General features: G+C 39.3%; 2 protein-coding genes across 2 annotated transcripts; one reads left to right on the forward strand and one right to left on the reverse strand.

Moving 5' to 3' along the window:
* The first annotated feature begins 2,914 nt into the window (after positions 1-2,914).
* atrnl1b (attractin-like 1b) lies at positions 2,915-73,641 on the forward strand. Its single transcript, XM_058620653.1, has 29 exons — positions 2,915-4,082; positions 8,622-8,705; positions 9,562-9,675; positions 9,778-9,906; positions 10,295-10,503; positions 13,658-13,832; positions 16,135-16,222; positions 17,155-17,416; positions 17,772-17,955; positions 18,078-18,232; positions 18,627-18,711; positions 19,283-19,497; positions 20,207-20,325; positions 20,607-20,739; positions 21,780-21,967; positions 23,138-23,351; positions 24,333-24,524; positions 31,192-31,425; positions 33,475-33,612; positions 35,265-35,358; positions 42,150-42,202; positions 43,507-43,601; positions 44,164-44,242; positions 46,327-46,484; positions 51,135-51,196; positions 56,710-56,788; positions 66,370-66,477; positions 71,271-71,385; positions 71,526-73,641. Exons 1-29 carry the CDS (start codon positions 3,832-3,834, stop codon positions 71,648-71,650), a joined length of 4,137 nt encoding a protein of 1,378 aa, XP_058476636.1. The 5' UTR covers positions 2,915-3,831; the 3' UTR covers positions 71,651-73,641.
* An 11,459-nt stretch (positions 73,642-85,100) lies between these two features.
* On the reverse strand, positions 85,101-108,549 carry gfra1b (gdnf family receptor alpha 1b). The gene is made up of 10 exons (XM_058622020.1): positions 108,008-108,549; positions 107,437-107,739; positions 106,842-106,925; positions 95,494-95,672; positions 95,026-95,198; positions 94,425-94,534; positions 91,373-91,507; positions 90,638-90,834; positions 88,498-88,545; positions 85,101-87,313 (listed from the first exon to the last, which is right to left on the reverse strand). The coding sequence occupies exons 1-10, from the start codon at positions 108,042-108,044 to the stop codon at positions 87,182-87,184; spliced, it is 1,398 nt and encodes a 465-aa protein (XP_058478003.1). The 5' UTR covers positions 108,045-108,549; the 3' UTR covers positions 85,101-87,181.
* Positions 108,550-108,810: the final 261 nt, after the last annotated feature.

Below are 108,810 nucleotides of genomic sequence, written 5' to 3' on the forward strand. Positions count from 1 at the left end.
GCTGACAGAATGTAAACCACTTCCGAGGCCACTCAGTGTATGTACACTCCCCAATACGGCAAAGGTAAACATCCTGGATCCAGATCTCTTTCCAGATCACCGCAAATATTTCATCACCTATTACTGGGGCCAAAATCACCATCCCCAAAACATTTCATAAAAATGCATTATTTTAATAATTAATGTACAAATCCATTACCTCATTGGGGAGGGTGATAATAGTATTAACAGTTCCAGGTTCAGGGTGTTGCTCTTGTACACGATGGTTCAATTAAAAGACTAATATCACCCATTTTTCAATTACAGCTTCCTAAATAATAATTGTCTCAGTTAATTCAGTTACTAACATCAAATGAATATAAATCATAATCATTTTGGCACTACAAGTTTATAGTGGGCGTGAAATAAACATTGGTTAATTAATCCTTCAGGATTTCTTGTGCTCAGATTCTCTACCTCTGCCTCTGCCTGATTGTTGCTGCAACATCGCCACCTGCTGGTGCAGATGTAAAAGTTAGGAAAGGCTCAGTTACAGCCAAAAAAAAGTAATTGTAATACCACTCGTAAACAACGTAAACAAAAATGTGCATCATTTTCGTCTTTGTAAATTAATTTCAGACATAATTATTTTGGGTTCATATAGTAAGTGCATTTATTTTTTCTCTGCTGGCAATTTTGAAAGGTTGTATTTGATTATTCATACTTATAAATAATAAAAATGTTTTGAATCCGTTTTTGTTTACAATGTGGGACATAAGGCTAGGCAAGTTAAACATTACATTTGTTATGTAGTGAATTGGGTTGAGTTGGTTCATCTAAGTAGCAAACCTTTAGTCTTTTTTATGACCTTTTTGAATCTTGCACCTGGCAAAAAATCAAAAGTAACACTATAAAACGAATAAAAATGTAACAAAAACTAGCAAACTCGCTCTATAACTAATGAATCATCCAAAACTATTATAACCTTGTCAACACATCACATTGTCACAGATTCAGAGTGATTTCAGCTGTTTTAAGCACTGAGCAGGGAATTAAAATACAAGGATGCGTCTGCAATTAAATCTTTTTGTCACTGAGTGGCAGATGCATCATCTCAACACACCTGAGATTTCACTCGGCCATATACTATCAGACTCCTCAGCTTGGCAGCTGCCTGGCTCTCACCAGACAAAGATAAGATGTTCTGCAGCTGATGTTAGAGCCCAGTCTCAACTGAAACAGTTCCAGTATCTCTCAGAGGTTGTTGCTCCCTCCCTCAAACATTAGAGTTGGCTTCTGAAATTGTGCCCTGACTTCATGCGCTATGACAGCATCATTGACCCAACATCAACATGCTGACACTTAAGTTCAGCAGAGCAATTGTGGCTGTTAATTCATGCCCTCCATCCTGAGCTTTGCTGAATCAGTCAGACAACATCACTTGCTATTTCGTGATTTTGTTGACATCCTCCAGTTAAAGGGATAGTTCAGCTTTTTTCAAGTGTGGTTGTATGAGGCACTGGCACATACTGTAGACTGTTAACTTGCTTTAGTTACATCTTAAGAATATGTTCACCCCTATTTCTCATTGGCAGCCCTGGAAACTAATGTTAGTAAAGCACCAAAGTCCCAGAAGTTGTGGGTCTACAGCTGCCTCTTTCAGTAAGTTTGTGTCACTTCAATAAATCCAAATCAAGGATTTTAAACATAATCACAAAATAACACATTTGAACTTACTGGTGGAGGCAACAGTGGATCAACATCTCCAATGTATTATGATATATACAAATCACAGATTCTTTCTAAGGGCTTTGGTGCGAGGATTTTTACAGTTTACAGAGTGAAGAAACTGTCGGATAAGGCTGTTTAACAGCAAGATAAAGGGGTGAACATAATTCTTACGATAACGTACACTTAGTAGATTTTACAAGGTGAACCTTTATTTGGCTAAAATCTGTTTTCCTTATGTCCCTGTTGGCAGCTATGTGAGTGAGCTTGATGGGCTTTAGAGGAAGTGGGTATGCAGGGGCATGCACAGTGCCATCAGCACGAACTATGTGTCAGTACCTCGACTGTCATTTCAAGTTATCATTTATAGGTGAAGGACTATAATGTTTACATGTGGATATGGAGTCTTCATTATTCATTTTGGAATGTGTTGTCAAGTATTATTTAGTAGATTGACACTTTCTAACACTGGAATAAAAATAATTTCTTTGGATTATTGATTTCTTGTGAATTAAAAGATAATAATATGTCTGCTAATAATTTTTGAGATGTTTCCAAACTACGGCTAGAGTATCTCTGTGGTCAAATCTGTAGTTTTACACTAGATGTTCAGAGGTTCACACCTGAATATACAAGGTCTCACTGATGAACGCCAATCATGTATTAATCAAACAATTGACAGATGTTTATTCTTTTTTATATTAACTATATTTATTAATTATTTTAATGCTTTTTATGTTAGCTGTCTAATTGTTTTGTTTTATTATTTTTAAACATTGTATAATGTTTTACCTAAGTTACTTGTTGCAACTCTAATCTAGTGATTGTGTGTGTGTGTGTGTGTTTTTGTGCTTTCTTTTTAGGGAGCCCATTGTATCATCACATCATGGACTAAAGATGATAACTACCCTTACCCTGTTTATTAATATGCAGAGTTCATGACAAACAGAGACAAAAACATGAATAAACCAGTAATAAAAAGCTTCTATTTCTATTTTATACATATGTATATATTTTGTATGACCAGTCATAAGTGTGTGTTTAGATCATCCTTGACCTGAAAAGCGTCTCCAGGCTTCGTCAGTGTTTTTAAATGCCGCATTGTACGGCCCCTGGTACAGCCTCGCACATTAGTCACACTATCCCTTTAAAAAGAGAACCAGTGTCCAGAGTTGCAGTGCGCATGCGCCGCCAGTGTTTAGTTTTCTCCAACCTGAGGAGCTGTCTCTGGTGTCGCCGCGCGAGGGGAGTCCACCACCGGCTGCCTCTTCTGGTCATGTTTTCATAACAACAGCGGATGTTTTCTTCATTTATTTATTTCACCGGAACACAAGGAGACGCCCTCGCGCACTTTGACCAGCCAAGTTCATCTTTGAAGCCGCTAACACCGCTGTGAGAAGACCAACAACACTTCAAAGTGCTTGCTCAATGCCCCCCTCTAGTCGGCAGGAATAGCCTTCCAGTTCCCACATCTCCCCACATCCATGTTGACTGCGGCAGCCTTCACTGTGGCGGCGGCAGAGCTACAACCAGCGCAGCCCCTTTGTTCTTCGGCGGGGAAGAGTCGCCAGCTCCGCTGTAGCGGTTTGTGTCCGGACCACAAATCCCTGCTCCAGCCTGAGGGTTTGTTTACGCGTTAAAATGGCTGCTCAGACGGCGTTTGGAAAGGAATGGTTCTGAATCAGCGCAGCGACGTCACATAGCCTCGCGGATGCCGAGCAGCGGAGACGCTAAGCTTACACGGGCAGAATAAACAGATCATGTGCTAGCTGCTGTATGTCACTGTCTTCACAGCAGCGCCCGGAATAGCTTTAATAGATGGTTCGCTGCTTTTTCGCTACGTTATTCCAGCAAGAGGTTGGGTGAAGGGAATTCCTCCCACTCCGAATCTATGCATGCGGTTAACCAGGCAGTTTCCAAAGACATTGCATTTTACTAGCCATTTCTTCAAAGCTTTGTGAGCAGGGTTAGTCGAGCTCTAATGTGACTATGCATAACACTCAGCGAATATGCAGGACTTCTTTTTTATGAGTGGAACAGCCTGAGTAGCCGAGGCTTCCTCCCAGAGCAGACCTAAAAGGCCCCGGTGTCTCCCCTCGGCTTGGTCGAGACCTGGGGACGAACATGGATCCTGCAGGGAATTGTAAGACTCAACTCTTTCTCTTTGGACCTAAAGTGGCCACCCACGGAAATCTGCGTGGGATCAGCCGATACCTGGTGGTGTATGTTTTGTTTTACTTTGTGTTCTTCACGCACGCCTCCCCGGCCAAACCGTGTGATAAAAACTGCCTCTCTGGAAAATGCATAAACGGATCCTGCATCTGTGACCGAGGATGGGTCGGCGACCAGTGTCAGCACTGCCAAGGGAGGTTCAAGTAAGTGCACATCATGCATCAGTTCTGGAGCTGCACTGTTCCATCTGTGGTCTGGAGCACAACACATACTGTCACTGTTAAAACATCAGAAATGGAGCCATCCAGGATCACACCTGATCCACATTACATGCCCCGTATCCACCAAACAGCACCGTCTGTGGCTCCCATGAGGTTGCCATTAAAATCAATAGTAGTGTAGTAAGTTAATTTTTAAGAAGTTCATGTATATGTAGATGTATACTGTTTCCATCGTCTGCTGTTTCCTGGCGTGAACAGTAGGTGGCGCAAAGTGGCTCACCAGAAGGATACGAACTTGATGACGTAAATTATTATTTATTATTTGTAGCATTTGCTTCTGGCTCTAAGTCAAGGAATATTGTGGTTTCCCCATCAGTTCACAATCACAGTTCCACCCTCATTCCATGTTCCCAATGTTTTACCAGAGGCATATAATAATAATAAAGTGATGTTTAAGTTAACTTCACTTACCAATATTCCAACTTTTGACCTGTCTCAAGCATAACCTTTAAGCGATATTTAAGATTATACAATTTGTTTTCTGAGAGTTTCTATTTAGATGCCCCTAAAACAAGCTGATGGAAACCCACCTAGTGCTTGGGATGGGACAATTTGCAATATTATCCCATATTGTGGTCAAAAATCTGTGATGATGGAAATTATTATTGACTATTCAGCACTTAGACGAGGTTTCTCCATCAGTCCTCAAATCCCTCCTGTCGCACACTATTTCTGATGTTTTTCCAGTGCAGTGAAATGCAGAACCTGGAAGGATATTCCAGTCACATGATCTCTTACCGTCATCTTCGATTTGATTAATTTTATGCAATATTTCACTGGTTTTTTTTCATGCCCAAATCAAAATTCACATAAAAACAGGCTCATGGAAACCCACTTAGTGGTTGGGATGGGACAATATGCAATATTGTTGCACACTGCACCAAAAGCACTCAGAATAAGTTTCCATAAGTGGGATAATCATGATTTGGGAAATATGGGATAATATTATAATTAGTGATCAAACAAGAACAAGAAAAATGCAAATCACAGTTTCTCCGTATTTTATATAAGAATTAAATAAGAACTTTATTGAAGTATTCATTGCGTTTGTATTCTCTGATAAGGAAGTCCAAAATTCTGATCTTAGATCGACAAAGCAAGGTAGGGTTTGATATCTTCTTAAAATTGATGTAACATCTTCATCCATCAGAGGTTTTGCGGATTGAATTTCCCTGAGCTGATTTGTATGTTTCTCCCTTTGCTTGCGGCATATTTTAGTCAGTTGTTTGAAAGTGATCCATATTCACTGGAGATAAACCGTACAGAGGGGTTCAAAAGTTTGAGCACATTTTTCAGACGTTGGGCCTCGGCTGCTTGCAAATATTAACCAGACCTGATGCTTATTTTCAGTGACTTCATTTTGAAGTAATGTTAAAAGATGATGCTTTACCGACATGTGATCAGGAACCTAAGGTTCAAAGCCTGTATGATGATCCCAAATTAAGTTTTGACTTTTAAATTATATCCATTATGTGTTTTAGCAAAAGACTGCAGACAGCTGATTTTGTATATGCTGTGAGAGTTGATGCAGCACTATAGGCGGGAGGACCAGGCGAGAAAACAATGGCAGGCAATCACAGAATAAATGTTCAAACTTCAGTAAAGTATAAATTAAATTGCCATCCTATTGATTGGGAGTTTTGACAGCCACCTCCCATGGCTTTTCAGTGCACCTTAGGAACACTTTTGTGGTGCAGAGATGTTGTGATCACAGTTATTACCCTTTGCTCCTGATGCATCTGAGGTTTTGTAAAGACCGTCATCACGCCATGTTGTCAGGAAATAAATAACCTCCCTCCACCTACACACAAACAACTGCAATGTAACACTTTAAACTCCTGGTGTCGAGTAAGACACGCATGCACCCGAGTTAATACGCGATCAGCGTCACACTGCTGCACAACACTGTACAACGTTGACGAGATGTTGGCTTCGCCCCGTCCATGTCCTGAAAGTTGCGTCCAAAAGGTCAAGTCTGTGGCTCATCTGAAAAAACTGGAACGTCATGATGGTAATGTGAACGGCATGAAGCACAGAGCCTTGATAGTCTTACACAGGATAGTATTTCCACTCTACGTGCAAAGAGCAGCATGAAAAATTCATCATTCCTGGCTGTATGATGTGTGCACAGTCCAAAGTCATTGCCTGCTGTTTTTATTATATCTATCTGCGTTTACCAACTTTAATCAGCAAACCACAGATCCAACTGAAGTAATTTCAACTTGAAAGTGCGTGAGAGTAATCAATCCGATACACCTCAGCCGTATCAAATATACTTCATGCTGTTATAATGGGAGCAGTCAACAAAAAAGTCAACAGTGCTTAGAGAGATGTTTTATGGTGCCCATCGAGAAAGAAACTGAACGTCATTACATGCGTGCCGTCATCTTTGATTACCATCCATCATAAGTCCATTACCCTTTCAAAATTGCTGTGTAGAAAGTAATTTTCGCACTATATCATGTTCATCGTGTAAAAGAGACATAAAAGAGAATAGAGTTTAGTTTGTGTTACTCAGACCACCCATTTCATTCCGCTATGTGTTTACGAAGTTTCCAAAGTACCCCGCTGCTATTATCCGCTGACAGATACTCACTGAGTAGATTCATGGATTATTTGTCTCATCTCTTGACATCCTAAATGAGTTTTATGCAAGTACAAGCTGTTGTAAAGTAGAAAATGCACCGCTGTGACGAGATAAATGTTTAGAGGCAATCTGTCTCCTCATTATGTGCAATTGATTCTTAGTATGATCGAACAGCGCCGTGGGTGGTGTGTGTGTGTGCGGGGCTCTGATTTTTTTGGGATACACACGGATACACGCACACAGACACGCATACACACTGTTGTGGTCTTTGGAAATAGTTTCCAGTATCAGAGTGGGGGATTGGGAAGAAAAGAGGCCTTTTCAGGAGATGGTTGAATCTTTAAGGTTGGCAGGCACTGACCTTTGGTTTAATGCCAACCTGTTGTTATTTTAAGTTCTTGCAATCGAGTGCAGTGCATGGCACCGTAATTGGACACAAGAGTCCAAAATCTCTGGATATTTTGTACCAGAACAAGAAATGCACTCATTTAAAAGAAAATGATGATGGTGCAGAGTACAATCAACTGGTTGAGCTGGTAACCCATCAGGCCACCGTCACAGGGGACGTGTGTGTGTGTGTGTGTGTCTACTTCATCTCACGCACCTCTGTTGTTGTGCTGCAGAGCGTCTGCTATGTTTCACACAGGAGTGAATGTTGCCTTTGAAAAACATCATTAAAAAGGTCACTCAATTGTTTTCAAATTGAAACCGCCATGTTTCTCGATTAATCAAGTACTTGTTTGGTCTACAAATGTTGATCAATGTTTCCCTAACGTTGAAATGACAATGTTCCCAAATGTCCAAAATGGATCTGTTTTAATGAAGCTGAAAATTCCGGTTTTAATCATTAAAAACTCTCGGACTGGTCAAAGCGCTTGCCAAAATTGTTGACGATTGATTAATTAAATAATCATGAAACTGTTAATCGTTGCAGCGTTTTGTTTTTGCTGTGAAACGTGTGCAGCTCATGTTAAAAAAAACAACAACAAAAGGCCTCAGGCTGAGACCTTGAGCAGTAATCTGGGTTTGGGTCCATCTTGCGGTCTATTGCTGCATATCTGCCCTGTTTTCCACTCCCATGCTCAGCTGTTTTATCTATTAAAGGCCCAAAAAATGTCTTTACAAAATGGCACTTTATCATATCAGTTATTGTCAGAGTTGATAGATTTTTAAACATGTGGAAAGCAGGGATGTTTTGATCTCAAACATTGGCAGATTCATCTACATTGCTGCTCCAGATGTGTTGAATCGTCATAGTCTGACGTCCTGCTGAGACACAATGTGTCCCACCTGTTGACAGTGTGTGCTGGGATAGGGACGGAAAGCCCCTCAAACTCTGCACTAGTTTCAAATGTTAGTTGGAGAGATTTTGCTAATGGTTTTCAAACACAGTAATATAAAGCCATGTGTGATATGCAGGCTCTACAGAGAGGATTCTCCTCATCACTAGAAAGAAATGCAAAAATTAAGCTTTACCATTCATGGTCAAAGATATTTTCTACTTGTGTGGTGATGATGTGGAACACTTCTGCTTGTCCTTGCATAGAGAGCAAGGTGACGGTGCTGTAAGCAGTGACGAAACCAGTTGGCATAACACTCAAAGAAAATGAAATCCCCCCCACCCCCATTATCAGCCACAAGCTGCTTTCAGACTTACACTGAATTATGTTAAGGATTATGTTTCTGAAATTGAAAACCATGAAGTACATCTATATTTATTTTCATTTTTTTTTCTATTTCACAATTTACCTTATTTGTAAAAGCTCTGGAATATGCAAGGACCACGTGTAAATGTGACCTTGTGTTGTGTGTTACTGTGTTACTGTGTTACTTGATTGTCCTAAATCTACTGTTGATTTTGTTTCTGTTTTCAGGTTGATGGAGCCCTCAGGATACCTCACTGATGGTCCAATTAACTACAAGTACAAAACAAAGTGCACCTGGCTCATTGAGGGCTAGTAAGTTCTTCTTCTAAATGACGACGTTCTCCGAAAGCTGAGCCTGTGCAGCTAGATTTAATTAAAGAATGTAAACAGACTGATGTAATTAAATTAAATTAAGCCCATCAGCTGAAAGAATTACAGTTTTGTTACTCATTCAATGTAAAGTAAAGCTTTAATCTGTGTGATGAGCTGCATTTGAGTGCTTAGACAAAGCAACAACCTCTGGACCCGTGGGTGCTTTTAATTGTCATGGCAACAGTGGTCACTGTGAGGACAGAGCTGTTTGGAAACTTTGTTATCGGGTTACAAATGGAGAGAGCACCCTTGATTTGTGTAAATTAAGGATCAACACAATCGCATTATATGTTTGTTGTTGTTTTTTTAACATATTGAGCAGTATAATTCTCCTTTACTGTGGTCAATGCAATGTTAAAAAAGTGTTATAGTTTGAGTTACTAATGAGTCTTTTCTGAGTGGAAATTGTGTTAAATCCTCTCTCTTTCTCACCAAAGTCCATTGAGAGAATCTGTGTTTTTAGTGGATGTGTTCCATGATGTTGAATAGCTGGTTTTGTCAATGGATTTTGGTGAGCCTTTTTGTTAAATGGCTCAAATCTTGTTTTTCCGTGTGTCCCTGCTGGCAGCCATGCTGTAAGTGTGAGTGAGGTCTTGCACGGCACTGTTAGTGCTGATTATGTGTCAATACCTCATACAACCACACTTCAAATATCTTTTTTAACTCTAAATACTATATAATTTTTTAGGGGTTTTGACTGAGGACACAAATCATGCTTTCCATTCAAATCTGTCCTGCTTCCATCTATGAGACCTAAAACATTCTGTCTTGCTGTGTTTTTGCCCCCTCTCTTTAGTCCAAACGCAGTTCTCCGGTTAAGATTCAACCACTTTGCCACAGAATGTAGTTGGGACCATATGTACGTCTATGACGGAGACTCCATCTATGCTCCTTTGGTTGCTGTTTTCAGGTGAGGTGAAATGTGTTTCTGAAACATTTATAAATGGATGGTGTCAGTTCAGGGCGAGTTGTGAAAAAGTAATGCCATGTTCTGCTTTATTTCTCCCTGTAGTGGTCTTATCGTGCCAGAGGTACGAGGAAATGAGACCGTTCCTGAGGTCGAGACGACTTCAGGCTACGCACTACTACACTTTTTCAGTGATGCTGCCTATAACCTGACAGGATTTGAAATATTTTACTCGTAAGTATTCACCCTCCACAACTGATTTAAAACAGGCATGGGGTAAACTAGAGGTGAAGCCCTCACCTTTTGAATGTATTTAATTTATTCTCATCTAGAATTTCCCATGTCTTTCTGTGTCTCCCTACTCTTAATGAGAGGTGACATGTTTCTGCATGCAACATTAATGCGACAGAGAGACTGTCACAAGAGAACCTCTGCAGAAATTAAAAAACTACTGCACCAGTGACTCAATAATTCTTCATCTTTTGCCAGCCCTTTGTGTCTCCCTCACTTTTGCCAAGATCTCAACGCTACTCATTAATCTCCCTCAGTCCCCAAGTCTGTGTGTGGCCTATAAATATTACGTATCAGTTTTGAGTATTTTTTTTTTTTCCCTTTTGTCCAGGATCAACTCTTGTCCCAACAACTGCTCTGGCCATGGGAAATGCACACCTGGGAACTCAGTCGCCAGCAGAGTGTACTGTGAATGTGACAAGTATTGGAAAGGCGAGGCCTGTGACATCCCCTACTGCAGGAACAACTGCGGCAGCCCCGACCACGGCTACTGTGACCTGACTGGAGAGAAGCTGTGTGTTTGCAATGACAGCTGGCAAGGTAAGAGATGACCCTCGCCAAACGCTACATTGCATCTTACATGTCGTTTCCAATGTTTCATGTAGAAATACAGACTACATTGTTATGGAAAGTTGGTGATGAAACCAATCAGTGGGTTGGCATGTAGCCATTTAAGCTGCAGTATGTAGAATTTGGTAATTTTTTTTTTTGTGTCGTTGTTGATTTTATTCTGCCTCTGTTTGATCTCATGGACAGAAATGATATAACGTTATTTGTATGCTGCATCCTTCATCTGAAAATGGTCTCTGTCAAGCAATACTATCAGACCAGACTGTGGGAGCATGAGTGTGCAGGGACAAGTAAACATTTAACTACTGGGTTTTTAAAGCAACACAATTTACTTATGCAATATTTTTTGGGGGAGATTCTTTGTTTTTGTCTCTCATACTTCAACCTGTCTGCAGGCATCTAACTTTATTATTAGCAGAATGTTACTGTTGCCCCTCTATCTCTTTTGGCATAAAACAAACCACTTCCTATGTGCAGGTGTGGGAATATTGCGGGCTCACACGACATCTAAGCGCCACTTTACTGAGAAATATGGAGCTGATAGGGTTAATCACATTGTGTGAACCTATTTAAAAATAGTTTAACAGTCCTTTCCTATATTTAACTGTTTTATTAATAAATTGTTCCATTATGACCTTTATCGTCACATGCGACATATGATAAGATGTGATCTAACCATTAAAATCCATCTGCAAGTCGTGTTGCATCTAAGTCCATCTTTAAATCTGATGATCAAAATTTAAATAATCCATTAAATAAATTGTATTGCATCCAGTGTGGTTTTAGCAACCGTTTTTAAACATAAATAGTCAATGTTTTGTCTTAAACTCACTCATTGTGATGTTAATACAGGTTTTGCATTGAAGTAATGATAGGAAAACAACACTATCTGGATTTATGCTCTCATAATGTCTTTCTCATTGCCATCAGAATGCACTTTTTGCAGAAATGGCATGAAAATTTAATGTTTATCTGGAAGGTAGTGTATCTTATGACACAACACCGTTATCGAATAATTGATAGACATTTTGTGACTGCAACGTCACTACGACAGTGACTAAACGGCAATTTAACAGCAATTGTTAGGGAAATTAAAGTTTTCTGTTGTCTCTTTTAAATAGTGGAACATTTAAGGACTAAAACGAAGTCAACTATCGCTTGATGGATTACATCTTGTATTTTTTAGATATGTGACTAGCAGAGGAGTTTCAGTTCACCATCTTTTAATGTTTCCATCTCAGAGTGATGAATCATTCGTGACACACTTTTGTAAACAGGGCCTGGACAAAGGTCATTGCTCCTCCCTCGTGTACTGTGGTGATTATTTTGTAAGACGTCATGAGGAACATGTCAGTTGGACGTGTGTGAACAGCTGTGTTGTGCTGTGTCGTAGTGCAGGATGGTAACACGTGGATTATGCCCTTGTGACACTACATCATTAATGGTCTCCAGCTGGAAGTAACCAAATGTTCTGGCCTGATTAAACCTGACAGAATCATTACAGAGACACGCTCTTTTTCTCCACGGCATTCTTTCTCACTGTTTATCATATTCACACCTCCCAGTCATGCTTGTTTAAAGGAGTGGTCAAACTTTTGTTTTAGTCGAAGAGCAGCCTGCTTCCTCTTTAAAGTTTCAATGACGAGGTTTGAAAATATGCATTCGATTCCGCCCTTAAAGTCCCAGTTAAAAACGGAAAACCTTATCAAAAACCTAATCAGAAAACCTTAACAAATGTTGAGCGGTGTTCGTCAAACCTGGAAATGATGATGTTCTCAAATGTCTTGTTTTGTCCACAAACAAAAATCAATCGGATTAATCGATTAATTGTTTCAGCTTTAATCTGATCACAAAAAAACACATTTAGAGGTGGTCTGGGACATATGTGATCATAAATGTAGACACATTAAAGATAATATTTAACATTTCTGCATTAAAATATCTAAAAATGAAAAGACATATTTTATTGACTAGTGTACTTATCACCCAAAACATTTCCCACACTCTTTAAATCCATAAATAACTGCATTTCTTTTATTTGGTGACCTTTTAATGATGTCATGATGCCCTTTTATCGTATCTACTTTAGACTCGGGGGGGTGTGAATGGGAAAGTTTGGTACTACTAGTTAACTGCAGTTTTTTTTTTTTTTTATTTATGTCACCAATGGTTCATGACTATTCACTGTTGATCGCAGCACGATCTGCCTCTGAATGTCTAACTATAAAGCCATTACGCACAGGGAAACCAAGAAGACCACAAGAAGACAGGTCCCATCGCCTCATGCTGCTTCACAATTCACGAAATTCATCAAACATTCAGTGAAGCTGAATACTTGGGCACAGATTTCCTTTTTTCTAATGGATAAAATTGTTTTTCAATAGTTGTGCTGCATGCATAGCATAGTGATTCATGCAGCCTCTTCAGACTCTCTGTCTCCTATGCAAATATACACAGACATAATGATTAAGGCACATTTGTTTAGTCACTGTGGTAAAAGCATAATGGCTTGATTAGAATACAGTGTAGCAAATGTGAGATATGATCATAGTTTCGTTCCAGGTAAGTAAAGTAAAATCATTTTAATTAGACAATGAAAAACCACCTCTGTTTGGAAAATAGTTGTATAAAAAAATACCAAGCAGTGCTTTTTGGTGAAGGGGTGATGCAGTTAAATGCCAACAAAGTATAGAGAAGTAAAAGTAGAAGTAAAATAGGCCAAGGAAGGCACTCTTGTTGTGGAAAAAATGTAAGCCTTTGTAATAATGACTAATGCTTGGCAAAGATAAAGAAAAATCCACATATGTCGCAGCACAGTGACCTCCGTCAGGGTGACTAACCGGTGGTAAAGGAAGAACAAGGCTAACAATATAAGCCTCAGAGATTACAGGAAGTGTCACCATGAGTTCATTATCACAATAGAAAGAGTAGATGACTCAGATTAGAGGAAGTAGCCACAATTAGAAAAAGAAAAGGCAGAAACAATTGAAAGAAAAAAACAACACACAACACAGAGACCGTTGGTTTATTTTGGAATTTTTATCACCATATTGACATTACGTGTGGGTTTTTTTTTTCGATTATTTACTCTTGGCTGTAATGTCTGTCTCTGTTTGTCTCGTAGGTCCAGACTGCTCTCTAACTGTACCGTCTACCGAGTCCTTCTGGGTCCTACCAAGCGTCAAGCCCTTTGGCACATCACTTGCCAGAGCGTCCCATAAGGCCGTGGTGCAGGAAAAGGTCATGTGGGTGGTGGGTGGATACACCTTCAACTACAGCTCCTTCCAGATGATTCTCAAGTAAGAGAGAGCAGTGCATGTCTGCAAGGTCTCAACTGTTTATTATATCGTCTCTGTTTGTCACGATTACAACCATGTTTTGCACAATACATTATTTTTTTTTTTTTTTACAACAAAACAGGAAGCACATAGAGATGATACCAACATATAGGTAGCTCAGTAAAGTATAAGCATCCTTACAAAGGATTATATGTCTGAAATTTGGAGCCCAAAGAAACAACAGAAGGAGTCGCAGTGCACAGAATCCCTGGAAAAGTATTTGAGTGTTGAGTTTTATCCACAGGTTATTAAAAAAAAACACCAATTTAGCTCCTCGTATCAGATGAGTACGAACAGATGAGAGATGACCTGAGATGATCTCTCCATCTCTGCAGCACTCTGTCGTTATTGACAAAAGTTTTATTGTGTTTATTGCCTGACTCTCTTTTGGACTTATTTTGGCATCTTTGCAGCATACGAAGTTGTTGTTGTTGTTGTTGAAACAGTGCCCTCACCCTGGGTAAAATTGCCTTGGGAATAATACACAACTCCTTATATGGACATACTGGAGTGTGTGTTTATACGTCATATCTTCAGGCTTTACAAAATCCCATTTTTTCGTCATCTTATGTGTTGTTGAGGCTAAGTTCTGGTTAATTTATATTGCATATTTTTTTACAATTGTTCAAAAGTCACAAAATGTACTGTTTTTATTTTTATTTTAGTTCACAAAAATGAGTCAAGCATTTTTGCACTTTGACATATTTCCAAATTTCACGAATTCAATCCGATATAAAAAAAAATGCTTTTTGCTCGGGTGTGTTTCTATAGATGGTGAAAATGAAAGAAAAATACACTCTATTCTGCACATTCTTATAGCCTCTGTATATACGCTTTAACATAGTAATGGAAAAAAGCAGCGTAATGCTGTTTTCTAAGGGTTAAACATGGTCATATAAATATATACAGACACACAAAATCAAACACAGTTAGTGCAACATTTGGACTTTAAAGATACAATTTAAGGCAGGTGGGAAAGTCTGTCTGAAATAATGTACCTCCCAATAACTCAAGTTTTGAAAAGATGAAAGTTGTCAGTCTTGTCGTCTGTTAGCCTTCCTGATCCACACATGTTACTGTTTGCTAGAGTTAAACACGCTGTTATTCAATCTTCCAATCGAGTTTGTTTAATCTAATACACATCTGATGCATTATAATCGACATTACTGTGAGCATTTTAATACATCGCTTAACTCAATTACATCTCTGTGACTCAAAATGCAGTTTGCGTTAAACTGATTATAACATTGTCCATTTTCTTTAGAGTATCTTTAGAGAGTGTAATAAATCACTCTGAATTCCCCCCCTCCAGGGACCGTCACATAATTTATAGCATTTATTCAGCACTTTTTAACAAAATCCATAACAACACTGCACAGGGATGCACATTATTTCACACATAATTTTCATGCGTTTTGTCAAGATAAAGACGCTGTTTGAACAGGTGACCTGATTCCTTTATCATCAGCTATGCAAATGAGTTCAGAGTTAACAATAATATTTTAGTGTGTGTTTATTGTTCCATATAGATTTTGTTATTGTCGTTAGCACATAATAATAATAATAATAACTTCATGTTACTTACGTACGTGTACTGTACGTGTACTGTATTGACTTCTCTTTTTCTTCACTATTGCAAAAAAAAATAGTTTTCAATTCCTAAATTTAGTCTCAGAAATGATTGTCAGAATAGGAAGTGGTGAAAAGGTTCTCAGCATATCTCTTGCACAAATTCCTGTAGAGAAGAATGCGACCCATTGTTACCCATTGGACTGTTTTTTTCTTTATCAGCTGTACTTGAGAATGCAAATACTACAGCGATCATTTAGAATTCTGTACACCTGGTTGGTTCTGCAGCTAAAATGCAGCGCTGACTGTCCTCATTCATGTCATGGCTCACAGCTTATTGACATTTCCCCCTCTTCTGTTGCTTGGACAAGCTTTTTCCATCTGCTCCGTGTTTGCTCATCACCAGGTGCAACACGCTTGTGGAAAATTAATACAGATCTCCTTCAAATTGAAACAGAAATGTGACCCTCGGCTCCAGAAGCATCTTGTGTTCATCACACCGTCCTGTAAAATGAAACATTAATTTATCCACAAATTACCCGGCAAAGCACAGAGTTAAACAGGAGCACTGTTTGTGTCTTGATGACCTAATTTGTATACTTCATTTAAAATAAGGTTTAAAGAAAACTTGATGTGTTTTCTGTTCTTTATGCATGAATGAAAGTGTGTAATGATGTGTTGTTTTCCTCTGTAGCTACAACCTGGAGAGTGGCATCTGGAACACAGTTCCCATCAATAGTGGCCCAGTGCCAAGATATGGCCACTCACTTGCTGCCTACCAGGTAAACACACTTAACCACAAGAAAATACCTCAAGCTCTTAAGGCACCGAAAGGATTCAGATAACAGCAAGTGTTCGTAGGAAGGAAAGGATCATTTGAGCAGGTGAAAATGGAGAAGAAAGTTTATGTGTCTGAGACCGCTCAGACAGAAGGAAAATACAGCTACTTTCAAAGGGACACAGTTTATGATCATAATATATCATATGTCTCAGAGCTGAGGGACAAGTTTGTAAGGAGATAAAATAAAATTACTTTAGACATATTTCATTGAAAAGAATTCATGTGTATAAGGCTGTTTATTCTCAGAAATGCACTAAAATTTGGACATTCTCCTGGGAAAACAGTTGTTCCGAGGAACAAGGGGCTAGATTTAGACCAGTCATTCCCAGAAACGTGTTCTTTTTACTTTTATTTATATTAAATCTTACAGTAATGTGTTTCAGTAAAAACAGAAGTGTTATTCACAAATGTGCTCATGTCACAATTTACATTATTATGTGGTTTTTTGTCACCTTTTTAAAATGTGGATCTTCATGTAAAACTAAATTGGGAAACACTAAATTTAGAGTAGGGGTGGAAGTTGTGAGATGTACAGAGAAAGAGGAATGTTAAAATGAATCTTGAATCTGACAGGTAGCTGAGACAGCAATGCTAATGCTTGTAATTTGAGTGTCAACCACAATTTAAAAAAAGGAACTTTCATAACCATCCTTCTTCTACCACTTTATCCTCCTGTGCCAATGTCAGCTGAGAAAGGGCGATGGACAGTCCACCAGTCCACCGCAGGACCACATACATAGACAAACAACCACCGACTCTCACCACTTTCGTTTTATATCATCGTGTTTTCATATACTGTATTGCATCACCAGCCTCTCTGCATGCCCGGCTACACCCTGAAAACCACTGAACCCACTCTCCCCTTTGTCTCAGGATGACATCTACATGTTTGGTGGGAAACTGGAAGCCGGCTGGGGGAACGTGACGGACGAGCTGTGGGTGTTCAACGTGCCCAGTCGAGTGTGGCAGAGGAGAAACCCCGTGGTTGGCCCACCGGCTCAGGCCCAGGTTTACGCCGTGGAGGGTCACTCCGCTCACTGCGTCCTGCTGGAGGGCGGCGAGGCCATCATGCTGGTCATATTTGGCTACTCCCCCATCTACAGCTACATCAGCAACATTCAGGAGTACAACCTGAGTGAGTCGCAGCTTTCACAGCTTTGACACTTTGTTTGTCACTTAGTCAACTTGATTCATGTGAAAATAGCTTTCACATTATAATGGCCTGTGTTAGGTCTGTCATAACAGTAAAACTAGTTACTTGATCCAGTGTTGTGACATGTTTCAATGTGTTGTAACGAGTAAACCATTGATCAAAAACAGAATTTGTTAAGTGCACCTAATGATATATAATTATTCCATAATTATTTCAACTCCTTACAAACCCATGTGCAATAAAATTAACATGTTGCATAGTAATAGGAAAATTAAATATTTATTTCTTTTAATAACATATTCATTAAAAGCTCCCTTCATATGTATTTTCTCATCAGGGTCCAACACGTGGTTGGTACCTGAGACCAAAGGTGCGATTGCACAAGGAGGTTACGGCCACAGCAGCACATACGACAGCGCCAGCGGCAGTGTCTACGTCCACGGAGGCTACAAGGCTCTGCCTGCCAACAAATACGGCCTCGTCGATGACCTCTACCGCTATGATGTCAACACTAGGACATGGTGAATCAACACATATACGCACTCTTTGTCAATCATGCATTCTAGCCTGTGCACATGACACTCCGTCACGCATGATTCTTGTGAGTGTGTCCTTGACGCTCCCCGTCACGCATATGTTCCAGGTTTATCCTGAGAGAGAGTGGCTTTCCGCGGTACCTGCACTCGGCTGCTCTTCTCAGCGGCACCCTGCTCATCTTCGGCGGCAACACGCACAACGACACTTCGCTCAGCAACGGCGCCAAGTGCTTCTCCGCTGACTTCCTCAGCTACGACATCGGTATGACTTGAAGCATCCAGTCGGAATAATGATCCACTCATTTTTTTTTATTTTTTTTTTATTGTTATCATCAGACTTGGAAAATGGTTTAATTATCCAGCTAATATATTTAAAAACTCCTGCCCTAGAAACTTCTTCGAACTGCTTCAGTTAGTTTGTAATGATTAATAAATGTGCTTCACCACCTTATTTAAGGGCCCTAATTGATTAGAATCTTTTTTTCCCCCCACTTTCAACATCAACTCCTTATATTTATCCACTTCTTACCAGAACCAGTGATTAAAATTATAAAAGCAAGCACTAGTTGGGGAAAATAACTAAAGTAAACATGCAAGCGCCAAGGCAAATGGAATACTCTTTTACACATGGTTTTCTGTTGTGTTGTTGTCCTCAGCCTGTGATGAGTGGAGGCGTCTGCCTAAACCAGACCTGCACAGAGATGTCAACCGCTTTGGTCACTCTGCTGTCGTTAGCAATGGGTAAGTCTTTCAAAACACACACACACACACACACACAGTAAATTAAATTAAAGTCATTTTAAAAGCTTCGGTCTTAAGATGCTATTTTTCTTGTCTTGAAATTAAAAAATAAAGTCGTTTTTTATTTATTAGATATTTGGGTAGTGCATGTGTTGTTGAACATCAATAATAAATAGGAGTTGTTAACAATTTATACAGTATCCATAGCTCCAAGCTGGTAATAAAACTGTAACATTAGAGGTACATGAAAAGGCTGTTCTGTATCAATCAAAAGCATCTTGCACATGTTTTTAACTCGTATTTGTATTTTAGTTTTTGCTGCAGTTACGTTTACTTTTATATTAATCTACATTAACTAGTGAAGGCAATGTCTGTTTTGAAAATATATCTTTGTCGCAATGATAATGAAATTAAATACTGTTAATGTTTTAGTATCTTGTTTTGTGGGGTTCATAAACAGAAACTTTCCTGTCATCACCGTATATGTTATATGTGCGGATAACCCAAAAAGAGCCTGCACTTGTTTATTGTTATTGTTGTTTACCCTCTTCTCATTTGTATCCTTCATTAGGTCCATGTATGTCTTTGGGGGCTTCTCTGGTGTGCTGCTCAATGATGTGCTTGTGTACCGGCCCCCCAGCTGCCAAGCCTTCTTGGCAGAGGAAGGGTGTGTCAAAGCTGGGCCAGGGGTCCGCTGCATCTGGACCAAAAGCCGCTGTATCTCCTGGGAACCCAGCATGGCTAATGGAAGCCTCATCACTGCCCCATTCTGCCCCCCTACACCTGGTGAGAAAAACACCTGAACCTTTAGCACACGCATTACAAGTGTGAACAATTTGCTTTTCCTCATCTCTCTCTTAGAAAGAATTAAAATGTCATCTCACTACATAAATGTCAAAATTAGCAGTGAGTTTATCATGAAGATTGAAGGGATGCTTTGGGGTTGTATGAGGTACTGACACCAGTTCAGCACTGACTGCGTTGAGAGTTCCCCCCCTGGTGCCCAACAACTGGTTTTAGCCACTTAGTAAAATGCTCATCTTATAAAATCTTAATTAATTCATGTGCCAAACATTAAAAATGTTTGGCAGCTTTTCTCTCTGAAAACTGAAGTTAATGTTACTTTGTCATTCACTTTCTCATTCTGATCAAATATACACCAAGGCACACACGAGTTGTGGGTCCATTGCTTGATGTGTGTAATTTTTGTGACTGATGTTTGAAATACTTCATTCACATTTATCTAAATGACACAAATTTGCCAAAGAAGATTCTTTATATTCTCTATCTTCTTTGGTGCAGGAAAGTATCTGGGGTGGTCACACATCACAGTTGGAGCTGACTCTGTGTTATTTGTAGCTACACTTCATAAAAATGAACTCCCACATACATGATTTCTTTCTTTTACATAGAGCTGTCATAAAAGATACATATATATATATAAATATAGATATAAACATTTGGTCCCATTTTTGCTCTGTCTTTCTCTTTTCAGTCACGGTGGATGAGCGGTGCTACCGGTTCTCTGACTGTGCCAGCTGTACAGCCAACACCAACGGGTGCCAGTGGTGTGACGACAAAAAGTGCATCTCTGCTATCAGCAACTGTACATCTGTAAGTCAGCCAACAGGGGGCACCAAAGCACTTCTGGTCTTGTGTCGAGCTCGCTGAAAACACTCACTCAGAGACACACAGACACACTCATTTACACTTATCCTCTGGATACTGTGAGCTGGGGATTTTGGAATAATAGATTATTGTTATACTCTTAGTGAATAAAAGAGGATTTTGTTTTCACAAGGACATCGATTCGACTAATGAGACAACTTCCGGAGCCGTGTTAAACTTAAAGCTCATCGACCTGTCTCTGCTGTGTTCCCCCTCTGCTGTTGTAGAATGTGAAAAACTTCACCGAGTGTCCAGTGCGGAACGAGCAGGTGTGCAGTAAGCTCGCCAACTGCAAGAGCTGCTCACTGAATCCCAACTGTCAGTGGGACCAGAACCAGTCTGAGTGCCACGCTTTGCCCGGTAAGAAAGAAGCTGTTTTTGAATCCCCACAAACACACATGCATACATTTTATTATAAAAGCCTTAAGATTCAATGATAATATTAATTGAATGTCTTTTCATTCTTTAAGAATTAGTTCTTATTGTATTTGAAATGTACAGAACTTTCTAGATGTCGTCCTTTACCTTTACCAGTACAATGAAGGTGGATACTACTGTTACGACACAGTTTTCCACATAAATTATGATTAATTGCGTTGGGTGACACAGAAATCTTGTACTGTGTTGTTGGGTTATTGATTGATTGATACTTCTTATTTTTTAAAAATCGAGAACCGTGTCTTTTAAATACTGCAGATAGATTAGACTGTAGGTTCAAGAAGGGATATAAAATATATATATATATATATATATATATATATATATACATATATATAATGGTGCATTCCAAAATTGTGAAGAAAAAAAAGCACAGTTTAGATAACAGACTAAATAAATAAACTACCTTTGGCCACCTTTAGCCTCATTACATATGGATATGTTATGGCGTTGGAAGATACAAACCTTGTGTGTGTGTGTTTGTGCTTCCTAAAAATGTAGTTGCTGCCTGATTCACAAACACAAAATGCATACACTACATCTAAATGAGCATCCAGTCATATTTATATGGGAAGTAGTAAGTAACAGACAATTTAGCCTCCGAAATTGCTCCATCATTCATCGTTGTAAGGCAAATGAGGCCACATTACTTGCCGCACACATACACTGTAACCCTCTAAATGTTTTGTCCCCTGTGGTTTGGGAGAAAGCAGACTTTATACAATCTGTGCTTTCTGCTTTCATGCCTGTGCTCACTACTTGCTGCCTTTTTTTTCTTTTTTTTTCTTCTGAGCTTCCTGTTGAGAAGTATTAAGAAAATGCTCTGGTATAATGGCCTATATTTTTTTTGGCCCACCTGTTCCAAGTTCTGCCAAAGTATTTTCAACCTGCAACGGCCGTAGGAGAGTAGACTTATGGTTTCTGTGCTTTTATATCGACCGCACTATAAATCTATCTTCCAGCCCAGCAGTGCAGTGAGGGCTGGAGCCAGGTGGGGGAGGCCTGCCTGAGGATCAACTCCAGCCGTGAGAGTTATGACAATGCACAACACTATTGCAAGAACCTCAACGGAAACATAGCCTCTCTCACCAACTCCAAACAAGTGGACTTTGTGCTCGAGGAGCTGAAGAAGCTCCAGCAACTAGACAAGGTAACTCAAATAATTGAAATAAAATGACATCTACCGGAACTTTGTGGTTGAGTATGTTTTCAACTGTTTTATTCTTTCAGTAACTCAGAATTGATAATTTTAGTCCATGCACACTGAGTGATTTTGTCTGATTGTGGCTCTGCTTTTAGCTCATGCCATTTTTGCCTTTCAAGTGTTTATCATAATTTTTTTCCCCACTGTCTGTGTCTCAAACTGAGTTCTCTTTTTTAACTCTGACGCAATGACAAGTAGATTGCAATAACAGACCTCGACGGACTTGTTTCTGCGATATTACGCATGAGTTTGTCACTGATAATGACACCTTCTTTCGTTTTGTTTTTGTGCATAGTAACATTTTGTCAGTCACATTTTCTTCTGGCTCCTTTGTGTACTGTAATAAACCAGGGCCAAATGACTCACTGTCTGGAAGAGCAATCATAAGCTCAGACAGTATATAACATGCTCACTGCTGTGTCTCTTTTTTACTCAAAGCAAAAATCAGACACAGTGTAGCTTTAATTTTCCTTTCCTAATTTGAGGTTTCTAATCAATCATGATGTGATGAAAGTTAAAAATGATTGAGTTTCTGTTATTGACCATCTTTTAGGATTTTTGTGATTCACTTCAACCTTGAAGCCGTCTCCTCGGTCCAAAAGAATAATTGAGAACAGTTTCTAAAATCTAATCCACAAAATGTGATTTGTTCATGGAAAAACGGACTCTAACATCATCCTTCAAGCTTCTCCATCCTGAATGGAAACAATGAAATGCACATTTTGACAAGCATTCATCTCGGCGGAGCTTCATTTTCTCCTGTAGGAAAAGAAAATGGTTAAATCCTGTGATGATTTTACTTTGGTCACGCTGCTGTATTCATTAAGATTTCATTAGTTGTCTGTCTGCTGGGCTGAAAACCAGTGTGTTTGTTCCATACAGAACCTTGACGTGCTGCCATTTCCCATAATGTTTTTTATTCTGTTTAAAGCTGGACCCTGAAGGCAAATGAGTAATCACATCTGTGAAATGTATTTCAGTAGACTTTTAATGGTATCTTTGGTCCCTAGTTGCAAACACAGTATCAGTTCCCGTCTAATACCACATGACTAAAGCACATTATAAAAATGTATCCTAAGCCTTGCGTGTGTTGAGCCTTTTGCCATGTTTCCACAGCGGCTGTCTCCGTGGGTGGGCCTGAGGAAAATTAACGTGTCATACTGGGGTTGGGAGGACATGACCCCCTTCACTAACAGCAGCCTGCGCTGGTTGCCCGGTGAGCCCAGTGACTCTGGTTTCTGTGCCTACCTGGAGGAGCCCCAGGTGTCAGGCCTGAGAGCCAATCCATGCACCGCCACTGCCCATGGCCTCATCTGTGAAAAAGCTACCGGTGAGATGCAAATCATGTTCAGTATAGTAAGATTTTGTATTTATTTTTTACTTCAAGACAGTACATTAATGACATTCAATGTCAAACGTTTCCTGACAACGGACAGTGTTTCATGTCCATTAAGGCTAAAATAATATGAGATGAAAAATATCTTTTTATTCATTTGCAGTTGGGACATTTTTTTTTAATTAATGTTACTCAAATGTGAAATTTTACTAAATTTTCATGCTCAAGTCAGATTTTTGTCACTTCAGTATATACATATATGTATATGTATGTATGTGTATGTATATATATATATATATATATATATATATATATATATATATATATGTATATGTATGTATGTGTATCTATATATATATGTATATGTATGTATGTATATATATATGTATATATATATATATATATATATATATATATATATATATATATATATATATCTATCTCACCCACATATCTATCTCACCCACAAATGTGCTATACCTTCAATTTCTGTAGAGCCCAAAAAGGGCAAAGATAAAGGTACATGATATCTTTCAAATATCCTGCTTCAGGACTGAGTGGCCTCTGAAATATGACGTCTAATCTTGTTGTAGATGACCTTTGCAGAAAGTACATGTGTGCATGCATGTGGTTTCTGAGGGCAGTCGCGTTCAGGTGACAAGACACTTGCACTTATGAATGTGAACAATCAAACCTGATCTGCAATGAATCAGATTCAAATCAGATTTTTACAAATCCAGATTTTAGCCCATTTTGATTTTAAAGGGCTTCAGCTAACAAACACAACAAAAAACAATGGATTAAATGTTTTTTTCCCACATTTCACATTTTGGAGGTCGTCTGAAATCCCATTTAATACAGATTTCTACACATGCCTCTCAGTCTGAATGCTCCTTATGATTGAAACTCGCTGGTAAAACTACCTTGTGAATCATCTTGTCTTTTTATTCCATCCTGCTCTCTCTGCATGTTTAGGAAACCCCAATCAGAGTTCCCGTCCTTCCTGCAAAAAGCCGTGCTCGCTGCACACCACCTGCGCCAACTGCACCAGCCCAACCATGGAGTGCATGTGGTGCGGCAGCGCCCATCGCTGCGTCGACTCCACGGCCTATGTCATCTCTTTTCCCTATGGCCAGTGTCTGGAATGGCAGACTGGAGATTGTATTGGTGAGTGTCTTTCACTGAACTTAATCAAGATTAGGCTTCACTGAAGTCTATAGTCTGGCATTAAGGTGGCCGGCACTAAGCTGCTCTGAGCAGTCAATATTCATCATGAAGAGAAAGAAGCTTTAGGGAGGAAAACGGCTTAAGGTGGAAGCTGTTTGTGTCGGAGGGAAAATGGCATTAGTTTCTCATGATTGCCTTTGGATGCAGTTTTTTTTGCTTCGTAATGGCCAATTACTCTCACATATAGTCACCCCAACTGTTAGATTTCGCTGTTGACCTAGCTGCAGATGGACTCTTTACCATTAGCTGGATTTAAGTAGTTTAAAAACAGTCGTGCTTTAAAGAGCAGTTTCAGGGTTGTGCTACAAATGTTCTGTGACTCGGCAGAAGGCATTATGGGTACTCGCTCAGCACACCCCGTCAGCTCCATGTCAGTGTTTCATAGGATGTGCTCTGTTTATATTTGTAGGTTTCATTGCATGAATAGATTCGTCATAAGATTAGGTTTGTAACAATCAAATCATGTGGGATCACAGCAAAAATAGTTTATTGTTTAATCCCATCCTGGGGTTGTTAACTACAATCATTCTGGCATCATAGCTCTCAGTCCAGAGCCCTTATCATTAGCCAAGCATGGACAGATGCACTCGCTTCAAACATGCCAGATGACCAGAGGCAATCTTCACGTCTAAAATGCTCTGCAGTTATTGATACGTTTTATTGAGTTTATTATCCAACTGCTGGAATGGAGACCTTTGGGTACATGCAGCTGCTTTGTAGAACAGCTGATAGGAGCAGGTTCTCGCTCATCTCGAGGAGATGTCTAGTTCTCTCAGATCACTCGATCATGTTCAAATGTCATTCATGGAGTAACTGCTCAATAATGCACCAAAAAAATAAATTTTGTATGTCAATTAAATTACTTGAAAACAGTCACGCACAAAAGTACTACACATTCAGGATCCTTCTTATCAGTGTCTAGTTAGGGAGAGAGAAAAGAAACACTTATCTACTCCATAAAACTGATCACTTCCTTTCATCATTTATCAATTCTTGGGCGGTGCCAAAACATATGGATACAGCAGAACATCGTGATGTACACCTTGTCCGTGTGTGTATTGATTTAGATGTTTCTGATTCAGTGCAGCAGCAAATGCTGTGATGCTGGTCTTGAGACCTCAACATTAAGGGTAATAAAGCAGCTGTGTAGCATAAGGTCATTAATTAACATTACTGTGTAATAATGTAAAATGCACCATATGTCAGGACCCTCCACAAGTATACAAACTTAACAGTCTGACAAGGTGAGAATCATAACATTGTTGAAAACTGAGTCATAACACAGCGGGTTACATGTTCAGTATTATAGATGAAAGTAAGTTGGCTACAGTAGCTGAAAATCTTGTAAACTCTGACCTGCTGCAGTTTATAGCACTGTTGTGACTCCAGATGCTCCGTCTACTCCTGGTGGCCAGCTGCCTCCGGCTGTCTCATTAAAGTGGAGGATGGTGGCCTGTTTAGTTGATGCAGTCCACAGCTGTAACCTGTATATTTTTAAGCGTGCATCATTAGGGCGGCATCACAAACATCAATTGCGAAGCAGTCCTTATCCAGCCCTGTTTGAAATGCTCACAGCTCAGAGGAGACGTTAGTCAGTTAGTCAATGTGAGATTTTTCTTTTCTTTCAGATAATCAAAAAAAAACATCAAAAACTACTTCATATTCCTTTGCATGAATGAGAAGCTAAACATTGCAACTTTGCTACTTGTGTTGCATTTTTTATTTGAGAGTAATTCACTTTCAGCCCGCGACCTTACCTGCTCTTAAGCGGTCATGAGCCAGAAAAGTTTGGTAAGTGCTCCGTGAGTGAGCACATTTCCTTTCCATATTGAAATATTGGCTCTGCACAATCCTCTCATATTGCTCAATTTATAGCAAATATAATCTAGCACAGCTCACATAAGAAAAAAAAAATCTATTGTTTTTTGTGTGAAAACAAACACCAATAACTTAATTTGGCCAATATATTCTTCATAAAACACAGATTACATGGCACTTTGTTATTGCTGCTTTATTTCTTTTGCTCTGTGTATATTCGGCCTTTATAGTTGCACGGAGCAGCGTGTTAAAACAAACGCAGCTGCTTCCACTGCAATTCTCATGATGCTTGTGTACAAACAAATAGTGAATACGGGGTCTCGGGAGGAGACGCTGGTGTAACAGCATTTTCTCTGCACATTGGTAAGTTGATCACAGAGCTCCTTTCATCTAGAGGTCAGTGGAGTTGTTCAGGTCGACGCTGTTGTTGCCGCGTGATGTATGAATTATACCCGCGGTTGTGTCAGACCATAAAAACATCTCTGATCACTTTAGTGAGTAACAAATTTAGGGAGCTCAAGGGTACAGTCTCGTATTCTTTTGTCTGCTGCTGATGCCGGGGTAGCACGGCGGCGTTTTGAGCACTCACTGGATATTTGTCATGAGGAATTTGTCCCTTTTGGCATGAAGGACAGGGAAAGGTTGTCCTATTAAATTCTGGCTATATTTTCTTCAGTTTGAGGATGAATGTGAAGGAGCAAAGTCAGACACAACAAAGTTTCAGACACCCACTCCGTCTGTTCCCTCAGTGCGTGGCAGTGTGTGCTCACTGCATAAATGCACTTAACGTCTATAGAGCTATATGATAAAATGCTCTGTCGTGTCACAGCCTGCTCTGTTGAAATTGTTTTTCTCAGTAGAGAAGACGGTCATTTTGCAGAACTAAATGCGAGATGCTTTTAGGAGGAAGTACGAATACAGTTGATTTTCTGTGTGAAAGAACTCTTTCTCAGATTTCTGAGACGGCACAGTATTGTGGTGTCAGCACTGGAGGCTCACAGCATCAAGGTTCCTGGTTTGAATCCCTGTTGAGTTTGCATGTTTTCCCTATGTGGGTTCTCTTCAGGTCTCTCTTCAGGAGACTGTAAAGCCTTGTTTATAGTGTGCGAGGCACAAAGGCATGGACCACCGCAGGTAGAGTGCAACCTACAGGCAGTTTACAAAGAAACTAGTCTATGGACAAAATGGATGTCAATTAATCTCTTATTACTGGAATACTGGAATATCTCTGCCTCCCTACTAAGGTTTAATACAGATTATGCAGAGTATAAACCAGGCTTTAATTGACTGGAGGCGTCATTGTGAATGTTAATTGTCTGTCTGTGTATGTTGTTCCTGTGATTGGCTGCTTACCTATCCTGCCTTTTGATTGACCCTCAAAGAAGTAACAGTATAGATAATGGATGGAACGATGGAATAATTCCTGTCATTTTAGTTAATAACTTAAAACAATCCTTTAGCTTCTATCTCAATACATCAAACACTGAGGCACTTTGTCATTTGTGCCTTTAACACTCTCACCAGGGTCGGGGGGGGGGGGGGGAAGAGAATCCCCTGAAGCTGCATTTAGTTCAGACAGAATTTTAAACATGCAAGGTCAGGTTGACTCTTCTCTTTTCCTCTGGGTGTTTTCTTTGGTTCCTGATTTAATCTTTTATATTAGAACTGGCCTGTTATGCTCCCACCACCAGTTCCACCACACTGTCTCAGATTCTGCAGCTGTGCTGCTCAGGCGTTCCTCCTGACTGATAAATTATTTCAGGAAGAAGGTGAGGAAAGTTCCCATCCTCTCTTCCAGCCAGTTACAGCCTTTGAACCCCAGAAGGCGCTCTCAAATTTATTTACAAAGTCCTTCATCCCACTTGTCATAAATATCTTTTACTCTGCAAAGTGACTGATAAGATTTGCTTTAAATGTGCACTGTGTTCTTGTGGGTAATACACATATAGATATATTCTATTTGATTTGATTTCAAACAGATATTTTTTTAAACGTGAGGATTCTACGTCTTTTGTGTCTTACAGCACATAACAGTAAAATTCATGTCAGGTGTTTGAACCAAAAAGAAAGCCAAGTAAACACGTCACCATGCTCTCTGGGAAATTATATTGTCCGCCTTTCACAGTTTGTGCATCAATTTATTCTCTTTTTTTAGGACAAAGTAATTGGAAGATAAACTGATTTTGAATATAGTGATGAGTTTCAGCCTAGAGAGTTGTTGAAAAGAGAGCAGCCTTGTGTTTCTGGTTGATTAGTTACTTTTATGGAAATTGAGGCATAATTATCAAGCTGAATGATATTGCCAAAACTGTTTATCACGATAGTGATTTTTTGTTTTAGTGGATATTAATAGTAATTGCAATTAAAGCCAGGAAATTTATATTTTTTCCTGAGTTAAGTCATAGAAATGTGTTAATTGTGGTTGTAAATGTTCAAATATACTGTATATTGCTATTGAATTATTGCCTAACCCTACTGCTAAATGATCACATGACATCTCCTTCCATCACACTATGCAAAAGTGTGCTTTGCTGTAAAAAAAAAAATTCTCGATGATTTAACTGAAATATTTAGCCGTGTACATTAAAAGGTGTGTCAAAGCGGGAGAAAAGATTTTAGACGGAGCTGGGCAGTACAGCCTAAGATATTACTGTTCAAGCTGAAGCTAGAGCACTAACAACAGGTTATTCATGGAGAATTTCCATTACTGAGTTATCATGAATGGGGAAGATTGTTCAAATTTCATGTGAGTGACTTGGAAATTCTCTCTAGCTCACCAACATACAGTTCAGGTGATTTATGCTGGTGCCATGGGGGGGAACCTGTATCTCTCCAGGCATTCCAGGACCTCGAGATTTATACGGACCCTAAGGGATAAACATGATATTAAATTTTCATACCTAGCTGTGTATGTTCTTCTATAAAATCTATACAAATGCTTTAGAATGGGCAACACAGTGGAATAGTAACTGCACGGTGTAAGATTGCTGCTATCCATGTACTCCTGGCTGTATATGGGTTAGCAGGTATATAATCCACACTGTTTACCCCCACAAACCCAACCCCTCCTCTCCTCTATAAATGGAAAAACCACACATGAAAACAGCACCATTATCAATTTGATGGATAATATCTGTAGTCTGAAGGTGGGAACCAAGAACTAAGCATGTGTTAAAAAGAATCCTGGGTACACTGGGCACTCAATAAATGTAAGCACGATAAGACACAGTGGGATGTGTAATAAACTGATCACATAAAATCTGAGAAAACAAATTCAAATAAAGTTTGGCCCTGAACAGTCACATTGATATCATTTGCAAACACATTTCAAAGAATTTAAGCTAACTGACACATTTGAGTGGCCTTGAAAGCCTGCAGCCTGCAGACTTGTGAGTCAGAATAAGGGAAACAGGGGTTAAACAAGGCTTAGTTCAGCTATACTGAACCTTGTCATGATCACCATGCAATTTCCTTAGCATCTCCACTGTCCGTGGTTCACATTCATTTATGTGTCAAAATCCAATGCACAAACACGTGTCCTTATGTTTTTTCAAACATGATGTATTTCAACGTGCGTTTGTGTTGTGGCAAGACGAGACCTCCGTCCAGCTCCTTATTTTCTCAGAATGCTGTGTTCCTGAGAAATGTGCCACTTACGTCCTGTCTTCAAAACAAACTTAAATGGCCTTACTTTGTACTGATTGCCGTGGCGTTGTCATGGTTTCGCATCCATTAGGGCAATAGCGGGGGATTTGTCTGACATAAACTGAAGTAAAAGCACTCAGCGTTTGTCTCCTTAAAATAGTAGTGACATTTTCTCCTCTTAAAGTGTCCGTCTGGCAGGTCACACTGAAGCTTGTCAAGAAATTGGGTGTCCTACAGGTTCGTCCCATAAAACTGCATCGCTCCCTTGCTGTCTTTGGTCTGTGCTTAGAGCAAGGTGCCACTTCACATATCGCATTTAAGGCTTGTATTGAACTTTGCTCAAATCTAAAACATTTCAGTGGCTCTGGTTTGATGCAACCCCCCCCTCCCTTACCTCCATCAACTGTCAAATGTTCAAGGCTTGTGTCTTATCCTCTTATCTGCTGTCCTGACAGCTCACGGGATAACCAGTTAGTGTCTCAGTGCAAAGCTCCTGAATCTGTAGATCTTTCAAAGGCAGAGAAATAACTGGAATAATCTGTCAAGGAAAAAAAAAAAAGGGCCAAAATCCTATGGAATAATACCCAAAGCGGCATCTTTACTATGCTATGAGCGCCAACGCTGCATCTTCTCTGTTCTTGCTGCAGTTTGTCCCAAGGTGACTTTTGAATTTATGCTGGAAATAAAAGCAAGTGTGGCTGATAAAGAAAAAATAAACAGCACACAGCGTTTGACTCTGAAAAGGTTAAATCATTTTGGAAAGTAGTCAACAAGGACAACAGAGCAACAGTTGTTTAAAGGGATAGTTAGGTGCCTTTAATGATTGGAAAGTGACGCCCGTTGAGTGCTTACTCTCCTGTACCAAAGTTCATGGATAAAGCACAGGGGCTACTGCTTTATTGCTGCCTTGTTTGTTAAATTTGTGTCACTTACGTAATTATGAACATAGGTTTTTAAACACTGAAGTCACAAGATATCCCGTTGGACTTGGATGAGTGACAGTGTCATGTGTGAAATCGAAGATTTTCTCATGGACTTTTTTTTGTTGATAATTTGCCAATACCTCACACTTCAAAAAGTCTGAAAAAAAATATATATAATTTTATAATAATAAAATCTAACACGAGTATCTTCTCTCCTTTAGCTCAGAACTGCTCCGGCCTGCAGACGTGTTCCCAGTGCTTGGAGCAGCCGGAGTGCGGTTGGTGCGGAGATCCCAGCAGCACCGGGAAGGGTCTGTGCGTGGAGGGCTCGTACCGAGGGCCCATGAAGAAAATACCCAAGCAGAGCCAACAGGTCCAGTCCCAGGACATGAGCCTGGAGCCAGGCATGTGTCCCAAAGACAAGGGCTATGAGTGGGCCTTCATTCAATGCCCTGGTAAGAGACCCACGATGTGAAAATCCATGTCAGAAACGCACGTGCGTGAGAAGTTATTACTTATCGACTGTTGCATCGTTATGTTTGAAAAGATGCTCTTACCGAGGATTCCCGTTACAGTTCCCCAATGCAACTAATCCCTCCCCGCTGACTTAATGCAACCTTACACTACTCAGTGCTTTCATTAAGCTCAGTCTCTACAACCACGTCATGTAAGATGATAAAATACACGCCGCTGGTTGTAATTTGAGAATGTGCGGTGTGCTCGGTGCTATCAATAATGTGTAAAATCCTTGAGAAATATTTCACCTTGTGAGACGTATATAATTAAGTGTATATATTTTAGTCGTATAATACGTTAATCTTTTAGTCTGTAGCCCTGAAGCTAAGCACTACCGTTTTCTTTTTTTCTTATTACTCTCTATTCCCTTTCAAATACTTTTATGTTTACTAGTGGGTGTTTTTCTTTCTGTCATGTCAATGCAGAGCTTCACGGGCAATAAATTGTCCACGCTGCGGGAAGGCAGGGACCAAGTAGGAGTGTATTCATACCACTGAATTATAGTTATAGTTGTCATGCAAGCTTCAGTGGCAGAGACAGGACATTATATCCAATGTCAAAGGTAGAATTAATTGTAACAACCTATAAAAGGTGAGCGCTTCACAGCACAGTGCAGCTGGAAACACCAGCTTGAACCAGGTTAGCTCATGTATCAGACTTGCAGAAGTGAACACAATATTCTTTCTTATTATTATAATAAGAATAAGAATAAAAGGACAAAATGTGCTGAGGGTCCATTCAAAGCAAATGGACATAATTTAAAATTATTTAAAGGCGGATAAAATAATAATATGCACTTTGCCATGGCTGACACAGTTTGTACATATATCACCTCTGATTTGCTTGGCTTTTATTGATGTGAGACACTAAGGCCCTGGACTTGGCTCTATGTCTGCCTTTAAATAAATAAGATTATCTCCCACCTCCTTTAACAAAAGGCGACCGACCGTACTGCTGTGTAAATACTGATGCACCTCGGAGCTTTTTAGATTGTTTACAGCTTCACCGCCTGTAGCGACGGAGTTAATAAGGCAGCTAAATGTGCCAGTGTACGTTGAGTGAGGTCACCTCTTCAGGTCGTCCTCCCATCCCAAATGTACACGGTAAATCTAACCGAGTTAACGTAAACATTAATACGGTAAATACATATTTTTACATTGATTATTATTTGAGAAATGATTTGAGATATACAGGCACAGTTCTACGCATTGTTCTAATGTGATTTATTTACACAGTAAGCTGTAACAGTGATTTTGATCATCACAAACACAGAACTCTTTTATGAAAGGAATTGCAATAGAAAACATGTGCGTGTGGCGTTCATCTCTAAGGACATAAGTCGGGGAAACAATTAGATAAATAACATAAAATCAAAAATAAAATACAAATTTGGACACGTTTTTAGACTTTAAAATAGGTTTTTTGTTTTTTTTTTATCAAAACCATGAACTTTTTTTTTTTTACTTCCCTTTAACGTTAACTAAATCATAACAATAAATAATAAATAAAAGAAATTCCTCTTTTTGCCAGGATTATTTCTCTCTGTCGTAAAATCCAGCAGTGAGTCATCAGAACTATAATTATACGGGGAAATCATATGTGAATGATGACCGTTTCAGCTGCCACATTTATCAATGTCAAATTATTCTCATGCTCAGATTGGGGAGATAAAAACATTTCATGAATCACACGTGAAGCTTGTTGCAACGATTTTTTTCTGTGTCCAGATCTGCGATGGTTTCTTCAACAGTTTGTTAGATGAGGGACAATGACTTTTTGGTTTTTGGGATTTGCAGACAAATTCAGTTTTTGACTTTGTGTCACTGAAATCAGTCCCCATGAAATGATATTGTGACTGTGTAAGCCATGAGTTGCACAGCGTGTCGGCCTGCAATTTAACATGAATTCATTCCCTGAATGTCTGTATTTGAGAAGCAGCTACAGCAGTGCAGCCGAGTCTGACCCCGCAGTTGTGTTTTCCTCCGCAGCATGCCAGTGCAATGGCCACAGCACGTGTGTGAACGGCAGCGTGTGCGAACAGTGCCGCAACCTCACCACCGGTCCGCACTGCCAGACCTGCATGCCTGGTTACCACGGAGATCCGACCAATGGCGGCAAATGCCAGGGTGAGTGTTACAGTCAGTCACTGTGAAAATGACTTATTCGGCGTGCGCTTGACTTAAATCGTCTCTCTGCATTTTATTCCAATTAAAAACAACGCGCTAAAGCAATTGCACCTCAAATATTTGGAAAATGATAATTAAGCTTTCAGAAGACAATCATCTACTTACTGAATCTCTAATCAGCCTGTTGCATGCTTAACCTCCAGTATTACAGCATCTTAACCAAAAGAGGGCACTGTTGTGTATTAATTAGTTCAGATAGTGACAGTCACTACACACATGCAAGCTAAAATAAAGATCTAGCATGTGCTGGTTCAGTTTTTTTGGTTCTGCCAGTCAACAGCATGTCAAATCTTAAGATGATCTGTGTTTCTATGACACTGCAAGGAGTGCAGAGTAGATATGGTGCTTTGTGGGAACCTGTAGGAGAAGCTGAAGGTCAAATACTCCACCAGTAGTTATTTTTCACCCATAACACGCAGCTTTGTTGAAACATGTGTCTTGATTTTTGTCACACAATCTATATTGATGCAAACTATTTATTTTCTGGGTTGAAACGCTCCTTTTTTTCATTTTCAAAGCAAATGGCATTGACATTAAAACAGTTAAACATTTGCAACATGTTTATTGGATCACTGTCTTCCATTGAACTAAAGACGGGGGATGACAGTTTCATTGTTGAGAGGGGATTTAGGCATATTTGTCTCGAATAAGGCATGAATAGCATTCCTGAGCAATTACATGCACTCCATTGTTTGAATTAGCAGACATGGGAGACTGACAGTGACACACACACACACACACTCACATCTTAGAGCTTTATGGTCTCATATACCACCATAGTGTATAGATTATGTTCCACAGCCTGTAAAATGAGACTACGCAGGTGGGGTTCTGTGTCTGGAATATTCTAATGCTTTCAGGGCCTGGGGACATAGACTCAGAATCACAATAAGTCGTCAAAGAAATATCCATACTTTCCGTTAAAGGCATGCAGTTCATTTTATGATCCATTTTAGTTTAAACATTTATCAAACCGTCCTATTTGGTGCGACATACACACACTAAATTTCTATTCATTTACATCAATCGTGACAGAGTAGCGTGACAGCCAGTTAAAAGGGAGCCCTGTCACCTGAAATATTCACATTCACCGTCTTCGGGAAACGAACTGAAAGCATCTAAATTGTTGCCTCACATATTTTTCCCCATCATGTCTCGGATGTCTGCAGTTCAGCCTGTCATTTGGGAAAATGTGTTTGTTTACCGTCTTGCACAGATCAATATCAATTTAATCTGTTGTTCCGTACCGCAGAAGAGACGTTGGTAGCCTAGCTTAGCACAATCAATGCACGCAAAAGGTAACTGCTAGCCTGTAGGCTTAAAAAAAAAAAGGTGAACAACAACTGTTAAAGCAGAGATTGTAGGAAATGTTTGTTTTGGTGCCCTCAGGACATCCCGCAACTCAAAGGCTGAAATGGCGGTTAGATTGTGTGATTGTACACAAGGACATACAATCCTAGCTTCTAGTCTGTCCACATGCTGTATTTAGCTATGTGTTACACTGATCTGTTTGTCCCTCTGTTCTCTCTTTACCATGCTCCATTTCAATTCCCCCATCTTCTTCTCCATCTGTGTTTCTCTGCCTCTTCCAGCGTGCAAGTGTAATGGTCATGCAAGTGTGTGCCAGGTGTTAACTGGCAAGTGCTTCTGCACCACCAAGGGGATCAAAGGAGACCAGTGCCAGCTGTGAGTACTTCAGACACACAACACACACACACATACTATAAACCGTGAGAAAAGAGCAAAGCCCTGTAGTGTTTCCGATGGTAGTCACTCGATGTTCTGAAATTTTATAGAAGATTCATCTGAGAGATCCACTTTAGAGGTGCAGTGTGTTTACATTTAGGAGGGTTTATTGGCAGAAATTGTATGTATGCAGACGTTTAGAACGGCTTCAAAATTTGTCATTGTGATTTTTATAGCCCATACTAAGGCTATAAAAATGATCTGTACTTTAAACTGTAGGACCTTGCATTATGGAGTCTGCCACCTTGCACCGCCATGTTTTTACAGTTGCCTGTAGAGTTGCGCCTGCTGGCTCGACTTGGCTACAGCTGTACACTCACGTACAGGAAGTAGAGGCTTTAACTGAAAACTTAATAATTTAGTTTTTAACGGGGTTACACATTGCCAAAATGCATTTTGCAGTCACCAAGTACGGTAGAAGTTGAGCAAAGTGCTCTTGAACAAGGGCTCTCTGCCCATTTCCTGGCATTTTTGTCGAACAGAATGTACACAACAGCGGTGAGTGTCCATGACTGCTCTGGTAACATCTGAATGTGGCCTTCAGCAGCACACATCAGGTGTGTGTGCACCATCAAGCATTAAAGGGCCTCATACATGTGAGAAGAGCTGGATTATATATAAATATTATCTCTTTATCATGACATGAGTCCGATAATCAGGGTCAAGTATCTGGGATAACCTTTCCTGGGTTTAAAGGCTGTTGCATTTTTATTATATCGAAAACACACACACAATCAATAAAATCATATTTAATGACACATTTTTTTGTGTCATAGTAAAATATGGTAAAAACTAGGTAATAAACTAGGTATTCTCTGAAATGAGAGGTAGTAACTGTATTTTAAGCATATAATATAGATGAGCCCGGAGAACCTACCTGTGTACATCTCGTATACCGGGATATATAGCCTGAAAATATCAAGGCGTTATTGAGATATTAGTTATAATTCATATCACCCAGCCTTATTTGGTGTAGCCACTTCAGAATCCCTGCTTCCTCTTTCTAAAAGTTATGATCTGCTACAGAGAGGTCAAATGAGAGATACACCGTCACTTTGTCAACTGAAATGCTCTGGGCTGAGGTAATGTCAATCACAAGCCAGTCTCTGGGCTGCCTGTCACCACCTCGGTAATCACTTGGGATGGAATCCTGATGAAACGCTCGGGGCTATTTTAAGGGAGGTCTATTTTGACAAGTGAGACGTACACACATCTGTACTGTATATCTATATCTATACGTGTGGGAAGGTGTTTTGCACAAAATGTGTATTGGGTCTTTGAGCTGCTGCCGTTCACTCACTGGGGGTAAATACAGATTCATGAAAGCTGGAGTAGAACAGCCTCGTCCTTTGCTTGTGACTGAACATATTTATTAAAATAACTTGACAGTGAAACAAATTATAAGACAGCAGAATCCCTGATATTAATTATTAATATCCTAAATATAATGGTAATATTGTGTAGTTCTTCGGTCCTCACTGCTGCATAGAAATGATTTGATATTGGATTGCTGTTGTAATGAAGTCAGACCCTTTAATAGTCTGTTTATACACATGAAGTGGTCTGATTTTGAATCATAACAAAGGTCTGACTTTTAGTGACCCCCTTTTTTAATCATATAATGGCATTCATACAATGTGAACTGGCCGTTTATACGTAAAACAGAGCAGCCGAATTACATTAGCAAATCAAAGTCTTAAAATGGCTTCATAAGTGATTCATGATTGTCATAGTGTTGGTATGAGCGCGGATGGAGTGGGAGCTATTTTGTTCATTCTCTTTGATGTGGTAATATATCTCTGTGGGTAACATTGATCTCCAGTGTGAAACTTCACTTCCAGGAGGAAATCCACTGATGGTGTGGGTTCCTTCAGTGAAAAAAGAAAAAAGACAACGGTCTACTTTTCCAGTTTGGACGCAGAATGGATATTGGTGTTTTTGAAAGTCTTAATGTGAAGAGAGGTGGCGAGGTAATGAGTTCATATACTTTTGTTTGCGATTGTTAATGAGTATAGAATGAAAATAAAAGCCATTTACATGGTACACCCTGTTGTAGACTTGAGCAGGTGTCGATTTAATAAGGCAAGCCTTTTGTTTAGTAGTCAAATTCTGTTTTTCCTCCTCTGCAGTTGCACAGTGTGGCTTGAAAGAATATGAAAGAAATATCATATTTCTGAGTGATATTGGCACACACAATGTAGTCTATGCCGATTACTGTATGTGCCAGTACATCATATGAGGACAAAAAACCTGAACTGTCCCTTAAAATATTGCGTGGTTCATTGACTTCACAACCTCGACAGCCTCTTGAACAATGTGCCAGAAATGTTTCCGAGCAAGAGAGCTCATGAGCATGACAAGAGAGGGGGAAGTGACCTCTTCAAAGGCCCCTCTGTGCTTCCTGTTGACTTTGACAATAAATAAACGACACTTGATGCAGACGACTAAAACGTCACATTAATTTTCTGCTGCCAGATGGAACGCAACACGGTGCAAACGCGGCGCAACATCCATACAGCAGGTGGCTAACAGTTGGTTCGAACGACTCATTTTCCACCCTACAAAATCAGAGTGGGGTATCTGAGTGGGCCAAGCACCTGCAGGCCAATCATCAGCTGCTATTTAGAAAGGAGCATGTGCCTGAGCCGCTCCGGAGCCAGCTTTCTCATAGCTCCTGCGAGCCGTTATTGTTCATCAGCTTAAAATTTAGCCAGAAGTGTAAACCGCCAGAATATGTTGTTAATTCAATCCCATTTACAGAGTTTAATTAGATTAGTGTCGTCATTATCAACAGGCGTTATTTTTAGTGAGATCTTTAATCTCAACATAAAGATTCATTTTCACATTCAAACGCGTTAGGCTAATCAATTAACCACTCCCCCCCCCCCATGTGTAATGTAATTAGTGCGCCTACCTACTGACGAACAGAGTGTGTGGTGTTTTCTTTTTGTAATGCAATTTCTGGTATCTCATTACATTTAATCAATGTCTCCCCCCACCACATCCCACCTCCCCCAAACCCCTGTCAGCCACTCACTTGCACCGTCCCCGGCAATAACCCTTTAAACAAAGACCTCTGCACAAGGATGCGCTGTCTTCTCAACCCTGCACACCAAAGTACACATACACACACACAGCTTTTACACAAGCATGCACCACAGCCGCCGATGCCATTAGGACTGCCGAATAATAGCGACGGTAATGAAGTTGAAGGGTGCATCAGTGCAGAATAGAATTGTTTTTGAAAAACAATTGATGAGGTCCATGCTGTGTTGCAGTGATGAGTCAAATGAGCAATAAGAAGAGTATTATTTAGATACATACATTATTCAGGTCTCTTCTCGTGCTGAAGGTAGCAGGGGTTAGCTCCTACAGTGTGTGTGTGTGTGTGCTACCACCCTTTGCACATGTGAAGGACACTGCCTTGGTTCCTAGCAAACTCCCTGCCCTTGTGTGTGTGTGTGTGTGTGTGTGTGTATTTTGCCTGTTAAATCACAGAGAGTGCTCCAGCACAGACAAAGGTTCAAGCTGAGTGTAGATGAAATTAAGATACAGTGCTGGGGGTATCGCCTGGAGTCCTGCATGTGTGTGCACACATGCAGGTCTGTGTAGATTAAATTAAGATTAAGAGTGTAGAAGTTGCATTATCCACTTTATGATGAGTGTGTAGGCAGGTGTGTGTGTTTTGCCTGCTGTAAATTTCAGGCAACGCAAACAATCCGGGAGTGCTATTCCGCAACACCCCGTTCTCCACCCAAGTTAACAGTTATACGGGTAAACCAACACAATAGTCATTGACGTCTTTGCCATTGCCAGTGGAGAAGTTTGCCTTTCTGTTGTTTCTTTTGGCGAATCATGATTGACGTCAGAAGAAGAAAAGAAAGCACCACGGAGGGCACTTACAATGTCACAATGGATACATGTTTGTGTTTTCAACTCTCTCTTTGAAATTGTGCTCTCAGATTGCTGCTTAAACGGGGCCTGTAATTATATCAGACACAACAAGGTGTGGACTCTAAGGCTGCACTGTCAAAGTAAAGTAGGAGATGTAGGAAAAGGGGTTCAGGTTCAAAAAGCCCATGACAGCATAGGTCCTCCGTCTTTTATTATAGGGTAATAGTGAAGCTTTCCCATTTAATCTTAACATGGAGAGTTTAGGTTGAGATTCTTCCCAAGTTCAGTGTCCTACACTTCATCATTCACAACACTTACACATCTGTGGTAACATCTGTATCCTTCTTGATCGGATTAGTTTATTGTTTAAACCAAGGCTGTACTGCAACTAAAAATGTATTTGATTAATGTCTCAATTAATCAAGGACTTGTTTTGGTAAGTGGTGAAAAATGTTTATTAGTGTTTCTTCTAGACTAGACCTAGAAAGTTCCCCAAATGTATTGTAATGATATTCTGTTTACCGTTATTTTCACATGTAAGAATCTGAAATCAACTGAAACTTATTTTAATAATAAAAAAGAAACACTCCAATCAATTCATTATCAAAATGCTCTCTGATTAAATAAGTTAACTGTTACTAATCGGTCATTTTTTGACGACTTAAAAATATTACTACACATACTTTTGCATATCTGTGGCAGAATGAACTGTTGTCACATGCCTTAGAGCCACATGATATGGTCAAATTAAGCAGAATGCAAGTGTTTTTGATAATTGTTGTTTCATAACTGGTCATTTTTTCATCTTAACTGTCATTTTCATGATATATATATATATATATATTTATATATATATATATATTTATATATATATATATATATATATATATACTGTATATCTTGGGTTAGTGTTATCTTTATGAAATTATTTGAGTGTTTTGTAATTTGGATTTTGCACTTGGACATATTGCAATTTTAATTTTGCAGGTAACTGTGCAGCCCTCCATGCAATTTGTATCCGTCTATCATGAATTATTACTGTATTAACTTCAGTTACTCTTTTACAGTTTTTGATGTTACATGTCTTCCCTCCACCCTTACGTGTTTATTTTTTTTTTTGCGTTTTACCTTCAGCGGTGATACCATCCGTCTCATGAATCCAATTTTAGAGGCTGAATCACCCCCACACACACCCCCCCTCACCCCCACCGCCACCCGTCACTGTAACATCACTTACAGCCACCTCCTCCTCAGTGGCATTCTGTCTGTCTGCTCCGTGTCCTCTCTGACTCCTCGTCACAGCCTCTGTGATATTCTGACGCAAACATGTTGAATGAGTCCGCGGTGGGAGAAAAACTAAATCATGTCGCATAATAAATATCGAAATGTTTGAATTGCAGCCAAGTTTTTCCACCCCTTTCTTGCAGTCCTGGTGCGAGCGCTGTTCACTGTGTTTTGTCAGACTGAGGAGAGCAGAGTAAAGATGAACTAATTCAGAGTAAAGTGTGAACAAATAAAATGCATTTATGCAGAAAGATGGATTTTAAAAAAAAGGGAGATCGCAACAACTGTTTTCTTGTGAACACTGCAATATGTTCTGTGACATAATAATCCTGTCAATTTGTCATTGGATCACTCAGGATGTTTGTTAATACAGGGTCATAGGGGGTCATAGAGCCTCTAATTAACTTCACCCCAATCGGCATGTCTTGGAGGAAGCCATAAATCGTTTATATATATATATATATATAAAAAAAAAGGGATGTTGTCTTCTGGGTGTTGCTGTTATAGGAAGTATGTGATTCATACTCTTGAAAATGCAAAACTGAAAATGGAAAACGGAGCAGTTGTGATGCTCAGGGTTTTAAGACTAGAGTGTCTGTCACCTAACAGTGGATTGGAGGCAATTGCTGCTTTATAAGTGTCCAGTTTTCACACCATGTTTGGCCCTGGGGTAGGAGCCTCATTAACTGTGAGAGTCAGAGACGGATCCATTGTCCCTGGACATGAAGTCATTTCACACTAGCAACAGACACAAATCTTGTGTTAATCGCACTGTAATCAGTCACATGATTTCTACATGTCCCCCTTTATTCAATGAAACCGTTTTACATCGGTGGGTTGTTCAAATGGTCTCGTCTGACCACAACCCAGTTAGACTGCAGCATACTTTTTACATATTTACAGTGGGTCCTCAAATGCAACAAATGCAACTCTCTTTGTTATATATATTTACATAGATAATATGGTTTCCTGACATCTTGAGAGGCACGCTTTGTGCTTCAGTAGCCCAGTGGATACTAAACTCCCAGCATAGGGTTACCTCCAAAAACATGTGTGTGCTCTGGAGACTCAAAAGTAATCATTTTCCAATCAAAAGCAAACAAATGATGTGCTGCAAGCACTGCGAACCACCTTGAAGACTAATCATTCAACCTGAATTTGAAATGTCAAGTTGATAAACAAACAAAAAAAAAGATGTTAAATCTGCTTTGAGCTGTTGTGAACGTTGCTCACTACACCCGCTGCCTGTAAACCTGTCACACTGCACCTTTGTCAGACAAGTCATATTATGATCAGGTGTGAGGTAAAGTTTGTACCACAGCTCTGTGATGCTTTGATAAACAAAACTTTAAAAAAATAAACAAATTCCAATTAACTTAGAAACCATCAGATTATGGGTCCTTTGTCAGAAATAAGAGACTCGAGGAGGAGCCAACAGCTGGGGCTAATGCCCTGGCACTTGGCATACACTGTTCCTGATAAGAGTGTTTCTTGCTCTCAGTCTGGTTGCACTCGTCTTCATCTTGTTCTCTCCTCTGTTTTCTTCTCTGCAGATGTGACTCAGAAAACCGTTACCTTGGCAATCCACTCAGAGGAACCTGTTACTGTGAGTAATTCTCCACTGTACGGCTAACACACACACACACACACACACACACACACACACGCACGCACACCTCCTTGATTATTCTAGGCTATTCTCTCTCCTCCCCACTTTGCTTTCTCCCACTCCGCTTCCCCACTTCCAGTCTTCCACTCAGAGCAGATGGAGCATTTTAGCACTTTGGCACCAGGGGCGCTTGTTCGGTGACAGAATGACTTGTCGTGAAAATGTCAAGTGCATCAGAAGGAGTGAGTGACAGAAGTAATCAAGGAGACATGGGAAAAAAAAAAAAGTCCCCCACTTACTTCTCGCTCTTTAAAATCACCCACCTATTTGTTTATTCCTTCAGAAAGTTGTTAGGTAAACACCAAAGTCCATCATGGTAAAGTGACGCAAAGAGTTGTGCTATGAAAAAAAAAAACCCTAACAGCAAATGTTGTCTTGAGTGCCGAGTTGGCGCACATTTGTGCCCGTGAATGGTGTTCACTCTGGCGCTTGTGCTCCACGTGTTTATTAGAATGTGATGTCCTACACAGTCCTTTCATCGCCATTCTGTTTCTGACATGAGAGCCTCGGCTGAAGTTTTGTCCCTCTTAAAATGCCACAGCCTGTAACCGGGCTCAGTGAGGGAGGGAGGGAGAGAGAGAGACAAGAAAGTAAAAGCCCCAGAGCTGGTTGTAACCTCTGCACACTGCTGGGACCTCTCCTTGTGCATTGTAAACACACTTTCTGAAAGGCCGCTGACCACAGATTAACATGCCGCACTCATTGTGACATTATCAAGCCTCTTCACCGCGTGTGAACTCTTCGAGTTGTCACTGTAGCTCACGGTATTGAGCTCACTGCTGTTATCTCCCATTAAATATGTACAGAATGTATCCACTAAAAACACAATCTCAATACACCTCTACATACTGTAGAATGTTAAGTAATTTTAAACATGAAGGGAATCAATTGGTCACAGTTTGATATCAGTTAATAACGAAATACTCCACTAATCACAGTTTTTTAGGCGCGCTGTCGAGGTCAGGTATTCCTTCATGTGGTCTGCTTGATGAGAAAATTGCACAGCCTGATTACAGTCACTGGGTTTGATCACTGATATTTTCATTTCACTTGTCTCCGTCAGTCAGACCATTGCCTTGAGGTATGTTTTGATTGCACACAGCATCCTGCCAAGGATAGTGGCTCGAGCAGTGAACGGCTCAGATTGTTTGTTTTCTTCTCAAAAGTCACCTCAACTTGTTATGTAAGGTATATATACTACATATATTGTGCTATGACACCTGCTATGATCTCCTTCACAGACAATCTCCTGATTGACTACCAGTTCACCTTCAGTCTCATCCAAGAAGATGACAATCACTACACTGCCATCAACTTCATGGCCTCACCCGAGCAGGTAATCTCTTAACTTTTAACTGCTAATTGTTGATTTTGTGTCACTGTGAGAAGAAGTTGCACTGGGAACCTGATTCAATACGATGCACGTTTATTAATTGTGGAGGAACTTTGGTTTACAAGATATAGTGTATACAGAACATACAGACATCCACTGAGAAACATCCACAATGACAATCTTTGATTTTGCTGAGCTTGTGAAGTTTTTGGTTCACAGTAAAAATTTAACTGTTTATTTTAAATGCTATTTTCATTATTTACAGTCTTGAAATTCAGCAGTATTGAAATAATTTAATTCAGTCAAATTCTGTTTACAGTCGGAGCTTCATTGCCACAATTTGTTTTTTTAACAAAAGTCACATTATAGAATTAGTTTTTCTTTAAATATTATAATACTATTATAATACAAAGACAAACACAATGTCATATGAGATGTAGTTTAATAGGACATTTCTGAGTTTCAAACCCTCCTCTTCATACTTATGATTTAATGTCTGTGCTTTCTTATAATGCCACTTTAGTCTATTTCAATACACTAATGTGTTTATGTTCCTCTTCTCAAGGCAAACAAGAACTTGGACATGTCCATTAACGCGTCCAACAACTTCAACCTCAATATCACCTGGTCGGTGGGATCAACAGGTACCAGAATTGACCTTTCACCTTTCAGAGGAGACACTGTGCCCAGCCTGTCTGCTAATGTTATTCATATATTGGTTCCAGTAACAGTGAAGCAGGTTTTTTGTTTGTGATCAAAGAAGTTGATGAAAATCTTCCAAGTCTGCACAGGCTACTGTATGTCTGTGTTTCAAATTCACTCATTAGACTGTGAAAATACATGTCCCGAGTGCAAACGGCACAACTCTAATTATGCAACAAGTAAAGTTGTTTATTTTGTGCCTAACAAATGGCTTTGATCAAAAGACGCTATTTGGGATTCAAAATAGAAGTCATTGGGTTTTGTAAAATTGAGGCTATTTCCTCCAGAGTGAAGTCACTGCTGTCGCTGTTGCAACAAAATAACTTTAATATTTTTAAGCAATGGAAAGTCACTAAGCCAATTGTTTTTGAATCTCAGGGACCCAGAGCTGTTCTGCATTATTTTCTACTCCCACGTAAAATGATGTGCAAGAAATTTAATCCAGACATAATGAGCCACACAAGGTGATTTGTACAAACCAGTCAGATGGAGACTATTTGGATGTACTGTCTATGTTTACCTTTCATCTCTGTGCCACATTTGCACTTTGCACTCCACCTTCTAAAAACAAAATAATGAAATTCATCATTCAGGCGTGAGAATCAGAGTTTGCACTGGAGGAAATTTGTTTCAGCCTTTTTGTTTTGTCTTCTTTCTTTGATTAAAATAATCATTTAGTGAGGAGGTAAAGCAGATTAGGCTCTAATCATTAGAGGAATGAAACAGTCCGTCTTGGTAGTGAGTGCTGTGTCACTGTTGAGTGGATATTATAGGTCTCCTGACGAAAGACACCCAAGGACACTGCAGTGGTCCACCTCCACTGTTTACCACACGCCCTCCCTTCCTCTTAAGTTATCTGCTACTTTCTCAGTCACCACCACACTGACATTTTCCAACCACTAAACCGCTTTAACCTCTTCTGCTCCTCTCCACCACCTTAACCTTTGCCGAGCACCATTATTAATATTTGAAGTCTGGTCCCCTTTACCCTGCAAAGATATTGTGTCTCAGAAGGAGCCGGAGCCTCTTCACAATTGACAAGAGCGTGGAGCGCCTTTGGGTGGGGGTAGGAGGGTGATTTCAATTAAGATAAACACGCTCACATAGCCACACTCAAGCTGTCATTTTCAGTTCTTTTGTTTCAGAGTTGTGGGTTGGAATGTCAATGTTGAGGAGCCACTGACGTGAGGAGGAGCAAGAAATGACTTGAATCATTAAGGCAGATGGAAAATAAAGTTTTTAGTATGAGCTTTGGCTTTAAATACATTATTTTTTTTATTTTACAATATAATTCTACTTAAATTTTATTTATGGAATGAAAACGCCATCATATTTTCTTCACCAAATACAACAGATAAGCACATTCTAACATTTTTACCAGGTCATAACACTTTAGTCTTTGTAATATTCTAAGTCAAATAAAGCATATATATATGTATATATATATATATATATATATATATATATATATATATATATATATAAGCAAAACCGGAGAGGAAGATCCAAAGAAACACAATATTCACCAAGAGATAAAATGGACACAAAGTACGATAATGACTCCTCCTCTTATACAGTCTCCATCTGCTCCAAGGGCAAACAATTCTAAATTCTAGGTGTCAAATATACTGAATACATGAAGTAATACTGTTGATATGGATTCACATGATGAGTATGTGCTAGCGTGACTCATGAGTGACCTTTGGACAGCGGCATTTTAGTCCGTCTTTCAAGCTGTGGTCTTTCCCACATCCATTTAACTGTAAAATACAGCTTCTGTAATTACACAATAAAAGTGCCGTGCTCAAATTCAACTCGCATGCATTTAATGCATTCTAGACATAATAATAATAATAATAATAATAATTGGTCATGAAAGCTTTCCTGTTTTCTCAGAAGACTTGATCAACCCAGTAATGGACTCGTAATGATATGTTGCGGGCGGTTGAGCTTGAGTGTGTACAGCAGGTGAGCTCCGTGAGCGCTAGAGTGCAACATGCTAAAGGTGAACTCTTTGCCCTGGCAGCTGGAACCATTTCGGGAGAGGAGGTGCCCATTGTGTCCAAAACTAACATCAAGGAATACCGAGACAGTTTCTCCTGTGAGAAGTTCACCTTCAGAAGCAACCCCAACATCACCTTTTATGTCTACGTCAGTAACTTCTCATGGCCCATCAAGATCCAGGTAAGGACTGGCATTCAACCCTCTAATGAAGCAGATAACATTGTTTCCCCACTACATGTACAGTATGTGTGCAATCATCTAAAAAGGTCCCATTTATCAGCAATAGGTCCCAGTGCGACATACATAAAGAGAGGAGCAGGAGCATACGCTGAGCTCTGTTGTTGCTCAGGGTGATTTCAAGTGCACTTTATTCTAATTACATGTTTAATGAGCAATGTTAGCCTGCATAGAGGCACAGCTGTGTGGCAAGCTAAATTAAAGAACTGTTTAACCTTTCCTTCACCCTCTGAAAAGAGACTATTGAGGCGTTTGATGTGGTGGACAGGGTAAAACAATATAACGTTTGCTATTTGATGTTTGTGGTTTTTTTAGGTTTGCAGGTAAATAATGTAGGTGAGAGGGTTTAGCTTCACAGGAGATGAAAGTAATGCTGCAGTTGGCAGGATCACTGGAAAAGTGGGTGATTGTTTAGTTTCATATGCAGGTTTTTAAAGTTTTAAAGTTCTCACGTTTTTGTATTGTGGCCTTTTTGTGATGACCCAGGGCAATCTCTCCATCTGCTGATATTGACATGTCTTTTTTATCACATTTATTGTCCAGTTTTTGGTAGCGATGGGAGCGCTTGCTCTCTGTCTGAACTGACCTGTGATTGGTCAGAACTGCCAACGATGCGTCATCTTTAGTCTGTAAACGGAGACCGGAGAATTATTGATCAGTAATGGCAAAGATATCTCCAACTCTGCCTTTAAATGGGGGTGCAGTCCACAAAATACTAATGTGACAGTTACAAGTATGAGTATGAGGAAGGAGCACGGGGAATATGCAGAAATAGACTATAACCAGCAGCGGTTGCATCTCTCTTTTATTTAATGTCTCAATGGTAATTTGTGAGTTGAATTCACACTCGCGACACCATATTTTCCCAATTTTGTTTCTAGAAAACAAGCTTTAATTTTACTTTAAGTCATTGCACTGAAGTGGAATCTAATTGTCAGTGCTACTAAAGCTAAGTTTAGACCTTTGTCAAAGCCCAATGTCCACACTTAAGATTGACTCTTAGCAAATTTTTAGAGGTTTATTGGCAAACAAACAAATAAACAAAGCATCAGAGCATGGTGAAAACATAATGTCTTTGATAGTGGTTATCTAATTGTAAAATAGGAATGCAGTTTGATACCTAATATGGAATATTAGATATCATGTATCAAATGTACTGTCATGTATCAGATGAGTATGCAGCAATCATTACATTGAGATATAAAGGATATTGCACGTTGTTATAATTTATTTCTAAAACAGCACCTCAGTCAAAGGTAAAAGCTTTTACTAAGAACTGTGATAGATACTGTTATCATTTCTCGTAATACCACACAATACCCTTTTTGCTCATTAGTCCGCTCCCATATATTGATTTTCGTATTCGTTCTGTCTCTCCCCTTTTACATGGTGGATGTTTGGACCGTGGTGGGCTGATAATGTCTTTGGGGGTCAGTCCATGTGGAGGTGGCCCAGTAATAGTTTTCTATTAGATTTCCTGGCCAGCAGTCACTTGTTTTTTTATGGACTGGCTTGAGCCGTGGAAGCAAACAGCGTCTGTAACAGGATAAGGTCTCTGATTCTGTGCTTGCCTTCATGACGCAGGGGAAGAGCGTGGACATGGACCAAGTAAAACTAAATTTGAGACTGCACTTAAGAGCCCTTGTGCTTGAAACTCTAGCGCGTATCTTTCAAGTATCAACAAATATTCGTTACATATCCCTTACTATTTTCCAAATGAATTCACATAATCCTGATTGAGCCTAGCAGCTCTCGTGCTGCACACAGGAAGTGATTCATTTCAAGACAGGCAAGAGGGAGTGAGAATTTAATTATTTCCAAAGTCACTAGAATTGTACAGGTCCTCAAACAGGATGTCTTTGATAGGAAACCTTACAAGCGCCCTCTGCTGGATCATAAGGGGCACTATCTCAAAGGGTCTATGAGACTGAGGCGAGGCATTTCAAACATAAACAAAGTCGACACGGCTCAAATGTGTGCTTTACACCGCACATTTGAAATAAAATTGAATTTCAAATAAAAAGTGACAACCCTAGTTTCTGGTTTAGCTTGTGGCTAGTTCACCCATGAACTTTAAAATGTACAATTCTTTAAGCTGACAGAGCATAAAATAGGTCTCCTTGTCTGTCCATAAAATGTACCAGTCTGGGTTTACAGCGAGGGTGGGAACTGTGGCGTGTACAAGCGCCCATGCTGCCTCTAGTCCGACTCTGGTTCCACTGAAGGTTTATACAGTATGTAGTAGGTGTTCGACTACCAATCTTATTATTTGGTTGATATTAAAGCGACTGCATATCTGCAAACATGACACCCATGAAAAGTTTTGAAAGTTAATTCCATCTAAAAAAAAAAACAAAACAATTATTCAGGATTTTGACAGGATAAGTGCTCCTTGTCCCTGCCTACTCCTGCACTGTATACACACACAAACACTGACTCACTCAGGTCTGACAATATTGCTTGACAGCACCCATTTTCAGACGAAGGAACGCGGCATACAAATAATGTTACGTCATTTCTGTTCACAGAGAAACAGAGGCAGAATAATTGTGTTATCAACAGCAAAAATCACCCTATTTTACATTTTTCGTAGTCTGGCATGCGCATGATGAACACATGTTTGTTTGTTCATCCAGGCATGTGGTTAATGTCTTGGTTGAACCTACAGGAGGCAGAACACTCGCCTCACTTACACACTGTGAATTCTCAGGAGTTTTTTTTTCTGCTGTGTTCTCACATGGACTCATCTTCACATTATACAGAATTAGCTTTGAGGAGAAGTGCCGAAACAAACATACAGATTTATGTTTTTGCATTCATTCCATCTGGAATTTGTCTGGAAACTAGTGCATGTGTGCAAGTAATACAAATGTAATAAAAATCCACTTCTACCAGTGATTCCACTGATAGGCTGAGACCATTGATATTAAATTAACCCCACGTGTATTACTTTGACCCCATTATAGTGTGTGGGGAAAAAAAGGCACCTTAACATCAGTGTGATGTGTGTGTGCTCTTGAGTCGTGTTTGCCATGTCAGTGAGCATTTAATTTCAGATCACTGATTCTTGTTCTCCGCTTTGAAGAAATATCAAAGGTGGGAGAGTCTTGAAGGCGAAAAAGTCGTGGACAAAGATAGGTCCAGCAGAGCTACAAAACCTCAAATAGGTCGTCACGTCAAATTTGGCACACATAATTTGAGGATACTTAAGAAGATCACGTCGTTAATATGTAAAATAATTCACTGCCTCTGCCCTGTTTTAGACTCAATGCTGCAGAAGATGACGTTATGTTTGTGCATCAAAATGCTCTCAGGGCAAAGCATCTGCACTCGATAATGACATGTCATGATGATGTGGTCTAACATATGATTTCAGCTGTAAGGAGTGTGTGTGTGTGTGTGTGTGTGTAGTACCTCCTTTAAAGAAGGTCAAACATAGTTCTTAGCCATTATCCACTGAGCATTTATAGTTTATTTCTGTATTCTTTATTCTATAGTGAATTTTTCATGCCGCTACCATTTTAACCTTTGCAACAGGAGCTGTCTGGAGAGGCTGTCTGTGGTTCAGAATAAAAACAATGCTCACAATTTCAACTCGCAATACCTCCACATTTACAGCAGTTTATTTATTTTCCGAGTTATTAAGATGTTTTCTTTTTGCAGTTGTGAAATTCTTCACCAACTTAAGGTTCTCTCCCTCTTATCACCTGTTTCCACCAGATTCAATCAGTTTTGTGTCACTGCCGGAAGCTTTAACGGAGTCAATTTAGATGATTGTTTATACCAATTTTTTATTTTTTTTTGGAGGATGTGATGTTGTGATGTGTTTTTCTCCATCCCTCTGCCCCTTTCACGTAATTGCTGCAACTTCTTGCACATTTCTAGCTGTGGCTTAGTTGTGGAGGTTAACGATAAATGTCCAACTATCAGGAATTTAAGCACAAATTATGACCATATGCATCCATATGTATGCTGATATCGTTATTATTATTATTAGTAGTAGTAGTAGTGTTATTGTTATTATTGTTATTATTATTATTATTATTAGTAGTAGTAGTAGTAGTAGTAGTAGTAGTATTGTTATTATTGTAATTATTATATTAGTATTAGTATTATTATTATTATCAGTAGTAGTATAATGTTAATAATTATAATAATTATAATAATAATAATAATAATAATAATAATAGTCACCATCATCGTCATAATAATTTAAAAAATAACTTTGTCACTTTTTAAAAGAAAGTTTAAAACATGCTTTTACAGTGAAGCCAGTGAAACAATCTTATTTATTAGAACAATAAAGAACCAAAGCAGAGATTGTACAGGAGGTACAAGATAGCAAAGACAATGAAAGGAAGGACAGAAAATGTTTTTATACGTTATAAAAAGTAGGCAGGGCTATTATGAATATATATCCATATGAGTTTATTCCATTCTTGTGAATGCCTGTTTTATTGTGACTTTACACATTATTATTATTATTATTATTATTATTGTTTATTTGTTATTTTACTTTATTATTTATCTTGCATGTGTATTTAATATAAATATCCTGATATCCATCTGACCGTGAGCTCTTCTTTCCCTCAGATTGCCTTCTCCCAACACAACAGCATCATGGACCTGGTCCAGTTCTTTGTGACATTTTTCAGGTAAGTGAGTGAAACCGTTGATGCAGCTGACAAGCAAACAGTCATTTGAGTCATTTGTTTCAGCCGAGCAGTCAAAGAATCATTATCCAGAATCTGACCCATCACCCCTTAAACCCCCCCCCCCCCCCCTCTCTCGGGGCTTATTGAGTTACTTGAGCTTGTTGAACTAGTTCTGTTATCTAGTGAACATGAAAATGCTTCTTGTGTCTTCAAGGCAGTGTTAAGTGGCAAATGAACTGCCAGTAGCTATTTAAATATGTGCATGTTACCCTGCGAGCAGCATCTTAAGAGAAGGCGTGAGCAGTTGAGAATGTGATGGCTCTTTTTCATCCTCAGAGAAGAGATGGAAAATCTTTTGCTGCTTCTTTGGAAATGTTAAAATGAGTCAATTGAGCTGTCTTAAAAGCATAGCAAGCACGAGTAAACGGGGGGGGGGGGGGGGGGGGGCGGTTGAGTGTAATTGCTAAATTTATGCTTTGACTTAGACGTTATTGATGTATTTAGAAGGATTCATTGACGTCAGCCCTCTGAAAGGAGTCACCTCACACTACCTGCTGTTCTGTGTTGTCTATTACCGTGACAGTGTCTCAGAGTGCAAGTTGAATTTTCAGATTGTGTGCCGTTGTTCTTTTTATATTATATATTATTTAAAGAAATTTGGACATAAAGAGCGTGTTCCTGGCAGTGCACCGTCGATGCAAATCCACTCTCACATCATCAGTATCGGTGCAGATATGGACTTAATCAGGGGTATGCCACTGATACATATGCTGATTGAGAAGCCTCGCCAGGCCAAACTAATAATAAAAAAAAAAAAATGTAATAACAGGCTATAGAAAATGATGCCAAATATCCATTTATCCTATGTGGAGGCTCTGGTAAACATTAATGGCACACATCACGCACTGTTGTTCTCAGCTACTCACTCATGGCTCTTCCTCACCTCTTGCTCTCTCCATCAGCAGCACCAGAAGGTATTCTGCCCATCAGTGACCCGTCAAAACATCATTACGTTTTTTTAAGCATCCTCAAAGGCAGCTAGACCTTGTCAGGTTCTGTGGTTGTTTGAGTGTCTGACACATGATCAGAGCTGACTGCAGTTTATAAACCGAACACTCCCCGCACCAAGGTCCATTGACAAAATCCTGCGTTTTACGTCATGCCACACAGCTGTGTTTGATCTCCTTCTTCCTCCCGTCAGTGCACTGAAATGTGTAATTTTGGGACTTCAGTGTATGAAATCTGTTACACATTATGTAAGGGACACAGATTTACCAAAGGAAGCAGCAGAAGACCTGCAGCTCTTGTGTGTCCACATAAACTAAAAAGTGTGATTTTTCTTCATGGACTTTGGCGCAGGCGAGTAAGCAGTTCACAAAGTTAAGTTTCCACTTCTGTCTGGGAAAATGAAACACTAACTATATTCTTAAGATAGTGTAAACTTGTGTTTCCTTGTCATAATAAACTACATATAGCAGTTTGCATGAAGGACTGTTTGAAGCAGAATACTCAGAATAAGGAAATCATGAATCCAGTGTCAGTTGTGAAGACAATCATTTTAATAGCCAACATTGGAATGGGCCACAGTGCAGTGTTTGGTATATATCTGTGTATCTGTGTTGGGGTTCATTTCATTTTAAGGTGTGCTGTGCTCATGGACTAACATATAATCTGTGTAGGTGTCAGGGAAGGAATTGAAGACAGTCTGTGCCTGAGGCACCTGCCCATCATTGCCCAGTCTACAATAACTTTCCCAAAAAGCTGTCACGGCGTCAGTTATCGTCTGCCTCCATCTGATCGAATTACAATTGAATAGCCAAAATCAGGAATTCTTGCAGGGAAAGGAAAGAAGGGCAGTGGAAACTTAATCTAAAATGTGTCTGACAGCTGCTTGCATCTGTTGCACAGGAAACTGTTTTGCATAGGGAGGGGCATAACCCAAAAACGTTTTAAGTTAAATCATGTTTCTGAGATCTGATTTAACTTTGATTTAAATCTCGTATTTTCGAAAAACTGAAGGAAATGAATCCCATCTTTCCCGAAACACAGGACATTTCCTGCTTCTCTGTATTTCCCTTGCTTCTGTTTCCATTAGTATGCATTGCATCTTTTTGGTTCCTTTGTATTTTACCTTTGTCGTGCAGGTTATTTTAATTTTCCCCGGTCTTTGTCTGTTGTCCTTGTTGTCCAGTTCTCACTGACCCATAAACTCAGGAAAAAGGCAGTGATGCAGTCACAGGCAATGTGTATTTGTTTGTGTGCCCGTGTGTGTGTGTGTGTGTGTGTGTGAGGGACAAACCTGCAGGAAACATAATCAGCCTGATGACAAAATGTCAAATCACCCCACAGGGTTTCTCTGCTTGTATAAGAAATGACGGCATGTCTGAGAGCAAAGCTTTGTTTTCTCTTCTGACTTGATTCAAATACATCCTCACCTTTTTTCTCGCCTGTCAGACACAGAATAGTTTTCCTCATTGCGTCTTTGTCTTCGTGACTTCATCAACATGTTAACTTGTACTATTGTAATGTTGTTAGATTTGGATTGTTTCATGCATTCTGATTAGATGCTGCAGAAACGGTCACACAGGATGCTGTGTTGTACAGTCACAAGAACCGCAGGCTGTCTTTTAAACTAATGAACAAAATCAGCTTCATCCCACACACACTACACACTGTTTATGCTTGCATTTGTATGTGTTTACACCATGTATGTGCTTTTAAACTCAAAGACCATACATGCAAAGTTGGACATAGTCTATCTGCCCCTTTGGTTCTACGTGGTGCGATGACCGGCCAGAGTGCCGTCACAGGCAGAGTCGTCCGGACACACAAATAAAGCCGAACAGTAGATCAGTTTAAACTACTTAACAGTCCTAATAACGTGGGTTAATCTCCATCAACTACCAGGGAAATCTCTATATTTAACAGAGGAGTCTGGTGTTTTTAGGGACAGCACCGCCAATCGCGAGTGGCATAACAGACCTTGTAGTCCCACTGTAGTCTGTGGAGTAGGAGTCTGTACTCTGGAGACGTGCGGACAGAAATCAAGCCGAACAGTAGATAAGTTAAAAGTACTTAACAATCCTAAAAACATGGGTTAATCTCCAACAACTACCAGTCTGGTGTAAAGTAACTAGTCACTCGTTTGTGTGTGTGTTGCGTATAAAACGAAGTCATCGCAGTTTCACGCCGCCTTGCAGTGATGACTCCGCCCAGATGCAACCTAAACCGAGGTGAGGCGAGGCGAGCTGGCGGAAATATGCCACATGTGTGACGTCATCAGACTGCCGTTCACTGGTCAGAGTGTCACTGGAAGAGTCATGAGCAAGACGTCGACACAAGAATCAAACCGAACAATGCTGTAGATCAATTAAAAATACTTAATATATCCTGAAAACTTGTTAATTTCCAACATTTAGCAAGGAATGTCACAGTCATGGAGGAAGTACTGAACAAATCTTATTTATAACTAATTCTAATGTTGAGTCGAGTCGTGTCATGCCGGGACCATGTAGTCTAAAAGTGGCATAAGCCTGGTTGCAGATGACATCTGTGAATTTCCAATGGTCAAGTCACAAACCTGAAGGCTTCAAAAAAGGAGTTCTGATACCTATTGGTGACATCACTACTCACAGCCACTCACTTAAACATAGTGACTTTCAGGAATCAAGAATTGTATTCTATAAATTGACAGATAAGGTCAAAGAAAGATGCTTCAAAACTAAATTATGTTACATTTCTGCATTAAAATGTCAAAAAATGGCATGACTAATGTTATTTATTTTGTTGAGTAATGTAATTAAATATTTTAGATTTGTGTTTTGAATGTTTACTCATTGCTCATGGATCATGATGATTCATTGCCGTTTGCTGGGAACGACATTAGATGACGAGTCAAAAATTCCCATCATCCCTTGCTGTTTCCTGACATCATCCAACTAGGTCTATTGTTCTTGATTTGATTGAGAGACACCTAGCAGCAGGAATTGAATAGCAAATAACGTTTTGTAATTTTTTAAACCCAGTCATAAAGAGTTCACTTTTCTCCTTAATCCCTTGGGACATCTTTAAGGACGATTTTTACAGAGCTCTTGAAGTCCACTTTGTTATGTGCAGCCTGAAAAGCCTGCAGAAAGCAGATATAGATATTATTGATTGTTTCCCTGGTGGTAACTGAAGCCTTGTGGTTACAGAAAATGGGCATGTAATTAAAAGAAACCAGCCTAGAGTTTGATTTGCTTTCTGTCAAATACCAGGACCACTACAGTGCACAATTGTCTCTTAGTAAATATGCACAACAACAACAATAAAAGGCCATAGTAACACTTCAGAATCAGGGAATAAATGTGATAAATCTGGTATCTGTAACAGTTATTAGAAACCTTTTGAGTTTCTTTTTGGACATTTTTATTTGTCCTTCTTTCATATTTCATCAAACCAAAAGGGATTTAAGCTTCATTATTTACCAGTATACACAAAATGAAAGTTTTAACATCTGACTGAGGATTTTATTCCTCACAGAAAGAAAGGGTTTCCCACTTCTACTGAGGTAATGCAAAGTTAACTATCATTAAGTTCTTTAAACCCACATCTCTTTTTCAAGTCTTTAGCCTTGCCACTTCCTCTTTCCTTCAATCATACATATAAAAGAATCTTTCTTTCGAGCCTTATCGTCTTCTTCAAAGATCCAAGCTCAAGGAAGCCAGAAGAAGATGTGGGAGGCAAACTGAAATATCAAATGAAACAGGCCCATGGAATCAGAGCTGGTCACGTGGCTCTTCTTAGACCAGAATCCCCATTTTAGATCTCGGCATGTCCCCAAAGACAAGGGCTCGTGGGTCATGTTACTGTGTTGGTTTCACATCCAGAGTCATATTCTCTATTATCCTCCACTAAAAGGAGACGACTTAACGACTAATGATAATGCAAAGCAGAATATCCTGTGTTTTTTTTATTATTTCTTCTCTCAAACTGACAAAATAAATGTCATATTTAGTCTTTAGCTTAAGAATCTCCATATAAGAAGCTTTACATTCTCATCTGTCAGTAAGATAATGAAGTGGAAGCTCTCAATAAGTCATCATTTTCTGTCCAGAAGTGTTTGCTCCTTGTTGAATTTCCTTTGACTAATGATACCACTGTTGGGTTATTAATTGAAGTAATCGGCTGAAGTAAACTAGTCAGTCAACTGAGAAATGGATGCGTTACATCTTAATGTCTCTCCTCCTTGTTCAGTTAAAAGGAACTAGATGTATTTCATTTTGCAATTATTTTATAATATATAGAGAAAACATAGGGGAGACTACACAACATGTAAATATTGATTGTAAAGAAATGCCTTGTTAAAAATCATATAACAAATTATTCTTCCTATTTTTATGTTGTTAAATGTTTTATCTCCTCGCTTCATGAAACTATCACCTGTGTTTGTGGGTTTTGATTCACTAAGTAAAGGTCAGCTTTAAAGAATAATTGTTTTCAGTGACAATCTTGTTTCCCATCTTCTTTTTCAGTTGTTTTCTGTCGCTCCTGCTCGTGGCAGCAGTGGTGTGGAAGATCAAACAGACCTGTTGGGCTTCACGGCGGAGAGAAGTAAGTCCAACGTATATGTTCTGTCTACGTTTGAGGAGCAGGAAAACTGGACATTCTAGAAGAAATGTCTCCTTTTTCCTCCACACTTAGGTACTCTGGTTGTCCTATAACACATATCTGCATATCTTAATCCAAACCACTGGTGATTCGACAAGCTATGCAGATTATTTAGGTCATTTCGTAATGTTGCGCAGTCCAGTCTAGTCTGTGATGTCATGTTCATCTCTGATTGGTTGGCTTACAGACAAGGGTCGTAGCTGCATGTTAGAGTAGGCTCGTAAATATCTGACATTGCTGGAATTATGCTGCAGACTGTCTTTGGTCGCCAATCCTCTAAATCATCACTCATGGCGGACGTGTCTCTCAGTGTGATCGATGACTTCTGCTTTTGATTGACAACAAACTATTTTTTCACATTAGCAAATAGGGCCTTAAAGGAAAACGCATGCAAAATGTGCCAAATAGATCAAACGTCACGTTGGGTTGGGTCAGACTGGTTTGGTTGAGTTGATCTTTTGTGCTTCTCTGATTAGGATTTTCTGGAAGATATAGAGATGACTGGTCTGTTGACAGACTCCTAACATCCTCATGTCTGGCTGCTATTTTCTGTCAGGTTTCCAAATCATGCAGAGATCCCACAGTGAGGGAAGCTTTCAATCAAACAGTGTTTTAGTTTAACCTCAAAGCCAGGAACAGGTTGTTCTTGGAAACCACTTGACATTTTTTTCGTTTCCATTAGAAATAGTACCCAAAATAATTGGCCCCAAACTTTCTATTTTTGACACCCTTTCCTTTGGGGTACCAGAGTAAAATGCTATGGTGCGGTACAGGTGGAGCTAGACCGAGCTAGGGAAACCGAATAGGAAAAAAAGCTGCTGGTTGTCCTCCATTGTCGCCGTGACGTCACGCACAGCCCACACACTGCCTGTTATCAGTCCAAACGACCCAGGGCTTTACCATTCCAAACCATACCATACTACACCAAACTGAACCATACCATCATGGAAACACAGGCTTTTATATGTACCCATGTAGGAAGGCTACCATCCTGTGCTACCATGTTTCTACAGCAGCTCCAGATGAAAGAGCGTGAACACGTGTTTCACGTTTTGAAGCGGAAGCTCACTTTGTTCATGAAGAAGAAAGGCAGGCGTCCTTGCAGGCTACCGTAGTTCCCTGGTGTCATTAGATGTCAATTATTCTTCCACACAGGACCTCTGGAGGTGTGTAGTGTAGTGATATTGTGAATGACTTCAGGAAAGGGGGGATGGAGTGAAACATTAATATTCAGTGATGGTTTGACAGTTGAGAATAAAAGGGGTGAATGATGAGATGATTGGCAGTAGAAATTAAAGAAGAGGTAAAAAAAAAAAAAGATACAGCGCAGGGAACTGAGGAGGAGAGAGAATGTATGCAGATTCACACGACTGTACCTTAAACCTAGAGTGGTAGCTGGTTTCTGTATCTCTTCATGGTCAGTCCTATATTCTGGTGTGATGCAAGGCAGGAAGTTTGATTTGGTGCACATCCAGCCTAATGACCTGCACTTTCCTAATAAAGCTCCCCAGAATTTATTTCCCCTTTGGGGATGACATTGGTAATCATTGGAAGTGGGTTTTATATCCTCTAATTGATATATGAAAATAAACAAAAATGATAGGTACCGTGAGTTCCACTCGCGCCTATCCAAAGCATTAAAGTCAATAAAAATTAATGCAGACAGATGGGCTCACGTCATTTAAATTCTGCTCACTATTCTGCGTGTGCTCTTGGCACTTCTGTCATCTGTTTGTCTCTGCCCTTCACATGAAAATATATAAACAGTTAAATGAAAAGGGGGGTAAAAACTGACTAGTGTTTTGTTCTCTTTGAGAATACACAAGATCTTTGTGTATGTGAAATACTAGGTTAATACCAGTTACTCACCACTCCTTCCATCTACTGTATTTATCTTTTACTGCAGGGTTTCTTTCCATTGTAAATTGTAATGACTTTTTTTCAAGTGTAATTATGCCAACTGATATCTACGTGTGAAATTCGGATGAAATATGTTTCACTTAACGCAGTTAAATCCTGTTGACACAAAGGATATTTGCCCACCCTGCATCATTATCCTTTTAATACTATATTTTATTAACTCCGGCAATTTAAATGAAACATTATACCTTGAGGTCCCTGCTGTGGCATTTCCAGGTGCCCTTCTTTATAGGAAGCATCATAAAAAAAAGAAGCAGTGTGTTGGTAACCTTTTGTGGAAAGCTGTTACAGCCTACAGGCGATTCTTCACTGCTGTGGGTTCTTCAGCTTTACAAGTAGTCTTTCCGTAGAGTTAAAGAGGTAAAGGTGTTACAAAACTAGTTATAGTTTCTAGTTTGTTTGTAACCAAATCAGTAACTGTCTCAGTTAACCCTCTTATGACCATCAAGGTAATAAGGCTGTCGTTCGGTCGTTCCACGGAAGTCCTGAGGGCTACCGTAATGACAAGTATATGGGCACAAAACTGTGTTTGTAGGTTAATATTACAATTAACGAAATATCAAAATGTAGAAATTGCTCACATATGAATTTACAGTGAGAGGTTCAGTGGAGTTTGTGATTGCTCCCTTGTGTTGAGACAGTACCCACGTGTTTCCACTAGATAAATGGTCCTTGTCTCATTGGTGAAATGATGGGGTCTTTGCTGAACATTGTGTCCATTTAATTTAAAAGAGCTTGTCAATAGTCCATGTACTTATGAGACTTGTCCAAATAAGTGATGGATGGATTTGGGCTTGGGGCCATCTAATACTCACAGGCCCCCAACTGACATAAGGACATGGGATGAATGAGTCTTAATGAGGTTTACAATTATGAGACACTGATATTGCCAAGTGGCATATGGATACTGATGATCCTTTTGATTCTTTTTTTTTTTTTTTCTATTGGCATTATGATGTAAAATTAGCGCTGGTGCTTTTGAAGCAAGTTATCAAGTCGACATTTTCTGTATGTCATTGTAAGGTTTAGCTGTGAATGGAGTAAATGTGATTTTTTTTTATTTTAAATTCCTGATATTGACTTAATCTTTCACCCATGCCGTGATTGGAGAAGAACTTTGTCTTTTGTTGGAAGGACACCGTGCCAAAGGTGCAGCTGAGGTGGCTGAATAATTTTAGCCGAGGACATATTGCGTTACCTGTATCCTGAGTGGCGGACAACGTGATGAAAAGACAACAGCTGTAAATGCCACGGAGGAGGACGGGGTCTGACCTCTTTGAAATACCTGTGGGGGGACCGCGAGGGAGGGGGCGCTGACATTTCGCGGCACTGCGACGCGGAGATGTCCTACACATAAACACGTGGATGGCTCTCATTCTCCTCTTTATCTCTCTCTCACACACTCGTACAAACCCGACCAGACACACCTCATACACACAGTGCATGTGCTAACCATTGAGTCGCATGGTGATTTTTTTTATTTTTTTTATTGGCACTCTAAAAGCACTTGAAAATATCGTTGAGCAGACATTACAATAAAAAGCACCATCATTTGTTTTACTATGTTTAAATGTATCATTTACAAAGTCACTACCAGCAGCTAATCTCTTGAATCTGTTTATTAACAGCTATCTTCAGCCTTTATAGGTGATGCTGGTTAATAGCTGTGCTCTGTTTGTAACTGATGGATTAAACCTGGCCGTTGTGTTGGCCGAGGCAGATAGTGATCGATATAAAGGCTAAAGACAGAGGCTGTGTTGTGTTTTCTATCATGGTGTGTTAGTGATTTAGATTAGTTTCTCGTCTTGTGGAGGTAAACAGCGTTCTCTTGGTCCCAGTATCTCAACGACGAGTGGATGAATTGAAATTACATTTTGTAAAGACGTTCATGGTCCCACAGGATGAAACATGATGATCAGAAAATGCATTTTTTAGGATATGTTGCCATTAATTTGTTTCATTTGTGCTGAAATCAGGGCAGATACTGTATATTTGGCCATTTTTGTCCTTTTCCACAGTCTAATAATAAGAAATGACACACAAAATGGATGAATTTAAATAAACAATTATGAAACAACACTTAATATCTGTCACTCCAGTCTGCACAAATAAAAAACAATTTATAAACCACATCCTTAAAACCAATCTTTTATTCTCTTAGCAGTATTAATCAAGTTTCTTAGAGCAAAAGAGTGTAGTCTGGCATTAATGACAAATAGTCAGCAGATTTATTTAAATTGCCTGATTAGTTAATTGGTCAACCTCTAATGTAGTTGCATTGACCGTGCTGTAAAAATCTTTTCTATCAAATCTACAAAAAGGGGTGTTCAAGGTTTTTCAAGGTGATAAAAATAATGTTTGACTCTTACCCTCAGGCAGTCGATGCCTCTGGAAGCCCACTGCTCATGTTGTGTTGCCATGGCAGGGGCATTTTTTAGGGCGGGGCTTCTGGAAGACCACTGAAGAGAGGCTTATATTTGTTTTGCTTTTGTATCATAGCTGTATACCAACAATCTCCAGTCTTCTAGAATAATTTCCTCTACATTTAAGACACCATAAAGGCCTGATTTATGACGATGTTTGCACTCTTTCCTGTTAAGAGCTTAATCAGCGTCCATTGATTGCTGTAAAACGATTATCCTACTCTTAAGCCTCTGGTCACCTTGAGTGTTTCTTGTTCATTTTAAAGTTTAGATTCTTAATGGTTGCCTGGAAAGTTAGAGGAAATCAGAGCGTAGCTGTGATGAAGAGATTATATCAGGCGATGACATACCCAGACACTAATATGTATACTAATGGATATAGTGAAGCCGAGGAATTTGGAAGAAGGTAGCAGATAGCCACCAGGGGGCGACTCGCCGGTTGCAAAAAGAACAGTTCGAATGGAAGTCTAAGGGAAAATGAGCGTAAAAACCACGATAAAACACAGCACATGTGAGTGGAAACTGTGTGATTGACAGCTATTAACATCCTGTAGGTTCCTGGTTGCATGTGATGTATGTCAATGACCAGTTTCAAAGGCTTCAAAAGACTAATCTGAATTACTATATCCATTTCTACATTAAGTCGAGGAATGTGCCCTTGAAAGCTTTGAAACTATGGAGTTCAATTTAGTGAATATTTTATGCAAAGAATTCAAAAACATCCATAATCTTATGTATTATTGTTTTTGTCATTAGTGGTTCCTGGTACTTAAAGCATAACAACAAATCCTTAACCTCAACCACATTGGAATGCTGAATGCAGTCGGTTAGGGTTAGACATTAACTGGTTATGGTTAAGGTTAGGGTTAACACTTTGTTTAGAGAGTGTCCTAAGAAGAAGAAGAGCTAGAGAAGAGTGTGTGTAGACTGTGAAGGTATTGATCAACACACAGAATGTAATAAAAATGAAATATAGTGCTGTTTGAGAAATGTTTCCACTTTTGCCAATTTCACTTTGCGATATATTTCATTTTATTATGTTTTCCTTTATTTATTGTCGTTCTGCAGGATGGCACTGTTAGGAACACGCCGTGATCTTTGAAAAGGACAAAGTGACCTGCTTAGGTGTAGAATTTGCTCAGAGGCGGGATGACACCAACCCCCTCTTTCAGAGTCCAATGACGGGAACAAAATGCTGTATTCACTGGACAAATGATTCATGCACTCACTTGCCAAATTAATCAAGTTGCAAAGCAATACACTGCATGCCCATCCTTATCACAACCGTGAATGGCTCCAGCTTGTATTCTTGACAAAATCAGTCTGTCACTGCACAGGCGTTAATTGCTTTTACAGAGTTTACAGAGTTTACACTTAATTAGTTCAGTATTCATTTGTCGATTCTGTCTTTTTATAACACTGGCCCTTTGATGAGTGTATTCCCAGCACATTTCACAGGCATGTTCCAGACACAGAGCCGAGCAAAAGCATGTTCTTCACCTGTGAATGAATTCTGCAAAATGATAAATAACAATACTGCTATCTGACATTTAGGATGTATGTTGTTGGATTCGAAGCTTTTGTGCTGGAAATCTTTCATAAGCCATGAGATTTATCCCCCCCCCCCCCCCCACCAACCCCTCTATTCTGCTTTTATCTTCTTTAAAAGGGCAAAATTCCTCATTTTGACCTACGGTGGCCCAGCAGCTCACATCTGTATGTTTGTTGTTGCTGGTTTGATGTTTAATAGCAGAGATGTACAACAATCTGTTATTGGCCTTGAAGTCTGAGGTTTAAAAACATCTGAGCTGCGAAAAGAAAAAAAAATCAATCTGGTGATCAATCTCAATTTCATCTGGCTGTTGTTCTTTCTTTTCCTCCCTCAGGGAACGATTCGAAAAACAGTGACGCTTTCACAGAACTGACGTGAACTTTCCTGACAATTCACCCCCATCACTCTACAAGACCCGCTAACGTTACAGTTAGTTGTTTCAGATGCATCAAATAATACATCCGTTATAACACACAGAACCTACAGAATGTAACTGACCATTTATTGTTTACCTTTAGTTAGTTTCTGTTGCTGTTATTTGACACATTATAGGGGTAGAGCGTACAATATGGCTCAACTGAAGCACAATAACATAACCATTAAAGCTGTAGTAGGCACCATTGAGTTTAATCTGTGATTATTAAACGATTATTTCCTTTTTGTTTTAGTTAGTTTTAGCTTTTAATCTAGGAAGTTGTTGCTGGTACTCGTCTCATGATTATTCCACCGAGAATACCTGTGTAGTGTAGTGTAGTGTAGAGACACAAGACACAAGAATATGGCTTTTTATTGAAACGGAGCCAGCATGTTGGGTGTCTTTTTAAAAGAATGGAAAAAATCTCTAAATGTCACCCACATGTTTTCATGTATAACAACAAATACGCAACTTCGGGAATGAGGATTTCATAGCTCCACCTGTTTTTTGCTCTTGCATTCATTCCCGCTATCTTTGTCATCGTCATCTTCTGCTTCTTCTTGTATTTGGAGTTTTTTTGGTCTACTCGCTTAATGTTAACTCTATGTTAGAGTTGTTCCGATTCCGATCCCAGTATCGGGAATGCGTCCGATACTGCCGAAAATGTGGGCATCGGTATCGCCGAGTACTGGAGTCCATGCACCGATCCGAAACCATGTAATTTATTAGAGCTCCGTTAGCTCTGACACGGTTCTTCTTCGTGACCGCCCGACACCTGTAGATAAGGAGCTAACGTTAGCTCATCATGTCGGCGGTTTGGCAATATTCACCAGTTAGCTCCGTAAGCGTTGTTAGCTGCACTAGCTCCGTTAGCGCGCCTGGAGCGGCCCGTTTATTAAACGAAAAGAGCAGCACGACAACTAACCAGCGTACCGGTGTCCTGCGTATGTATGCCTCTGTTTTTAAAGTTGAGCGTTACTTCAGAGTCTCATTTTAACAATCTGGAGTCATTTAAAAATGATGTCACGCGCGTCCTTTCCCGGTCAGTCGTCATGGAAACATGAAGCTCTGCCAGTGCTGCGGTGTTTGGACCAGAGTCAAAACAAACGTACAAGCTGAAAAAACAAAATAACATATCACTGGTAAAAATAAATGGTGTCCATTTGCTGTATTTGTTCATGTTTTACAGGGTTTAACTTTACCACCAATGATAATCATATCACAGCCATGCAGGCGTAGTATGATATATATATTTTTTTATAACACACTGTATCGGCCAGTACCCACAGCACAAGTATCGGTATCGGTATCGGGAGGGAAAAAAAATGGTATCGGAACATCTCTATTCTATGTCCTCCTGGCTCAGTTCATTTACAGTCTCTGTTTGTGGAATAATAATAATAATTATGATAATAACGCATTTTATTTCCAACTCTCAAGGACACTTTACAAAAACAAACAGGACAACACGGTAAACAGATAATGGAGGGAAATTACAGCATGTAGGCTATTTTGAACGGGTGGGTTTTGAGTCTGTATTTGAAGAGGGGAAGCGAGTCAGAGTTGCGGACGTCTGGTTGGAGTGAATTCCGGAGATGGAGATGGAAGATGGCGCTGAGGCGGGCGGAGGTCACAGATATATACATTGTTTGTACACAGTGTGCCAAATATGTCTTCTTCTACATTTTTGGCGTATTTCAACGTTACAGTCTTCACATGCAGACCGAGCATATGTACTTTAGCTATTTTAAGAAAGAGAAAGAAAAAGATCCTATAAGTAAAGTCCTGTTTCCGTGTGGATAAGGCCTTAATTGTGAGTCATTGTTAAAATATTTCTGTTAGCTTTTTACTCCTTTAAAACCTCTGTTGCAGACATTAAATGTTGAATGTCACACTAACCATAACAAACCTTTGTTATTTTTTATTTTTTTATTTTTTTTTTAACAAAGGTTCTATGTTAAGAATGTTATACGGCACTGTGCCCACACTGGGCCATAAATATGGAACTCTAGAGAAGTGCAGAGGAAGGACATGTTATTTGGCCGATCATCACGGCTGCTTGATGCGCTCCGTAATCTGCGGCACAATTAGGTCTTAATGCAGCACACTTAAGCTCATCACAAATCCAATACCTATCAGCGATGTCCTTGGCGTTAAAATGGCAGCCTGTTTAGATATTGATCACACACAGTGTCGCTGATGAAAGTGTGGCACAAGTTGTGTTAGGATATTGATTAGCCGGAGAACAAGGGAAGCTGTTTTCCTGCAGAAATGGTGTCACTCGTGGGCTTGAACCTAAACCCAAAGGTTTTCAACTTCAATCTACTGCATGTGGAAAATGAAAGTGGGATTACTTTTGCTGCCGCATGTATGTGAACAGGACAATCAAATATTTTATATTAACCGCTAATATGAAACCTTTTTGTGACCATTCAAATTCAACACTGTGACACGAGTGCTCAAGGCAAGCACGCTTGAAGATAACCGTTAAGTGTTTCCTCAATGATATCTGCCATTGATTCTTAGCTTCATACTGGAATAGCCCAGGGTCGTATAATACTGTGCATGGAAACATTTTGTCAATTCAATTTTCATGGCATCATATCAAAGACAAATGGCTTAATAAATCCTAAAGTATTTTGTTATTTTTTCCTTTTTATGTGTAACATAAAATCATGCTGAATGTTCTTTGTATGGAAAATATTTTTCAAAATAAAAATACTCTACACAGATTACAGCCATGTAATATACATAAGGTTTAATATCTACAATGTGTAATACTTAATTCACATAATTGTGCAAGGTTTTCATGTTATTTTTCACAATGGTTGTTTGAGTGTTCAGTTGTACACATTTGTTCATTCTTCAAGACTTCATGCAACAATTTCTTTCAATTTTGGGCTGCATTTATATTACTGTAAATGTCTGAATCATAGTGACCTGTGTTAAGTTCTTCATAACATCTGTCTGTGTTTTTGTCTTTTTTGATACACACAGTAATGTACATTTAAGTACTTTGGTACTGAATTTGTGTTTGGCTTTATGTATAATTGCATTCCACTTTGACTATATATTATTATATTATTATATTAATATATATATATATATATATATATATATTATTATTATTATTATTATTATTATTATTATTATTATTTAATCAAATCATGTCCAGCATATTGCTCACCTGTTATACCTGTGTTTGATCTTCCAGCAACTGATGAGAGAACGTCAGCAGATGGCCAGTCGTCCGTTTGCCTCAGTGGCCGTTGCACTGGACGTCGGAGGAGAACAAACAGAACTGTTGCAGCCTGTGGTTGATGTGAGTATTCTTCATGACTAGTCAAATCTTAATCTAAACTTAACCAGTTCCTCAGAAATGAGGTTCTGCCTCATTGGGACCATGTTTTTGTCTCTATTATGTCAGAAAAAGTCCTAAAGAGGTAACAAATACACGTGTGCACGCATGCACACACAGATCAAGTCAAAACAATGTGTGCAAGAAAGTTAAGTCAGTTGTAGAAGTTTGTCTCCGCTCCTGTATCATCATACAGGATCCACGCTGACGGCTGACACGTGGACCTTTGTCCATTGCGACATTTCTTTCCCAAGTATCATACAATACGTTGATGACCTTATTGTGCTACCACTCACATTAAGTCTTTTCTCCTCTTCCAACATCAATAAGAAGTCTTTCATGGTCCTTTTTATATGAATTGTCCTCTGCAATTAGGGCTGCAGACTTAGTGACACTTTTCAATCAGGGCTTCATTTGATATAAAGTCCTGCAATTTAGATATCTTTTTTGACACTTTTATGGTGGTCACTACGCCGGGGAATTTCACCGGACTTTGTCCCAGATACGCGTTATACTGCGTGTTTGCAAAATGGGAACGCGATGCACAGTGTGTTTTTATGAATGTGTTTTTAATACCTTGGTTTATTTTGTACTGTGCTCTCACTTCTTTGAACGCCTCCTATGTAAAAAGAATAGGATTCTGGCAATAAACATTGTCTAGGGCTCAATGCCATATGGAATAAAGGCTTAGATTTGAGCAATTTGAGCACCCACATCTTTTAGATGCATTTCCTCAGCCGGGGCCAAATCCGTGTCACCTACCTCTAAGAGAAATGAAAGTGCTGCAGCAGCCAGCAAAGGAGCCACTACATTAGCTATAAATGTAGCACTGAGTGGTACTCACTGTGCATTATGGTATTTGAAGGGCAACGTCAAGAGGAGAAAAACAATGCTTCTTAGCTCTCTGAGTGCACGTTATTATTATTACTTTTAAACCGGTGAGTTATAGTGTGAACCCGAATGGTGCTTGAAACAACTGCTTTGCATTGATGTTCAAGTCAATTTATCCTTACATTTTGTGACTTGTGTGTGTGTGTGTGAGTGCGCGTTGAATAATTGTCTCCCCCTCCTCTCCTTTCATACATACACACACACAAACACAAAGGTAGTGTTGTTGTTGTTATGGAGTGCATTAAAATCCTTCAGAGAGAAAAAAAAAAACAGTGCCAAGCTGTTTTGGAAATGATAACTAAGGGAAAAAAAAATTGAAACACATCTTCTGCCTTCTGTTTCTCGACCCATTCAAGATGCAGAGTGAACTTCTGCACACTTGACTTCCAGTTTCACTTCAATGTCCACATAGGTTTGTTTTTAAGGAAACACAAAATGTACCACAAAGAATTGTGTTGTTTTGGAAGTAATTTTCATGCATATGTGCTCAATTAGTTTTGCTCAAATTTGTATGCAGAGCACAGTAAGATGTTCCCTCTGCTGCAAAATGTAGATCTCAGTCAAGTCTCTAAGAATTTAATGTCGCTTGGTTGATGATTTGTCAAATTTTAAAGCACGTTCATTGCAAATTTATATTCCTATGTTAGATTTCAAGCTCCAAGAATGATTGGCATCAAAGTTTGGGTAGGCAGCATATTGGTGAAATTGTCTCTAGTTTCATAATTATCTTTTAGCATCATGTAAATCAAGTGATCTGATTAAAAAGGTCATTATTCCAGCAGTGCCGGCAAAAAAGGGAAAAATAATCTAAAAGATTTTGGCTAATTCAGGCTCCTACCTTTTACAAGAAGCAAATCTATATGATTTTGTATGTGCACATAAGTTGATTGGTTGGCATTAGCAGGACAGTGATGCTGCTCCCCTGTTCGCCTGCACTCCTACACTCTTAAGCATATCATCAGGCTTGTAATGTAGTCACCAGATTGAGTGAAAAGTTCATCTTCACAGAGGAAAGTGTGAAACTAATTTTTAGTATCACTAACTGATGAAGCACCAGCGTGCCGGAATTATCCAACCCATGAAGCCCTTATCCTCTCAATGCTCTGTCAGCACTGATCCCACTGCATTAATAAGTAGCAGCTCTTCTGTCACTGGATCTTTACTGAGCCTCCAGCTGTTCTCCTACTTTCCTGTTTTTGTTCTTCGCTTGGTGTCCCCAAGTGATGGGCACGGCCGTCCGCTGGTGTTGGTGACCAAGATGGCAGCAGCTGTTGGACATCGAGCCAGTCGGGCCCCAGAACTGCATGCCCGGTCTCGATGTCACAGCTGTCTCCATTCAGTGTGCTTGGCATTCAACATATGGAACCACTAACGGACGGGGAGTATGATGGATGACACCTGTCAGCAGGAGGACAGGACAGGAGATGTGTGTGTGTGTGTGTGTGTGTTTATGCATATTTATGTGCTTGGATGATTTTGAATAACCATAATACAGCGCTTGAGCTTGTTTAATGCACAGTAGACATGTAGGCCATGTAAACTTCCTCTTAAAGATATATATAAAAAAAAATAACAAGCCTCATCAGACAATGTATAACATTATATTTGAAGTGGAATGAAATTCGATATTATTAAGATTCTTATTTTATTTTTCTGCATGATAGAAATACTCATGTTATATATGTGTAAAGCAGTGGAAGGGAAATAATGTCATATAACCAATCAGGCAATGGTTTGGTGCAGCTCCATCATTACAGGCGTGGGAATCCTGTTTTCTGATAGTGAGGCATAATTGGATTGAGAGAGAATATATACAATCTAACGTGAGTGTTCGAAGGCTGACTTTAGGATTCTTTTAGCCGCCAGTGCATTAATAAATATGCCCTCGTTGTCCTTACAGTTGATCAAGGGTTGAATATAAATTGCTTTTAAAGCTTAGTACACAATATATTTTAATTATAAACATAGATGAACAGCGGATAAACAATTATTTGGCATCTGTCCCATTTAGTGTGTTTTTTATTTGTTCTTTAGTCATTTCTACCATTCTACATTTACTTTTCCGTTCAGTTGTACAGACAAATGGAAAAAAATGTTCATCCTGTTTATGCTGTTTAAAGGTGAACAACGGTCAATATTGCTATTCAAGAAGATTTCATTGCAATAATTGTTATTCAGTGTTCTAGCTACATAGTAGTTTTGGGACTGTATTATTTGGCAGGTTATACCTCACCTATTCCTTTTTACTTGTTTGAATTACTTTAAATTGTCAGTACAACCCACAAAATGCTCATTTGCACTTGCCATAAAGTGATTGTAGCTCCTACCTTGTAACCTAAACATTTTGTCTGCCCTAAAATCACTTGATTACAATAAAGAGGCTAATATTTGACAGATTATACCTCACCCATTCCTTTTTTGTTGGTTTGAATGACTTTAAATTGTCAGTACAACCCACAAAATGCTCATTTGCACATGTCACAAAGTGATTGCAGCTCTTACCTTGTGATGTTAAGTTTTTATTTTGCCTCAAAATCACTTGATTTCAATCACAAAGCTAGTATTTGGCAGATTATACCTTGCCCAGTCCTTTGAATTTATTGGAATACATTTAAAGGGCCAGTACTACTCTTGAAATGTACATTCCCACTTGCCAAAAAATTATTGCAGCTCCTACCTTGTAACCTAAACATTTTTCCTGCCCTAAAATCCTGCCCTAAAATCACTTGATTTCAATCATGAGGCTAATATTTGGCAGATTATATCTCACCTATTCCTTTTTATTTGTTTGAATAACTTTAAATATGTCAGTACAACCCGTAAAATGTTCATTTGTACTTGTCATAGAGTGACTGCAGCTCCTACCTTGTAACAGAAGGTTTTTATTTTTCATCAAAGTTGCTTGATTTCATTCCGCACCGACCACACTAAAATAAAATCCTGTCCAGAACCCCGTTATTGCTCTCTCTAATTGCACTCTTTTGATGTAATTGATATAATTGTTCTTATATCACTGGTTTATGTGCTTTAGTTGTCTATCTTTTGTACTTGACATACTCTAAAATAGATTTGGCATCTCAAGGCCTTCATACTCTTTACTTGGCATGAGTGTTTTCACCATTGGTTTGCACAAGGTGTCCCACTCCTCACTCTCTCATGTTTTAATTCATGTGCTCACACATCCCATTCTTTTTTTTCCTCTCCCATTTTACTGCCTCTTTCATCTCCATTTTAGATTCAGGCAGGCACAAAGAAAAGAAATAAAAGAATCACCTCTATTCAGACATGTTTTTATTCCCCCAATTTCAGTTCCCCTCATCCAGCCCCTCCGTGAAACCCTCAGCATTCATTATCAGGATGACATGTTTTTCACGCCTGAGACGAGCACTTTTTTGGCCATTAACTGCGAGCGCAGGTCAGCGCCTCAACACATGGACTCATGGTGTGACAGGGACACACTCAAGTGTTTTTGTTGTGTGACCGATCGAGTCATCTGTCGTAGGAGGAGGATGAGGAGGATGAGGAGGACGCCTCGTCTTAAAGGCAGCAGTTAATACCGATGACCACTGGTCTGCTGAGAGCAAAACAAAACAAAGGATGCTTTTTAAACGTGAATATCACAGCATTTTGTTTTAACCTCGGTTGGTAAAGTAAAGGAATGAAAACTATCTTCTTTATGTGACCTGATTATGTTAAAAGCAATTTAACATAGATTTGATCTCAGCGAGATATATATAATAAACCTTATAGCAGCTTTTATTTTGTCTGAAATGTTTTATTACATAATTTTTCTCTTATTTTATTAAGAAATCACAGTGTCTTTCTTCCATAGCGGTGGTAAAAAGAAACTGTCTCTCTCTTTACAGGGTGTCCCGAAACCTGTTGCAATGGAGCCGTGTTCAGGAGGGAAAGCTGCCGTGTTGACCGTCCTCATGCGTCTGCCCTCTGGGCCCTTAGGCTTACCTCCACCTGGACAGTCAGGTACAGCAGTGTCTCCCAGACGTTGTTTCCCCAAATATAAAATCATGACAAGAGCAAATGTGTGCAAAATACAAGGAGACATCTGTACGGTGATGATATCTCCTCATCTCGTCTGCTTTCTCTTGTTTCTTTCTCTCCAGGACTCATCGTTGCCAGTGCGCTGATAGACATTTCACAGCAGAAACCGTCAGACTTTAAAGACAAGTCCCTGGCTTTAAAGAACCGAAAAGCCCTCCCTCCCGCGCACCAAGGCACCTGTGTTTGAGGCTCATTCCATTGGCTCACATTGCACCAACTAATCAAACGTCCTGGTTGGAAAACTTTGCCGAGCCAAGAGGATGGCTTCACGTGGACGATGTCCATCGGGCTGCTACCACTGAGGGTTTTTTTTTGTTTTTTAATGTCCCACGAGCACAACCCTTGTCCCCGTCCCTGCCCCGTCGGTCCGCTCTGCATATGTCAGCCTCGTAAATCCCCGTCACCCCTTCCAGCCTCTGCAGCAGCAGCAGCAGCAGCAGCGTCCTCCTCACCGTGGCATCATGAGCGAACCTGCCTGACCAGTGACATTAGAGACACATTAATTAGGACGGGGTCTGCACCTAGTGAAGCTTCAGCCGTAAATATCTGGAGACACCTTGTTGTCTGTTTGCTCAGCATGAAGGAAAAAAAAACAAACAAAGGTGTCTGAAATGATTATTATTGTTGGCAATAAAACCAGAAAAGGGCCGACACAAACACCGAACATGCTGCCTGTTTTTGTTTGTTTTTGCTCGTCAGGACGTGGTATTCTCTGGTGCTAAAGCATTTAGTTTCAATGACTCGGTCTTTGCTGTACGGCCTGAAGTACACTCTGCCTTTACATGGAGGGAAAAGAAGCTATGCTCTAGGACAGAACTCTTTTTTTTTTTTTAATGACCACATGATAGTGTTTGGACAAGTTGAGTATTTTGTCGCACCACGCTGCCAATTCCCACGGATGCTCTCTTTTAGCATTTTGCTGTTCATACACTATGTCATCCATCCGACCAGCTGACGCTAAAGTCTGTATTTTCTGTGGAATGTTATGTGAACAAACGCTGCAGAGACGTGGGACTGTCGGCGGCGGCGGCGGCGGCAGCATGTGGGCGAAGACTGTAGCGCACGAACAAACCCCGTCGGCTGTCACAGTAAAAGCATGGAACAACCTAAGACGAGTTAGACGTTGAACTTTTATTTGGGACAGAAATCTCCTCCTTTCAGTGTGTTTCGCTGCTAAAGAAGTCATACATCGCAGAGAAACACCCCATCCCTGCTCAGTTTTGTTACTGTAGTTTGTAATTGTGTCATTTTGCTGTGCAACTTGGACATTATGAGCTTCGTCGCCCTCTGATGGAAGTGGTGAGCTGGGAGAAAAGACTGTAGCGTGATGAAATAACACCAGGGACGTCATGTTCCTCTGGCTGTTTACTAGTATGTTTGTTTGTTTGTTTGTTTGTTTGTTTTTAAGAGTACTCTGAAGTTATCGAATTCCACCCGCCGAGTACAAGGAGCTACGACACCTTTTCTAACGCCTTGGCTTCCCCATGAACTCTGACGGAGGGCAGGAGGCATGTTGATGCGCAGAATTTTTTCAAAGCTGTCAACCATTTTTAGCCCCGCCTCCACCCCTGAGCTGTACAGTGTCTTGTTGGAACAAAATGTGAGTCTTTGTCACTCCCCTCTCTTGAGATTTCACGTGTTTGTCAGGTTTTTATGACAGAGTGGCAAGAGATTATCATTTATTTTAGGCCTTGTCGCCTGTTCCTATTATATTGACGATAAACTGTAAGTCTTTTTGCTACATTTGTGAAAAAAAAGCATTTCTGTTCATATTTTTTGTTATGTTTTGATATTTAACAGATTCCCTGTGTAAAAGGCACATTTAACTTGAGTTTATTCTTGTCTGTTGTTTTGATGTCAACTGTTTTTTGTTTGTTGTTTTTTTTTTTTTTTTGAATTGTGCATCTTTAAAGGACATTTAATGGGCATTGTCTTGCTTTTACGTTGTGGTCATGATGATGCCTTTCATAAGAACTGTATGCCAGCTCATGTGTTTTTCATTTTGTGTTTGTAGAGTAATCCTATAACAGTGTCATTACACAGGAGTCAGGTTTCACTGTACCGTGGAAAATAAAAAAAAAAGACGAGAAACTGCGTATCGGTAATCTTCAGTGTATTTTAAAGATGGACATCATGCTGGGAAATAAAAAAAAACACCGAAAACAGACGTGAAAATGATTTATTGAATGAAGTCTCCTCACAGTCTTTGAACTCCTCAGAAAACATCTCTCTCTGTCTCCATCACATTTGTAATTGGGAGTGTGGCAACAAATGTTGAACACCAGTTGATTGACTGGAATTTGGTGGATATTGAGCACGAAGACTTTAAATCACACAGGTGAAAAACTGGAAATCTGTAGCTACTTTCATATTATCGGAATTACATTTTCCTATTTTTAGGAACAAGCAGTCAAATTCATAAGAGCCTCCAAGTCAAGGGCTGAATAAATGAATTAAAAACATGAAAGCGTTTACCTCAACTTGTATTTGACAGGTCAAACTGTTGGATTAGCTTAGCTAAAAAATACAATTTCTGTCCCAAAAAAAAACCTGTTCAGATCTATTTTTTTTTCCATGATGCTTCCATGGCAGCAACAGCTGGAGCCAGGCATAATTGTTTTTGGGTTGTCTGTCTGTCTGTTGCTTCAGGGAATGCTTTCACATTCACAGCCCTTTTTTTTTTTTTTTTTAACTTTGTGAATATGTTATCTTTAAGCAGAGCTTCCTTGATTTCAGAGGTTTGACACCCCCAATAATTCAACAGCACCTTCAGAGACCCAGATTAGTAATAATGTTATCAATGAATAACTATAAACTATATGGTACATGTTTTTTTGTACCCTTCCCTTGAGGTACTGTAATGTCAGGGTGGAGCTAGATAGAATGGCTCCGCCCACAGCAGTCAGCTGATTGATAGACTTTCCTGTCTTTCTCTTTTTGAGACAAACAGCCACAAACCGAACAGATGTCCTCCATTTTTCTCACGTTGCGCCTGATGTCGTCACATATGACGTCACTGGAAACACAAAGTAAATTCTGGTGCTCTTAAAAAGCGCTTGTTTCACACTGCTGTTGAAGTGCATCTTCAGAGCTGTGGACATTTTGAACAAGGTCACAAGGGGGAAAAGGATGCCGGCTGCTAAGTGCTGTAGTCCACATAACCCTCACTTATCCTCTACAGCAGTGGTTCTCAAAGTTTTTATATCAAGCACCACCTGAGGAAATATTGAGCTCTCGAAGTAACGCCATTATCACCAACGTTAAAATACAGCGGTGTCAATAGACTAGAATAGAATATTCTCCCATCATCCTCCTCTTCCTCGCATATATTTCACACACTGGCATCACAGAATCAAATGAAGTTATTTGTTTCATTTGTTTGAAGAGTATTTCTGATTTTCCTCCCAAGTACCACCAGAGGAAGCTCGCGTACCGCTGGTGGTACACGGACCACAGTTTGAGATCTGTGGCTCTACAGCATGCCGCTGGAGAAAAGCCTCCACTGTCGTGCCCTGAAGCAGTGCTTGCTGCTGTGTGGTTAAATCATAATTATGCTGTTTCGGATGAGAAACCTGCAAATGTAAAGCTGTTTATGTGAAGGACACACGTTTGCAAGACATGATGCTTCTTTATTAATAGCATTCAAAATATGTTTTTATTTTGAATGATATATCATTCCATATCAACACTTTTATTTTGAAATTCTGTAACATATCAATTATTGCCTTATCATAATCAAATCGATCATTTTAAGCTCATGTCGCCTACCCCTAATGAACAGCTGTTGTTTTTTTTCCAATTGACCGGCCCCCCTACTTTCAAGACCAGATACTTAGTGGCCCCCAGGTCATTTGAGCTCTCGGGGGCCCCCTTGGTGGTCATGAGGCCCTTAATTTGCTTATGCCTTGGGCCACCTCTGGCAACAGTCCTGAAAATCAGGACTTCAACCTGCCAGCTCATTAAATATGATAAATATAATATACTAATGATATGGTGCTAGTTCCATTACACTTGTGAGTTTACCAGACAGCGAGAAGACAAAGATCCTCTTATTTACCAAAGTAAGACTGAGGAGAGTTTCAGCCTGGTTGAAATTTTAATTTTCTGTCATAAAGGCATTGCAGTGCTTTTATCTCATCAGGGAATTGGACTCAATTATGAGTCAGATGATTTTACAATGGCCTTGAGTGTTTTTTTTGTGTATTTGTCATTTAAACAACATGGGAACTGGACGGGAACATGACAACTAAAACCTGGAAATCCACATTGTACAATTTGACAGGTTGTACAATGTGGCTCAAAGACTGACTGTGATATTGAGAATTATACACATGATGCCTTTTCAGGGAATTCAGGGAAACAATAAGTCGGTTGGTTTTTCTAACAATGTCAAAAAAACATCCACATGAATATGCTGAGTTTCTGTTGAAGGGTGATGGCTGTGTCAGTAGTTTTATTCATTCCTGCTGCTGATCTGTGTTTAATGAACTCGATCAATTACAGCAATATCACAACCTTTCCTTCATTTAGTGAAGAAATAGTTTAATTCTTTATCAGGTTGAATCATTTATTACCCCCCCCTGAATGATTTATATGTGGTACAATGTCTTGAGCTCATTCAAAGTTAAAGTCTTAACTCCCTCTTCTTTTAACTTTTGAGCTAAATTAGATTCCTGGTGACAATATAAAACACTTTTGAAGATTTCAGTGCGTTAAACAGATTCACAAAGACAGAAAAACGGAGAAACGAAGCAGAATCGAAGGCTCCTGATTCCCCTGATTCACGGGTGAGGTGAGTATGGATTTGTCTCCAGTATTCCCAAAAGCTGGAGACGACGCCATCACTCTCACTGCTAGAAATAAAGGATATATGTCAGAAGACTGTGATCTGTTTGGATATGTTCTCTCTGCTACTGAATGTCAGTGCACATTGTAAATCAAACTGACCAGGACTTGTATGTGTGTCAGCAGATATTACTGTCAGTGGAGTGTACATACATATAATGGCATGTAGGTTGGGTAATATGGTTTTGGATAACTTGGCAATATTTTTTAACGTACATCCCGATATACAAGATATATTGAAATATAAATGAGAGGGAAAATACACAAAATACAGTTTTTACCTTTCATTTCAGACAGATTTTTGTGCTAGAATCAATGAAATTGCCCAATAATACGGTCATTCTTAATTAGTACATACTGTATAATGTATATATCCTTCAATAATATGATGATTATTGATGCAACAGCCTTTCAAACCAGGAGAAGTCATCACAGATACCTTATCCCAAAATCTAAGACCATATCCTGTCTCATGTCACAATATAGATATATTGGCCAGCTGTAAGGGCAAGAATACAAGAAATTATCTCACAGGTAAATATATAGTCATAATTACAATTACACAATAACAGGTAGTAAGTCACAATTTTGGGATATTTTCTCAAAATGTCCACAAGCAAATTCCACTTCACACTGATAGTAGACCACCTTAAGTTGGCCCTCACAAAAGATCATGTCATTCTGATGTGGAATTTCAAAATAAAAGCTCTCTGAAGTAGTAGAATTGACCTACATTCCACCTAAATTGTCAGAGTTAGAGGCTTCCAGACAGAAAAATAAGAATAAAACCTCAATATATATTTATTTGTATTGTTTATTTATCTATACTTTATTTTAAAGCGTGAAACGATACACTGCCAGCCACACAATGTTCTATTAAAGTCGCTGAATCGATTCTAATTAGCCGGCACGTTGAGCGCGTGGAGTTACCACGTCACGTGACCGGAACACCTGCATACGTCAGATTAGCCAAATTAGAGGCACAACACACCCAGTCTGTCACGTTGTTTAAAACAACGCCGGGTTTTTTTAAGTTTATTTTAGTTATTTCACTTGGTTAAATAACGTGGTTACAATTTTACATTAGCGCGTTATAACAGACGCTTTCCAGGCATTTGGGGGCTGTGAGGAAGAGGAGGAAACTGTTTATACTTGGACCAAACTATCTGCTGCTGCTGCTGCTACACTCATGTCTTCGCTAAAGGTAAAACTGCGCACTTTACGTTTTATGTTATTGCCAGAAACTGAGGTAAAGCTTAATGGAACTTGGCCATCATTTATTTGATAATTAACACCTGTGGTTTTCCTACTGTAAACGGCATTTGTCATATGAGTAGTCTTTTTAACTCTCCTCGTAACCTTTAACCCCTCTCTCTCTGTCACAACATTCACTGATGTGTGTTTGAACGCAACTCTCTATGTTGTAATGTTGGTAGCACATCTTGTACTTATTTATTTATTTATTTATTAGGCCATCTCTACAAGCTTCTACAAAATTAAAATGTAAAAAAAAAAGACTACTGTCTCTCAGAAATTACAACTCAAATGCAGTTTTTGTGCATTATTATTAGGGGACGTTCACATGCAGTGTCAAAATGTAATAGAGCTGCAGCTAACGATTATTTTCATAATTGATTAATCTGTCGATTATTTTCTCGATTAATCGATTAATCGTTTGGTCCATAAAATATCAGAAAACCTTAAACAATGTTGATCTGTGTTTGTCAAACCTGGAAATGATTGACTTTTAATGATTTCTTTGTTATCCAGAGCAAAGAAATGTAGAAAATATTCATATTTAAGAAGTTTTAACAATTGAAAATCTTGTTTTAATCATGAATAAAGCTTCAAACTATTATTATTATCAAAAAAGTTTTCGATTCATTTAGTAATCGATTCATCGATTAATCATTTCAGCTCTAAAATGTTCCCATTGTGACTTTGCCTGTTTTTCGAGGTGGATCTCTCTGAAAATATCTCAACTTTTGGGAATGCAGCAAACACTTTCAGTGTGTCTTCTGGACTTGTGAGGCCAAAGAAGTAGGTCAAACTGCTCTTTATTGAATCTCCCATTGTGCAAACATGGGAGACATGGGCCTTTTATACTTTTATTTTTGTTGTTGTTGATTAAATCAGTGAAGCTTCAGCCACTAGTTTTGGTTGGTTTGTAACGATGGTTGCAACATGAGTGTGAACCTTAAACACTTTGGTTTACAACACCCCTAGCTTCTCACAGATGTTTTCCAAGGGATTTTTTTGTTAGATGCTCAAAGTGAACATGCCATTAAACTCAATAATTAATGCTATTGGCTACATAAATGTGTAAAATGTCTTTCAAAGGGGCGTTTACCCAGTCAGGGGGTGAAGTGCATGTGCTTCAACACCACCTTGAGTGTCCACGTGTACAATCCTGCTTTAATGCTGCTGCCCACTCTACATGATGATGTCCTGTTTTGGGCAATCGCTGTGTGGTATCATTCTTTCTGGCTGTCTGGCACGTGCATATTTGTATTTTGATTTCCACAAAGATATAACATATTAGTGATGAGATTGTATAATGCTGTTCTAGTGGTGATACACCTATGTGTTGTCCTCCACACAGCCCATAGTCCTCTTCTCCCTTTAGGGGTCACCACAGTGGATCATCTGCCTCCATCTTGCCCTTGTGTCCCCTTCTGTTACACCAACTGTCCTCATGTCCTCCTTCACAACATCCATTAACTTTCTCTGCGGTCTTCCTCTTTTCCTCCTGCCCGGCAGCTCCATCTTCAACATCCTGTGTTCGCACATGACCAAACCATGTCAACCTTGACTCTCTGAATTTCTTTCCAAATCGTTCAACCTGGGCTGTCTCTCGAATATGCTCATTTCTAATCTTGTCCCTCCTGGTCACTCCAAATGAAAATATCAGCATCTTAAGCTCCACCTCCTGTGTTTTAGACAGTACCACTGTCTCCAAGCCTTACGTCATAGCAGGTCTCACACCCATCGTGTAAACCTTCCCTTAACTTTTGCTGCTATCCTTCTGTCAAACAATCACCCCTGACACTTGTCTCCACCCACTCCACCATGCCTGCAATCTCTTCTTCACCTCTCTTGTCAACTGTCTATCGCTTTGGACGGTTGACTCCAGGTATTTAAACTCCACATTCCACTTTTCTGTACCTCTGCTCCTGCACTGTGGTTCACACACATGTATTTTGTCTTGCTCCTGCTACTGCTTATCTACACTCATTACCAATCTTGACGTTATAATTCAGGTGTAGCGGGGACACAAGTTAAAACCAGATTTTACCTGCCAGTATTTGCAATGTCAAGTGTGACATGAAAGTGAGGTTTTCTTCACTTGCACATATTTTTGCCTATTTGCATGTAGGTTTGTTGAGTTGTGTACGTAAGTCTGTGGGTGGATATTTGTGCAGAAGCCATTTGAGTTAGTGAATGATGAAACTATGTTTGGAAACACATGGGGGGTGGGGGCGTGGGGGGGAGTTTAAGGTGAACCTGCAGACAAAAAAAAAGAAGAAGAATGACCTTAAGTCATTAAAGCAGGAGCAGATTGTCATGTGAGAGTCATTACTGTGAGAACAGCTGGTGTCAGACTCTGTTTCACCCTGGTTGACCTTTTGTGGAAATGGTGCTCTCCATGGTGCTGAACTTAAGGATAAGTGGCAGCACAGTCCACAGTTTTGAGTTTAGTATAATCAAAAGCCCAAGAGCGTTAAAGTTTAGAAACCTCTTTCCCGTCACTGGTCAAGCACAGCGGAACGCAGTGTTTCCTGAACTAAAGTTAAGTACAATAGAAGAACGTTTTCGGCAAACTGCTGGTACACGCTGTGACGCTGAATTTGAAATCTGCACTTGGTAGAAAAAAGGTTGAGAGTGAAGGTATGCAGTGCGTGAACCCTTTAGAAACTTTATATTATGTACATGCAACTTCTTGTATATTAGCATCATCAACTAGGAAACGTAGCTATGTTTTCCTAGTTGATATAATATTATTAGCAGTTGGTTGTGTGTATTATCATTCATGTAGTTTGATTGAATTCAATGCCTTTATTGCCAGTGCACAAGAATATGCAACCAAATTTGCAGAATATAATTATGACAAATTACAGTGTGTTCTGAAAATGCCTGCATTAAAATGGATAATTTGAGCTCTCACCCCAGTAGTTGTGCTGCCACACGCACAAAGGATTGTGGGTATTTCACTGTACTCGGGATACACAATGTACATCTTGTAAATGTGATGAACTCAGTTTTTTGTACGATTGAAACAGCCCTTTTTGCAGGGTTTGCTAACTCATCTTTCTTAAAATTATATAATAAGTCTCACCACTCAGCAGCTGTCTCAGCAATACCTTGATTTATATCAGCCCAAGTCTGAACTCAGAATGAACAGTGTTCATTGCCACTTTAGCTGAAACTGAAGTTGAAGACAGTTGCTCTTTCATTGGATGATTTAGCCACCATTTTTGTATATGAACTTTTCTCCATGAACTCTGAATTCATCAAATGGATTTCCTCTCTTGTATCATCAGAGTCGAGAGCAGTCTTTCTAAAAAGGGTCTCAGCAATAATTAGTGTGTAACAAAAAAATTAAATTAGCATCTTTTAAGTTATTTTTTTGTCCCTTAAGATCTGATGCAAAGGAATTTAACCTGTACAAAGAATACAGTCCAGTCAACAGGATGATTTAAGTTAATTTAGGATCAAAGAGCAAATATCTAATGATGATCATATTATTAATGATGATAACTGTATCTTAAGCTGGAAAGATTGTTAATATTTCCTCTATAATAGCCCATAGTAGTATTAGTTAGAGCAAACACCATCAATATCAAAGCACCTCATTATAAATCTGTGCATAAAGCCATGGGCTCACTGCACCAGCAGCCATTAGTCTGATTAAAGTCCTTCACTTCTAGTTCCAAATGTTTATGCACGTTAACTATGTAGCCATTATCAAATGATTTATCAATACATTTCATGATTGATTGTTTGAATTGCTCTACAGTGGGATCTGTAATATTTTGACCACTTCAAGAGCCAACACATTGTCCTTGTCTGACTGCTGAAAGGTCATCATCCTCTTCAGCTTTGTCATGCTTACTCTCTTGTCTGTTGTCTTGGTCTGTCCAGGAATTAAAACGTTTTTTTGAGTTGTGTAGAGCTTATGGTTTAGTCTTCAGTGTGCAATCACACAATCTAAATTATTACGTTATCTTTGTTTTTTAGGCTGCTGGAGAAGATGTGAGGGGAAGAATCTCAAAGTAACTGATGCCATGGAGTGTTTACTGACATTTGGGCACAACAACAACAACAAAAGGTATGTAATAAATTGAAATTGCTGCTGCTCTCCTGGTTAATGGAAAAGGTGAAATCCAAATAGTGCTTTTCGAGGTGCTGAAATAATGTTCCAGGAGAGGTCAAAGTTGAAGTAATTAGCCGTGATCCCTGCCAGGCAGTGCTGCCATGACTGAACCATTTTATCAGTGTTGGCTTTTATCTGTGCCAAGGGTGAACATTTGGACTGAGTATAGCTGCTGTAGTTTTATAGTTGTGGAAAGCAGAGTCTAAAAACCTCCCAGTCCTCAGGGCTTTATGGCAGGGGAACAGTAAACCTGCAGAGCAATAATATTTATCAGAGGTTTAATGACAACTATTTTCATCTCCAGGCCTCAGTCATCCAATTATGTGTCTGGCATTCTAAAAAGCAAAAAAAAAAACGAAACTAAAAAAAGAAAAATCTGAACTGTGAAATTTGTTCACATCAGAGCAACAGCCGGCTGCCATGAAAAAGATTTGACCTTCATTTAAACAAGCACAAGGACATTGTATAACACAAACAAGCAAAAAATAGTGCGTAAAATATTATTTTTGTAATCTATAGATAAAGCTCACACGCGTCTGTATGGGACTGTATTTTCATGAGTGAGGCTGCCCGTGATATGGCATGTGCTTCATGCATGCACATATTAAAGTTTAAAACAACTCACGGAAGCAGAAGGCTACATTGTCTCTACCTGAATGTGAAACTTGCATGGAAATGTGTGGCATAGGGTGCATCTAACAAAAATAATGTCAGCATCATCGCAACATTTTGGTGCAAGGCTAGCTATGGCTATAATAAAATCCAATATTCTTTATTACTTGCACCTTAGAGCATTGGCTCACCTTCCATTTCAGCTCCTGATCTATTTTATGTGCGTGTAGAGCACAAATCTGACCAGAAAATGCACCAACTCCATTAAAAAAATCTTTAAAATGTACTGTTATGATTATAAATGATCAAACTCTGACTTGTCTCTTCTCCTACTCTCCATCATAATCACCCCTCTTATCCTCCATCCATTATATGAACTGTTTCTGTAAGCCTGAGATTTCAGCCGTGTTATGTTGTCATTATAAATCACACATGTGCGACATGACTTGAACAAACTTGGCAAGCCCAATGAATCGAAGGCGATGACGCAAGTCATCCGTTATGTCATTAGCTGCAACGCGAGTTAGCAACAACATGCGCCATACACCAGTGGTAGAAGATGATGAATTGTGTGAAGACTGTTAGTATGCTGTTAGTGTGGAGAGAAAAAAAGAGAAGAGGCGGCGGATCCCACATACACACATGCGCGCGCGCGCTGTGTCCCACATTCTGGTATTTCTCTTATAATTTGCCTCCTTTTGCATTTGATTGTGTCATGCTGATTCATAAGTCATCTTTAGTCACAAGACTGTGCTGATGACCATCTTTAACAGTAGGACTTCCTTTCAGGGCCACCATCAAAGAAATCACCACTATTGTTTCACATGGAGCATCATTTCCTTTTGGCACAGCCCAGAATTGTAAGTATTTCTGGGATTTTAAGAATCTGTTGGCTCCATTATGCATAGGTTTATATCTATTGCAGACATGTTCACGTTACTTGTGCCTAATTAGTGTAAAAATTGAGATTACTGATTTAAGGCTGTACAGCAATTGATTTTAAACGTCTCCTTTAATACTTTGTGACTTCCTCGTCTTCCCGTCTGCAGCTTTCAGCCCCAAGCATGTTGTTCCAACATGTAAAAATAACTTACTTTAATAATAAAGAAGCAGTTTAATTTCCGTACACAGCTGGTCACTGTAGTATTAACACTGCTCAAGCAGGATTAAATGAGTTTGTGATGGACTGTTTGCAGCTGGCACTTGATGCCCATTTGATGTTTGAGTGGCAATTTATGTTAGCTGAAGAAACATATGTTAGTCATGGCAACAGTGCAGCTTAGGTAATAATATGCTAAAAATGAAAAACCCAGACATTGTGAATGTTTTTGTTTGTTGTGATCTGAACCATACAAACATGTTGGTTTATGTTATCTTTGACCAGAAGACCAAAGCCTTTTTTCTTTACTGGTAAACCCTCAGTAATGTTACCCACTGGATCTGGGTTTGAAATATTTGAATATGAGTGAACATTTCATTTTTTCTCGATGTTGTGAAAGTCCACCACATCATAATAAACAAGTAATGGAGGACAGTTGAACGAGGGCTTGGTCAAACTGATCCCTCTCTACAATGAATGTAGTTGGCTCTACCATTAGCCAAAGGCAAGTAGTCACTAGTTTGTTTTTTTTGTTTTTTTTTACCAGCTGCCACATTGACCTCGGTTCAGCATTACTCTTGAACTTGCTGGACCATTGACTTACATTAGGATACACACTTCTCACAGTGTTCCTTCCCTCTCACCAAACGTGCATATTCTATATGTGTATGGTGTATGTTAATGAAAGTGGCTCCAATGTTCCTATTACAAGTGGCTGAGCCATCAGCCAGTCCATTGCAGCCATTAGCATTCCCCTTCCTCCTCCTTTACGTCACCTCATGAACACATTTGATAATGGGGGGGGGGGGGGTGCATATTCTCACTGACAAGCAGAGAAGGACCGCTTCAGTTCAGAGTTCTGGCTCCTGATTTGATTAAATGTTTTGGGATATTCAAAGATTAACTTGCAAATGACTGGGAGATGCACAGTATGTCACCGAGCAAACAGTCTGGATTAGTGATAACAGTTGTAATATAGACACATTTTAATGGAATCATTTCACTGACGGGCAAGAGGGAGAAAACATTTACAGTGTTGCTTTAATCAACGATCATACCTTGTACTAAGAGGTTGAGGCTGGTTGTATGTCTATTAGGACATACACTCCATGAAGAAGCATCGGTCCAGTGCTTATCTAATGTTTCTGTAGTACAAAGCAACTAGAAGTGTTTGTGCTCCCCTCATGTATGGGCCCCTGCACTTCTTTTTGATGCAGAGTGGTTTTAGCTACCCTCTTTCACATCTTAGCTATGATGCAACAAATCTTTGAACCTTAGAACTAGATTTAGTTCTCAATGTCTTCCTGTTTCGTGTTACATTCAAGTACTGTGTTCTTTGTCATAGAAAGATTTGTTATAGAAAATGAAAATCTGCATTCACTACAGCATCCTTCCCTTTGATCGTTTAGAATGAACAGTTGTCATTTCCATCTCATGTATAACATGAGGAAGATATTTAGGCCCTTTTCTGTTTTGTGACACATCTAATAAATCTTCCGCTCTCAGTCGAGGTCAAGTATTCCATCACTGTGCCAAGGCAGTCTGTCCTCTGTAGGCAGCGTCCTTGTCTGCCTGTGTCTCTCTGCTCCGGGACTGATGTGCTCGGACTGACAATGACGCGCAGTCTGCCAGGTGCCATCTCCTAATCTTAATAGTTGTTAAAAGAGCATTTAAATATTTGCTGCTGTTATTAGAAACCAACACGACTCACTGTTGATCATTTTTATTTCAGCTGCTTGACAAACACTGAACAAATAAACCAATATTTTTTTTTTTCAGGGCTACTTGTACATGAAGGTGATCTCTTAATGAGTCTTTAATTTGACTGATAATATGCATAATAGTCTTTCTTTTTTTTTACCATCTCTAGAAACAAATCTGAGGTGGAAACATTCTACAAAGAAGTGCATCGTGACGCTGAGACGTTAGCTGAGATGTGAAGAGGGATAATTTAACAGATGCATTGTACGCATTTTTAGAAATGTATGGACGTTTTAAAAACAAGTTGTCGCTGTTCAGTGTCATTACGCTGTACATTCTTTGAATGCCTTTGATAATTGTGGTGTCATTAAGTCTATAATAACTACGGGAGTGTTTTCATCTTTTCCTCCATTTGCATCTGCAGTAATTGCTTGCAGTTAATGTGTGCTGGCTTTTGTCTTTCGGCATAGCTCGACTTGTGTGTGTGTACACACAAGCTCCTGTCTTTCCGCTCATTACAAGATAGAATTTAGTGAAAAAATAAAATAGTGGCAGATTTTGGAGATTGTGGATCAGAGCAACAAAACAAATGTCACATTTTAGCCATTAAATATCCGTTTGTAAACTCTTTCTATTGCTGTTACAGACTTAGAGTTTGATATTCCTCTCGAGAAATACTGTTTCAACATAACATCTACTTTGCCATCAAAATATAGTTGCACAATAAAGTCGTAGCTGTAACCACATGAGTAACGAACTGTGCCCTGTCACATTTTTATAAATCGCAATACTCTAGATGAAGCTGAGAGGCCTCGGCCCCCAGAAGCTAACACACTCTCAAAAACATTACAGACAATATGTTACAACCTAACAGCAGTTCACATTTCAGTGTATCATATGTACAAAATGCCTAGTTCCGAGGCGACATGATAAAACCACAGACCGTTATAACAATCAAATCAAACTACAAAACTGATCTCTATGAAGTACTGAGCAAGAGAAATGTGAGTATTCTGACACAATGTGATCGGTCAGAGTTTAAATATTTTACAATTTCTGTTCCGCACAGTGTCACACAACATGAATCATTTGTTCCATATTGACGTAATCATGGGTTCAACACTTGGGTTTCTTTCTGTTCAGCCGAAAGCAAGTTGAGGGATATTTCAGGTTATTTGAGGGGTTTGCTTGAATTGGCTGCCAGCTGGGGAACAAGTGAGAACACATTGTAGCCACTTAACAAAAGGCTCGGCTTTCCAACTGCCAACTGAGGTTTGTAAATCACTCGTGTTCCTGGACAAAAGTAGCACTTTTATTTCGTGGGCACTAGTTTCTGGTCTAATCCTTGGAAATTGTGTCATCTAGCTACATGTGATCGAATGGTTTAAAATACCAAAGTCTCAAAATAACACTCTTGAACTCACTGATGGAGGCAGCAGCACTTTACAAAATGACAAATAAAAGACATAAAGCAGTGGACATATACAAATATCATAGACTCAAACAGGTGTAGATTGAATTAAGTGAGTCATTCAGTGGCTAAAATATTTTTTCCTTGTGCCCTTTCTGGCAGCCGTGTTTTTAGTGTTTTTAAGCGTCTGTTTTACACAACCACACCTTTAATAACCTGAACTATCATGACTTAAAGCTCAGTTAGGTCTGTACATCCACTTTATCCATATACGTTGTTCGGCAAGTAGGCAGTCCATTCAGTCAAATGCTGTACTGATTACACACTCCAGAGAAGTACACAGATCAGTTTAACTCCAGAAAATAAGTGTTTCAGTGTGAATCAGATTTTCTTCTTTTTTTTTTTTAAGTCACCAAATTGCCCCCACGAGGCAGAGAAGGCAAATGAGCCGATCACTCACACAGCTTCAGCAGGTCTATTTTCAACACACACAGAGACGCCTCAGACTTAATCCACTTTTATAATTCCAGTGCTCTTCAACGTCCCATGTTGCTCCTCCACTTTGAATATAGGTGTCACACGCGGGCAAAAGTCTGAATTAAGTTTATGATGTAAGTCACTTCTTGAAATGAGAACATTGATCCAGAAGCCTTGCTTTCTACGGAAGGTTGAAACCTTATTGTGTTAATGCTATTGGCATCAAACCAAAAGCCAGGGTGAAGAGCATACTGGAGAGGTGTAAGTGGAGTTTAGCTGGTGAGCTTCTGGCAACGGCATTTGAGTTACTGGAATCTTCCAGTTGATGATTCTGGGAGGGGGAAACATAGAGTGTTAGAATTATTACAAAAGCCGTGACTGTTAAATTAAGTACCAATAAAAAATGTGGAGGAAAAATCCAATATAGGACGATAGGACAATTCTGTAAACCATCTGTGATATTAAAATAAGTGGGGGAAAAAAAGAATTTCTTAAACCAGAGTTGGCTAAGTATAAACGGTCTGTTGCAGTGTACGTTTATTCTAAATTGTAGCCTTGTTGATCCTCTAATTACTATGTTTAAAACTGCTTTGTTGATTTGAAAATGATTCAATTTGCAGCTCTACTTCTAATCCAAAGAGAAAATGGAGCTATTGCAAATAAATACTAAACGATAAGTGCATCTCTGTTAGATTTGTTCCTGACTTAAGTTCTTGTAATGGTGAAATGATTTGAGTTGCTGTTAAGAAAAACCTGTAAATAGTAGGGTTGTCACAATCTCGATTTGTGAAAATCTTTCGCGATGCTCATGAGTTTTGTGTAAGCTATGTTATGTGCGTGTAGCAAAGCACAGGACATCTCTGCATGCATCATAAGGACGTAGACGTAACTATGAAAACAACTCCGTTAACACAGGCAACTCTTCTCTCAATTGGGGCACAACCTCCTCAAAATTCAACTTGTGCTAAAGCGATAACTTTAGCACATAATAATAGTAATTGTAGCATCAGACATGCAACCTGGTGGAAAACCCTGGATTTAAGCATTTATTGTTGATAAATTATTGTCAAATTTAAATTTGACAATATGGCCTATAGTGCAGTACATTGCAAACAAATGATGGACATTGTATCATTCATGACACCATGTAGACAATTGAAATGGGAATTAAAATATGAAATCAGTTATCATGACATAAAACCAAGAGTCCTAGACTAAACTAGACAACTCTCTAAACATGGCAGACCCACCTGTGCTAAAAGAGGAAAAAAAGATTTAGAATCAAATCAAATTGTGACCTTAAAATTAAAAATAATTGTGACACACCTGATGTAATATTAAAGAGTATAGAATATTGAGCTCTGTGCATATGTTATCCCTCATAAACAAAATCCAAGTAAATATTTCAAATATCATTAACATTCCCCGTATGATCACTGTATGGATATTTTTCTGTCATTATCACTAAGTTCTAACAGAAGCCTTGACATTGTTGTAAAGAATCAAAACACTTACCTTACACACACCAGTGTCCACTGTTTGATTTGACACCAACTTCTGGGCCTAGAGAGAAGACGATGTGAAAGAATGTCAAATACAGGTGACTGCTACTTTAATATTATCCATCATTTAGCCAGTTGCAGTGTAGAAGAAGGGTACAGTGTGTGTGTGTGTGTGTGTGTGTGTGTGTGTGTGTGTGTGTGTGTGTTCCATCTGGAGTGGCGTTTAACGGCATCCATAAAGTTGCATTACTGCCTTCTTCTGGATTATTCTTCCTGCTGGATTCTTTTTTATTTATTTTTGGTTCTTGGACTCTATAAGGCTCCTTTTATAGTCTTTGAGTTATGAAAAGGATAATTACTGTGTCAACCTAAACTCCTCCTGTCACAGATGTGAGGAATAAAAGTCAAAGCAATTGAAATCGTCGGGTCATATTTTTAGTTCCCACTAAGTCAGGTTAGTCCCCAGTGTTGGGAAGTAATGGAATACATGTACCAGCGTTACATATTTACAATAAAAATTATGAGTAGCTGTATTCTGTTATAGTTACAGTTTAAGAAATAGATGGTATTTAGAATACAGTTACATTGGTTTTTTTTTACGTGCAGGGATGTTGATCGCTACACAACTAACTGTCTCTAATGCATTAAAATCTAAAAGGACACAGCAAACTCATTGTCTGTGTGTACGTCCGGTAAAATACATTGTGCAGAGTTTCTTTTAACATACAGTAGACAGTAAATCAATGAATAAACACAACGTTCTTATTAAAAATGGGTTCAGGATAGTCGTGAACTGACCTATTCAATACAATGTGGAAGTAATCCAAGTATTCAGAATATGATACTCAGATTGAGTAATCTAATGTAATACATTACTAAATCAATTTTAGGGCATGTATTCTGTAGTGGAAATTCCCAACACAGAGTCCCACATGAAACCGTGTAATCCAGATGTGAACATTTACTGTATGTGATATGTAGAAGTTGGTTGATGTGTGCAGTCTCAAGGTTGCGACAGTATAAAACTTTCCTCCGACTGCTGCAAACCTTTCTAGCTGCACAAACATTTACACACACACAGATGCAGAGATGGACTACAGAAAATGATAAAGTGACTCCACAATGGTTTGGGAACATAATAAACACTAAAGCGTTGGTTCTTTAGTGGAAAGAATTGCATGAGGCAGGATTGTGGAGAAGAATGATTAATAACTCTATAGGAGGTCTTTTCCTCCTGGAGGATGTTTTTAGAGGCGATAAATCATATTATCACTTTTATAATCCAATATGATAGATTTTCTCGCTGAAAGTATGTGATATCATCTCATTTAAAAATATAGCCTCATAGTATTTATCGCAGGAGAATAACAAAGGTCTGAAGTGTTGCTGAGGCCAAAAAGTACCAAAGCAGTACCGAGGTTTCTAAGCACATTTAAGCAAATCATGTAAATATTTGATCTTCAAAGTAAAATGACAGCACATTGGAAATAATCCCTGCTATGTGAATGCCCTCAAAGTCCAAATCCTGATCCATTAAAGTGATGGAGCAAGATGTTTCACGGTCAGGCAGCAGCTCTAATAGATCTTGATGGAATTTCAATTTTATTAATATTTGTTGTTGTGTTGGATTTCATATTATTCTCTCCTTAAAAATATCTTGTGTATTTTGTTTAAATTTGGGATGAAGAGGCACGACCAAACAAGCATGCATTGAAAGCAATGGAGCTAAAGCACCTTATATTTTGTAATCTGTAATCTGATTTCTCAGATTAGTTTTAGTGTCACTTTTTTAAATAAATAATCTTGCGTACATTTGAATGTTTTCAGAGCAGGTTTAATCATTTTTTTTCCTTCTGTTATTGTCTTTTGATGGCTGTTACAGTGTGTTTTGCTGTGCAGCTGTTGAAGCAATTTTGCACGAGACATTTCTCTGCCAGGACAAAGTAAAGATTGATTTGGCGTGCATATATGAATATTTTTTTATTTTTTTAAGATAAATGCAACAAAGACACTTTGTCAAACATATCGTCTTTGGTGTTTTTGGTTGTTTTATTTTCTTACATCAGCAAAATGAATGCATTCCTTCTCCACCTAAGCTCTAGTTTTGATTTGCAGTCAGTGATAAAATTTACACTCTACTTTTAAAACGTCACCTGTAAGGTGCCACAGATGTGATACGAGTCGTCATCCAGGTGGAGTTTGATCATGTCTGTCAGTGCGTCCAGAGCACTGCTGGTCCGCTCTTTGAACCTGTGCGTGATGCTTGGCTCTGCTGCTGTGGGCTGAATTGGGGGCTGTGGCTGCCAAACTCCAACATCAGTGCCATTGCCAAACGCCTGGATGGCGTTACCTACAGAAGAAATTGACGAGTGATGTTCTTGAGTTGCATGCAGTGCTTTACATAGATTATGTTGAATTGGCATAAGAACATCATCTTAATATATAAAATTTTAATTCAGAGTGCCTTCAGTGTCCAGAGTAAACCTTTAACACTGTAGCAGGTGTCTTCCATTTCTACCTGCATTTAAACCAAAACATTTATTCATGTGTCCAAATAAAAGCTGATATTTTGGATGATTAAGTATGCTTTTTCAAGCGTATTTTTCCTTTATCAGCTATAAATGAGCAAGATTTACAAAAAAATCAGAGCTGTTTTAGTTATATAATCACAAACTCCTTCTTATTGTGTTGATCGAAATAGTTTCTCAATCAAGTCTAAGTAATATTGAAAGCAGCGTTGACTGGGTTATACTCTTGGGGCATCTACATATTATGTTAAATTATAATTTCGAAATTTAAGGCATTATCTTCTCTGTCTTATTCTGAAAAACTGTGCAAAGCTGGAAGGCAAATGCATTCAAGCAGAACGTCTGAACATGGGGACTCACGTAGGCATCTGTTGTTGGTGAAAAACTCTGCAAATTTCTCACAGTCGGGCTTGCTGTTCCCGCTGTTGCTGCAGTCGCACCACGGTGACAGGCTAATACCAAGAGATCGCACATAATTGGGTGTCATGACGGTACCTGCAGCACAAAAGAGAAGAAACCCTGCTTTTAACTGTAATCCCATGTTTATTATCAAAGGTTTCTAATACTCTTTTTGTAGTCATTTATTAAAGAATGAACACAGGGAAAATTCAACACAGGCATCTGCCAGTCAGTGTTACACAATATCCCTTTTTTAAGAGCTGTTATTGTACATTTGTATCCTTTAGTTACACAAATGCTTCAACATGTAAAAGCCACAATAGGAAGGGGTCGTTAGACAAATAGTTGACTGAGTTTCATCTCATTTTGGGATCATGGTTCTCTGTCCTGAGCTCTGCCCACAAGCAGTGGATTAAAAGGCACTCCACCCACATTGACAGGTATTTTATTACATTAATTATCTGATGTTCTCTTTGTTTTGTAGGTTGCTTTGCAGTATAGGCATATGTAAACCAATGCTGGAAAAGCAGGATAATTGTGATAATTGTTAGGTCTAGACCTAATTATCCTTACTTTGACTGTTCTGGTGTAAGGTGTGAACTGGAGCACTATAGTCTAGACTGTGCCTGACAATGACAGCGCTTCTCACTGCAGCAGGATTATAAACACCTCTGTAAACATTTATAGCATGGCCAGTGGTCCTGTCTGTTCCACAACATGCACATTATTCAAAGATGTGCTGCTGAGGCACAATGCAGCTCTGGAGAGTGTGTTCAAGTGTCTTCAGGGCTGCTGTTGTTTTGTTAGTTACGAGACACATCGTTGTTCCTGAGTACTATAGTAGTACTGCAGAGTCCAATGAGATCTGGCTGTCCTCTCTCCCTGATGTAAATGGGAAAAAAAAAACCCTTTTGTAATGTTTCTGTGTGCAGAGCTGGTGAATGTAATGGGTCCCCCTGATTTAACCAGAGTATAAACTGTGTAGGGTATGAAGGGGTGTGGATTAATCGTCTGCCTGTTGGGTTTGTAATTGGTGACTGTTGCTCTGCATTCACATCTCATCAGGGAAACTCGGTAGGACATCGTTTTTTTTTCTCCTTTCTACAAAATGAAACGCACTGTGGAGGAACTTGATCAGAGGTGTACTGCTGCGCACTGCTTGGTGTATGAACTGTGATGGCATGTACTCCCTGCAGATTTGCAATTTACTGACTGTAATCTGACTGCCTGGCTGCCTAGTGGTCTGGTGCCTATAACCTCTGCTGTGGAGAACCCATTAAGATAAAGTTACTTCGCTTGACTCTTAACATCTGTTGGTGAACTGTAAGGTTCGATTACACATGTGCATAGAAGCTGAGCCTCAGCCACCATTTAATATCGAATTAAATGCATAACATTGTATGGGACATAGGGGCTGTGCAATTAATTATAAAAATAAATACATTATTCCAAAATGGGGGCTTTTATTGAATTGCTTTTATTCATAACTGAAAATAATGTAACAGGGTTTGACTTCCTGTCCTGTCATTGTCATCAGGCAACTTGTTGCTACAGTATATTTAGCGAGTATTCAGATCCCTCTAGCAACTCTTTTTCAAAAAAGCGAGTTATTTTTGGACTTTTGGAGACTCTGACGTGAAAGTATGTATCGTTCTAAAGGTCTTTGGCCACTGAACGGGACAAAAGTGTGAATAATTTTGATGCAAATTATAATGCACCCTCCCATGCATATCAAGTATGATGCAGGGAATGACGAAGGGAAACAAATTGCATCATGGTTTGCCTGCGACCAAAGCGTGTTTCACACACGCAGCTTCATCATCAACAGCACTCTGATTGTGACATAAAAAAAAAAACAAGAATCGACAATCGAAGTTCATTTGAACACATATTTAAGGTGTTCCACAACATTATTCCTCTCTCCTCTCCTACATCGTCCATTACAGTTACATATACATGGCCAATTACACAAATGATAACACCATTTAGAGACTTCTAGACTTGGAGTCTCTTGGAGCTGAGGAGTAATTGTTAGAAATAAACATGATTTAAATTTTGACCCAAATAATCGTGATTATGATCCCCCCCCCCCCATAATTGAGCAGCCCTAATGTGACATGTGTCGACCAATGTTTGGTCAACCATAGTGGTTATGGGTGATGCTGCTGATTACAAAGTTTATCAAACATTATGTTTATTTATGGTGGTGGTGTTGCAGGTTGACTAAGTACCATGTTGAAAAAAATCAAAACAAAATATTCCATCTACTAGCTGGTTGATCTGACATTTGCTGCAGTATGCGTCATGGGTGTTAAAACTTGTACTTCTAAAATTCTTTCTCAGACCTGGAACTCAAACTTTTTTCTTGCCTTTTACATTAAAATCTTGAATGTGCAGACAATTAGTCAAATGTCGACCAAGAAAATTAGTTCCCACAATGCTGATTGAGCTCTGTGGTTGTCAGTACAGTGGAGTTTAGATGTCATGTTGCCTAGCAACATTCCCAAGCTGCACACAGGAAGTGATTCATTTTGTCAAGATGGACAGAGACAACAGCGACGTTGAGCTAATAAAGCGAGACGGCTGCAAACAGTTTGGAGTCGGGATGAAAGCACAAAGTGCCCACGTCAAAAAAAATGCTGGTAATCAACAGTCAGCAGGCATACGTTTAATTAAGGTGCCTCTTTGTTTAAAACTTAAATTTCCATGGATGATGCTACTGCTAAAGCAACAAGTATTTGCAATACTAGTTTGTTCAGTGTATTCTCTCTTGTGACATTAGAAGAATAGGGCTAGTTGACCAAATCATCTCTGTATTTGTAGTTTCAAGGAACAGATTCATATTATGTCCACTTTTAGGACTTTTTGGCTTTTTGATTTGATAACCCTTCCACCCTAGAAATAACAACTTATTTTCCTGTTGCTGGCTCATGTAAATAGTTGATAATTGTGCAGAGAAAAAAATCAAAAGAAGTAGCATCAGCACTACCAGTAAAATGATAAAACGACTCACCGATAAGACCTGAATAAGACAGCAGGCAGTCTGCGTAGTTTTCCCTCAGACAGCCGGAGATGGAACGAGCTTCTGGCTGACAGTTGCTGATAAAGTCTGCCAGCCTCGACCTGCAAACAACATAGACAAATTAGAGGTGCAAATTCCATGATGCTGAACAATTTCACATCAAGTTTGTAGTAGAAGCTCCGCGATCGGTCACATTAAATGCAAAGCCAAAGACTGAGCACAATAACTAATCACTGTTTTCCTTTTCCTATTATCTGCAGATATCTACAAATAATAGTAATGCAGATGGGAGTTTTGAACGTGTTACTTGCAAAACATTTTTCTTTAACTGTACAATAACCCAGTATTATGGAATTTAACGGATTGTGCAACCATCAGGCAATTGACATAATTGTTCAGTTTTCAGTTAGTACTTGGCATTAGAATCACAAATGTCTAAAAACAGATCTGAATTACTTCTATTGTTCTCTCTTGAGTTGATAATGCTTCTAGGAAATTAGAAATGTTTTAGCATTGAGATATAATCAACATGTTGAAAAGTTACTTTGTTAATCCTTCAAACAGTGTTTAGGATCTCTCTTCTCTTGCTTACCTGCATATGTAGTTGGTCTTGCACGCGTTCTGCAGAGACAGACAGTTTGGTGTGTCTTTGTCCTCGTAGGAGCAGACGGGTACAATCGTTTGTCGTCTCCGTTCGGCACATGCCGTCTGATCCCCCGCTGGACAGGAGCAGAACAGCATCCCATAGCTGTATTTAGTTGGTACCTTTTAATTTTGGAGAAGAAAGAAAGAGGAAAGTGTTGAAATTAGTGACGCTGTTGCCTAATTTTCTGTGGGGGAAAAACATTTTAAACTTTCCATGCAACCTGTCAATTCAGCACATGAGACGTTCTGTCAAGAAACTGGAGAGAAAGTCTACTGAATTTGAAACTGCACTTAAAATATAATTATTCCTTCAACATTTGACACTTGGTGCCAGTGTTGTTTTGAGTGCTATTATATGAAATCAAACGGAGAGAAAGCATCAAAAAAGCTCTTAAAAATGGACCGGGTTGATTACCTTGTCAAAGAACTGTCGTAGTGCTTTGTGGCATTTGCGCTTGTTGCAAGCCTCAGAAGCAGACACTCTGCTAGTGCAGGGGTTGATGTAAGCTGAGCGGTATTTCTTACACGTGTCATTCAGGTTACAAGCTTTGGCAGCATTTAGACAGGTGTTCTCCTTTGTGGATGCAGGCTCAACTAAAACAGAGGAGGGACACACAACATTAATATGTCTTTGTGCAGAGTTTATGGTCATTTCAGGCATTATAATGGAGCATGAGCTGAATGTCATTTGAGATGAAAAAGACAAAGATGTGATGCATGAAGAAACATTTTCATGTATGGTCATTCCTTAAAGGGATGCTCCACTCATTCAGTTTCAGTACTTCTAAATGTTTTCATTTTTCCATATTTTTTATCTATTTAGACGTAGACTGACCAAAAATAAAAGTCGCCACCTGGATTTAACTAAGCACATCGGTACTGTACAAGACTGTGGGGGCAGTGCTATGATCTGGGGTTGCTGCAGTTGGTAAGGTTCAGCAACATTATGTGCCCAAAGAATGAGGTCAGCTGGCATATTCCAAGATGACAATGCGGGGATTCATCGGGCTCAACTTGTGAAAGAGTGGTTCAGGGAGCAAGAGACACCATTTTCACACATGGATTGGCCACCACAGAGTCCAGACCTTAACCCCATTGAGAATCTTTGGGATGTGCTGGAGAAGGCTTTGCTCAGTGGTCCGACTCTCCCATCATCAATACAAGATCTTGGTGAAAAATGAACGCAACACTGGACAGAAATAAATCTTGTGACATTGCAGAAGCTTATTGAAACAATGCCACAGCGAATGAGTGCAGTAATCAAAGCTAAAGGCTATTAGAGTGACCCTTTTTTTAGGTGGTGACTTTGTAGAATAAGCTTTGTCATTGTAGGCTCAGCATGCAACGAATATACCCCCATAAGTGTATTTGTACAAGTATAATATAATTTGATAGCCTTAGATTAAGCCTTATGGGCAATGGTCTTGGCTTAGAGGCCACCATCTTGTTCCACTGTTCATACAGTAGCCTAAAGGGACAAACCAGTCAAGTGTGCATTTACAGTTGTGAGGGAGAAGCATACTACACAAACAGAAGATTTACATTATTGCTGCTTTATGTTAAGGCCACTATAGTTCGCTGACACACAAAGGCTGAGTGGAGTAGTTATTTGATTGTTACAATATTCAGTCTTACCATTAGATTAATATTCCAAGGAAGATCAATGTGGCACACAAAATAGTGTTACATAACTAAAGAAAACAACACAAAAACTCAAATAATGGGATGTGGGTTTTCATCTCTGTAATATAGTCTCACTTTATAACTGATGTAAATAAATATTCAAATCTGTGCAAGTAAATACAGATTTGCTACAAATTTTTGCTCCGTGATATGAGTCTCTCGGGCTGAAAATTTGGGTGAAACTTTTCCAGTATCTCACAACACTTTATCCAATCAGGAGCAGGAACCCCACTCCTTGTGAGGTCAGGCTACTTGACAATGAATAAATAGTCCTCACCATCACCATACGTGTTAAGGAGGTGAAGTAATGAGGAGGGGAGGGAGTGCTAATGGCAGTAACAGATGGGAAGTTAGCCAAAAGATGACATCAATGACAGGAGCTTTAAAAACAAAGTCTCATGTTGTGGTACAATTCCATTATTCACTGTATCTATGCACATTACAGAGAGTTTTAAGCTTTGGAAATGCAAGACGTATAAAATTCAACGCATAATACATTTGCTGTACAGATTTGTTGCTGCACTTCCTCTGTTTTGTCACAGTTGTTTGGTCAGACATTTAAATTCAACATTCTCTGACCACATGGTGTATTTCAGGTTCTTCATAGTGTAGATTTCTCTCTTTTCTCTCGACTTCGTTAGGCCTTTATGGCCTTTATGGTGATCAAGCCCCTCTCTATAAATTCATGTAATAACGAGGAAGTGCACATCTCTTCAAAGTGGACAAAAGCTCCTTGAACTTGAACAAAAATGACAACGCGGTTTGCTTGACCTCAGTCTTGGTTTCTCATTTCTGTGGTTCCTATGGAAACCACAGAAATGTCCCTCTTGAAATTAAAATACAGACACCTGCTTCGACGATGCATTTTGCTTGTCTGTGGTTAAATGAACCAAACCACCCGCTTTCACTTTAATATCCCAGTCTGTCTTTCTTTTCCTTCCATCACAGCCAAAGCTCTGCGTGGCTCACCATAATGACTCTCACATCTCATTTTCTCATTTTTTTGTTGTTAAAGTCCTTCTCGCTCCACTGACTTCTGCACGGAAACACAAACTGTGTCCTCGGCCTCGGCATGGAAGAATGAGTTCTGCATTTCTGCCTTTTGAGGTGGAATTGGAAGTTCACTGCCTCTTTCTTGCACAGCAGAATCAACCCCGATTAAATCTCAATACATTTTTGAACTCGGGTTAATCACATATTATAAAACTCATTATTTTCATTGTACAAGTGCTAGACATGTGGGGTGTGATCCTGTGGTGGCTGTTTGTAGCACTTGGGTCACAGGTGTGACAGTATTGCCTTGAAATACTTGGTTTTATTAAAACACTCTTTAAATATAGTTACTACTCTGAGGCGGTCGGCTAAAGACACAGCTTTATTTAATGTGTGTGTCTTCATGTGGCTAAGCTTAGTCTGAAGTATTGCAGTTGTAGTTCACTGCATGACGCCATTAAGACACATCACCCTATGGCAGGAAAAAACCTTTTCAAGAGTGCTTTTGCATTTAATAAGCAAATACTGAGGTCACATTCTCTCCCCTTTGGTAACCATGGTTTATGCTTTAAAGAACAAGTTATTAATGGAAGAATCGACTCCCCTACATGAACAGTATAAACTGTGACACATTATACTTGTGATTTTGAATTCTGAGAACTCCATGCTCATACATAAGTGCCAGTGAGCTGGATGAAAAGAGTGCCACTGTCACTCCACACAACTCGACTGCATTCTCTGTTGCATTTAGTACGAAGTGTGTTTAGTAAGAAATGCATTTTCAGAAACGATATCAAGTAAGTTTTTTGCATGTGGTGATGCAATTTGGCTTAAATTAGGTGACGATAACATTTAGTCAGTCACGACTCATGAATATGGTTAGTCAAGTCAAGTCAAGTCAAATTTTATTTGTATAGCGCATATACAAACGGCTGAGCCGCAACCAAAGTGCTTCACAGAAAGTGCTTAAGTGCTAAAATACAAAAAGAAAAAAAAAGAAAAGAGAGAAAAGAAAAGGGTTAAAAGACGAAGACCGAGTTAAACAATTTTAAAAGACACTAGTCAAAGGCAAGGGAAAAAAGGTGGGTCTTTAACTGGGATTTAAAAATATTTAAAGACTGGCTGCCCGGATGTGTAGGGGGAGGGAGTTCCAGAGTCTGGGGGCTGCCACAGCGAAGGCTCGGTCCCCCCTGGTTTTTAGCCTGGGGTTAGGTTTAGGCACGAAAAACATCTGTTAGATCATGGAAAACATGAGTTTTTCCACATCAGAATGTTCTCAACACCGTAACAATCTGCTGCTTGGCAGACATCTCTTTATCAAAAACACCTGGGTTATGTTTGTGTTGCACCACGACAATTGGCAACAAATCTTCCCGCTTTTTTGGTGGTGGCTATTTTAGATGCTGGCACAAACTAAACTAACTAAACTAAAACCATAATTGAGAATGGGATTTAGGTATGTGAGGAGGTATTTTATTTTTGAATGACGGGGTGCTGTTCAATTAGACTACTCTCCATGTCACAGTTTACAAGCACAAGTGGGGAATCAATTTCCGGTTTCATCTTGTAGCTGGTTGTTAGCATGTTGAGTGCCATTCCAAGGCTTCCTACCATCCATTAACTTCAAAATATACTTTTTTTTTAAGCTTATGGTGAATAAAATCAGTCTCCATCCTGTTTTTTTTAGTAGTAACTGTGGCACAACTGCAGAGCTTCCAGGCCAGGCTGGAGTCCGGTTTGATGATGGTAATCATTACTAAAACCCTTTTTTTGTAAATCTCTAAATGACGCCGTCTTCCTGTGAAATTTGTTATTTTATTTAGTTTACAGAGAAAAGCCACAACATATAAAAAGGTGAGTTGTGGGTAACCCCATGCACCCTAGCTTTATAGGCCCACTGGCTGAAAGAAAACAAATCTTATTTGGTCTTCTTAGGTTGCACCCCCTAAGCAAGGCCACCATGATGCCATTGATGCAGACCAAATAACAAGACACTCCAGTCAACACAGGAATCTGGCCTTTTGGCCTCTAACAGGTTGCTACAATAGAGTTTTTGAAGGATGTGTAGGCAGGTAGGGTTTAAGAGGAATCTCATAGATAAGGTCAATTATGATGCCCTTAAGGGGAAGGGGGCGAGCTTTCACTGAAGAGAAACACAAATGTCAAGCAGTTTAAAACGTTGACTTACTAATTAATTAAATGACTAAATGATAAAGTAACTACATCACAAAAGCAAAGAAAAGTGCAAAAGTGTGCCATAAAGTTGAATGTTTGTGAAACTTTGCATATAATATATTAACTCTTAGCACTGTTATTTCCTGTGAGGAACATGTTGAGATCAGATTCTGTAATTCCCTTACTTCTCTGGGATATGTTTATGGATGCAGCAGGCTCAGGCAAATATATCATCTGTCTGCACAGGATATGGAATAAATAAGACCAATAAAACTCCCCAGACTGGTGTCACCATTTACTCTGGGGCAGTGAGGTCGGACACATTTGCTTATAGCAGAAACTGTAGGGTTTATTTTCAATATATTTATGAATAGAAATGTTCTGCATGCCTGTTTTTAAAAGTAGGAATAGTTGCATATGGTTTTGGAATTGCATTTGTTCCTGACGGCTAAAGCTACCATGCCTATGTAGGAGTTCACAGGTCATGAATATGTAGGAAGTGTTCACAAGTGTTGACATTACCATCTTCTCATTACACTTGTTTTCTGTTATGTATCTAAATGATTATTGTTTCCTGGCATCTTGTGAGTCATATTGTTGCATATTGGACCTTAATTTAATTTTTCTTATTCTATTCTTTTTAATCTTTTATAGCCACACATAGCACCTTACCTCCAGAGGTTTAATTTTTAAGTTTAAATTGTTTGAGACTGCAATTTCATTCCCACCTCATGTTTTAATGTGTGTTGGAATGACAGTAAAGAAATCTTGAATTTTGAATCTTAAATCCTATTCCAAACTTGCATGTTCTCTAAATTAAATTTAAGCCACTGACTTTATGCTTAACTCAGTAATCCTAGAAAGAAGTTTCTCAAGTCTAGTCACCCAAAGTGTGTGTTTATTTGGCTGCACCCATTACCACAAACCATTTATATAAAAAATATCTACATAATGGCTCAAAGTGAAACTCATTTGCTATGCATCACTGCTTTTATAGTTCTTCTATAACCTCATATAGCCAACCTGCTTAATAGAAAGAAAACAGTGGTGGTCAGTACCCTCTCCTTCATGGCACCCTGTGGTCTATTAGGCGTCCTGCCAGCATCACGACATCCAATGTTCTCCGTATTTATGACCAGACCAAGACCCATTTATTAAATGCACCAGGGTAATTAGCAAAATCTCACTTAGCGTCGACTGCTCCAGCTATTCCGCTCCTCCATTTAATCCTTTGATAGTCATTCATCCTGCATTGACACAGTAAGTAGCCAAGCACTGCTGCTCACCGTATTCAGCGTGGCTCTGTTCGAGGACGCTGATATAGGACTGTGTGCACTATAAACCCCCAGGTCATGTTACCTGAGAAGCTCAAATGTTTTAATCTCCAAACTTGAAGCATTCATCCACACAATGACAAGCAAACAACACGCACGGCAGGCCAAAGTACTCTTTGAAGTTTCATATTTGAGGGCACCTAATGCGCTGTGATGACATCTCGTATCTGACTCACTGGTTATGAAGACGATGCACAGTAATATTACTGGACAAATGGTGCTACTGTGACTGCAGACATGGGAGATTGATTATGAAACGTGCATAGTGCCATGATTGCAATTATTGGTGCAGTGCAGTAGTGGACCTGTATGCTAATGCTGCTGTTGGCAGGTGTGAGAAAAGCCTGAGTTTCTGCATATTGCAAATGTGTATGTCATTGCAATGCATGCTGGGTGATTTGCATGTCGATGAGTGTCTCGGTTCAGCACTAATGCATGCAGTTTTGACTGATATCGTGTCTGTGTAGAGCTGTTTGTTTGTGCATGTGGGTGCCGGGTGTTCAGGTCATATGAAATCATTTGATTCCTCACCACAGAAACGTTTTCCTGTGTCACCTGCAGCCTACAGTGTTTCATTTTCTTATCTCAGAGCTGTGATTAGCCATTGGCCACGTCATCACTCATGGTTACGTATCCTCTTGGCTCCCTGCACACAACTTGTCATGGCTAAGCCATGGGGTACACTCATCTTTGTGAGGAATTGACACTCTCTAAGCCACTTTACTGAGCCTTCATCTTCCAAAAATATTTATGTGAGTGTGTGTATGTGTGTGAATGACTGATTATTGTTTCCTGGTTTTTTTTTCTAAAGACATACTGATATGCCGGATTCATGTTAACAAATTTTGTATTTACATGATGGATGATTAAAAAAAAAAACACTGTATAGGGCTGCAGTTAAACTCTAGGGCTATAACAGCTTAGTACTATTCATTATTGATATATCTTTTTTTGTTTGTTTTTTTAAATTCAATAATTGTTTGGTCTGTAAATGGTGAAAATGTTTCCCAGGCAATGTCCTTAGTTGTCTTTTTTTTCCCACAAACCAAAGAATTCAGTTTATTGTACTTGAACCAACATTCGTGAAGCTGAAGTTACAGAACTTATAGTTCTTTTATGGATGAGCCGATCCCATACTTGGTATCAGACAAAGCAAGTCATGACATTTAATCCGTCCAAGTCTGGGGCATGATGTATCATATTTATCAGCAAAGTAACTTCTTTCTATTGTTTTTGTTGCCCTGTGACCCATGAAAGAAATGTTGCTCTTGTCTCCTACACTAGCTCACTGCACATACAGTAATAATGTAATGTGCCATGTTGGAGGTGTCATGTTGCATTTTGCACAACACATTCTTATTATATTGTGTCCAACCCATGTCGTGTATCCCATGGACTTTTATAAAACAAATCTATTATGCTTTCTACTACAAAGAAGGCAAAATGCTGAGTAAAATGCTTGCCAGTGAATAAGAAAATAGTTTTATTTCAATTTCTGGCACTACATCCCTGTTTTTAAAATATTAAATTATGGAGTATATAAGTGGAATTTAAACTGCTAATTCATAACATTTGGGCTCCTGCTGGTTTGAAGTTCAAATACATAAATTCATGAGGTTACAGTGGGGGCAAAAACAAGAGCTGCTTATGAAAGGAAATGTTTCCCGATGATTCTCTGATTGACTGAGAGTGGTCTCACGTGGAGACTTCAAACATCTCTTTCACTGATGGCATCTCTGATGTTCAGCTGGGGACATTTGCTCACATGTGCATTTCACACAGGCAGGCCTTGCCGGAGGACAAAGACGACCAAGTTTCAGTCTGTTGCTTCAGGCAGCCATAGACCCACTGAATTATTCTTGAGATCTTTTCAATTGAAAATCATCATGCCAAACTTCCCATCTCTTGTTCGCAGACATGGTCTTCTGTTAGACTACAGATTAGCTTGGAGGATAGACTGGGAGGAGAGAGAGGGGGAGAGTGGGGCTGGGCTCAGTCGATGGACTTCCACTGTGAGCGGCTGCTTACGTGTAAATTGAGTAACTGGCTCTAGGGGCTTTTGAAAACATGAAAGAAAACATTTATGGAGGTGAGAAAATTGACTCCAATATGCAGAAGTTATAAGATGGAAACATGAGGGACAGGAGTTAACTGATTTAGCAGAATATATTGTAGCTAAGAAGCCGGTCTGCCCATTGCAAACTTTAAAACTGGATCAAACTGATTTAAACTATTTTTCAAGGGTGAACAATAAACGTACAGCAAGGCAACATGAATTATTTACTGCTCAAATAAATCCTTCTGGAATCTAATCAGCACTCATACCAGTAGTGCTACAGATAAGAAGTACTGGTACATGTTGTTTCTTAAAGTAGCTTATTTGTTATAAGTTAGGAATGTGATGTACAAGCAGATATACTCTGCAACAATCCGTGTTATCTCAACTTTGCCAAGCAAAGTATATAAGCAAGAAGTTGCTGATACATTTATAATAATCCCAAGTTGACCACAGAACAGTGTAATTTATTAATGACTTTCATTTGTTGATGCCCTTTGGTACTGCAGTAAATGTTTTTTAAAATGCATAAACATGGGGTGGGGTACAGATAGTACTGTTTTTTTTACACTCTTTTTACCAGTCTGCCCACTATTTTATCTTTAAAAGGAATTTGTTAATCTATACAATGAGTACATTATAATATGCACAATATACAATACTTTCTTTTACCAATATTTCAAGGGGTTCACAAATGCAGGAATATTTTTTTAGTATCTTAATTGGAGTGTTTTATCTGAAGAGCAGAACTGCTATGCTGAGAAATCTCTCTGCAACACTGCGATACTTCATGATTTGTCCCACATTTTATCTTGATTAGATAATGGCAGTGTCCCTGGTTGGATATTGGACATTTTCAATGAATTTAGAAATCCTGATTATAAGTGATTTTGTTGGAGGAATGAATTAAAGGATGTGTTGTAGCTGCAGCAAAAGAATGAGGAAAGCATTGGTCTGTTCTTACTGCTTTGAATTTTTTTTTATTTAATTTAATATTTATTTGTATTTCCTGCACAAAAAGTTCCCAAACCTTCATGGGTTTGCAAGACATCACAAAAAGTATCCACTATTTAATTTCATCACAAAAGCTTCAAAATAGTTTACATCTTGTTTTTAAACAACATATTCTTTGCAAATAAAATCCACAGATGTTCTGCTGCAGAGAAGCATAGATGGATTCTCATTTTACCCCCAATTATATAAGTCAGTGAGCCATTCAAAATGATTTTGAAGCCATTTATTTTAAGGTAAAAACAATGTTGCTTTAATAACAATAGTACTTAAAACAAAGAATATTGGGAATCCAATTAACCGTGCCGTGTAACTGACATTCATGCGTCCCTTAGGACAAATTCTAATCACATTGGTAATTTCCCTCCACTGAACCTTCCACTCAACTTAAGCAAATTTTTTTTATCATTTATCCAATACTGGTTTAATTAAGATTGTGAACGTGGTTTTTTTGACCTGGGCCATATTTTTTATAAATGTGGGTGTGTACATATAGTATATAGAATATAGAATAGTACTTAGTACTTCATAATTGGTTCAGTAGATCCAGTAGTGTACTCGGTTTCAAACAAATTGGGACGGCCATCGAATTCAGACTTTTTGGGACACTACTGCTTCGGTAAAAAGCACTTTTTATGGATTTAACTCAGAATGGCACGTTTTCCCCGCAAGATCCCACTGCAGTCATTGATGTCTGTCGTTGGTACCCCCCTGGGCCGATCCGCTGGACCAATTATCGAACTTTTTGTAAGTACTATTCACGTACACACCCACATTTATAAACCCAGGGCCTAGGTCGAAAAATACCAAAATTCCCCTTTAAAGTAACTTTTTTTAAAAACATTTTAGGAAAGACAAATTTTGTCATCATCATTAACATGCTGAAACGCCTTACCATTCACACTCACACCTACTGTCAATTTAGAGCGTCTAAATAACCTTATTCCAAATTTTGCATATTTTTGGACCATGGGAGGAAGCCCGAGTATTCGCAGTCAACACACACACATACAGGGAGAACACTCCACACACAAAGACCCACAAATGTATGTTTGTCCTGTAATGGACTGGTGAGCTGTCCACGGTATACCCTGCCTTTCACCCTGTTGGCTCCAGCGCCCCACGACCCTCATGTGGAGGATAAAAACATGTTTTTTTTCCCAGACAATCAGAAGAGTGAGACTCATGTCTTACAGTAGCAACTGCCCCTTAGGATACAGTATACATCCTGCAATAGTGGTTCACATGTGCATTATTTTACACTGTGGGCTGCCTGAGGCCTGGCTTAGTTGGAGATAGGAATGAGGTCATTTATGCCAGAGAGAGTCCTTATATCTAGTATGGTGTGTATACATATATATACACATATAGATAACATTCAGCTCCTGACACACTGCTGTGATAGAAGAGCATTAGAAGCTGATTAGATTTTGAAATGAAGATTTTACATGTCATTTGTTCCATATGATCTCTTGCATCTAAACTACATCAAGCAAATTATATTGTAGTTAAAAAAAATGACCTGACTATTTACATAAACTTCTTGTTGGCTGACATTTTTATGTTTTATCTGCAAACCTGAGTTTCACTCTTCCAGGAATTCCTTGTGGTCTCCATATTGTTATTGCACTATTCCTGTACAGAGGACAAATCCACATTCCAATGAAGTTTTCCATACTCTGTTTGAACTAATGTCAACCATTATGTCATTGCATGTGGAGTAGAGTCACTGTGGTACGCCAAGTGGATGCAATCAGAGAGAGAGACCGGGGGGGATAGGAGAGCGAGAGGGGGAGGGGTAGAATCAAATAACCCATCCTTTCTGAGTTTTTTTTTTTGACACTGAAATTGTAGCTGGCCAGTGCAGACGTCCTCCAGCCAGAAAGCTCAACACACACACACACACACACACACACACAGGTTTGGCAGCTATCCTTTAAAGGACACTGCTTTGACTTCCATTCATTTGAACAGCCTTAATAAAGTCTTATCCCTTCCCTTAACCATAACCATTGAATGCCTAAACCTAACCTTAACCTAACCACAATTCAAATCTTAGCCCTAAACTTAACCAGTTTGTTAGGTATTGGACTACCATTAGGACTATAGGACCTGACAAGGTCAGTGTTGATGCAAGAAAAGGAGTACTGAGTACACACATGCACACACACACACACACACACACATACATACATACCCATACACATACACACATGCAGACCTCTTAACGCTTTGAGAGCTGAAAGTGAAATGTACTAAATGACTCTGCTTTGTGTTTGGTGGGTCACAGTATCAGATAAAAGCTTTTGTGATGGATAATGGCTGTTGAAAGTTGCAGCCTGAAACCAGACTGCAACAGAAAAGAGCGGTTGTCAAGCAGTGACAGATTTGAACGGTGTATATTTGACTGGACTTAAAGGAACATGGAGGGCAGCACATACTGTGACTTAACTGCACAATGGCCAAACTTAAATCTGAGGAATGTTGGCAATGGAAAAAACCGCGTCTTACCGGCTATGATGGGTGCCAGGCGGAAGATGTCTGAGAGCCGGCTGTTGACTGGTTCATAAGGAGAGTATTCCAGCAAATCATTACCTGCATGGGGGAGACAAAGATTGCTAATGATATGCTTAGTCTGCAGATCTGTGAGGAACAAGTGGATGTTATGTGGTCCTCCTTAACATAATGAAATCACTTATACTAATTGAGTAGCCGAGAAATCCATTTTAATTACAGTTGATAATATATTACCTCGTATTTTGTTAATGTTATAAAGACGGACACGTTAAAAGAAGGTTGCACGAGGTACTTTTTTTTAGATAAGGTGAGGTTGCAATCAATCATTCAATTACTCACCAATGGCTTTGAGTGGTTTGTTAATGAAATAAAACATTCTGCCATTTCATCTTATTAAAGGTGACCATTTTCTAGTTCCTTTACTTTTCCACAACATCAAACTTGAAGCCCTATACTTAATACACAGTAATGGATTCACAATAATCTTAAGTGTAAGAACTTGCGTAATGGTGGCTTTTCAACCTGGCTGTACTTTTTTCTACTTTTTTTTTTTAATATGAAAACGTTTTTTCTCTGAATGATTGCGTACCCTGTAAACTCTGAAATATGCTCCAGAAGATCCGGAGACAGTTCTTCTCCTTCTTCATGCCTCTCCTGCACCTGCAGTTGTACAGCGGGCTCTGCTTCACGGCATCTATAGCGCTGCGACACTCGCCCTGCGCCTCCGGTCCCGTGACCGCACTGAAGTTGCTCTCCCTGCCCGCCACGCACTGCCTCATGGTCCGGTACTTGGTGCTGCAGGAGTACTCCTTCAGACACTGCTCACTGGCCTTCACGCAGTCCAGGCGCACGGGCCGGGACGCTGCGCTGCCCTTCAAGGTGACCACTGAGTCTGGGGGTTACAAGAAGGCAGTTAGGAGACTTTCAACCGCCACTTTAATTCGCGCACACAATAAACTTCCTGTCATTCAGTTATTTCTTAATTTGTTTCTTTGCAAAGATGCAGGGAACTTTCCAAACCCCGAATCTTTCCAATCACAATCAATATTTTTTCCCCCACATATTTACTCACTGCTGCACGTATTAAAGAGGAATGCAGTTGTATATACATTTATAAAATCTTACTGAAATCGATTGATTGAGATGAACTGGTAACTTACCCAGGAAGGACAGTGCAATGACAAAAGTTAAAATCATCGCGCTATAATATAGTAAACGTGGCTTCCCGCGGATGAAATGAAGCTATTTAGGAGACTTATTTGTCACAGAGAGCCGCTTTTCTTGCACACGATGTAACCTGTAGTGATAATGCATCCTGTAGATCCAAAAGAACCAAAACTCCAACTCCACAGCAGAGTCCAGCTGCAGAAACCACAGCGCGTAAAACCACAGCCGGAGTTTGGATGAGAGCTGAAGCCGCGCGCTGATGGAGCATTGCCTCACTTCACCCTGCTCCCATCCAACCCCCTTTGGGTTCGTTCAAAACTTTACACGTTACAAAAAAACAAAAACAAAACCCAAATCACTTCAACTTAATCGTGGAAATGATTCAGCTGTCACTGTCCGTCGCAGTCTCTGCGCGGATCGCACGCGCCTTTCACGTATACATCCACTGGAGCGGCAACAATCCACTGCGTTCAGCAGGCGAGGAGCCAAAAAACCCACAGCAGCACCGTTTGATCCGCTCTGTTCTCCGCCACTGTGGAACAACTCGGGCTTGGGATGTGACTCGAGAGGGCGTGACGTCACGCGACCACGCAAACAACAGCCCCCCAATATAAGCCAATTAACCAGCCTCAATTTACAGCAAACTGTTTAGATGGTGCAAACAAATTGATCGCCATCGGGGAGCACAGTACATCTGGAACAGCGTTTGTAGCTCAGGATAGATTTAACTGATTTAACTATGTGCAAGATGAACATCTGGCCTCATTTTATAATAATACAACCTGCAGGCCTGCAC

The sequence above is a fragment of the Solea solea genome, chromosome 21 (assembly GCF_958295425.1).
Source record: "Solea solea chromosome 21, fSolSol10.1, whole genome shotgun sequence".
NCBI lineage: Eukaryota > Metazoa > Chordata > Actinopteri > Pleuronectiformes > Soleidae > Solea > Solea solea.

Coding starts and splice junctions, on each gene's coding strand:
- atrnl1b (XM_058620653.1), top strand. CDS start 3,832: ATGGATCCTGCAGGGAATTGTAAGACTCAACTCTTTCTCTTTGGACCT. Junction 17,956..18,077: donor GATGTCAACACTAGGACATG/GTGAATCAACAC, acceptor CATATGTTCCAG/GTTTATCCTGAGAGAGAGTG. Junction 46,485..51,134: donor CATGGCCCATCAAGATCCAG/GTAAGGACTGGC, acceptor TCTTTCCCTCAG/ATTGCCTTCTCCCAACACAA.
- gfra1b (XM_058622020.1), bottom strand. CDS start 108,044: ATGATTTTAACTTTTGTCATTGCACTGTCCTTCCTGG. Junction 94,535..95,025: donor AAGACCAACTACATATGCAG/GTAAGCAAGAGA, acceptor TGTTGTTTGCAG/GTCGAGGCTGGCAGACTTTA. Junction 90,835..91,372: donor CACCAACAACAGATGCCTAC/GTGAGTCCCCAT, acceptor TTTCTTCTGTAG/GTAACGCCATCCAGGCGTTT.